This window comes from Silene latifolia, chromosome 2 (genome assembly GCF_048544455.1).
Source record: "Silene latifolia isolate original U9 population chromosome 2, ASM4854445v1, whole genome shotgun sequence".
Lineage (NCBI taxonomy): Eukaryota > Viridiplantae > Streptophyta > Magnoliopsida > Caryophyllales > Caryophyllaceae > Silene > Silene latifolia.
The window spans coordinates 135,834,498-135,978,676 of record NC_133527.1 but is presented as its reverse complement, the minus strand read 5'-3'; the positions used below and the strand labels follow the sequence as shown (position 1 = coordinate 135,978,676).

The following is a 144,179-nucleotide window of genomic DNA, read 5'->3' as shown; positions in this document are numbered from 1 at the left end:
ATCTTTCACGAACCGTCTGTAGTATCCAGCTAAACCCAAGAAACTCCTGATCTCAGCAACATTCTTTGGTGCTTCCCACTTTGTCACTGCCTCAATCTTTGCCGGATCCACAGCTACTCCCTTCTTAGAGATCACATGCCCCAGAAAAGCAACTTTATCTAACTAGAACTCACACTTGGACAGCTTAGCATACAACTCATGCTCCCTCAGAGTCTGCAACACAATTCTCAGGTGCTCCTCATGCTCCTCCTTAGTCTTAGAGTAGACTAAGATGTCATCGATAAACACCACCACGAACTTGTCCAAAAACTGTCTGAAGATTCTGTTCATCAAGTCCATAAACACAGCCGGTGCATTAGATAACCCAAACGGCATCACCACGTACTCATAATGACCATACCTCGACGTGAAGGCTGTCTTTGGTATGTCCATCTCTCTAATCTTCTCCTGATGGTATCCCGACCTCAAATCAATCTTGGAAAAGACTGATGCACCACTCAACTGATCAAACAGGTCATCTATCCTTGGCAAATGATACTTGTTCTTCACCGTCACTCAGTTCAGCTCCCTGTAATCTATGCAGAACCTAAAACTCCCATCTTTCTTCTTCACGAAAGGAACTGGTGCTCCCCACGGCGATACACTAGGTCTAATGTATCCCTTCTCTATCAGATCATCTAACTGTTTCCTGAGCTTCTCCATCTCTTTAGGACCCATCCGGTACGGTGCCTTAGAGATCGGCCCCGTCCCCGGTTTCAACTCAACGGTGAAATCTATCTCCCTCTTCGGTGGCAACCCCGGAATCTCCTCCAGAAAAACATCTGCAAACTCTCCCACCACTGGTATCTGATCAACTGTCGGACCCTCTATCCGATTATCTCTCACATGGCATAAGATCAAAGGACATCCCTTCCTCAGATAAGACTTCAAGGTGACAGCTGCAATCAACTTAACTTTGGGTTTGACCAGAAACCCACGATAAGACACACTAACACCCTTAGGCCCTCTCAAAGACACTTTCTTTTGATGACAGTTTATCTTAGCTTTATAATTTCCTAACCAATCCATCCCGACTATCATCTCAAAACCGTCAAAAGAAAACTCTAGCAAATCTACAGGTAGATCAACTTGCCCAACTATCATAGACACATCTCTAAACAACCTCCCACATGATACAGACTCACCCGAAGGTATAAAAACTTTCTCACTTACAGACTCATATACCCTCAAACCCAACCGTTTAACATGACTCGAAGATACAAACGACTGAGACGCCCCCGAAGCAAACAAAACAAAGGTATGAACACCGTTAACAAGAAAAGTACCAGTGATAACATGTGCATCCTCCTCAGCTGCTTTCTTATCCATCATGAACAGCTTTCCACTGGTCTTCTGTCCACCTCCCTGGACAAGATCTTGGCCGATGTGGTCGGCTTAGCACCCGACCCCGATTGTTGTTGTTGTTCGTAGCTGGTTTCTGATAAGAATTACCGCCATTGCGGTTACCTCCACCCCGATAGCTCGACTTCCCGGTTAGCCCATGACCTACCAGGGTCATTTGCTCGCATAACTCGTGCGGGTCCTTGAGAATAGCTCCCGAGCCGATCCCGAAAAGCTCCGGTGCACTCGTGCACTCATGTCTCTTGTGGCCTACACCACCACAGCCATAGCAGGTCATCCCCCAACTACCACTACCACTTACACGGCCATGCCCAAAGGAAGCCCCAGCACTGAATCCTGACCCAGAAGAAAACCCCTTAGCTTGATTGTGATTGCCTTTCTTGTGACTAGATTGGCCTCCACCCTCACTCTCAGCCTTTCTTTTCTCACTCACTCTCTCCTGAGCCATCTCCACCAACCTCTCAGCTCCCCCAGCCCTCTCATAAGCTTCCTTAACATCAGTAAGGACTCCCACGGGTAACTTGTCCATGATCTTAGGGGTCAACCCCCTCTCAAACCTCAGCGCCAGATTCTCCTCACTCAAACCCATATCCTCAAAGCATACCTAGACTTCTCATTAAACGCTTGTAGTACTCGAAACCGACATATCGATGTCATCTTAAACCCATCAAACTCCTCCCTCGGCTTACTCCTCACATGCTCCGGTACAAACTCTTTCCTCATAGCCCTCCGAAACTCTTCCCAAGGTATAGCAGGTAAGCCCTGGTTCGCATACATCTCCCTAGCACTCACTTTCACCGTATCCCACCACTTGCCAGCTGCTTCCCTCAGGTATCACGCAGCTTGTTCTACTCTCATCTCATCAGGACAGTGAACCAGGTCTAGTATGTTCTCCATCTCACGATGCCAGTTGTCAAGAAGGTTTGGTTCCCCGGTTCCCGTGTACTCTTTTGGGTTAAACCTCGCTATATAAAGATTGATCTTAGAGTGATCAAGCTCCTTATCCTTATTCACTTTCTTTAAGGCCTCAGTAAGAGCATCTTGGTGCTCCAACATCTTAACGATATCATCCATATTCATGGTCTCAGCCCTTGCATAGTAAGTGTTTCTCTTGGGCGGCATCTTGAAACTATATAAGAAAGGGTAGACATAAACATACGCACTAAAACCTCAAAACACGAAAGCGGACTGCCCAGAACACACTCGATCGAGTGCCTACCCCTACTCGATCGAGTAAGAGGCTACTCGATCGAGTGCCCACCATACTCGATCGAGTGCCTCGACATCAGACCCCAAATAGACCTTCTGATCTCTAACATACTCGATCGAGTGCCCGAGGTACTCGATCGAGTGCCCAAAAACTCGATTCTGGTTGCAAAATCGTCAAATACCCACTTGATCAAGTCAGACCCACTCGATCGAGTCATGCTAACTCGAATATGCTACCCGCATGTTATAACATATCCCAACATGTAAAACAACTTTATAAGCACAACATCATATCATAGTTAAGCATACTATGCTACTCAACTCTTCATACAATTAACAAACAACTATATCATGTTATCAAATGCCACATAGTAAACACCCAACATGCTTCTCATTCCAACAACAGTTCTATGTGCCTCATCAATCTTTCATTCATATTCTCAACTTTCTACTCCAAACATCCAACAATTACATCATATTTCATCACATCCACGCACAAGCGAACAAACAACACATACGACTTGACATATATTCCCCCCATGTGACCGGTTCAAAATTGTAGGGCGAGTTCGCGACTTTAGGACGTCTCCCAAGCCTTTGCAGTAGCTCCTACAACCTTTACCCCGGGTTCATTTTAGTTGACTCCCTATATTCATTAGGTTCATTGGTTACAGGTTTCAGGATCGTCGCTCTGATACCATTTTGTAACACCCCCATACTCCAAGTGCCTTACCAGGACCACCCAGGTATAAGGATGTTACCATCTCGGTTACCCGACGCAATGATAATCAAATAAACCATAGTGAAACAACATTTAAATAGAATACTTTAGTGAAAGGTTACAATTCGAAAACCAAACCAAAATACGAATACATGTTCTCAAACCGACTGTCTACTGATCTAACTGAAATGTTTATGAAAACTACTAAGCTACAGCGGAAGACTTCTATCATCAGACCGTGGCACATCCCAGCTATCCCAGTACTCAACTCATACCTGCTCAATATCTGCTCACCATCCCCGAATGGATCACCGCAGGTTTTAAAACAATAAACCGGGGTCAGTACTAATTACACAATTTATATAATCAACAGTAGAGTAAACAACACAGCTCAAACAGTCACACAAAATCACCCACTCCAATCAATCTCCGTCTCCCACTGTCCACTGGACCAGCCCTGCCAGGTGGGGGACCGCAGCCGTACCCACCAAATCCCCGCTCATCATACCGAGCGATAACCCTGTCCCATTAATGTGCACATCCCCTTCCATGGCGGGTTCCACGAAGGGCAAAACTAGGGCGTGAAGCCACTCCCGCAAGTGACTCCACTCAGCCGAGAATGCATCTTGAGAACCAGAGACAAACAATCACAATACAACAGCAACAACCGTCTGAATCAATCAACAATAACTAACTACAGCACAATTACCACACATTTTGTAACTAATACTGAGTAGGGAAACCCTACCTGGAAAGCAAAACAATCAGACGATCTCACAGCTGATATCAAAAAGCTTCCTCTACGAATCCTCCTCCTAACATACAAACATATAATCACTACTAAGCATAACATACTACAAAACCCCCAATTCCTCAAATTAGGGTTTAACCAACTTTAAAGAAACATTATAAAAACGGTATATATGTCTTACCCTCGACGCAAGGATCACAACGGTATAAAGAAAGGTGAAATCCGACCTTCCAAGCTCCGGGATTTGCCAACAATGCGATTAAAGCGAAGAACGTACTTTGTTTTCTCTCTTGACAGTAATTAGGTTTTAAAAAGTGTTTTAAGAACAATGACGGAAGTATTATATACTCTAATCGCATTATTTACAAAACCCGAGAAATCGTCCCCCGTAAACCGGCTACTCGATCGAGTAGCTAAGGTACTCGATCGAGTGCCCCCTTACTCGATCGAGTATCCATGTTACTCGATCGAGTACCCAACAGGTCAGAAACTATTTTAATCTGCAACTCGCCCTTACTCGACAGAGTAAGGCCTACTCGATAGAGTACCCCAAGACTCATAAATACGTAGTATTACATAAACGGTAGCCAAGGAGTTATCACACCACAAGGTACTCTTGACTAGGCCTTAATCCATGGGTCAAAGGATACTAGCATGACACATCCTAGGGTGTTTTACAAGTATTCTAACAAGCAAAGTCTTAAGAAGAAAAAGTATCTACTAGGGCCTATATACACTTGTCAAGCTTCCCAAGTAGACGGTTTCGCAAAATTTTCTAACATGCAACTACGTGCCATGATGCAACTAACATATAAACATCCTAATGTAAATGATTCTACCAACTAATATGCCATATAAATTAAATGCAAGTCCTAAGTTCACATTGTTGTAGCGCATCAATCAAAATAAAGCCACATAATCATTAACATAAAGAGGAAAAAGGAGATTGGAAAGATCATACCATGCGGTCTTCAATATCCTCATGTCTTGGATGTGGCGTAGTCGATCAATGTGAACAAGGATAGAACAAACACAATATATATAACAATATATACATGACTACACTACAAAGGAAATGAACTTGTTTTTGGTTTTTCAAATTTTTATGGTTTTTTCGAAATTTTTTGGTTTTTCGGATTTTTGAATAAAAGTTAAGTTAGAATTCCCCATCCCCACACTAATACGGGCATTGTCCTCAATGGCCAAAATGATGGGAAATCATGCAAACATGATGCATGAATTCTACACTAAATGCAAGCTATACTAATCTATACTACATGATGCATTGGTTTTTGTTTATGACGGAGAGCGTAATTTAGATTACCTCCCGTTGCGTATGCATGTACTTCCCCAAACCGGGATAGACATTATTTCTAATGTCCTAAAGTTGGGGTAGTTCATGCACACAAGATGCAATGCATGAAACTAAATTTGTCATTTTGGATTTTCAAAAGTGGGAACAATGAAATAAGAACACCTCAATGGGGCCGAGGTGTTAGTCCTCTATGTTGCTAGGACTCTCCAACCATGATCAAGATAAATAAATAAAACAAAGAAAGAAGTAGACAAACCTCAAGAGGGTAGGAGCCTCCAAAGCTTGCTAGTCTTCCACCATATCATCATTGTCATCATCTTCCTCAATAGAAGTGGACTCATCACCACTTCCCTCTTCACTTCCTTGCTCACTTCCTTCATCATCCTCTTCTTCTTCTTCTTCATTAGCGTCTTCCTCAATGCTATCATCAACAACCTCATCACCGACAACCTCATCGTCACCCGGAATCTCACCCCTAGATGCACTCGGAAAGAAGACTTCCCTATCCGCCCAACTAGACAAAGGACATGAAGGATCAAGTAGTCCTTGCCTAGCTAAATGAAGGAGGGGTGGATATTGGGCTAAGTATGCATCTTCCCGATCCTTAAAAGCTTGTTTGTGCATCTCTTGAATAAGTAGAGTCATGTAGTCATTGCTTGCTTTAACACCTTCGGGTTTGAACTCTTGATACTTGAATGGACAGAGTGGTGTGACAATGGAGGAGGAGGGCATTTCAATTTCACCCCTTTGTTGACGGATGATGTATTCGGCTTCTTTTGAGAGGGGAAGAAGGTAGTTGGTCCGATGGACACTCAAACGGCATATCTTGGAAGGCAAAGTAAAAGATCTAGCCTCATTGGTGAGCCACCCATATTTGGTGTCAAGAGGGTTATTAGTGACCCACTTGTACTCGTTAATCATGGCATCCATGTCAATGAGATGACCCCCCCCTTTTTCGCCATATACTTGCTATCCTTGTTGAAATTCGGATCAAAGTACTTAGCCAAAAGAGTGACTAGACCTCCATTTACAATAACAGTGGTGCCTTGCTTTCCACAATCAACATTTAGCCATATTTCCACCAAAAGCCTTAGAGAATTGTAAGGCTTGGTGAATTCCCTTCCAATATTTAAGGCCGACTCAAGTAGAACACAATCGAGCTTGGTAAAGTGGTTAGTGTCTTTTCTTGCAATGATAGTATTCCCGATGACCTTGTGCCACACTCTAATGCCCGGATGGTGGACTAATAGAGCACGACTAGCATGATAGTTCTCAAATTTCCTCCCGGAAATCGCCTCCCAAAGAGGAGCGGGGTCATACTTTCCGGGATTTTTGAAATAACTAGGTGAATCACTAAGACCCAATGCATTACCCAATTCATCAAAGGTGATGCGCCTACTCACATTAGCAAGGCAGAACTCGATGTTTTCTCTAGTCTCTACCTTAGTAACTTTCAAAGAACTCAAGAATTCTAAGGTAAGGGAGGGGCATGTCAATTCTCTTGTAGCAAACAATTTTCCCAACCCCATGGCTTCAAAGAAGGCTTTCGTTTGTTCAAGGACACCCAATTTGTTCAAGGCATCTTCACATATGAATTTGGTGGATAGAAAGGATTTTCTAGCATACTTGGTAAATGTATCCCTATGGGAGTTAGAAATGAAAATTACCTCCGGATAGTTTGATAATTGTGCAATTTCCGGAGTTGTTGATGTTGTTGCTTCCAAGGGAGGTTGTTTTTGTTGAACTTCCAAGTTTGAACTAGCTACCACCATAGCCAATGAGGCTTTCTTTGCTTGAAGACACTTTTGTCTTGTTGAGAGTGCCTTTGCCTTAGGTGCCTTTGTTGCTCTTTTTGTTCTTGCCATTGATGATTTAACCAAGAAAAGAGTGAAAATCTTCAATTTCCAAGTATACCCAAATCAATTTTAAGATGAAAGGCTTTACCTTTATAGTTTCAAAAATCGACTCAAAGGTTGAAGATTTTGGTGCTTGGTTTGATTTTTGTTGGAAGAGGAGTGATTAATTGCTGTTAAAAGGAAGTTTGGATTTGATTTTGTTGAATTTGGTTGAGGAAATCTTGTTTTGGTGATGGAGAGGATGAGGGTTTTGAGTTTTGGGGTTTATGGTAGTGTTTTGAATGAAGGAATGAAGAAATGAATGTGGGATGGGGTATTTAAAATACCCGAAAATTTTTGAATTGCAGGGGAAGACAGGCGTCTTTCCTTTGGGACGCTCATATTCTGCCTCTTTTTGGTTCAGAATTCTCGCCTAAAGACGGGCGTCTTTCAGCAAAGACGCTCGGATTTATCGACTGCGGGACGGGCGTCTTCTGCTGAAGACGGGCGGATTCTTAGACAGTGAGATTTCTTGTTTTTCACAGGCAGAAAGACGGGCGTCTTTTCTTCCAAGACGAGCGGATTTCTGAAGACGAGCGTCTTCTCTACCAGGACGCTCGGATTCTTCAACAGTCCCTAAATTTCAAATTTTCTGCTCAGATGGACGGGCGGATTTTGACAAAGATGCCCAGATTGCCTGAAGACGGGCGGATTCCCATGAAGACGCTCGGGTTCTCCCTGTTTTACCCGAATTCAGTTCCATCCGTGCACTTGCATATCCCTTGTCATTTTTCATTCTTCAAATCCCGTGTTCTTCATTGTAGGGGCTGTTGGAGCTTGTGTCCTCCACAAATTAGTGTGATAATATTTGTAAATCTCTTGCAGGTTCACAAGGGTATACTTCGTATATTTAATCAGTTGATTAACGTTTACCTAATAACGGTTGGCTTGCTAGAAAGTTTGACGTTATTATCATACAGATGGCGGTGATCAACTGGTCCCTAAAGGTCACACCTATAGGATGTGTTTGAGAAATGTGGTTATAGAAATATAATCATATTGATGCCCAATATGACTAAAAAGTTAGTCAATGTGTTGATGAGATAATTATTTAATGAAAATTAAATAATATTAGTTGAGACGAATTAACTGTCAATTCGTAAATTAAATTTAATAAGTTATATTTAATTAAATGTATATAATGTTAGCTTGGACGAATTAATCTGTTAATTCGTAATTAAATATAATCAGTTGTATTTAATATCAATAAGATGAATGTGTCATAGTGGTAATAGTGAGGGTACACAAACCAAGAGGTTGGCCGAAAATTAGGAGAGATTTATCTTTCCTAATTGACTCCAAGTTTCGGTGTGTATAAAAAGAAAGGGAGAGAATTATTTCTACCCTAATGCTTTTTCTTGACCTTGCCTCCTCTCTCTCATCAGAAAAACACAAAAACAACTAAATTTTACAGAAAATTTTAGATCGATTTCTAGCATAATCAAGGGGCATATCTCGTATCGTCTTGGGTGCAACTAATAGGCGAATATCAATTTTGATATTGTTCTTAGGCCAATTTTGCTAGGACCGAAGGTTAATTCTAAATCCTTTATATTTTGTTTATGTATTTTGTTTATGACCATTGATCATCATTGTTAAACTCGTTATAATCCTTCTAGTTTAAGGGAAGTATACAGATTATTTCCCACAAGTGGTATCAGAGCACTAGGCCACGATTTTGATTTTGATGTTGATGATTTTCATAAAAATTGTATGTAAACAATAACCTAATTCTCGAAAAAAAATTAGGGTTTCGATAATTGTTTTTTTGGTTCAAAAAAAAAAAAAACAATTTTTGTTTTTGCCGTTTTTCTGCCGTTTTTTTTGTTTGATGATATTTTTCCATTTTATTTTTCATATTATAGTTTAATAATCGGTTAAAATTATCATATGAAGAATTGGTAGTTTTTGATTTAATGAAGATTAAGTTAAAATTAAATGGAATCGTCATGTTTATGATAAAAAGATTGTTTTTGCTATATAGTTTTTGGCATATAAATTGATCATGTTTATTATTTCATATGCTAATCATGTTCTAATAGCAAAGGTAAACAATTTAGTCATCAAATCTTGTTTTAGGGCATATTGCCGCAAAAGAAAGAAAAAAAAGGAGAGGACGAGTTTAGGGTTTGCCGTATTAAAAAAAAAAAATTATTTTTGTTTTTGTTTTTTTTGGTAAACCGAGAAAGAAAAAAAAACAAAAAAAAGTTTTTGCCTTATTGCCGAAAAGGAAAAGAAAAATTATGGAAAGTTTTTTTTCTTGTTTTTCCTTATTGCCGAATTAAAAAAAAGGGGGGGGGGGGGGCTGTGTTTTTTTTTCTTAGCCGTGTAGGAGCTGATATTTTAAAAAAAAAAAAAATTGTTGTTTTTTTTTTTCAGCCGAGACCAAATTTTAATTGGTTTTTATTTTTTTTTTATTTTGGCCAATTAGTTATTGTGAATCGGTTCACAATTTAAAGATACCGAGTTATTTTAAAGCAGTTTAAAATTTTGACGGATAGAATTCATATTACAAGTTTAATATGGATTGAGAATGAAATTAATGTGATTAAATTGCAGAATTGTTACTTAATTTAATTTAAATAGGTGGTTTGGATAAATTAATTAACATAATTAAGGAATTGTGTTATGTATGTTTAATATATTTTTAGTTGATGCTTTTAATTTTGTTGAATGAATCGAATGAATGAATTTTATTTACGTATTTAATTTTGCAATCGGTTGTAATTTGTAATACTTAGTGTGGCCTTAGTCAAATTATGTTTTCGTAATGAAGGAAACATGATTTTTATGTAATTATGAGATCTCGAATCTCCTTTATTTTAGTTTTGGGTTTTGAAATTAGAATGTATAAATAGGTCAATTATGTAATTTTATTTATTGTAATTTCAAAGAAGACTAAAGATGAAGATTCAAGCTCACTCCCGCTACATGGATCAAGATGGAACATCAAGACAAGCTTCTCGGGTCCAAGGATGGATTCCAAACTTGTATTTATTGTTCATTTTGATAGGATAGGCCACACTAGGACTTTTACTGTTTTTTTTTACGTTTTTCATTATTATTGCTTTTCATTCACATGTTAGTAATTGCATCATATTTCGCCTAAAACCAAACCACCTACTACTAAAATGCATGAAAATTGACTCATATTGGTTGTATGTTAGTTTTCATGGACATGCAGATGTCACAGTCTATAAGCCATCACCTTAGTTTATTCATTCTCGCATGCTAGATTATAGTTCACTTAAAATGAATTAAAATAATATTGATGGGATCTTCCTCTAAAACGGAAATTGAGATTAGTCTTTATAAGGGCAAACATCTATGAATCCCTTCTTCGTCGGTAGGCCTAATATGACCCCTTCTACGTTGGGTAAGTAGTTGTGTTGACTTAGTTTACCTCAACATCATAGTCCGAAGAGTTTCTCGTGATTATGATGGACTAAAGATAGTATTTACAGAAATTTATCGACCAAGAATTCTAACGGTAGAATTAGCTAAAAGGTTAGCTTATCAATTTACAGAGAATTTAGTCTTGGGATCATTTATATAATTCTTGAGGGAGGTCAATTGTATAAATGTTTTGAGTCTTCGCGTTATGACATTAGTTCATTAGACTTAAAATCAAAACGATGCACTTGCTTATTATTTTTATTCTTCTTTCGCAGTGTAAAACACGGTTATTTTCAATAATACTGTTACAACAAATGGCTGGAAATAACGCAATCCCAATGCCTAGTGCCACACTAGATCGTTCGTCCTGGCTTAAAATGTTCATGGACCAAATGAATCAGTCCACTCGACTGAAAAATGATGGGTCCAATTTTGCGGACTGGGAGGCGGCACTACGGAATGCTGCCACTGCTGACGGTAAGCTCAGGTATTTAACTGAGCTAATACCGGTCAACCCAGGCCCAAATGCAGGAGCCGACGAGTCATTCGCTTATAGTGACTTTGTTATGGAAGTGGGTGCGATAAAGAACGTACTCATCTTTGCCATGGAAACCAATTTGCAGAGACGCTTCATTGCCCAAGGTGCAAACAAGATTTTCACCACGCTCACTGACGAGTTCTCAAAGGCACCAAGGATCGTTACATATGAGCATACCTGTCGCCTCTTTGATGCGAAACTCCAGAAGGGCCAACCGGTTAGCCCACACATTCTTCACATGATTGAGATTGTCGAGAAGCTGGAGGCACTGAATTATAAAATCAGTGAGAACATTGTCATTGACCGAATGCTTCATTCTCTTCACGAAGGTTTTGCCCTTTTCAGGGCGAACTACTATATGAATGACTTGAAAAAGAGTCCTCATGAGCTACACTCCCTTCTCGTACAGACCGAGAAGGATATGAAATTGAGTGGGAGCGTGAAGCAGGATGTTCTCACGATTTACAACAAAGGTAAAGGTAAGGGCAAGGCTCATGACGACCTAGCTGTAGGTAAGCCAAAGTTTAAGAAGCCAGGAAACGATAAGAGTGCGCCTGGTGAGACTAGTGGCTCACAAGGCAAGACACAGAGCAAGGGCGGTGACATAGAGTGCCACCATTGTCACAAGACTGGACATTGGAGGAGGAACTGTCCCGTCTACCGTGAGGACATCAAGGCAGGCCGCATCGTTCCTGTTGGTATGTCATCTTATAGTCATATGATTGAGATTAACCATGCACGTTTCGGAACTTGGGTACTTGATACTGGTTGTGGTTCTCATCTGTTTAATCATTTGCAGGGCCTAAAGAACATCATACCTCTCGAAAAAGGTGATGTGGACCTGCGAGTCGGGAATGGAGCACGAGTTGCTGCTGCCTCGAAGGGGACATATGTAATCCAACTCCCTAGTGGTTTTGAGTTATCTTTAAATAACTGTTACTATGTACCCAGTTTATCTAAGAACATTATTTCTGTTTCCGTACTTGCTAAAGACGGTTTTACATTTTCAATAAAGGATAATAATTGTATTTTCTCTTTTAATGAAATGATTTATGGCAAAGCAGTTTCCATGAATGGAATTTATATCTTAGATCAAACCACGGAAGTATTACACATGAATAATAAGAAATTAAAAGTTGGTGACAAAGATCAAACCTATCTATGGCATTGTCGAATGGGACACATAAATGAGAAACGCGTGAAGAAACTCGTCGATAATGGGACTATTCCCGCATTCGGATTTTCTACATATGGCACGTGTGAATCATGTCTCATTGGCAAGATGACTCGAATTTCCTTCAAAGGTGTTGGAATGCGCGCTAGTGACCTATTAGGACTCATACATACGGACGTATGTGGACCTATGTCAATTACCGCTAGAGATGGCTATAGATATTTTATCACTTTCACGGACGATTTGAAGATACGGATATGTCTACTTAATGAAGCATAAAAGTGATTCCTTTGAGAAATTCAAGGAATACCAGAATAGGGTACAGAACCAACTGGGTAGAAAGATTAAAGCACTCCGTTCAGATCGGGGTGGCGAATATCTTTCAAATGAGTTTGATCAACACCTGAAAGACTGTGGAATCGTTTTGCAGTTAACTCCACCTGGAACACCTCAATTGAATGGTCTGTCCGAACGGAGAAATCGAACCTTACTTGATATGGTTCGATCCATGATGAGTCACACCGTAGTGCCTGATTCATTATGGGGTTATGCTCTTTTGTCAGCCGCGCTTATACTTAACCGAAGTCCGTCTAAAGCTGTCGATAAGACTCCATATGAAATGTGGAAGGGAACAATCCCCAACTTGTCCTTTATTCGGGTTTGGGGCTGCGAGGCTTATGTCAAGTGGAGACACGAGGATAAGCTCGGCCCGCGATCGGTCAAGACATACTTTATAGGTTATCCAAAAGGAACAATTGGTCATTACTTCTATTCGCCAACCGAACATCGAGTTTTTGTTGCGGCTAGTGCGACGTTCTTAGAGAAATAATTTCTCGAGAACAAGTCGAGTAATAGAACCTTCGAGCTGTCGGAGATTCCAGAACCAACAACCGAGGAACAGATGGAGGAAGCTGTACCTCCAACTGATGATGCAATTAATATTCCTGAGGAACCTAGGAGGTCGGGTAGAGACTCTCATCCTCCGGACAGATACATTGGTATGGTCGAGGAGAATGACGTTTTACTTCTAGAAAGTAATGAACCCGCAACCTATAAAGGTGCTATGGCCTGTTCCGACTCAAAGCTATGGCTTGAAGCCATGCAATTCGAGATGGACTCCATGTATGCGAATAACGTATGGGATCTAGTTGATTTACCTAACAAGATAAAACCTCTACAGTGCAAATGGCTTTACAAAATAAAGCGTTCTGTAGACGCGCAACCAGATATCTATAAGGCACGACTTGTGGCAAAAGGTTTTACTCAAGTGCAAGGATTGCATTATGATGAGATTTTTGCACCTGTAGTCATGCTATGTTCCATTCGGATAATCTTAGCGATTGCCGCATTTCATGATTATGAGATTTGGCAAATGGATGTGAAAACCGCCTTCTTAAACGGTTATTTGGAGGAAGAGTTGTACATGGTGCAACCCGAAGGTTTCATAGATCCTAAGCATCCTAAGAAAGTATGAAAGCTTAAGCGTTCCATTTATGGATTTAAGCAAGATTCTCGGAGTTGGAATCATCATTTCGACCAAGTGATAAAAGAGTATGGCTTCATTCGATCGGTCGAAGAACCATGCTTATATATCAAGTCGAGTGGGAGCAAGATTGTATTCTTGATATTGTATGTCGATGACATACTCTTGATTGGGAATGACATTCCTCTCTTTTCTTCGGTTAAAGAATGGTTGAAGAACCATTTCCAGATGAAAGATCTGGGTGAGGCACAGCGTATTTTGGGAATCCGTATCTACCGAGATAGATCACGACGGACGTTATCACTTAGTCAGGAGTCTTATTTGGATAAGGTTTTTGAGAGGTTCAGCATGACCAACTCCAAGAAGGGGAACCTTCCTATGACGACTGGGATGCAGTTGAGCAAGTCTCAGTCACCCACGACGCCTGAAGGGATTGAACGCATGAGTCGTGTTCCTTATGCATCTGCAATAGGATCGATCATGTATGCCATGATATGCACACGTCCAGACGTGGCATATGCATTGAGTATGACGAGTCGGTACCAAAAGACTCCAGGTGAAACACACTGGATAGCAGTCAAAAATATCCTCAAGTACCTACGGAGGACTAAGGATTGGGTATTGACTTATGGAGGCGATACTAAGCTATTCGCAACCGATTCGCAGATGTTAGCTTCCAAACGGATCGAGATGATTCAAAATCTCAGGTCGGGTTCGTCTTCACTCTTAATGGTGCTGCGATCACTGGAAGAGTTCCAAACAGAGTGATGTAGCAGATTCTCTACATCGAATCCGAGTACTATCGCTTCGGAGGCAGCAAAGGAAGCGATATGGATGCGTCAATTCTTACAAGGGCTTTCGGTAGTTCCTAGTTCGAATGATCCGATCACCATCTATTGTGACAATAGAGGTGCCATCTTCCAGGCTAAGGAGCCAAAGTCTAGCACAAATCTAGACATGTACTTCGGAAAGCTAACCTGATCCGTGATTACGTGGAGCAAGAAGAGATAGTGATTGACAAGATTGCGACGGATGATAACATCGCGGATCCTCTCACCAAACCGTTGAATTATGATAAGCATATAGGGCATGTTAATTCCATGGGAATTAAACATGTTCCTGAGTTATAGTACTTGATTATGAATTTGATACATTATCTTTTTCATATACTATTTATAACTTCATCGTTTTATATATAATAATTTGTTTTTCATGTGGATTGTACTGACAACATTGAACGCCACAAAGTGAACTGAATTACATTATAATTTGTTTTGGTCCGTAATCGCCAATGTGAGCTGATAACTCCGGCTATTATATTGTGCAGGCGATTGATGGTGGGTTCAACGAGCCATAAGTCAAACGGTTGACTGATCGATCACAGATACGAGATTATGACGATACCTCGTAGGACAACTTTTTGTGACAACGTAATGGAGTCCTAAATGTTTAATAACATTCGGTGCCAGGTCGTGGATAGGACATCCATTGTGTTCCTAGAGTCGATTCTTTTGACTATCGACTGTCTCTTGAGATTAAGGCAGTTTTTGGGTGACTTTAGTTTCTTTCTCACGGTCTGCCGTAACTGGAGGCTAAGTAGATTTTTTCTGGGTCATTTCATACTACGCTTACATCTGCAGGATTCGAGTTGAGGAAAATATCCAACCCTTATCAGGTATAGTTATTTCTCAGCACTACTACAAATACAGGCTATAACAACGGTCAAAAACCGTTGTTATATAAAAAAGCGGACGTTGTTAAAGCGTCCATTGTAAAAGGTTTTAACAACGGTTGGTTTTCTTAAGGAAACCGTTGTTAAAAATATAACAACGGTTTTAAGTATAAAAACCCGTTGTGGAAAGTGTGACTCAATTTTGGGGGGAAAGTTATAACAACGGGTTTTAATATACAAAACCGTTTTTATAACTAAAGACAACGGGTTGTTTGTAAATAACCGTTGTTGTTTGTTCTTAAAAAATAAAAAAAAATTAAATTAAATATTACTAGATGCATGCATAATTACGGCCCGTTAGAATTCCGATGCATGCATTATTACTGACATCACTGTACATATGAACGGATAATATGGAATGAGAAGGGTTAGTAATAAGATTTGAAGCAGCATTATTGAGAGATATGATGATGATTATGGCACAACTTCCTAACATATATATTAATTAAAAAACAACTCAACCCACACATTGCTTAGTATAAATACATTGCATTATTTCAACTAACATTTCCATTATCTCAATATATTCATCTCCAAACCCTAACTGCTAAAACAAACTCTACTTAATCTTTCAAAACAAACTCCAAAAACTCCAACAAAATGAATGATTTCATCCTTAAGACTCTTACCATGATTGAGAACAACAACAACTTCATCTGCCGGTTCCTCCATATTGAGGAAAGTTTCAGGAGCTACCTTGCGGATGCTCGATCCGCACTCAAGCACGCCAAAGAAGATGGCTTGACGGAGCAAAGAGCAGCGATTGCGGCTATATGACGATATAGCAATCGCTGAACGGAACCTCCAAATAGCCAAGGAGGAGAGGACGGATACGATATAGAGCGTAATTAGATCCTCTATGAAAATATAAGAATTGCATTTTTATATATGTAATTTTTTTTTAATTTATGTATTTATAAATATATATATATATATATATATATATATATATATATATATATATATATATTAATTATGTTTATCATGCTTCTTCATCTTGCTTCTTCATTGTTTTACTAACTAATTATGCGAACAATACTTAAACAAATAACATAATGGTCGATAAAAACACATACATGCAAAAGAAATAAATAGAAAAAGAAAATAATGACGATGAAACTAAAAAGGATTTACGAGATTTACCCGATAAATACAGAACGTAATAGATGATGAAATCAACAAAGTGACGGCGAGAAGATAAAGCGACGATGAGAAAGAGAGAAAGAGAGAAAGAGAGAAAGAGAGTGTGTGTTTTGTGTTTGTTTGTCTCCTGTGTTTGTGTTTGTGTTTGTGTATTAAGGGTTGTGTTTTGTGGTGCAGCAGACAGATTTGTTTGTGTGGTTTATAGTATGGAAGGTATTGACAACGGTTATTAAACAACAACCGTTGTGAAATATGTTTTAACAACGGTTGTAAAAAACACCCGTTGTTAAATAAGTTTTAACAACGGGTTTAAAAAATAACCGTTGTGATTACTTTTCACTAACTTTGCGCCAATTTTGCGCCAAATTATTAACAACGGTTGTGCATGTGTGACCCGTTGTTAAAACTAATAACAACGGTTTTTATAACCATACCCGTTGTAATTGATTTTAGTAAAATTCGCGCCATACATTCTACAACGTCTATTGTGATTTTCGTGAATAATCGTTGTTAAAGGGGCGTTGTAGTTGCCTGGATTTGTAGTAGTGCAGGGCCACTCGAGGAGTTGTAACTGAAATGCATGGCCATGCTCGAATGTTGATTCGTTTATCAGTTAAGTTACTCTCTAGTCGGGGAAACCACTCTTGATATTGATCGCTTGTAAAATACGACCTTTGTGAATACGGATTTGCAAATTGTTTTACATTGAGTGGGAGAAATTTTATGATATGAGAATCGGTTATCGCACATACACTTGTGAGGACAAGTAGGAGTTTGTTGGAGCTTGTGTCCTCCACAAATTAGTGTGATAATATTTGTAAATCTCTTACAGGTTCACAAGGGTATACTTCGTATATTTAATCAGTTGATTAACGTTTACCTAATAACGGTTGGCTTGCTAGAAAGTTTGACGTTATTATCATACAGACGGCGGTGATCAACTGGTCCCTAAAGGTCACACCTATAGGATGTGTTTGAGAAATGTGGTTATAGAAATATAATCATATTGATGCCCAATATGACTAAAAAGTTAGTCAATGTGTTGATGAGATAATTATTTAATGAAAATTAAATAATATTAGTTGAGACGAATTAACTGTCAATTCGTAAATTAAATATAATAAGTTATATTTAATTAAATGTATATAATGTTAGCTTGGACGAATTAATCTGTTAATTCGTAATTAAATATAATCAGCTGTACTTAATATCAACAAGATGAATGTGTCATAGTGGTAATAGTGAGGGTACACAAACCAAGAGGTTGGCCGAAAATTAGGAGAGATTTATCTTTCCTAATTGACTCCAAGTTTCGGTCTGTATAAAAAGAAAGGGAGAGAATTATTTCTACCCTAATGCTTTTTCTTGACCTTGCCTCCTCTCTCTCATCAGAAAAACACAAAAACAACTAAACTTTACAGAAAATTTTAGATCGATTTCTAGCATAATCAAGGGGCATATCTCGTATCGTCTTGGGTGCAACTAATAGGCGAATATAAATTTTGATATTGTTCTTAGGCCAATTTTGCTAGGACCGAAGGTTAATTCTAAATCCTTTATACTTTGTTTATGTATTTTGTTTATGACCATTGATCATCATTGTTAAACTCGTTATAATCCTTCTAGTTTAAGGGAAGTATACAGATTATTTCCCACAGGGGAACTACTAAGGCATGAATAGCCTAGGCAATTGCTATCCCCACACTAAGCTAAAGCACTACACATCAATTAAAATCATTAGTCCCTCCCTCACTTCTCTCAAAAATGATAATTATCTTGATCAAGGCATAAAAATCCAAAAATGACAAAAATGCAATGTTAGAATTAAAATGCGAGTTAGGGAGTTAGAAATATTTACAAATGGTGGTTTAGGGAGGACTCCACCAAACTCTCATCCTTAGTGAGATGTCATGGGGGCATGTCCAAGGTGTTGTTGATGTTGCTCAACACCTTGAAGAAGTAATCAAAAGCTTGTTCATTATCATGATAAAGGTCTTCAATAGACCTTTGCCCTTGTTGTCTGTCTTGATCTATAGCATTACCAATATAGGGATTGAAAATCCCTTCAAACTCATCGTCCCAAAGACCACAAACTTCATCTACTTGATCACTAAAGATCTCTTGAGTTGATGGAGACAACTCTCCCACTTCCTTGTCTTGGCCAATGAGGCCATCCTCTTCATTGCTTGACTTTGGTGAGCTTTTCAAGCTCTCTTTGTTACAATTCACTTGCTCTTTGAATGGAGCATCATTAATTTTCTTCTTCCATTGGAATTCCGACTTCTTCCTATCATCCCTCCGGCTATAATGATCAATGATAAAACATGGTTCATGCAAACGGGGAGCTCTCATGGTTTTGTCAAGATTGAAAGTTATGCTCTCATCTCCCACTTCTAGAGTGAGCTCTCCATGCTTCACATCAATCACCGCACCCGCGGTGTGTAAGAAAGGTCTTCCTAGAATGATCGGAATGTTGGATTCTTCTTCCATGTCAACAATGACAAAGTCCACCGGGATGAAAAATTTCCCAACTCTTACGGGAACATCTTCCCATATCCCTAATGGTGTCTTCGTCGATCTATCGGCCATTTAGAGTGTGATATTGGTGCATTTAAGCTCTCCTATCCCCAACCTTTTACTCACCGAGTACGGCATAACACTCACACTAGCCCCTAGATCACATAAGGCTTTGTTGATCGTGGTGTCGCCAATGGTACACGGTAGTGAGAAGCTTCCCGGATCTTTGAGTTTTGGAGGTGAACTCCCTTGAAGTATTGCGCTACTCACCTTAGTGAAGGCGATAGTCTCAAGTTTCCGGATTGACTTCTTATTTGTGAGGATGTCTTTCATGTATTTTGCATAGGCCGACACGTGATTGATTAATTCCGTGAAAGGAATCAAGACTTCCAAATTCTTCACAATTTCCATAAATTTTCCAAGTTGGTCATCAAATTTGGGCTTGGCTTGACGACTTGGAAAAGGAAGTCTAATCACAATGGGCTCCTTCTCCTTGACCTTGTCTTCATTTTTCTTTGAAATTTCTTCTTTTGATGGTTCTCCATCCTTGGAGTTTTGCACAATTTCTTCTTTGTCACTAGCTTCCACAACTTCATCCTCAACTTGCTTCTTCGGTGCTTCATACCTTGTACCACTCCTCAAGTGAATGGCACTAACTGTTTCATGTCTTGGGGGATTACTTTGAGGTGGTAATTGCCCCTTTTGTCTTTGTGAGCTTGAAGATGCTAGTTGAGTCAATTGGGTTTCCAACATTTTGGTGTGAGCTAGAATGTTGTTGATGGTGATTTCCTTTGCTTGACTATCCTTCTGCATTTGACTGAAAAACTCTTGTTGATTCTTTTGCATTTGGAGGACCGCTTTTTGAACATCAAAACCTTGGTCATTTTGTTGATTGTATGGAGTTTGATTTTGGTAACCTTGGTTTTGGTTGTAAAAGGGTCTTTGATTTTGGTTTCTCATGGGAGGTGGGGTGTATGTTGGTTGAGAGTTTTGAACATTTTGGCTTTTGTATGAGAGATTTGGATGGAATTTGGTGTTTTCATTGTAATAGTTTGAATAAGGGGTACCACTCTTGTATGCTTGGAAAGCATTCACTTGTTCGTTTGTTCCCCTACATTCACTTTGGTCATGTCCCAAAGTTCCACAATTCTCACATATCCCACTTGGGATTGATGAAGATGCCGTCATGGCATTAACATGATGCTTTGGTGATTTTGAGGCTTCTTCAAGTCTAGCCATAGCTTTTTCAAACATCAAATTGATGGTATCAATATGAGCACTAAGTTGAGCACCCAATTGAGTAATGGAGTCCACTTCATGCTTTCCTCCTCTAGTAGCCTTGCGAGGTCTACTATATTGTGAGTTATGGACCGCCATTTCCTTAATTTTGTTCCAAGTTTGATTGTCATCAACTTCGGTGAACATTCCATTTGATCCCATGTTGAGAATATTCCTTGAATCTTCATAAAGACCGTTCCAAAATTGTTGTACCAAGAACCACTCGCTAAGTCCATGATGAGGACATGAGCGACAAATTCCCTTGAATCGCTCCCAAGCTTCATACAAAGATTCTTCATCCCTTTGCTTATAGCCCGTAATTTGAGCTCTTAGCATGTTAGTCTTTTCCGGTGGATAGAACTTTTTGTAGAAAGCGAGAGCCAACTTTTTCCAAGAATCAATTCCGAGAGTAGCCTTATCAAGGCCTTTCAACCATTGTTTTGCGGTGCCGATTAGAGAAAAAGGAAATAAGACCCATCGAATTAGGTCTTGAGTTACACCGGTTTGAGAAATCGCATCACAATAGTCACAAAAAGTCTCCATATGAGAGTGAGGGTCTTAACTAGGCATCCCCCCAAATTGGCTTCTTTCGACTAATTGGATAAATGAGGATTTGGCAATAAAATTTCCGGTTAGATGTTGTGGTGTGGGAGTACCATTGGGTAGGTTCTCCTCGGTGGGTACGGAATGTGATGAAAACTTAGGCATTGTGGGTTGATTTTGTGTTGGATTTTGTGTTGGGTTCTCCTCACCTTCTCTTGCAAAAGGGTTGATGAACTCAATAGTATTTGGTTGACTATCTACAACCTCACTAATACCTCTCAAAGTTCTCCTAGCAAGTCTTCTATTGGTTGTCAAAGTCCTTTCAATTTCGTGATCAAAGGGTAACAAGTCATCTTGTGACCTTCTAGACATGCAAAATATCAAACAACTCAAAAACAATTAGAACAAACCTTGAGGAGTTTTACTTCCCCAAGGCAAAGAAAGACACAACTAATAACAATACAAGAAAAACTAAATCAAGTTAACACCGTCCCCGGAAACGGCGCCATTTTTGGTCGGTGTACCCTAGTGTGGGGTTTAGTTTTCAGTACTTGTCGTTAGGAGCACCTAGACCAAAACACAATTTATAACTTCACAAACAACTCTACAATTAGTAAAGAGGCAAGTAAAGGTCGGATCCCAAGGGATGGGAATTGAGATGAGATTTCTATTGCAACTAGTGGTGTCTTAAGGGTGTCACAATTGGGGTTTGAAGTAGAAGGTCACTAAAGTAAATAGCAATGAAAGTAAACAAGCAAGATGAATTAAAAGGGATGTAAACAATTGATAAAAGGCACTAGGGTGTCATGGGGCCATAGGGGATTCATGGGAATTGATCATACAAACATATTCTCAAGTTATAAGCAAGCAATTATTGTTGTGATGGATCGAGTTGGTTTATATCTTACAATCCTAGAAAAGTTTGGGTCCCGGAGCCGAATCGATTAGATTGTACAACACCTACAAGTCGACTTAATCTTCCCTACTCAACAATATGCATGGTCTAATGAGACTCGAGTTGGTTTATGTCTTACAAGTCTCATTGAAAAGATAGGTGATGGGTAAAAAATGCAAGGATTCGTAGGCTCACATTTCATCAAACATAACATGTGCATAAGTTGAGATCACAACAAGCAAGCAAATAAACTATGAAAGCATATTAATTTAAGCATGAATAATTCCCCATGTTGGTTTTCCCTAATTACCCATTAACTCTAGCTAAGGAAACTACTCACTCATTATCATGTTGAACATGCTAGCAAGGTTGTCAATCATACCAACAAAGTGAAACATGATGAATAAATGAAAGTGATTAACAATAATTAAAAAGGGATTAAGAGAATTATACCTACAAATGATTCCAATAATAAAGCAAAGAATAAAAGAAGTACTTGATGCTTGATTGAGAGTTTGTCAATCTCCCAATAATAACCCAAATAATCTTCAATTACCAAAATAAAGGATGAACAAGAGAGAAAATAAGGAAATAAAACTTGTATTAAAACTTGATTAAATGTTGATTATAAGATTAAAGAGAGATTTGATTGATATTAACTACACTAAAGATTGCTAAGAAGAACATGCTCTTCTAATTAGACTAATGGGGTATTTATAGTGGGGATTAGGTGCATGAATTAGGGTTAACTAAGGGCTTAAATGATGATTAAGTCCCTTGTTGAGGAATCGCCGGTCTCTTTTGGAAGACTCCGGTCTCTAGGGAGACTCCGGTCTCTAGAAAAAGTTGTGCATCCTTCCTTGAAGCTTGAAGAAGACGAAATGGGACTGGTTGGGAATCCGGGCGTCTTTAGCACGGGACGGCGGATTTGGCAGCTTCTGCACGGGCGTCCAGGGGGTAAAGACGGGCGTCTTTGGGTTTTTTTTCCCGGGCGTCTTCTGGAGAAGCCGCTCGGATTGTGGCTTGGTGGACGGGCGGATTCAAGGCAATCCGCACGGATTGTCAAGCAGTCTTGTTCCTTCTTCTTTTCTTCCTTTTTCTTCATAAAATCCTTGAGGATTTCCTCGGAGATGCAAGGATCTTTTCTCATCATTGCCCATCTACTATAGTATGTACAAAGGCCTTCTAATCTTGTCTCTCCTTGATGCTTGGTCATTGAATTCAATCAATTTAGCCTCATTTTGCCATGAAAATGCAAGGTTTGCACTCCTTTCCTACCAAGGGATCAAAACCTCAAAGAATATGCAAAACAAAGGACTAAAGACAATAAATGACCCAAATATGCACTAAAAAGCATGGGAACAAGGCTAATTCGGGGACTAAATATGCTAATTATGGTCACATCACTGAGTGGAAGTGGGAATCCATTTCTATGGATTTTATTGTGGGTTTGCCAAAGAGTCAACAGGGTAACAACATGATATGGGTAATAGTGGATCGACTGACCAAGTCAGCTCACTTTGTGCCAATGAAAGATACATGGACTAAAGCACAATTAGCTATGGCTTATCGGAAGAATGTGCTTAAGTTACATGGAGTCCCTAAGGACATAGTATCTGACAGGGATGCGAGATTTATCTCAAGGTTTTGGAAAGAGTTGCAGGAATCTTTGGGAACAACTTTGAAGATGAGTACAGCATTTCATCCTGCGACAGACGGTCAGACTGAGAGAACGATCAAGACTCTTGAGGATATGTTACGAGCTTGTGTGATGGACTTTGGTGGTAGCTGGGAACAGAGGTTGGATTTGATACAGTTTTCTTACAACAACAGCTATCACACTAGTATTGGCATGGCACCGTTTGAGGCTTTATATGGGAGGAGATGTAGGAGTCCGATTTGTTGGGACGACAAAGTCTTTGAGGCAAAGTGGTTCTAGGACCAGAGATGGTACATGAGATGGTTGAACAGATTAAGATGATCAGGGAACGGATGAGAGCAGCTCAGGATAGGCAAAAGAGTTACGCAGATGTACATCGCCGGGATATAGAGTTTCAGGTTGGGGACAAGGTTCTTCTGAAAGTGTCTCCTATGCGTGGGGTTCTGAGATTTGGGAAGAAAGGCAAGCTGAGTCAGAAGTTCATCGGACCTTATGAGATCTTAGAGCGGGTTGGAGAGGTTGCATATCGTCTGGCTTTACCAGCTGCGTTAGAGAGAGTGCATAATATGTTTCATGTATCTCAGCTGCGGAAGTATGTAAGTGACCCGTCACATGTGTTAGAGGCAGAGAGCTTAGAGCTAGATGAGTCCTTATCATATCTTAAGGTACCTAAGCAGATTCTTGACCGGATGGTTAGGAAGACTAGGAGTGGTGATACAGTTTTGCTTAAGATCCTTTGGTCTAACCACGAGACTGAGGAAGCTACATGGGAGGCAGAGGAGGCCATGAGAGAGCGTTACCCTTTCCTTTTTGATCAGGTATGTATGGTTACGGGGACGTAACCTTGTTTCTTTTAGGGGGTAGGAGATGATCGCGAAGAGTTTTTAAGAGTTTTTATACCCTTTTTATGTTGTGTCGGTATGTTTGTTGTGGTTGAGTCGGGTTGAGTTTGGGTTAGTAACATGTTTTATGTTGAGTTTTGTTTTGGTTGTTAAGTCGGGAGTGTTGTAGTGTGTCTTTGTTTTGTTGTGGTTTGAACTTCGGGGACGAAGTTCTTTTTAAGGAGGGAAGACTGTAATACTACGGATTTATGAGTCTATGGGTACTATATCGAGTAGGCCTTACTCTGTCGAGTAAGGGTGTGTTGCGTCTTAAAAATAGTTTCTGACCTGTTGGGTACTCGATCGAGTAACGTTGATACTCGATCGAGTAAGGGGGCACTCGATCGAGTACCTCAGCTACTCGATCGAGTAGCCGGTTTATGGGGGATGATTTCTCGGGTTTTGTTAATAATGCGATTAAGTATATATTTACTTCCGTCACTTTTCTTTAAACACTTTTAAAACCTAATTACTTTCAAAAAGAGAAATCAAACTACGTTCTTCGTATCAATCGCATTGTTGGCAAATCCCGGCGCTTGGAAGGTCGGATTTTACCTTTCTTTATACTGTTGTGATCCTTGCGTCGAGGGTAAGATCTACGTACCGTTTTTATAGCTTTTCGTTAAAGTTGGTTAAACCCTAATATGGGGATTTGGGGGTTTTGTTGTATTTTGTGATTGGTAGTGATTATATGTTTGTATGTTAGGAGGAGGATTCGTTGAGGAAGCTTTTTGATATCATTTTGTGAGACCGTCGATTGTGTTACTTTCCAGGTAGGGTTTCCCTACTCAGTATTAGTCCCATAATGCATTGTTGGTGTTGTGTGATTGTTGATTGTTATCGTATTCGTATTGAGACGGTTGTTGATTGATTGCTGTATGATGGTTGTGATTGTTTGTCTCTGGTTCTCGAGATGCGTTCTCGGCTGAGTGGAGTCACTTGAGGGAGTGGCTTCACGCCCTAGTTTTGCCCTCCGTGGAACCCGCCACGGGAGGGGATGTGCACATTAATGGGGCAGTGTTATCGCTCGGTATGATGAGCGGGGATTTGGTGGGTACGGTTGCGGTCCCCCCACGCGTGGCTGGTCCGGTGGATGATCGGTGACGGAGATTTATTGGAGTGGGTGTGATTTGTGTGATTTGTTTGAGCTTGTCTTTGTTCTTGATCTTGTTGGTTATATAAATTGTGTGATTAGTATCGACCCGTTCTTCGTTTTAAAATCGTGGTGATCCATTCGGGCATGGTGAGCAGTTATTGAGCAGGTATGAGTCGAGTTACTGGGATAGCTGGGATGTGTCACCGTCTGATGATAGAAGTCTTCCGCTGTAGCTTAGTAGTTTAATAAACATTTCAGTTAGCTGATTAGAAAGTTGGTTTGAGAACTTGTATTCGTATTTTGGATTTGGTTTTGGGATTGTAACCTTTCATTAAAGTATTACTATTTAAATGTTGTTTCGTTATTGTCTGATGATTATCATTGCCTCGGGTAACCGAGATGGTAGCATCCTTATACCTGAGTGGTCCTGGTAAGGCACTTGGATTATGGGGGTGTTACAGGAGGTTCCCAAATGAAAAGTAAGACAAATTGGTGTGTCTTTTGGGGAGGTTCCCATATTTTGTACGTAAACTTATGTTGTTGGGGAACCTCATTGTTACAAAGATGTAGTTATGAAATGGGGAGGGTAGATGAAAAAGTTAATGGAAAATGAGGTGGACGAATGGGGAAATGAGAGATAAAATATGAGGCACCTCACCTTTACGGATGCTCTAATCCCTCTAAAACCTAGTCATTTCATTTCCTTTCTACTCTACCCCTCTCTACCAAACGACACTCCTCTCTCATCGCGAAAACCATTCTTCAAATCCTAGGTTTTGCTGATTTCTTACCAATTGCTTGGTAATTATTCGATTTCTTCTTCATTTGTTCGGTTGTTCCTTATTGTTATCATTATTATCTCAATTATCTAACATCTAGAGCAGTTTTTAGATTGATAATTTTTTGCTCATCAAATTGATAAGTACGTTTAAGTCGTCTATTAATTTTCGATATAAGCCGATTTTTATGAAAAAATCATAGAATTTTGTGAGTATTTTGACTTAATTCACACAATTGTCACAGAAAAATATATTAATGTACACTTTGCTTCTAATGTTTGCTAATCGAGGTTACTAATTGTCAGTGTAAAGTATGGTAAGGATGTAGTAGCATTTCCGTATAACTTATTGGCAATGATATAAATGTAGCAGCATTTGGATTATGAAAATATGTTGTAGATTCTTATAATATTTTGCTGAGTTTGGATATTAAGTTATTTTATATGATTTTGCATTTGATTAGTTTGTTGCATTTGTGTCATATGCTTACACGATCTAGTGTTTATAGCTTTTGAGATCTCACACAAGAAAAATGGTTGATGAAATTAATGTTATTGGGTTGAGAAAGCGTGCTAGGAAGGATTTTGATGCCGAAGTCAAGTTATTTGCAATTATTTTTGGGTTTCTCAAAATAATATTATGCGCATGGCATCACATTAACTATAGAGTGAAAGAAATAGCTTGGTGTGAGCATGAACGCCTATGTCGAGAAAAAAATGCATATGTATAGAAATTGTTTTGACAAGTTGTGTTGCATTTAACAAGTCAAAGGCGGTTTAAAGACAACTAGAAATGTCAGCTAAGGAAATTGTAGCCTATTTTATTCATACACTTGGAACATAATTTCAAAAATAGGACTATTCGTGTTGTGTATACTCGGTCGGGAGAAATTGTGAGTCGTCATTTTCATATGGTGTTAAAGTTGTGATGAAAATAGGACAATATTACATAAAAAAATGGATTCTACGGTTTGTTTTGAAAGAGATGGTAAATGGAAATAGTTTCAAGGGGTTGTCGGAGCACAATATAGGCCTAGATATAGAGACAGGGGCGGTCATATTACAACCAATGTCTTAGCTACATGTGATAGTAGCCTCCGTTTTAGCTATGTTTTGCCGGATTAGGAAGGCTTTGGCATCCAACCAACGTGTACTCAGTGATGCACTTCGCAGACCTTATGGTTTAAAACTTCTAAAAGACAAGTATTACCTTGTGGACTTAGGATATACTAACGCTTCGGGTTTCTTAGCTCCATACAGACGTACCCGTTATCATTTAAATTTGCGGAGAGGAAACATACTAACAAATGCAAATTTTTTTTTTAATTTGCGTCATTCTTCAGCTCGAAATACCATGAAAAAAGCATTTGGTTTATTGAAAAAGCGATGGGTGTTCGAATATGTGTCCTCCGACAATAATGTGATCACAACTGTTGATCATGATGATCACATGTTTAAATCTCATTTTAAAAGGATACGATTAAGAAGTATTTATACTGTCAACTGGTCCACACATATCGGTAATGATTGGCTGACTAGAGTTTGACATTACTGTCGTGCGACGGTGGTGACCAGTTGATCCCCTAGGTCATACCTAAAGGATAATACTCTTAATTGATAAATTAATTAAGCGTATAGCGTTACGAGTTAATTATATTACTTGATAAATTGACGGACGATTTTGGAAGTAAAATTTACGTATTTCATTATAATCTGATTATATGAGATACGGTCTGAGTAATCGAATTGTTTCATTACTCAGATGAAATTATTGTTTAAGGAAACAATTGAAATTGAATGAATTATTATAAATACAATTTATTGTGATTTATAATTGGTAAAATATTTTGGTTCACGTAATTGTGAATTACTAAGTCGATTTTTGTATATGACGTATTTTTATTAATACGTTGATTTTTAATATGTTAAAAATACATAACAATTTTATGTGACATGTGACATGTGACATATTGACAAATTGACAAAGATAAAATGGAATCCATTTTATCTCAATTTGGCCGAAATATTGGGAGCAATTAACATATATATTATGTTGATTAAAGTTAATGGAAAGCATAATGATGTTAACCTAATGCTAGCCATGCACACCTACACTTTCTTGTAAAGAACACATTGTACATGCATTGGCCACACTTCCCCCCACCCTACCCGGTTTTTGACAAAGAGGAACCACGGGTTTTCTCTTATTTTCTCCAATATACACTACATGCAATATCTAGTGTAAAAATAAATTCATTCAAACAACATACAAATATTTTTAGTGAGAAAAAAATATTCCCTTCCTCCTTCTTCCTCCTCTTGACCGAAAATTAGAGAGGACCAAATATTTTTTTGGTCATTTTATTTAAAAGATTAATGTTATTCTAGTATTAATAATATTAATTTTATTAAGGGTATATCTTGGGTATCATTCCTTGGGAGGGATTCTACATTTCAGTCCTTGTTCATCCATTGAGGAAAGCACAAGAACAAAAGAGAAGGAGATCTCTTTTGTGCCCATATAAACCGAAAATAGAATGTAAGATAAAGATTTCGTCCTTAAATTGTTTATAGTTTGCATGCATAAGATCACAAATTAATTTTATGATTAAATTAACTTAGAACATATATGAATATGTTAGTATATAGATCTACTTTTCCTTCAATCGGTATCAAGAGCCTTGGTTGTTTGCATGCAAATCGGTTAAAAGTTTTTCCGAGTTATACGATTAACATATAAAACTTGTTAAATTTGTGTTATTATGATATATCACAAAAATCATTATGCATGTTAAAATTTCTGGTCCTAAAATATTTTTAGGATATTTTGGTTAATTTATGGATTTTTATTGTTCATATTATATAATAATGGCATTAAAAATATGATTTTATGAATAAAATGTCATTTTCGGACTAAAATTAGCTAAACTTCGAATTTTCCAGTGATTTTTGGATATGTTATCACATATATGATTTTGAGATGACCTGTAAATTTTCATAATTTTTGAACTTCTTATGCTCGAAAAATGGATTTTTCATTATTAAAATCGGATTTAGATGAAAAATAGGTTAATATGAGATAAATTTCGAATCTGGTCATAGAAATTTAATATGTTGTCACATGAAAGTTTACAAGATGTATGTAAAATAATAGGCTACATTGAAGTTTTTATGCATGATTTATGATTTTTGAAGAAAAATAGCATAAATAGTGACTTAATTAGTGAAATATTAATAAAACATACTCTATGACTAAGGAAAAATATCACATGTTGCATTTTATTATCTTTTTCAGATCTAAAATTGAAAAGTTGATGAATATAATTTTTCTCATGTTTTTATGATTATTTTGTTAAAATCGATAAACCGCAACATTGTTTTTCCGGATAAATTTCGAAATTTGTAACCTAAGTTTTTGAACATTATGAGTGTCATGGTATTTTTCCAGAATGTTCATGAGTTTAAATTTCAAATTTCAAATTTATTTGAAATTTTGTGATTAATTTGAAGTTTTTTTTTTTTTTTTTTTTTTTTTTTTGGGAAAGAGTAAGTATTATATATTATCAAAATTCGCCCATACAAAAAGTTCAGATACTATTTGTGTACTTCTATATACATGTATTCATACTAAGCATATCTAACCATCCTTGTACTCGCCCACTATTAGGCCTAAACTGCCTACCACGAATGCGCAGCCTAATCTCATCCTTGCACTGATGTACTAACACTCGTGGAGTAGGTACTAGTCCATCAATGCGGCACTTGTTTCTACACCTCCAAATCTGGTAGCATAAGCTCGCCAAAACCACTGCTACCACTTGCTTAACCACAAGAGAACGAGAACGAAATTTAACCCACCACTCAATAAAGTCTTGCTGAGGCAACATTATCTGTATCCAACCCTGCAACAGACTCAAACATCTCCTACTGAACTGACACTGAAAAAACAAGTGATCAATGGATTCATCAGCATCAGCACAAAGATAGCACACCTTATCCTGCACAATTCCCATCCTCATAAGCCTGTCCATTGTTAACAATCTCCTATGTGCAACCAACCAGATATTAAACCTATGCCTGGGGATAATCATAGAGTTACTCATCCAAAGATGCCACTCTTTATCATTGCCCTCCTCTACCAGCCACTGGTACCCTTGTTTTACAGAGTAATCAGACCCATGACTGAGGAGGTATGGTTTAATGAGCTCCTTCACCCAACATAATTTCTTCCATGGCCAACTTGCAGTGATACCAGGTGAATAACTAAACCAGTCCTGTTGCTTGATGTATACAGCATGTATCCATCTAACCCACAGGTGGTCTGCTTTAATGGCAATCCACCACACGTACTTTGCAATTGCAGCCACATTCCACCAATACAATTGCTTCATGCCAAGCCCTCCTTTTCTACCAGGCTGACAGACCTGTTTCCAAGCAACCAGACTAGGGCTCCCACTAGTATCAGTACCATGCCAAAGGAACTGCCTGCACATTGCATCAATTCTATTAATGACAGTCTTTGGGAGTATAAAAATTCGTGCCCAGTAGTTATGCAGTGTGCCCAACACAGATCTGATCAGGACCACTCTACCAGCATATGACAACTTTCTAGCCCCCAAAGCCTGAATTCTGGAACCAATTTTATCTATGAGGCACTGGCAATCATCCACCCCAATCCTTTTAGGGGTAATATTCACCCCCAAATACTTAAAAGGAACCTTCCCTCGTCTCATACCAGAGATTCTTTCAAGCATCATCATGGTGCTCTCATCAACACCATTACTATATATGTTGGACTTACTAGGACTCATAGTCAAACCAGAAGCAAGTGAAAAAGTTTTGAAGGCTCTCAATAAGAGCATAACAGACTGTCTATCCCCTCTACAAAACATGATCAAGTCATCTGCAAAACACAGATGACTTAATTGAACCCTCTTGCAAAAAGGATGAAATATGAACTCAGGCTTGCTTTGAACCCATTAAATCAACCTGCTTAAATATTCAAGGCATAAAGTGAACAACAAAGGTGAAAGGGGGTCACCCTGCCTCAAGCCCCTTTTACCCTGGAAAAAGCCAAACAAATTGCCATTAAGTGATATAGAATAAGAGGTGGTAGTCACACATTGCATCACCAACTCCACCATATGAGAAGGGAACCCCAAGGCATCAAGCATTTCACGCAAAAAGGACCACTCAACACTATCATAGGCTTTTTGCAGATCCACTTTCATCAAGATTCTAGGTGAACAAGCTTTCCTTTTATACATCTTTATCAAGTCTTGAGTGAGCAAGATATTCCCTACAATATCCCTACCTTTCACAAAAGCACTCTGAGAGTGACTAATGAGGCCAGGCAAAATAGGGCTTAACCTATTACAAATAACTTTTGCAACACATTTATAGATTGTGTTACAACAAGCTATAGAGCGAAATTGGAGGACAGTTTCAGGCACATCAGTTTTAGGTATCAGGGTAAGTATAGTGGTATTACATTCTTTCAACATGTTCCCTGCCTGATACACATTCTTAACAGCATGTATCACATCCTTCCCTACTGTATCCCACGCATCCTTGAAAAATTGGCTACTGTATCCATCTGGTCCAGGGGCCTTGGTACCAGGTATGGAAAATATGGCCGATTAATTTGAAGTTTATAGCTTATTTTTATAATTTTAAGTCCATTAATGAACAAATTTTAGAAATATGAGTTAATTATGGTCAAATAATTAGTGAAGACTAAATTTTGAGTCCTAAGAGGTTAGGGTAATTAACTTATGCATAAATATGAATTTATGTAATTTTGGTGATTATAAAATGTTGAATCACGCAAATCCGTAAAAACCGAGTAATATACGATATTGGCTATTTAAAGGCGATTTAGCATAAAATTGGGCATGTTCATACATATTATAATGCTGCATTTTCTTTATGATTGTCATAATTTTATTTATGTAATTTTGAATTATGTAATTTTTACTTAGTATGGCCTTAGTTTTTAATTGGTATTACCCGAAATGTATGGGAATATCGATTCGGTTGTAATTTTATTGTGATCTCGTATCACCGTTTTGTAATTTAATAGATTTATTTTATTATAGTTACAAATGTATAATAGGAAATTATGTAATTTATTATGTAATTTTATTTATTCCGGAGTTCCCAAAGACGGATTTCTTCAAGATGGCAATACATAAAGACGGTGTTACCTCGAGATGCGTGCCACAACCGAAGTTCAAGGGATCAATGGAGTTGGTTTCCGAATATGTAATAGTTAAATAGTTTTCTATTTTAAGAAGGCCATACTAGGATTTATTTTTATGCTTTGCATTTTATTTATATGTCGCATGCATCGCTAAATCGCCATAACTAAAACATGCATCGTCTTAATCGAGTTCATCGACCGTGTCAAATACAATTATCGTAGTTCACTGCTTTAGTTCACTTAAAACGTGATAGATAATAAATTGACATGACCTCTCGCTAAAACAAATCAATTGAGACATAGCCTTACCAAAGAGTAGAAACCATGAAAACCTATTTCGCGAGGGAGTGCACTCGGCTACCCCGGGGTACAAACCTTGTTACGTAGGGGAAGTGGGTGATGAATGTCTATCCACCGAATTCATGTTGATGAGGGTTTCATCGGCTACCCCGTGCCCAAGTTAATATGGGTTTGGATAATGGACACATTTATTCGAAATTTGGATTGAACTCAACAAAAGTTTTTGATAAGGGTTTCATCGGCTACCCCGTGCCCTTGTCGGATGTGTTCTGGGCTATAGATAAATATTAGAGTAAATTTATCGACCGAGAGTTCTAAAAGTAGAATCGATTAAAAGGTTAGTCCACCGAGTTATATTGATAAGGGTTTCATCGGCTACCCCGTGCCCGAGTTGATATGAATTTGGATCTCGGAATCATTTATTATAGTTGGGTAGAGGTCACTATATAAATGCTCATATATTGTTAATTTATTTACAAATATGATTTAAAAGACAAATATTAATATTTCCTTTCCTCCATACTTGTAGTTCATTACAATGAATCCATCAAGCGCTACCGCACCGATAACTATTGAGTCATACCACAATGTTTTTGACGACGTTTGCTCCAACAATGATTTCGACACTACTAGAGAACTTCATTTTGGGATAGGTTCGGATGGAAACCTTAACTTCATCACCTCTTCTAAACCACCTACTACTACTAGATCTCGTGTGAGCCCGTCTTAGGAAGAATACCTCATACAATCTATAGGGTCTTTGTCTCTGGAAGATAAAGATGCCAAAACTAGTGGGAGCTCAAGCAATCAAGTTCTTGCTTCCAAGGGCAAAAGGTTCAAGAAGAAGGGAAAGAAAGTCAAAAACTTCAAGCAAGTTAATGATGAGTGCCATTATTGCTATGGCATGGGACATTGGCTTAGGAATTGTCCCGTATATTTGCGAAATATAAGGGAAGGAATCATCACTCCAAAAGGTAAAATTCCTAAGGAAATTTATGTTATTGATATAAATTATACTTCCACTAGGGCATGGGTACTAGATACCGGTTGTCGTTCTCACCTTTGTAATCATTTACAGGGTTTAATAGATGTGAAGAGGCTTAGCAAGGGAGATGTGGATCTACGCCTTGGAAATGGAGCTCGAGTAGCGGCCGAATCCAAAGGAACTTATGTTTTAGCTTTGCCTAACGGATTTGAGTTGTATTTACATAATTGTTTTTATGTGCCTACACTCTCTAAAAACATTATTTCAATCGCCATGCTAGACATGGACGGTTTTTGTTTTGTCATTAACAAGAATCGTTGTACTATTTCAAGGAACGACTTGGCTATAGGCCAAGCTTCCTCTATCAATGGCATTTACATTTTAGAGACCTCGAATCCGACTAATGATATCTATAACATTCAATCAAAGAAACTCAAAACAAGTGACCCAAGTGAAGCGTTCATTTGGCATTGTCGATTAGGTCACATAAACGAGAATCGCATCAAAAGATTAATTTTGACTAATGTGATTACACCATTTGATTATCAATCATATGGTACATGCGAATATTGCCTACTTGACAAAATGACTCGTAATCCTTTTAGTGGTAAAGGGACACGAGCTAGTGAACTATTGGGACTCATACACACCGATGTATGTGGACCAATGAGCACAAGAGTGAAGCATTTGATAAAGCACAAGAGTGAAGCATTTGAGAAATTCAAAGAATTTCAAAACGAAGTAGAGAACCAATTGAACAAAAGGATTAAGGCACTACGATCCGATCGTGGTGGAGAGTATCTTAGCCTTGAATTCGATTCACACTTGAAAGATTGTGGTATTATATCACAACTTTCTCCACCCGGAACGCCACAACTCAATGGTGTTGCCGAAAGGAGAAATTGAACCCTACTTGATATGGTTCGATCCATGATGAGTCAAACCGAGTTACCGAACTCGTTTTGGGGATTTGCAATCCAAACTGCAATTCTATCTTTGAATAATAGTCCCACTAAAGCCACCGAAAAGACTCCATTTGAAATATGGAAAGGAAGAGTTCCTAATCTATCCTACATGAAAATCTGGGGATGTGATGCTTACGTCAAGGCAAAGTCCGACAATAAGCTTGCCCCAAGATCCGTAAAATGCATCTTTGTAGGTTACCCTTTGACCTCTCGAGGTTACTACTTCTACAAACCTCAAGAAAACAAAGTGTTTGTGTCTTCCGAGGCTGTCTTCTTAGAAAGCCAATTTATTTCTAAGAGACAGAGTGGGAGAAATTTTGAACTTGATGAAGTTCAAGAGCCACAAACCGAGATAGAGACGCAAGAAGATGTTCCTTCGTCATCTAACACGGTTGTCTATCCTCCACTAAGAAGAACGAGTCGTGTTATACGCCATCCCGATCGATATGTGGGACTTATCGAAGAAGATGTAACGCTCGATGTGTTGTTTTTAGAAAGTGACGAACCCGCAACCTACAAGGCCGCAATCTCTAGTCCAAATTCCTCCTTATGGCTTGAAGCCATGAAGTCCGAAATGGATTCTATGCATGAAAACCAAGTTTAAGACTTGGTAGATTTGCCTAAAGGGGCAAGACCTCTTCAATGCAAATGGATATTCAAAGTCAAAAATGGCATAGAAGGACATGATGATGTCTACAAAGCTAGGCTAGTGGCAAAAGGATTTACCCAAGTCCAAGGTCTCCATTATGATAAGACCTTCGCACCCGTAGCCATGCTAAGATCCATACGGATTTTGTTAGCGATTGCCGCATTTCATGATTATGAAATATGGCAAATGGATGTCAAGACCGCTTTTCTACATGGGCATTTAGAAGAAGAGGTGTACATGATACAACCCGAAGGTTTTGTTGATTCTAAAAATCCTAACAAAGTGTGCAAACTTAAGAGATCCATTTATGGTCTTAAGCAAGCATCCAGAAGTTGGAATCATCGATTCAATCATGTTATAAAAGAAAATGGTTTCACTCGAAGTGTTGAGGAACCATGTTTATACATGAAATTCAGTGGGAGCAATGTTGTGTTCCTAATCTTGTATGTCGATGACATACTACTCATTGGAAATGATATTCCAATGTTGTCTTCTGTTAAGAAGTGGTTAGGTAACCACTTCCAAATGAAGGATTTAGGAGAAGCATAACGCATATTAGGTATCCGGATCCATAGAGATAGATTCAAGAGGATATTGGCACTAAGTCAAGAGTCTTATGTTGATAAGATTCTTCGACGGTTTAGCATGGACAAATCAAAAAGAGGATTGGTACCTATGGTAACCGGGACGATATTGAGCAAGACTCAATCTCCCTCCGAACCCCATGATGTTGAACACATGAAGATGATCCCTTATGCTTCCGCTGTTGGATCAATCATGTATGCCATGATATGCACACGTCCTTATGTCTCGTATGCCTTGAGCATGATGAGTAGATATCAAGGAAATCCAGGTGAGAGTCACTGGATAGCCGTCAAGAACATCCTTAAGTACTTGAGAAGAACTAAGGATTCTATCCTAGTGTTTGGAGGAGACACTGAGCTGCGTGTTAAAGGATACACGGACTCAAGTTTTCAAACAGATAGAGATGACATGAAATCACAAGCTGGTTTCGTTTTCATGCTCAATGGTGGTGCCGTAAGGTGGAGAAGCTTCAAGGAAGTCAGAATCGCGGATTCTACAACGGAGGTCGAGTACATTGCAAAGATCGAAGTCGCTAAGGAAACTGTTTGGATCAGGCAATTCACGGAAGGTCTAAGAGTAGTACCTACCGCCAATGATCCCATCACTCTCTATTGTGATAATAGTGGGACGATCTTCCAAGCTAAGGAGCCGAAGTCTAGTAATCGATCTAGACATGTACTTAGAAAGTATCATGTAATAAGAGATTTCATTGAAAGAAAGGAAATTGCGATTTGTAAGGTTGGGACGGATGACAACATAGCCGATCCGCTCACCAAACCTTTATCGCAGGCTAAACATGATGGACATATGGCGTCCATGGGACTTAAACGTGTACCAAGTCTATGTTAGATTTTGAAATGAAATAAAAGTGTTGTTTTTATTCATGTTCATAATCACATTTGTCTTTTATCTTTAATTTATACATTGTTACATCCAAACGGGTTGTAATGACAATTGAACCCCGTTAAAGTGAACACGGATTAACATAGTATTTGCCCATAGTCACTTGTATGAGGTGACATCTCGAAGTGACTAGAGTGTGATGCGATTGATGGCAAGTTCAAGTGCCATAGAGTCATGTGAGATGACTAGTCGATCACATAGGCGGAATGTTAGGAACATTTTGTCGGGCCTTATGACCGCTTATAGAGTTCTGGCAAATTTATATAGCCTGGTCGTGGCGAGAGCTGCTATAGTATTCAAATGAGTCGATTCTTTTGACTAAAGACTATTCGCCTAATATGGCACAGTTTTAGATTAACTTTGATTTGTGTTACTACGACCTTCGTAAATGGGGTCAAATGGGCATATTTTGGGTTATGATGGCTGTGGCTAGTTGAAGGGAATGAGTGCGATAGGAATTGTCCACCCCTAGTCAGGGTTATAACAATATCTCAGGGCCACTCGAGGAGTAATGAACTGGAAATGCGTGGCCACGCTCGGAATGTATCCATGGTGGATAAATCCGGTCAATCAGTTATTCTCCAGATCGAGGAAACCACTCTCCATATGATCACTTGCAAGTACGACCTGAAAGACACCTTGCATTGAGTGGGAGATAGTAACAGGACAAGAGAATTGGTGACGCACACTTGTCGAGGACAAGTGGGAGATTGTTGGAATATGTGTCCTCCGACAATAATGCGATCACAACTGTTGATCATGATGATCACATGTTTAAATCTCATTTTAAAAGGATACGATTGGGAAGTATTTATACTGTCAACTGGTCCACACATATCGGTAATGATTGGCTGACTAGAGTTTGACATTACTGTCGTGCGACGGTGGTGACCAGTTGATCCCCTAGGTCATACCTAAAGGATAATACTCTTAATTGATAAATTAATTAATCGTATAATGTTACGAGTTAATTATATTACTTGATAAATTGACGGACGATTTTGGAAGTAAAATTTACGTATTTCATTATAATCTGATTAAATGAGATACGGTCTGAGTAATCGAATTGTTTCATTACTCAGATGAAATTATTGTTTAAGGAAACAATTGAAATTGAATGAATTATTATAAATACAATTTATTGTGATTTATAATTGGTAAAATATTTTGGTTCACGTAATTGTGAATTACTAAGTCGATTTTTGTATATGACGTATTTTTATTAATACGTTGATTTTTAATATGTTAAAAATACATAACAATTTTATGTTACATGTGACATGTGACATATTAACAAATTGACAAAGATAAAATGGAATCCATTTTATCTCAATTTGGCCGAAATATTGGAAGGAATTAACATATATATTATGTTGATTAAAGTTAATGGAAAGCATAATGATGTTAACCTAATGCTAGCCATGCACACCTACACTTTCTTGTAAAGAACACATTGTGCATGCATTGGCCACACTTCCCCCCACCCTGCCTGGTTTTGGACAAAGAGGAACCAAGGGTTTTCTCTTATTTTCTCCAATATACACTACATGCAATATCTAGTGTAAAAATAAATTCATTCAAACAACATACAAATATTTTTAGTGAGATAAAAATATTCTCTTCCTCCTTCTTCCTCCTCTTGACCGAAAATTAGAGAGGACCAAATATTTTTGGGTCATTTTATTTAAAAGATTAATGTTATTCTAGTATTAATAATATTAATTTTATTAAGGGTATATCTTGGGTATCATTCCTTGGGAGGGATTCTACATTTGAGTCCTTGTTCATCCATTGAGGAAAGCACAAGAACAAAAGAGAAGGAGATCTCTTTTGTGCCCATATAAACCGAAAATACAATGTAAGATAAAGATTTCTTCCTTAAATTGTTTATAGTTTGCATGCATAAGATCACAAATTAATTTTATGATTAAATTAACTTAGAACATATATGAATATGTTAGTATATAGATCTACTTTTCCTTCAATGGGTTATATTTATGAAAAATAGCTTTTATGATAAGTGTAACACCCCCACATACTAAGGTGCCTTACCAAGGACCAACCTAGCATGAGAGACTGTTACCATCTCGGTTGCCCGAGGTTAGTATATCAAAAGAAACCATTTCACAACATTTATTAAAGTATATAAGTTAAAGTTTACAAGTTCCAAAACCAAATCAAAACAAGTGTTAACTAATACTCAAAACAACTGAATCTAAAACAGCTAATCTCATAACAGCGGAAGCTAGACTCGAAGTGATGACTCCCCATCTCGTCCCCATAGCTAAAGACCATTATCACCTGTAACAATCTGCTCACCATCCCCGAATGGATCACCACAGATTTTACAAAACAACAACGGGGTCACTGATAAGGCTAAAGTCGTATCACCTTAATCAAAATAATCCCAAACGGACACTAAAAATGCAGATAGTGAAGTCAGGGGTCGAACCACAAGGAAACGTGAAAACTGCTAATTACCTATGAGTAGATTCTAGACTATTAGGTCACAAAGTTGATTTATTTGGTTCGTAGTAACTAAACGATTGTAAATTAAGACGATATCAAATATATAAAACAAGTCTAGGGATTCCGGTTTACAATGAATATCAATTAGGGTATTTAGGGTCAATTAACTAACATGGACTGACTATCTATGGCTATATGTCTTGTCGGTACTATATATCCTTTAGATCTGCATTTAGCATGCAGTCGCTATGATTAAGTCGTTCTACCTAATTATTGTAAGCCTTTCTTAGCATTAATCCCGTCGGCAATAATACTAATTCGCGACACTAACTAATTAACCCCGACCGGTAATTAATCAAATAGATTGATAAACAAATAATAGGCGATAGTCGATCTAAGCAGCTAATAAATTTATTAACCCTAATTAATATTCAACGATCCCCTTCAACCCTAGATGGAGAATTAGCTACGCATAACAATAGAATGAACGATAAAAATATAATTAAAGAAAACATAAGAATAGAGATTAAAAATACCGAACAATGATTAATTGGAAGATTAAAGGTATGAACGATCTTTTAAGCAATAATATAAAAGAGTTTTTAAAGAGGAAAGCTAAACTAAACTAAACTAGGGATTTAGAATAGTGAAAAGTATAACCTAATTATTGGGTAGGAGTTTCCTATTTATACTATTACATAATAATTAAATAAATCCATTTAAGGAATGTTTCATAAAAACTGAGTCAAACTAGATACTCGATCGAGTGACTTCAACAACTTCAGCTTCTTCGTGTTTTGTTCTCTTCTTGTTTTCGTCTTGCCGACTCCGCGGTGCTCCATTTTACTCTTTTGCTCCACAAATGCATCCAATCTGCATTAAAACACCAAAAAGCGGAAGTATCGACATTTCTAATATAAACGACATATATTAACATATTATAACACCAAACCGTCTCAAAAGCAAGTAAGGGGAGAAATAAATGTGTATATAATTATGACTCATCAAACTCCCCCAAACCAACTCTTTGCTTGTCGCTAAGCAAAGTACTAGCATAATACAAAAGCTAAGGCAATCATACGAATGGTAAATGAATAACTCAGAGCTAACCTTTAATGCATATACAAATCTCAAGCTATCAATATCTATAAAAAGTAATGACCAAAGTGTACCAATAAAACAAATTCAAAGGCACGGGTAAGTGGAAAACGCAGCTCAAGTCCCATGATACCGTAGTAAAGACAAATGCCAAATACCTTTCGATCTTGCAAGATAAATTAGCTGGATTCTCGCTGATTCACTCATGCACTCATAAGTATGGGTGATTTATGTGTAAGATATAAAGAAATAGACATTCACTCAACGTATGAAACATGCATGCATTCTAATGTGATAGAAATTTATCCAACTAATATGCATTCACAATATAGACAAAAGGCCCCCCTGATGGTAATTTTTGACAAGGCTAAAGTCGTATCACCTTATGTAATACTACAGTTTTCTATGTCTACGGGTACTCTATCGAGTGGGGCTTACTCTGTCGAGTAAGTATGTTTTTATACGAAACAGTAGTCTGCTTGATGGGTACTCGATCGAGTACATGTGACACTCGATCGAGTAAGGGTAACTCGATCGAGTACGTCACTTACTCGATCGAGTAAGTTAGTCTTACGGGTTATTTTAGCCGGGTTTTGTTAATAACGCGTGTTTGGTATTTAAGGGTTCCGTCATCTTTCTTAATCACTTTTCACTTTTCTAAAAACCTTTCAAAGAGAGAAAAGAGTACGTTGTTTCATTCTTCGCGTTATTATCAAATCCCAAGGGGTAAGATTTTCGGATCGTCGTGTTCTTTACGCCGTTGAGTTCTTCGTGTCAAGGGTAAGATTCTTGTATAATTTTTATACTGTTTCATTGAGTTTGTTTAAAACCCTAATTGGGTAGAATTGGGGGTTTTGGGAGTATTATGTTGATTAGATGGTAATTGTATGTATATGTGATTATAGGAGGAGGTTTCGTAGAGAAGCATTACTGATTAGCTGCTTGTGACGGTCTTGTGGTTGCTTATTCCAGGTAGGGTTTTCCCTACTCGGTTATTCATTAAATAATGTTGTTGATGGTTGTTTATTATTGTTGATTCGTATCATATTGGAACTGGTAATTGGTGATTGTTGTTGTATAATGTAGTTTGTTGTGATTGTTTGTCTGTGGTTCTCGAGGTGCGTCCTCGGCTGAGTGGAGTCACTTGCGGGAGTGGCTTCACGCCCTTAATTCTCCCTCTGTGGAACCCACCATAGAGGGTTCCACAGAGGGGATGTGCACATTTAGGAACACGGGTTATCGGTCGGATGAGATGAGTGGGGCTTAGGTGGTAACGGCTGCGGTCCCCCACTGGCGGTGTGGAATACTTGTTGAGATGGGTATTCTGGCAGGACTACACACTTTAGTGTGTAGTCAGGTGTGTGGAGTTATGATGGAGATTTGATGATTGTGTATTGTTTTTATGTAATCAGTAACTGAACCCGTTTAAATGTTTTGAAAACTGTGATGATCCATTCGGGGATGGTGAGCAGTTATTGAGCATGTATGAGATGGATGCGCATGGGATAGCTGGGTTGAGTCACCACGAGATGTCTAGAAGTCTTCCGCTGTGTTTGAACATTTGTTTACATTAGTTGGTTTGACATTTTTGGGAAACAGTTGTATTTTCTTTAACAATTTTGGTATTGGTCATGTATCGCTTTAAATTTACTTAATAAAGTACGTTTCTTTATTGTCTATTTGATAAATTGCCTCGGGTAACCGAGAAGGTAGCATTCACATGCATTGGGTGGTCCTGGTAAGGCACTTAGTGTATGGGGGTGTTACAAAGTGGTATCAGAGTGACGATTTTGGAACCTGTAACTAATGAACCCAATGAATCTAGGGAGTTAAATAAAATGAACCCGGGTAAGAGTTGTTAGGAGCTAATGCAAAGGCTTGGGAGACGTCATAAAGTCGCGATCTCGCCCTACAACTTTGAACCGGTCACTATGGGGTGTGTTATGGGATCGCTATGTGTTTATTAATGTATGTTGCATATCTATATTGGAAAATGTGTTGTATGAATTGGTGGTTGAGTGAATGTGGAGAATGAAGAATATGGTGAGTAAGTAGCATGATTATATGTTGATGTGAATACCGAAAGTGCATGATGATTGATTTTTAATGTGGCTTATTAGAAACACGTGAATAGGAAGTTATGTTGTTGTATATACGTTTGCATGTTGATGTATATATACATATACATAGTTGTTTGGAAAGTAGTTGAGTTGAGCATGCGGGTAGTATACGAGTCAGCATGACGCGATCGAGTGGGGGGCACTCGATCGAGTAGGTGAGGGACTCGATCGAGTGGGTGTGACTCAATCGAGTAGGGTGTATATCGTTTCTGGACAGTCTGATGTTTTTAGGAACTCGATCGAGCGTGGGCAACTCGATCGAGTAAGTTAGGAGCTCGATCAAGTGAGGTTTTTGAGGCTTTCTGGTTAGGTTCTGGAGTCGAGGCACTCGATCGAGTAAGTGGGCAACTCGATCGAGTGGGTTGAGAGCTCGGTCGAGTAAGTTCTGCACAGGCCGTTTACGTGTTTCAGTTATGGGATGTGTGTTTATGTTTACCTCTTCTCTTATATAGTTTAAAGATGCCGTCGAAGAGATCTGCATTGTATGCTAGGGCCGAGATGATGAGTATTGATGAGGTTGCCATGATGCTTGAGCATCAAGAGGCGCTGACTGAGGCCTTAAAGAAGTTTGGGAAGGATAAAGAGGCTGGAGTAGATTTTGCTAAGATGAGTGTCACCATAGCCCGTTTCAGTCCAAAAGAATATATGGGCGCCGGAGCACCAATATTGCTCGACAATTGGCATAGGGAGATGAAGATTATTCTTAACGTGGTTCATTGCCCTGAGGACTTTAGAGTGGAACAATCTGCGTTCTACTTGAGGGATGCGGCCGGAGAATGGTGGGATAAGGTAAGGGAGAGTGCCTTAGATCTATATGTGAGGCAAGGGCAATCAACTATACCTTGGGATGAGTTCAAGAGAGCTATGCGCCGAGAGTTTGTGCCTGAGCATGTCCGTAGCAAACTGAGAGAGGAGTTTGATGATTTCAAAATGACTCCGGAGATGACTATGGCTGAGTATTACCATAAGTTCAACAAGAAGTCTAGGTATGCTGAGGATATGGGGTTGAATTAGGAGAACCTAGCTTTGAGGTTTGAGAAGGGGCTGACTTATAAGATTATGGAGAAGTTACCAGTGAGAGTCCTTACTGAAGTTAAGGAAGTGTATGAGCGCGCCGGGAGAGCTGAGAGGTTGGTAGAGATGGCTAAAGAGAATAGGAAGAAGGGTCCCGAGAAGAGGAAGGCTGAGAGCAAGGGTGGTGGTCAGTCTAGTTACAAGAGGGGCAACCATAACCAAGCAAGGGCTTACTCATCGGGGTCGGGGTTCAGGGGTGGAGCTTCCTATGGGCGTGACCGAGGTGGTGGTAGTAGCAGTTGGAGAATATATTGCATTAACTCTGGCGGTATGGGCCACAAGAGACATGAGTGCACCAGTGTGGTGGGTAGGGGTTTTCAGAGGCCATCACAGGGGAGTTTCTCTCAGGGTCCGTCTCAGAGTTATGCTAGTAACAGGCCGGCTGGGTCATGGAACAATTAGGGTGGTCAAAATAACAAGAACGGTGGGGCTAACCACAATGGCGGTAATTCATATCAGAAACCAGCAACAAACAACAACCAGGGGTCGGCTGCCAAGCCGTCTACTTCTGTTAGTACTGTCCAGGGAGGTGGACAGAAGTCCAGTGGCAAGATATTCATGATGGACAAGAAAACTGCTGAGGATGATGCTGACGTGATCACGGGTACTTTTCTTTTTAATGGTGTCTTTACCTTTGTTTTGTTTGATTCGGGGGCGTCACATTCATTTGTATCGTCGAGTCATGCTAAGCTTTTGGGTTTGAGAGATTTTGAGTCTGTAAAAGATGAAGTTTTTATACCGTCGGGCGAGTCTATAACTTGTGGGAGGTTGTATAAGGGTGTATCTATGATAGTTGGGCAGGTTGACCTTCCAGTAGATTTGTTAGAGTTTCCCATGGATGGTTTTGAGATGATAGTTGGTATGGACTGGTTGGGTAAGTACAAGGCTAGGATAGATTATCACCAAAAGAGAGTTTCTTTGAAAGGTCCTAAGGGAGTTAGTGTGTCTTATTGTGGGTTTGTTGTGAAACTCAAAGTCAAAGTGATTGCAGCGGTGACATTGAAGTCTTATCTGAGGAAGGGGTGTCCTTTGATCCTATGCCATGTGAGAGACCATAGTAAGGTGATTTCGACAGTTGATCAGATACCAGTGGTGGGAGAGTTTCCAGATGTTTTTCCGGAGGAGATACCAGGTTTACCACCAAAGAGGGAGATAGATTTCATTGTGGAGTTGAAACCAGGGACGGGACCAATCTCTAAGGCCCCGTACCATATGGGTCCTAAGGAGTTGGAGGAGCTGAAGAACCAGATGGATGATTTGATTGATAAGGGATACATTAGACCTAGTGTATCACCGTGGGGAGCATCGATTACAGAGAGCTGAACAGGGTTACAGTGAAGAATAAGTATCCTTTGCCAAGGATAGATGATCTATTTGACTAGTTGAACGGGGTAGCAGTCTTTTCCAAGATTGACTTGAGGTTGGGTTACCATCAGGTGAAGGTTCAGGATGAGGACATACCAAAGACAGCTTTTACATCGAGGTATGGTCACTATGAGTATGTTGTGATGCCGTTTGGGTTATCTAATGCACCTGCAGTGTTTATGGATTTGATGAACCGGGTTTTCAGTGATTTTTTGGATCGGTTTGTGGTAGTGTTCATAGATGATATCTTAGTCTATTCCAAGACTAAGGAGGAGCATGAGGAGCACTTGAGGTTAGTGTTGCAGACTTTGCGTGACAATCAGCTATATGTAAAGTTGTCTAAGTGTGAGTTCTGGCTCGAGGAGGTTGCCTTTCTGGGGCATGTGATTTCCAAGGATGGTGTAGCTGTGGATCCGACAAAGATTGAGGCAGTGTCTAAGTGGGAGGCGCCGAAGAATGTGGCAGAGATCAGGAGTTTCTTGGGTTTGGCGGGGTACTATCGTCGGTTTGTGAAAGACTTTTCTAAGATAGCCAGACCTATGACAGCGTTGATGAGGAAAGAGAACAGGTTTCATTGGGATGAAAGTTGTGAGACGGCGTTCCAAACATTAAAGGAGCGTTTGACCACAGCTTCAGTCTTAGCATTACCTGAAGGGTGTGAGAACTTTGAGGTATATACAGATTCTTCAAAGAATGGTTTGGGATGTGTGTTGATGAAGAATGGGAAAGTAATTGTCTATGCTTCTAAGCAATTGAGGCCTTATGAGGAGAACTATCTGACACATGATTTGGAGTTGGGTGCAGTTGTGTTTTCTCTCAAGATTTGGAGGCACTACCTTTATGGGGCGACCTTTAAGGTGTTTTCAGATCATAAGAGTCGCAAGTACATCTTCACTCAAAAGGAGCTGAACATGAGACAGAGGAGGTGGATGAAGCTGATAGGGGATTATGATATAGATATTATATACCATGAAGGGAAGGCAAACGTGGTTGCTGATGCGCTGAGCATGAAGAGTGTGCATTCTCTATGCACAACTATGTCTTTGATGAGATTGAGAGATGAGGTGGGGAAGATGGGGATACATGTGATATAGAAAGGGGATGGTAGAGGGGACTTGACAGTGGAACTAGATCCATATGATGACATTCACAGGAAACATGCTTTGGATCCTAAGATTGAGAAGTGGAGAGATGGAGTAGAGAAAGGGACGGTGTCTCAGTTCTCTATTCATACAGATGGCAGTGTGAGATTGGATGGGAGATGGTGTGTTCCTAGTGATGAGGAGTTGAAAAAGATAATAATGACAGAGGCTCATTGCACACCATATTCAGTACATCCAGGTGGTGGCAAGTTGTATATAGATTTGAAGAAGACTTTTTGGTGGCCTGGGATGAAGAAGGAAACAGCTGAGTTTGTGGCTCGATGTTTGACATGTTAGAGGGTTAAGGTAGAGCAACAACAACCACTGTAGATACCTCATTTCTGCACCTCCCGCAAACCACCCGATGATGATTGGGCCGCATGTTTGGTACACAGAACGATTTGTGACAGTTCGTAAGTTTATCGTCAAGTGGTCGCTCAAACACTTGTGTCTACCTCATAGTCATCATCTACGCGCCGATACGGTCGTTTTGGCAGTAATTAGAGTAAATTTGGAGTCCGGGTCAGAAACCGTCTTCATTTTCTAATAACCGTTTAAAATGCCGAGTCAGAATATTCTGGAATGTTCCGGATATTTCTATTCCATATTTTCCAATCTTTTGATCTTTAGTAAAATATATCCCGAGATTATCATATAAAATGTTAAGCAAATAAGATTAATCCGCTATTCCATAATAGAAACACGGAAATCTTTCTTCCGCAGGAGGAAACCACTGAGGAAAAGACGCAGCAGGTGCTGCGCGTCTTCCAAGAGACGCAGTGCTTGCTGCGCCTCTTCCTCAGTCCTTTTCTGCGTATTTTTTCGTATCTTTTCGAGATTCACTTCCAAAGTTTCTCCGAAAACCCTAATTTCCGTCGTGTGATTAGTATAAATAGAGACCTTCGGTCCTCATATTTCTCACGCGAGTGTCCGCCCTTCTCTTCTCCCTTTGCATTCTAGACCACGTTCTTACTTTTTGGCGTCTACGTGCTTGAACTTTCGACCACGTATGCTCAGATCTTTCTGAGTACCACCCTCGTTTTGCATGACCGACCAACTTGACCAACTCCACAATCAATCAACTTAATCAATCTGTTTAATTCCTCTAAGAGGGCACTTTCGTCGTACATTCGAGTCGAGCATCACTAAACGTTAACTTAGTTCATCTCGTTTCGTCAAACATGTAAGTCTGAGGGTGTAAATCCTTCTTTTAATTATTGTTATTTATTTCTGTAATCATTATTGTAAGATTTATGTCGAAAACACGCTTAAAACCGATTTACAAAACCTTAATTTAAACCCTTTTTACGGATTATCAGGAGACAAACGTCGAGAAAGGACGCAGCAACTGCTGCGCCTCTTCGAAGGGACGCAGCACCTGCTGCGCCTCTTTCTGAGGCTGCCGCAGTTCCCGCTTCCTTTGTTCTTCCTTCGTCTTTTGTTCGTCTGATTGTTTTGCTTTGTTATCAATTGTTCATATTTCTTCTAACATAATAATTTGAGTATGATAATTTTAACATGTTAATTATTATTAATTAATTCATCTTTCAAAATCCCGACTTAAATCCCTTATAATCCATATTTGCGGGTTTTCATCATTCAAATCAATTCGGGTTATTAGAGATTCGATTCATCCATATTGAGTCTCTGGAATTCATCTTTGACATATTTTCATTCGTTATTTATCGTTGCCATCATTAGTTCGTCTTTAATAACCTATTTAACCTAATTAATTTGTTTAGTTTGTTTAATTCTCATAATTAAGCTTATTAATCTTGTATATAATTCATTCTAATTACTTTTTGTCCATGTTTTATTGTTTTATGACCAATTCACATGTAAACAATCTGTTAAATCACTTTCATCCGAGTCAAATAATATAATCAAGCATTAAAATCACCAACGAACATTAACGACTTGCAATTCCGGCTTCACAGCCGGAATCGAGCTCAGAGGACGGACGCGACGCGGTCTGCTGCGCCTCTTCAAAGGACGCGGCTCTCTGCTTGCGCTTTCCAGGTTGAGTTCCGTCTCTGAACTCCCATTTCTGCCTTGACCTAATTCACTAGTTTACGTATTTAATTTACTATTAATCGTATTATCACCTAATTTCTGTTTGTTTGTTTATTTATTCGTTCTTTCTTTTTCTAAAACCACCCGTTTTAAATGTATTTTCGACGTAAATCAATTAATCCAATGTAATTATTGTAATTTTCTTTATTGTATTTTTATTGTATTTATTTTATTGTATTGTTTGTATGCTCTCACATGTAATCAACATTAAATTTCTACTTTGACCCAAATGCATGTTATATTACGTGATAACCGACTTAGTATTAATTTTCACATGCAGGATTAAAACAATGGATGTTGCATTGCATGCATATAAATCGACAACATATCGAGTATAGATAACTTCCCTAATCATTAGTAGAGGCCGCTATCGAGGCGGGCGGGATTAGGTGTTCGATCAAAAGAGCTTCCTAATACGTACCCTCACCTCTTACTCCAGATCTCTGTGAACATCCGTGTTCATTGGCATCCACGAGAGTCATTCTAGACATAGAATGCTAAGGTTAACGAGTTCTTGGTGTTCATATGACTAGTTTGTGTCTTGACATGGCATGAGGTATTCGAAGGGTTTCCAATTTTCCATAATAAATTGGTGGCGACTCCATAAATGCACAAGAAAAGCTTGCTCGCCTTTCGCCCCCGTGGCCCTGCGTCCACAGTTTGGCGACTCCGTTGGGGATTAATACACTTAAGTGTTGCCAAGGGTGAAACTTGAACAAGGTTAGGGAATAGTTTGTACAAGACAGTTGTCGGTTTTTATAACTCGGTCTTCCTAGATCGTTTATTCGGCCTTCCTAGGCCTAACCCAACCCATTCGACCAATCGTCCCGTCTAGATGGTCCAAATTCTTATTTGGGCCTAAGGATGGATAGCGATTGACGTCATCCATACCATGATACTTACTCTTGTTTGTATCAACGACTTTCACTACTCGAGGAAATGGACTAGGAATCGGCCTTACTCTTGTTTGGTATGAGCCTCTCCACAGACCCCATATTTGATTGTTCGGTATGGCAACTCGCCCTTTAAGCCAAAACCCTTTTAAATGCACTCAGCATCCCGTTATAATGCCTGTATAAATGCTTGTACCATATGTGATCACCATTTCTAAACAAAACCATGACGAGTTTTGTAAAGGTCAAAATTTCTTTCAATATGTAAAAATTTCGAACATAAGCCCAATATTAGCGCAAAACCAGTCAAAACTCTGTCCAATTGTCGAGTCAAAATTCGGGCCTCAAAGCCCATTTCAAAGCCTCACTTCGAGTCCACTCCTACAACTACACCACAGTTGACTAGGACCAATATTTTCAAACTTTGTCATTTCTTCAAAAACTCACTTGACACGAGTGGTACACTCATACTCAACAAGTCAAAACATTTTTTCCAAGTAAGTGTGCTAGAATGGTCGATCATGTTTTGATTCGTCGTCGATCTATTGTTCACTTTCCAAGATGCCTGACACAAGCGACGTGAGCAACAATCAACCCCTGAATGGTAATGATCAAATCCTAGCCGCGCTAGCTCTTCTCCAAGTCACTCAAGACCAAGTGTATGATCGTCTCGACACAATCGAAGGCCGAATATATACTGTGGAAACAAGGTTGCCTCCTCGAGAAAGTGAAGTGTCTGATGAATTTGTGAATGACTTGGGAATGAAAATCCTCTTATGGAAGCACATGAGGTTAACCCTCCTGTAGGTATGACTGCATCCGAGAAGCGACACCAATACTTGGAGGAACAATTGATGTATCTCAAAGGGGATAATATCTATAGGGAAAATAATTGCAAATATGAGGCCGTGAGCTCCAAATTGCCAACCAACTTCAGCATGACGGATATCCCTAAATTCAAGGGGCATGAAAACCCTTTGAACCATATCCGTGCTTTCATGGATTACATGTCTATCAAAGGCATTAAACCCGAGATGTTCTTAAGGATCTTTCCTTCATCTCTTGACACAATCCCGAGACAATGGTTCTATTCTCTAGAGCACAAGAAGATTACTACCTAGGACGACGCCGCAATTGAGTTCGCCAAGCAATATGCGGATAATGCCGAAATCCAAGTCAACATGCGCACTTTAGAGGTTCTTACCCAAAATGACAAAGAAGGTTTAACCGACTTCCTAAGTAGGTGGAGGAAGACTAGTACCAAACTTGTTGAACGTCCAGATGAAGCTACCCTCGTGGAGAAATTCGTGGACAATTTAAAGCCCATCTATGCAAGTCATTTGAGGTACCAAAACATTAAGACCTTCAAAGACTTAACTATACTAGGAACAAGGATCGAGGATAACATCCGTAAAGGGCTCTTGTCCAAAACGGTAAGTCGTGGATATCAAGGCTCAACAAGTCGTTCTTACGGCTCTACTAGCAAGACTGATGAAGTTAACCTTCTCGAGCCATCTAAGAAGAGTACCCCACCAAGAAAATTCACTAATATTGGGGACACATACTTTAATGCTCTAAAGAGACTGATGAAACAGGGTAAGCTTTAACCCATAGGCCCTACACCTGAACCAAAAAAGAAATCCAAGTTCTGGGACGAGAATTCGTATTGCGAATATCATAGGGCAAGGGACATGATACAGAAAAATGCTACAAGCTAAAGAATGTGCTTCAAGACATGATTGAAGACGGTCGCCTACCAATACCGGCTGGAGGCAAGCCTAACAATACTCAGAATCCTCTTGGAGTTCTGATGATTACAAGTGAAGAACCTACCTTAGATTGTTCACACCTCATTTCTCCAGTCGAAGAAGAGATCTATGCAATAGAATAAGAAGGGAACTACTCTACCATTTCTCCTACCATCACCGACTTTATAGCATGGGCAAAGAGCTTGAATAGACAAGTCGCGGAATTAGAAAGTGTAGTGGCAACCCTACGTGATCCACGTGCAACACCCAAAGAACATGCGCCACTAAGTTTCTCTCAAAATGCTACAATGCAAGAAGTAGTAGCCGTGGTTGATGAACTAGTCGACCAAATTATCCAATTGGAGGCCGAGATCACTAGGATGAGAGAACTTGCTACTATCAATGGAGTGTGGGCCGACGATGATGAAGATGAGTATCTCACTGAACACTACCTAGTCAAAGTCAGTGAGGAAATAGTCCAAAATAGTGAGGATCAAGATGTAGACCACCTTACTCGCTCAGGGCGTCCATACCAAAACACTTCTCAAAATGGTCCCATAGCGAATGATCTAAACAACGTTGTCACACCAAATGATAACGAAGATACCTCTACTGACCATTTGCTAAAACAACTATAGAAGACAAAGGCTGATCTTTCAGTCTGGCAACCAGTTGCAAGCTCATTCCGACATCGCCAAGCTTTACTGCAAGCCTTGGCCAAACTAAATGTGGCACATAATTCCACATCCGATGACATGGTCAACTTGGTCTTCCAAGAATCACCTAAGCTAAGTATCCCTGTTACTTTCTCGGATGAAGACTTGCCACCCTTTGGCGCTAATCACAACTTAGCTCTTTACATCACTGTCATTTGCTTGAAGAAGAATGTTCCAATGACTTGGGTAGATGATGGCTCGGCAGTCAACGTTATACCTTTGAAAACGGCATACAAACTGGGTATGAAAGAGTCGGATTGGACCCCTACCAACCAAGGTGTTCGCGCATATGATGGTACACGACGAAAAGTTGTAGGACTTGTTAAATTGACCATAGCCACAGGGCCGATCGAACGAAAAGTCAACTTCCAAATAGTAGACATTGAAGCATCCTTCAACATACTTCTGGGAAGACCTTGGATTCACGCTTCCAAAGCGTTAACATCCACCCTCCACCAGAAGATCAAGATCCCACTAGATGGTAAAGTGGTGACAATCACTTCATCACCCATCAAGGCAGTAATAGAAAAGATATCGAGTAACCAAGTACTCGCGGATCCAGTATATGAACTTGGGGGCTTCCATAACATATACGTCATAGAAAGCGAGTTGGCACCTTTATACTTCAATCCCTACTCCAATTTGGTGGTCAACCACATACTCAAATCCCAGGGATACTTCCCAGGAATGCCTTTGAATCCTACCCGAAGGAACACCTTTGCACCCTACAAAGAAGGCAACTCACAAAAGATACCACTTGGATTAGGGTACAAACCCACTAAAGAGGAAGCTCTCGAGATGCTCGCCCAAGTTCAAAACCGTAAGAATATGGGAATCCAAATGCAACCCTATCTCCCTATCCTAAATGGATACTTCGTTAGGGAGGGAAGTCAAGAACTCTTGAATGGATTTCCCGAACCTTGGCACTATCTCGAAAGGAAGTTAGCCAGAATCGAGATCTTTCACGATTGCTACTTCATTCCTCCCGAAACGGTTCCTACCGTCAAAACTCGTTAAGCACCTTGCTTAGACGAACAAGCTGTTAGCCTACTATTTGGGGAAGATCGATTTATTAGAGCCGCACAGGATGAGATCATTACCATGATACTTCAAGAGGATCATTTCAACCCTACCACATTGATCACAGAAACCAACTCAAATCAGCAAAAAGGATGGAGAAAGTCGATCAAGTGGACGAACAATCAAGGAAGACTCTTCAAGCTCACCACCGGAGAAGGGGAGATGTTCAAAGGAGAACCAGAAGACGATGAGTTCGAGTCAGAGTCAGAGTTTGAGTCAGAGTCGGATTCTAGAGAAGTCCCTGGAGAGTCGCCTCTTGTCGTCACTCCCACTCCCCTTATTTCTCCTAGTTTAGCATCAAATAGTAACAGTAGTTTGGGAAATGTCCCAACAGCTGTCCCTTTACCGCCACTGACTACAGAACATATGGCTTCTTTGTTTCAACTCTTCTCAAATTTTAATATGAATAAATTAGGTTCTGCTTACTCTTTGTGTTATTCTGAATGCAATTCTGTTTACGATGATAATGAGGATGACCCAGACCCAGACTCAATCGAAATACCTCCCTACATAGCCATAGAAATACTACAAGAGGGGGAAGGGGGACCAGTAATAGAAGATACTGAACCCATCAACGTAGGAACCGAAATAGAACCCCAAGAACTTAGGATAGGGACGACCTTGAGCCCTGCCGAGAGGGCCAGTTTCATAGACCTCCTACACGAGTTCAAAGACGTTTTTGCTTGGTCCTACAAAGACATGCCAGAGATCGACAAGGACATTACAGAACATAGAATCCCGATTAAACCAGGTTTCAAACCCGTAAAACAGAAGCTTCGACGAATGGGGACAGAATAGGCTCTTAAGATCAAAGAAGAATTCGACAAACAATTCAAAGCCGGGTTCATCAAAGTTTTAGAGTACTCAGACTGGGTAGCTAACATAGTACCCGTACCCAAAGAGGATGGGATAATCCGGGTTTGTGTGGATTTCAGAGACCTAAACAAAGCAAGTCCCAAGGATGACTTTCCTCTACCACATATCGACATATTGGTTGATAACACAGCATATCATGCGCTATTGTCCTTCATGGATGGATACGCAGGATATAACCAGATCAAGATGGCCATAGAAGATATGCATAAGACCGCCTTCGTCACTCAATGGGGCACCTATTGCTACACGGTTATGCCATTTGGGTTAATCAATGCCGGAGATACATATCAACGCACCGCAACTACGCTCTTACATGACATGATGCATAAAGAAGTTGAGGTATACGTAGATGATATGATTTTCAAGTCCAAGGATAGAGAGGGGCACATTGCGAACCTTCGCAAATTTTTCTCAAGGCTACGAAAGTACAACATGAGACTCAACCCGCAGAAATGTGCATTCGGGGTAACATCTGGCAAACTCCTGGGATACGTTGTTAGCCAACGAGGAGTAGAAATAGACCCTTCCAAGATCAAAGCTCTAATAGAAATGCCGCAACCTCAAACAGAGAAAGAAGTTAGAGGATTCTTAGGTAAGGTGCAATACATAAGTCGATTCATATCGAAACTCACCATGATTTGTGAACCTATCTTTAAAAAGCTAAAGAAAACAGATCACACCATATGGGATGATGACTGTCAGAAGGCATTCGATCGAGTGAAGGAGATACTATCCAAGCCACCAGTGCTCATGCCACCTCAACGAGATCAACCTCTTGGTTTATATCTCACGGTAACTGAAACAACCATGGGCTGTTGGAGCTTGTGTCCTCCACAATTAGTGTGATAACGTATATAAATCTCTTATAGGTTCACAAGGGTATACTTAGTATTTTATCAGTTGATTAACGTTTACTTAATAACGGTTGGCTTGCTAGAAGTTTGATGTTATTATCATACTGATGGCGGTGATCAACTGGTCCATAAAAGTCACACCTAAAGGATGTGTTTGAGAGATGTGATTATTCACATTGATGCCTTATATGACTAAAAGGTTAGTCCATGTATTTGACTAAACAGTTAGTCAATGTGATGATGAGACGATTATTTAATACACTTAAATAATATTAGCTGAGACGAATTAACTGTTAATTCGTAAATAGAATATAAACTGTTATATTTAATTAATGTATATAATGTTAGCTTAAACGAATTAAGATGTTAATTCGTAATTAAACGTAATCGGTTATATTTAATTACCAAATTATAAATATGCGATATTTATAGTTAATGTATATATTATACGATATTGTCATAATAAATGTTGACAGACCGGTATTAATAAATCGACTGCAAACTGTTATGTGTGGACTTATTAATACATGTCGACATAATTGACAATAGATAAGATATACACACATTTTATACATTTAGATAACAACCAAAAATAAGAGGATTTTATCCTTATTTGTTTTTGGTTACTCGGTCAAATAAAAAGAAAAAGGAAGAAAAATATCTCCCATGATTGACTCCCATTTACATGGTTTATAGGGGAGAGGGGAATCATTTTTCCTAACCTAATTTTTGACCTAATTCTCACATCACACAAAAACCTGAAAATTAGAAATTAGGGTTCATCTTTTCTAGCAAAAGAGAGGCATTTCTCAAAGCATTTTGGGTGCAACAATTAGGAGAATATCGATTTCGATATTGTTCTTAGGCCAAATTGCTAGGACCAAAGGTTAATTCTAAATCTCTATTCTTTTGTTTATGCAATTCGTTTATGACTAGTAATTTCATATATCATAATTCGTTATATCAGAGCATAGGCCACGAAATTATTTTATATGATTTTCATAAATGAATTAAACAAAAAAGACTAAGAAAGAAAAAAAAACATTCGGCCGTTTCAATTTTTTGCCGAGATGATTTTGTTTTTTTTTTTTTTTTTTTGTGTGTGTTTTGTTTCCATTTTGATTTATTCATATTGTTGTTTTAATTAGTTAAGATCATAATATGATAAATTTGTAGATGTTTTGATTTAATAAGAATTAAATTAAAATGTAAATGGAAATTGTTTTGATATATGATGTTCATTTTGTTTTTGCTATATAGTTTTGGCATACATGAGTTTAAATTGTTGTTTAAGAATCATGATTCATTAATTTAAATGTTGATGATTATGCCAATCTTGTTCTAGTAGCAACTTTAAACAAATTGTTCATATATATGGGGTTATTTTTCTCGAAAAAGAAAGATAGAAAAAAAAAACTATTTTTTTTGACATTTAGGCAAAAAGCCGAGAGAAAGAAAAAAAATCCGTCTTTTTGTGTTTTTAGGGCTTATTGCCGAGTAAAAGAAAAAAAAAACTGTTTTTTTTTTTTTTGGGCAAAATGCCGAGAGGAAAGAGAAAAGAGAATTCAGTTTTTTTTTTGTTAGTTTTTGGCCAATAATAATTATACATTATTACAATAATGTATGATTGTTTGTTGTGAAAAAGTTCCCAAATTTAAGATACCTAATTATTTTAAAGAGGTTTAAAATAATGTTGGATTAATTCATATTACAAGTTAATATGTATTAAGATTGGAATTATTGTGAGTAATTGAGGAATTGTCACATAATTTGATCATTTAAATAGGTGGTTTGGATAAATTACTCTACATAATTAAGGAATTATGTCTTGAATGATTAATTTATAGTTGATGCATTTTTATTTAGATGTATGAATTGTTGAATGGTTTAATTTACGTATTTTTGCAATCGGTTGTAATTTGTAATACCTAGTGTGGCCTTAGTTCATTATGTTTTCGTAATGATGGAAACATAATTTTTACTTAATTTTGAGATCTCGAATCTCCTTTAATTTTCTTTAGTATTATGTTTTTGAAATTAGAATGTAAATAGGTTTATTTTGTAATTTTATTGTAATTTTGAGAAGACTACAGATGGAGATTGGATTGCTCACTCCCGCTACATGGACCAAGATGGAACATCAAGACAAGCTTCTCGGGTCCTAGGAAGGATTCCAAAGTTGTATTTATGTTCATTTCGGTAGATAGGCCACACTAGGACTTTGTTTTGTTTTACGTTTTTCCATTCTTATTGCTGCTCTTCGCTTAATAGTTAGTGCATCATTTTCCGCCTAAACCAAACCACCTACTGATATGCATGAAAATTGACTCATATAGTTTGGATGTTAGTTATCATGGACATAAAGATGTCACACTATTTTAAGCCATCATCTTAGTTTATTCATTCATGCATGCTAGATATTAGTTCACTTAAAATGAATTAAAATAAAGTTGATGGGATCTTCCTCTAAAACTAAAATTGAGACTAGTCTTTATAGGCCAAACATCTATGAATGCCTTCTTCGTCGGTAGGCATATAGGACCTTACTCTCCATATGACCCCTTCTACGTTGGGTAAGTAGTTTGTGTTGACTTATTTTACCTCAACGTTATAATCCGAAGAGTTTCTCGTGATTATGATGGACTATAGATATAATTTACAGAAATTTATCAATCAAGAACTCTAATAATAGAATTAGCCAAGAGGTTAGCTTATCAATTTACAGATAATTGAGTCTTGGCATCATTTATATAATTCTTGAGGGAGGTCAATTGTATAAATGTTTGAGTCTACGCTTTATAAACAGTTTTGCATTAGACTTAAATCATAACGATGAGTATGCTTATTATATTTTTATTCTTATTTTTCGCAGTTTAGAATTCGTTTTATATTGATAATACTGTTTAAAACAAATGGCTGGAAATAATGATATCCCTATGCTAAGTGCCACACATGGACGCGAGTCCTGGCTAAAAGCTTTCATGGACCACATGAATCAGTTCACACGACTGAAGAATGACGGGTCCAACTTTGCGGACTCGGAGGCATCATTACGGAATGCTGCCATTGCTGACGGTAAGCTCAAGCACTTAACTGAGCCAATACCGCCAAATCCAGGCCCCAATGCAAGAGCTAACGAGTCAATTGCTTATAGTGACTTCGTTATGGAAGCGGGTGCGATAAAGAACGTACTCATTTTTGCAATGGAAACCAAGTTGCAAAGACACTTCATTGCCCAAGGTGCAAATAAGATTTTCACCATGCTCACTAATGAGTTCTCAAAAGCACCGAGAATCGTTACTTATGAGCATACTTGTCGCTTCTTTGATGCGAAACTCCAGAAGGGCCAACCGGTTAGCCCACACATTCTTAACATGATTGAGAATGTCGAGAAACTGGAGGCACTTGATTGCAAAATCAGTGAGAGCATAGTCATTGACCGTATGCTTTATTCACTTCATGATGGTTTTGCCCTCTTCAGGGCAACTTACTACATGAATGACATGAAGAAAAGTCCTCATGAGCTACACCCACTTCTCGTACAGACCAAGAAGGATATGAAATTGAGTGGGAGCATAAAGCAAGATGTTATCATGAATTCCAACAAGAATAAGGGTAAGGGCAAAGCTCACGGCGATCTAACTATAGGAAAGCCAAAGTTTAAAAAGTCGGGAAACGGTAAGACTGGGCCTGGTGAGACTAGTGGCTCACAAGGCAAGGAAAAGAGCAAGGGCAGTGACATTGAGTGCCACTATTGTCACAAGACTGGGCATTGGAGGAGGAACTGTCCCGTGTACCGTGAGGACATAAAAGTAGGCCGCGTCACTCCTGTTGGTATGTCATCCTATATTTATATGATTGAGATTAACCATGCATGTTTCGGAACTTGGGTACTTGATACTGGTTGTGGTTTTCATCTGTGTAATCATTTGCAGGGCCTAAAAAACATCAAACCCCTCGCAAAGGGTGATGTGGACCTGCGAGCCGGGAATGGAGCACGAGTTACTGCAGTCTCAATGGGAACATACGTAATCCAGCTCCCTAGTGGTTTTGAATTATATTAATATACCTGTTACTATGTACCCAGTTTGTCTAAGAATATTATTTCTGTTTCCGTACTTGATAAAGACGGTTTTTCATTTTCAATAATGGACAATAGCTGTATTTTCTCTTTTAATGAAATGGTTTATGGCAAAGCAGTTTCCATGAATGGAATTTACAACTTAGATCAAACCACAGATATATTACATGTGAATAATAAGAAATTAAAGGTTGGTGACAAAGATCAAACTTATCTATGGCATTGTCGAATTGGACACATAAATGAAAAACGTGTAAAGAAACTCATCGAGAATGGGACTATTCCCGCATTCGATTTTTCTACATTTGGCACGTGTGAATCATGTCTTATCGGCAAAATGACTCGAATTTCCTTCAAAGGTGTTAGAATGCGTGCTAGTGACCTATTAGGACTCATACATACTGATGTATGTGGACCTATGTCAATCACCGCTAGAGATGGCTATAGATATTTTATCACTTTCACGGACGATTTGAGTTGATACGGATATGTCTACTTAATGAAGCATAAAAGTGAGTCTTTTGAAAAATTCAAGGAATACCAGCATAAGGTTGAGAACCAAATGGGAAGAAAGGTTAAAGCACTCCATTCAGATCAGGGTGGCGAATATCTTTCAAATGAGTTTGATCAACACCTTAAAGACTGTGGAATAGTTTTACAGTTAACTCCACCTGGAACACCTCAATTAAATGGTGTGTCCGAACGGAGAAATCGAACACTACTTGATATGGTTCGATCCATGATGAGTCACACGGTAGTACCTGATTCATTATGGGATTTTGCTCTTTTGTCATCTGCTCTTATACTTAACCGAAGTCCGTCTAAAGCTGTCGACAAGACTACATATGAAATGTGGAAGGGAACGGTCCCTAACTTGTCCTTTATTCGGGTTTGGGGATGCGAGGCTTATGTCAAGTGGAGACACGAGGATAAGCTCGGCCCGTGATCGGTCAAGAGATACTTTATTGGTTATCCAAAAGGAATGTTTGGTCATTACTTCAATTCACCTACCGAACATCGAGTTTTTGTTGCGGCTAGTGCGAAGTTCTTAGAGAAAGAATTTCTCGAGAAAAAGTCAAGTAATAGAACCTTCGAGCTGTCGGAGATTCAAGAACCAACAACCGAGGAACAGATGGAAGAAGTTGTTCCTTCAACTGATGATACGGTTAATATTCTTCAGGAACCTAGGAGGTCGGGCAGAGTCTCTAATCCTCCAGACAGATACATTGGTATGGTCGAGGAGAATGACGTTTTGCTCTGAGAGAGTAATGAACCCGCTACCTATAAAGGTGCCATGACCTGTTCCGACTCTAAGCTATGGCTTGAAGCCATGCAATCCGAGTTGGACTCCATGTATGAGAATGACGTATGGGATCTTGTTGATTTACCTAACAAGGTAAGACCTCTTCAGTGCAAATGGCTTTACAAAATAAAGCATTCTGTAGACGGGCAACTAGATACCTATAAAGCACGACTAGTGGCAAAAGGTTTCACTCAAGTGCACGGATGGCATTATGATGAAATTTTTGCACCCGTAGTTATGCTGCGTGATGCCCGTCGTTGTGTGCACCAAAAATAAAATTTATAATTCCTAACTACAACTATAGCTAGCGGCAGTCGGGTCGAACCACAGAGAGGCAGATGTAATTTCTAGTTGTCTAATTTCAGTCTTAAAGTAACGGATGTGGGGATTTGATTTGAATTGGTTTATAACTAATAGCAAATAAACGAGCTAATAAAAGAAATAGATTAAATAAAATAATAAAGAGAGGTTAGGATGGTCGGTTTACTGTAGTTTCGGCGGCAGCAACTAGGTAGGTCTAAAACAAATCACGTGAGACGGGAAAATAAGAGGTCCTCTTGGTCCACTCCTAACAAGTAGCATCTTTCGATCTCGCTACGGGTCCCTAATATCACTAGTACTGACTCTCGTCCTGAACAGTGACTAAAAATCTAAACTTTACCTATCTTTCGATCTTAGCATAGTTTAGTCATTTTAATTGGTAGTCTAACACTTTCCCTATCTTTCGATCTAATGGGTCGGTCATATATTAAGCATTTAACTAGTCGCATGCATTCGATTTGTCAAATATAACAATTAAAACAATTAAAACGAAACACAGCTCACGTGGCCAGTCGATCGACCAGGGAACCCGGTCGATCGACCGGCGTGCGATTTCAGGGTCTACAGACTAATGCCGCCTAACCTACAGTTCCCCTACATCCTAGCACAAGGTATTTAGCTACTCATGTCTACGATAAGAACAACAATAAAATTGACTAATAAAACAGAAGAATTCATGATTAAAACGACGAAATAAACAATTAACATAAAACGATAAATTGGCTTTCGGGAGACTATTCTAGCAATTCCTATACTACGAATGAAATAAACAACGAAACTGAACAGAAGAATACCGAAAAGGAATCGCAGCGAAAGATCCAGAACCGGAAGCAAAAGGAACTTTATTGAAGAAAGAGCAATCTAAAACTAATGACTGTTGTATCGTATTTTGAGAACTTTATTAAACTGATAAAAACTAGGTAAAACTGGATGCTTATTCTCAAACCTAAAGCTACGTTATATAGGAAAACAACGCAACTCTTATTCCTAAACCCACTACAAGAAATTCAGTCTCGGGCGACCGAAATAGGCGACTGATTTTAGTCGCTAAACGTAAATTAGCGACCAAAACCGGTCGCCCAGATGTAGTCGCAAGGCCTAGTCGCCTAAATGATGCGGGCGACTTATTTTAGTCGCCAAAATGGCGACCGCTTTTTCAGTCGCCAAATTGGCGACCGTCGTCACCTCAGTCGCCAAAATTGCGACCAAACGCCGTCGCTAATTCTAAAATAAAAAAAAATAAAAAAAAGGAAACAGATCTGCAGATCTGCTCAAAAAATACTCTCGCCAATATAAATTTACACGATAAATTTGCTTATTTTCACAATTACTTGGGTCTAAAATATAAATTTACATTACAATCCTTTCTTATTTGAAACTAAATATACTAAATTTACATTTACAATACTACAAAAGGCATATTCAAACCAAATAACAAAAACAAAAAAGCATAAAAAACACCCAGAATCAAAATTTCAAATGTAAACTAAAAAGTTTAATATAAAACTGACTAGAATAATCAAGCCCGGAAACAAACCCGATCCGTCTTCCTCAACTTTTCCAAAAGCCAAGATCCGTTTAGAAATATGCATCTTGTTTTAAGATGTATGTTGGAAGCTCTTTGAAATTTTGTGGTTTTACTTGGAAAAACAAAGAGGAAGATGAAATTAAAAGAGGGTTTTGTTTTTTTGGAAATTGTTGAAGAAAATTGGAGGGGTATACGAATAGTAGAGGGAGAGTGTTAAAGAGAGAGAGTTGTTTTTTTTTTATGTGTGAAGGTGATAACTGAGGGAGGGAGTTTTATTTTTTGTAAAGTGTGGAGGTGGGGATTGAGGGAGGTGTTATCTGATATTTTTATTCTATTCAGACATTTAGCGACTGAAATAGGCGATAGATTAAGGGGCAGTCGCCAATTTGGCGAAAATGTCGCCCGATTTAAAAAAGCGGTCGCCAATGTTAAAAAATGTACGGAATTTCTTCGTCGCCACTTTGGCGACTAATTTTAGTCGCCCGAATATTTTGTCAGTCGCCAATTTGGCGACTCTTCTTTTCAGTCGCGTATTTTGGTCGCCCGAGCACATATTTCTTGTAGTGACCTAAGAAAACATTGGGCTTCGGAAATCTCGTTCTATTAATTCACGTCAGAATTAACGGTGTGGTCGATCGACCAAGGTGACCGGTCGATCGACTGGGCTGCAGTGTACAGTAGCTCCTGTGACTCGTGCTCTGGTCGATCGACCATGATGGGCAGTCGATCGACCGCTTTAGCTGATAGTCCGCTTCTAATTCTTCATAAAGTTGTCTTCTAGGCTTCGAAACGCGCACCAAGTTCATTTCTCGAGTCTCTACTTCATGTCAAATGCAATGCAAGGTACTCGGGGACGGATTTAGCTCAATATCTACCCATTTCCGCATAAATCTGTAATATTACATAAAAATACGAAAGTAGACGAAATGGGGCAAATAGTAGCATAAAGCTACACAATTGAGCTCTGAAATGCGTGTAAAATGAGGTGTAAAACATCATATAAATGACACGCATCAAACTTCCCCAAACCAAACCCTTGCTTGTCCCCAAGCAAGAACTAGACTCAATCCTAAGACCTAATTGGAACGAGTTCAGTCTCAGAGCGAAATGCAAACCGTATAGGCTAAACCAATTTAATGCAATAACTAACAATCAATTAGTAATGTGAATCATGCAAACGAGTTATGAAGTCGTTAAAAACTGCTGTACCGTCAACTATAGAGACTTATCATATTGGACTCTCACGGGTCGCTCAAATCACTCAAATAAGCTTAAGGTGAATAATGTACAAGATAGGAAGAATTCATTTTGTAATGACACTCACCTAACTACGACGTATAAGAACATGCCTGCAATGTAATATGAAAGTAATCTCTACAACTATACATATGCATTCCAACCAAACAAATGACCATGACACATGCCGAGGTATATATATGGATATGTGAGGTTATGGGTAAGAAGAGGCAAAGATAGTTATGGGAATGGGGAGGTACAGGTGATCAAGCTAGTACCTAACAAAGCCATATGACAACATCCAACTTCTTGCTCATAATCAACAACGAAACCGGTGCTAAATATCAAGCACAAAACTCACTATCTCCAATATAATTAATCAACTCCCCATAAGATATAAATACAGCATGGGAGCAAAAATCGCCATTTAATAAGGACTTGAAATCATGCGAATTGATTTTTTCTTCTTTTCCTCGGGCTGTAGTCGATCGACCATGATGGGCAGTCGATCGACTGCCTCTACAGTACAGACGCACTTCTCTTTTTCGAATAATTTTTTTTCTTTTTCTCTATTCTTTTCGATTCTATTTTTTCTTTCTTTCCTTTTTCCATCTTCCCAACTTCATCTCAAAATGAGCATATACCACCAAAAACGAAGTAACAACCCCAAAAACTAAACTACTAGCTTGACAAGGGCATGCTAAATGTAGGATGCAGTAATGGGACAAAAAGGCTGTTTTTGGCAGTGTGGAGCTTATGGGTAAAATGAATAAAGGAAAACCTCTACTACATGTGTCAACAAACCACAAACCGAATGCATACAGGTATTAAGCAGATTAAGTTCATATTTATGCAAATTTATGTAACATGTCTTATAAGGAGTAACTACTCACAATCCTAGATAGACCTGTCATGAATGACACCAGTTATAGGCTCTAATCCTCAGAAAATATAAGTAGTTTGCCAAAATTCTAAGTCAAGTCTAAAGCTCAGCAAGATATTTAACAAAAACTCGTAGATATGCATAAACGATTCTACTAATAACATGTCAATTAGCAAGGCTTAGGCATAAACAGCTGCAAATGCAATATCATCCTTGAAATACTACCGCTCCGACTCGACCTATATGCTAAAATAAACGTGAAATTTTTTGAATTTTTTTCAAATTTTTTTCAAATTTTTTGAAATTTTCTGTATATATAAGGGAAAATAAACAACAATGCAAGACAAAATGTAAACGTGAATGCAAGCAAATGAAATGCAACGCAAAACCCTTCCCCAAACCAAATCGCACAATGTCCTCATTGTGCAAAATCATGTAATGAAATAAAAGAGAAATGGGAATTTGCGGTAAAATTAAACAAAACATGAAGTAGGAACTCGGAAACTCACAAGACTTTAAGCGCAGCAAAAAGAAACCTCCCTAAACCAGCGTGAGCTAGGAGGTTTCAGTAGCTAGCATTAATCTCGAGAAAGCGAAATTGGGACGGTAAAATTATGTGCGGAAATGATAAAACAGAAGAAAACAGAAATTAAGCGGAGAATAAAGTGGAGAAAAAAAAACTCCCTGAACTCCGCAAATCGATCAAACACGGCAGGGGAATGATCGAAAACAGGTACAGCAGCGAGCAACGGTCGATCGACCACCTCACCCAGTCGATCGACCAGGATGTCGAGAACGAAGCTCCGAATCGTGCGGCGATCGATCGACCATACAGACCAGTCGATCGACTAGAATAGCTGCTGCAACTTTCTGATTTCTTCGAATTAGCTCACTAACTTGAGCTAATATGGTCTATATACCTGTAAAAGCACATAATAACGCGCCCAAAATTGCGCAAAACCCAAAGTAACCGACTAAAGTATATAAAATCCTAAGCAAACTTATTAAAATGCAAAGTCTCGCGCACACGAAAAAATGGTAAATAGTCCAACAATACAATGAAATAAATGGTTTATGAAGCATTCAATCAACTAGTAGTTGATCAAGAACGGCCACGGGATGGCCCACTTGGTTGGCTTTTGGCTACAAGAAGTAGCCTCAACAGTGCTCATCTTCTCAGCTGCACTCTTCTCAACTCCGACATCCGCAGAACTCAACGGATCAACAGCTTCAACATCTTCCCAAGCAATGACCTCTTCTGGCTCATCAAAGTCCAAGTCGGACTCCCTCACTTTCACTAGCTCATCTTCAAGCTCCTCATAAGTGCCATAGCTAAGACATCCTAAGCCGCCTCTTGAAACGATTGGCTCCCTCAGAGCTGGAGCAACATACGACTCTTCCTTCCCCAAACCAGCTCCTGCAACATCCAAAACAGAGGAATCTTCTTCCAATTTGCTCCTGATCGATGCCATTTGGTGTTCACAATTAAGCATATGTGGTCGTTGGTCAATGGTCGATACAAAACACAATTTATACTTCACAAACAACTCTACAATTAGTAAAGGGGCAAGTAAAGGTCGGATCCCAAGGGACGGGTATTGAAAACGAAGATTTCTATTGCTACTAGGGGTGTCTAGGGGTGTCACAAGTTGGGTTGATGTAGAAGGTTACTAAACTAAAATAGCAATGAAAATAAACTAACAAAGTAAATGAAATAAGGGTGTGAACAATTGATTAAAAGCACTAGGGTGTCATGGGTTCATAGGGGATTCATGGGATATGATCATACAAACATGTTCTCAAATTATAAGCAAGCAATTATTGTTGTGATGGATTGAGTTGGGTTATATCTTACAATCCTAGGAAAGTTTGGGTCCCGGAGCCGAATCACATAGATTGTACAACACCTACAAGTCGACTTAATCTTTCCTACTCAATGCATGCATGGTCTAACAAGACTCGAGTTGGGTTATGTCTTACAAGTCAAGTTGAAGAGATAGTAGATGATAATAAATGCAAGGATTCATAGGCTTAGCATTTCATCAAACATAACATGTGCATGTATTAGGATCAAAACAAGCAAGCAAATGAGATATGAAAGCATATTGATTTAAGCATGAATCATCCCCATGTTGGTTTCCCCTAATCACCCACTAAACCCTAGCTAAGAGACTACTCACTCATTATCATATTGATCATGCTAGAAAGGTTGTCAATCATACTAACATAATGAAACATGATGAATAAATGAAAGTAATTAGCAATAATTAAAAAGGGATTAAGAGATTATACCTACTAATGATTCCAATAATAAAGCAAGAATAATAGAAGTACTTGAATCCTAGATTGAGAGGTTGTCAATCTCCCAATAATAACCCAAATAATCTTCAATTACCCAAAATAAAATAAGAACAAGAGAGAGATTAAGGAACTAAAACTTGGATTAAAACTTGATTAATATTTGATTACAATATTGAAGAGAGATTTGATTGATATTAACTACACTAATTATTGATAAGAAGAACATGCTCCTCTAATTAGACTAATGGGGTATTTATAGTGAAAATTAGGGAGGATGCATTAGGGTTAACTAAGGGTTAAACTAGTAATTACACTTTTTAAGTTGAGCAAGGAGACTCCGGTATTCAATGAGAGAAGGGCGTCTCCATTTTGTAACTTGAAGGACGAAACCATGCTGTACTGTGATCCGAGCGGATGGAGGTCGAGACGGACGGATGGGGCATGGGCGATCCGAGCGGATCGAGGCAGAAGACGCTCGGATTGGGCCTGGGGGATCCGAGCGGATCCTGGGTAAGGACGCTCGGATTGAGCTGGGCGGACGGACGGATCATGGATGATCCGTTCGGATTCTTCTACAGCGTCATTCCTTCTTCTTTTCTTCCCTTTTCTTCGTAGAATCCTTGGGGATTTCCTTGGGGACTCAAGGATCCTTTCTCAACATTGATCTTCTACTTAGCTATGTACAAAGGCCTTCTAGTCTTGTCTCTCCTTGATGCTTGGTCATTGAATACGATCCATTTAGCCTCGTTTTGCCATGAAAATGCAAGATTCTTACTCCTTTCCTACCAAGGGATCAAAATCTCAAAGAATATGCAAAACAAAGATCTAAAGATAAGAAATGACCCAAATAGGCACTAAAAAGCATAGAAACAATGGTAATTCGGGGGCTAAATATGCGCCAATTATGGTCGCATCAAATATCCCCAAACCGAACCTTTGCTCGTCCCGAGTAAAGAGGTGACAAAGACTAGGACCAATACTAACCTAACCTAATAATAATAGCCGATATGAGACAATTAGCGGGTCTCACTCCGCCCCTTCAACTCACAACAAGACAACCATGAGGTAGGATGCCTTCTTGCAAGGCAAGGTGGGTCTTGCCAAAATGGCGACACATCCAAACATTAAAGCACACAAAATCAAGTAATGGATGCATCTACAAAAGAATAGCCACTTTCCTCATCTAAGTGGCGGAAATTATCTACAAGGGAAGCAATTCAAGGGTACACAATCCTTCATAGATGCAATTTGTTCAAACTACTAAGCCTAGAAGGATACCAATAAATCACCTCCAAAATGTGTCAAGCTAGGGTACCTTTGTCCTCAATCGTTAAATGCTTTTGTCAAGAATAGACTCCCTATGGTATTAGAAACACTGGAGGATCGCGGAATTCCCCCTCTTGCCTAGACAAGAAGAAGGGTCGTCCCCTCTCTACCATGCACAAAAATGGATACGATGGATAAAGGGATCAATAGATATTTGAGTTTCATTTTGGGAGTTTGCTTTTGTTTTTGTTTTTCCCCCCAATTTCATTGGCATTTGACATTTGAGAACACTTTCTTTTTGATTTTTGGCATTTCAATACTTGACAACTTTTTTTTGCATTTTCTTTTGAACATTTTCAAAGTCACCCCAATTAGTAACGAGGGTGCCTTGTATTTGAAGCTTTAGGAGTTCTATTTTTGCTCCTCTTTTCATTTGATGCATTTTTGCAAACTTTCTTTCACTTTTTCATTTTATTGAACTCAAATTGATTTCTTTTTGTGCCCATTCCCTTTTGTTGACAAAAATGTGGTAGAACATGGATGATGGATAGAAGTATGCATGGTTTCAAGGGTCACCTTGGAATAAACGGTAGCCAAGGAGTTATCACACCACAAGGTACTCTTGACTAGGCCTTAATCCATGGGTCAAAGGATACTAGCATGACACATCCTAGGGTGTTTTACAAGTATTCTAACAAGCAAAGTCTTAAGAATAAAAAGCATCTACTAGGGCCTATATACACTTGTCAAGCTTCCCAAATAGACGGTTTCGCAAAATTTTCTAACATGCAACTACATGCCATGATGCAACTAACATATACACATCCTAATGCAAATGATTCTACCAACTAGTATGACATATAAACTAAATGCAAGTCCTAAGTTCACATTGTTTTACCGCATCAATCAAAATAAAGCCACATAGTCATTAACACAAAGAGGAAAAAGGAGATTGGAAAGATCATACCATGCGGTCTTCAATATCCTCATGTCTCGGATGTGGCGTAGTCGATCAAAGTGAACAAGGATGAAACAAACACAATATACAAGACAATATATACAAGGGAAATGAACTTGTTTTTGAATTTTTCAATTTTTAAATTTTTATGGTTTTTGAAATTTTTCAATTTTTATGGTTTTTGGATAAAAGTTAAGTGTTAGAATTCCCATCCCCACACTAATATGGGCATTGTCCTCAATGGCCAAAATGATGGAAATTATGCAAAATGATGCATGATTTTCTATACTAAATGCAATTCTACACTAAACTATTCTATATGATGCATGGTGTTTTGTTATGACGGAGAGGATAATTTAAATTACCTCCCATTGCGTATGCATTAACTTCCCCAAACCAAGTAAGACACCATTGCTAATGTCGAGACATGGGGGAGTTCATGCACATGCTATGCTATGCATGAGACTAGATTGTCATGTTGGATTTTCAAAAATGGGAACAATAAAGAACACCTCAATGGAACCGAGGTGTGAGTCCTTTGGTGTTGCTAGGACTAAACCAACAATGATCAAAATGAAAATAAAGTATAAAGAGATATAGACAAACCGTGGGAGAGTAGGAATCTCCAAGGCTAGTCTTCCATCATGCTACTATCACCATCACTTCCCTCATGAGAAGTGGTCTCATTGCCACTTTCCTTGGCACTTTCTTCATTGCTTTCCTCATCATCATCTTCACCATCTTCACCATCCCTTTCTTCATCTCCACTTGCTTCTTCCTCAATATTATCATCAATCTCCTCATCATTTCCAACAACCTCATTGCCTTCCACCACGTCCCTTGATGCACCCGGAAATAAGGCTTCTCTATCCGCCCAACTAGGCAAAGGACAAGATGGATCAAGGAGTCCTTGCCTAGCTAGATGTAGGAGGGGAGGATATTGAGCCAAATAAGCATTTTTCCGATCTTCATAAGCTTGCTTGTGCATGGCTTGCATTAGAAGAGTGACATAATCTTTTCCAATTTCAACTCCTTGCGGCTTGAACTCTTCATAATCATAGGGGTAAGGTGGTATAACAATGGAAGAGGAGGGAGTTTCATGATCACCCTTTTGTTGTTGAATGATGTACTCGGCTTCTTTGGTTAGGGGAAGTAAATAGTTGGTCCGGTGGACACTAAGACGGCAAATCTTTGCGGGTAAGTGAATGAATGAACGAGCCTCACTAGTAAGCCACCCATACTTGGTATCAAGGGGATTGTGAGCAACCCACTTAAACTTGTTAATCAAGATGGACATATCAATAAGATGGCCACCATCCTTAGCCTTGTACTTGTTATCCTTATTGAAATTAGGATCAAAGTGCTTGGCTAGAACCGTGACAAGGCCGCCATTAACAATTACGGTTTGACCCTTCTTCCCGCTATCTACATGAAGCCATCTATCAACCAATAGCCTCAAACAATTGTAAGGCTTGGTGTGAATTCTTCCAATATTCAAGGTTGATTCAAGGAGAATAAAATCGAGCCCCGTGAAATGATTGGTGTCTTTTCTAGCAATTATGGTATTTCCCACAACTTTGTGCCAAACTCTTATGCCCGGATGATGGACCAAGAGAGCACGACAAGCATGAAAATCTTCATATTTCTTCCCGGAGATTGCCTCCCAAAGAGGCGCGGGATCGTACTTACCATATTGCTTATAGAATTTATGTGCATCGCTAAGACCCAAAATTGCACCCAATTAGGAAAGGAAATGCGTCTACTAGTGTTAGCTAGACGAAACTCAATATTTTCTCTATTCTCAACCTTTGTCACTTTTAAAGAACTTAAGAATTCCAAAACAAGGGAGGGGTATGTTACTTCTTTCATTTCAAACAATTTCTTCAAACCCATGGCATTGAAAAAGACTCTTGTTTGTTCAAGGACACCTAGCTTCTCTAAGGTTTTTTCACATATGAATTTGGTGGATTGAATTTGTTTCATAGCAAACTTGACAAATGAATTTCTATGGTCATCGGAGATGAAAGTTACCTCCGGATAATGCAAGAGTTGATTAATTACCGGAGTAGAAGGTGATGCTTCCATAGAAATTTGCTGAGGTTGTTCCACTACCAAGCTTGGTGTTGACACCACCATTGCCAAAGCTTTCTTTGTTTGTAGAGCTTTTTGCCTTTGAGAGAGAGCCTTTGCTTTTGGTGCCTTTGTTGCTCCCTTTGTTCTTGCCATTTGATGAACAAACCAAGTAGAGAATCAAAAATCTTCAATTTGTAGAATGCCCAAATCGATTTTGAAAGTGAAAGGCTTTGCCTTTATGAGAGCAAAAATCGACTCAAAGGGTGAAGATTTTGTGCTTGGTTTTGATTTTTCTTGAAGATGGAGTGATTAATTTGATGTTTGAAGGATGATTTGATTTTGTTTTGGTGATTTTGTTGAGGGTTTTTGTGTTTGAGATGGAGAGGATGAGGGTTTTGGTGTTATGAGTAGTGTTTATGAATGAATGAATGAATGAATGAAGGTGGGGGGGTATTTAAAGAAACGAAAATCTCGAAGATGCAGGCACGATCCGTGCGGATTAGGCGCAATCCGCTCGGATTTTCAAACTTCAAATTTTAAAAATCCCGCCTAAAGACGGGCGTCTCTGGGAAATCCGCTCGGATTTTTATTGAGGGACGGGCGTCTCTTGGGAAATCCGGACGGATTCTCATCCAGAGATTTTTCTTGTTTTTCTTGACTTCAAGACGGGCGGATTTTACCGAGAGACGGACGGATCTGGGAGACGGGCGTCTTTCCGAAATCCGCTCGGATTCCTTAATGACAGGAATTCTTCAATATTTGCACAGCCCAAGACGGGCGTCTTCTCAGCTGGACGCTCGGATCCTCTGCAGACGGGCGGATTGTCAGGAATCCGCTCGGATTCTTCCTTGGTTACACGGATCCTTGCGCAAACCCATTCCTTAACATTCTTTCTTTCTTTCTTTCAAATCTTGTGTTCTTCATTGTGGGGGCACTACTAAGGCATGAATGGCCTAGGCAATTGCCATCCCCACACTAAGGTAAATCACTACACATCAATTAAAATCATTAGTCCCTCCCTCACTTCTCTCTTTTCATGACAATTATTTTGATCAAGGTAAATGAAATCCAAAAATGACAAAAAATGCAATGCAAAAATTAAATGTAAGTTAGGGAGTTAGAAATATTTACAAGTGGTGGTTTAGGGAGGACTCCACCAAACTCTCATTCTTGATGAGATGTCGGGGGCATGTTCAAGGTGTTGTTAATGTTGCTCAACACCTCGAAGAAGTAATTAAAAGCTTGTTCATTGTTGTGGTAGAGGTCCTCAATAGACCGTGGCTCTTGTTGTTGATCATGATCGATGGCATGCCCAATGTAGGGATTAAAGATCCCTTCAAATTCGTCGTCCCAAAGACCACAAACTTCATTGAGTTGATCATTGAAAATCTCTTGCTTGGATGGAGACAACTCTCCCAATTTCTTCGTTTGGCCAATGAGGCCATCTTCTTCTTCCTTGGTTGATTTTGATGAGCTTTGCAAGCTCTCCTTTTCACAATTCACTTGCTCTTTGAATGGAGTATCTTCAACTTTCTTCTTCCATTGGAGTTCCGATTTCTTCTTTTCATCTTTGCGGCTATAATGATCAATCATGAAACATGGCTCATGCAAACGAGGAGCTCTCATGGTCTTGTCAAGATTAAAAGTTATGCTTTCATCTCCTACCTCTAGAGTGAGCTCTCCATGTTTCACATCAATTACCGCACCCGCGGTGTGTAGGAAAGGTCTTCCTAAGATGATTGGAATGTTGGAATCTTCCTCCATATCAACAATGACAAAGTCCACCGGAATGAAAAACTTCCCAATTCGCACGGGGACATCTTCCCATATCCCTAGCGGTGTCTTCGTCGATCTATCGGCCATTTGAAGAGTGATGTTGGTACATTTGAGCTCTCCCATTCCCAACCTTTTACTCACCGAGTACGGCATGACACTCACACTAGCCCCTAGATCACATAAGGCTTTGTTGATCGTTGTGTCGCCAATGGTACACGGTATTGAGAAGCTTCCCGGATCCTTTAACTTTGGAGGTGAACTCCCTTGAAGAATTGCACTACTCACCTTAGTGAAGGCGATAGTCTCGAGTTTCCGGATTGACTTCTTCTTTGTGAGAATATCCTTCATGTATTTTGCATAGGCCGGAACGTGATTGATTAATTCCGTAAAAGGAATTGAGACTTCTAGGTTCTTTACAATTTCCATGAACTTTCCAAGTTGATCATCAAATTTGGGCTTGGCTTGACGACTTGGAAAAGGAAGTCTAATCACAATGGGCTCCTTTTCTTTGGTTTTGTCTTCATTTTTCTTTGAACTTTCTTCTTTTGATGATTCCCCTTCTTTGGGATCTTCCACCACAACTTCATTCTCACTAGCTCTCACAACTTCACTCTCAACTTGCTTCTTCGGGGCTTCATATCTTGTACCACTTCTCAAGTGAATGGCACTAACCGTTTCATGTCTAGGGGGATTACCTTGAGGTGGTAATTGCCCTTTTTGTCTTGATGAGCTTGAAGATGCTAGTTGGGTCAATTGTGTTTCCAACATCTTGGTGTGAGCTAGAATGTTGTTGATGGTGGTATCCTTTGCTTGGCTATCCTTTTGCATTTGGGTGAAGAATTCTTGTTGATTTTTTTGCATTTGAATGACCGCTTTTTGGACATCAAAACTTTGGTCATTGTGGTGATTGTATGGATTTTGATTTTGGTAGCCTTGGTTTTGATTGAAAAAGGGTCTTTGATTTTGATTTCTCATGGGTGGTGGAGTGTATGTAGTTTGAGGGTTTTGGACATTTTGGCTCTTGTATGAGAGATTTGGGTGGAACTTGGTGTTTTCATTGTAAAAATTTGAATAAGGGGTGCCACTTTTGTAAGCTTGGAAAGCATTGACTTGTTCGGTTGTTCCCCTACATTCGCTTGAGTCATGACCCAAGGTTCCACAATTCTCACATATCCCGCTTGGGATTGATGAGGATGCCGTCATGGCATTGACATGATGCTTTGATGATTTTGAGTTTTCCTCAAGCCTAGCCATAGCTTGTTCAAATTTCAAGTTGATTGTGTCAATGTGAGCACTAAGTTGAGCACCCAATTGAGTAACGGTGTCCACTTCATACTTTCCTCCTCTAGTAGCCTTGCGAGGCCTACTATATTGCGAATTATGGACCGCCATTTCCTCAATCTTGTTCCATGTTTGATTGTCATCAACTTCGGTGAACATTCCATTTGATCCCATATTGAGGATGTTCCTTGAATCTTCATATAAGCCATTCCAAAATTGTTGCACTAAAAACCATTCGCTAAGTCCATGGTGAGGACATGAGCGACAAACACCTTTGAACCGCTCCCAAGCTTCATACAAAGACTCTTCATCCCTTTGCTTAAAACTCGTGATTTGAGCTCTTAGCATATTGGTCTTCTCCGGTGGGTAGAATTTTTTGTAGAAAGCGAGAGCTAACTTCTTCCAAGAATCTATTCCAAGGGTGGCCTTATCAAGGCCCTTCAACCATTGCTTTGCGGTGCCGATTAACGAAAAAGGAAATAAGACCCATCTTATTTGGTCTTGAGTCACGCCCGTTTGAGAGATAGCTTCACAATAATCACAAAAAGTTTCCATATGAGAATGAGGGTCCTCACTAGGCATTCCCCCGAATTGGCTCCTCTCAACTAGTTGGATGAAGGCGGACTTGGCAATAAAATTTCCGGTAAGATGTTGTGGGGTAGGAGTACCATTTGGTAGATCCTCCTCGGTGGGTATAGAGTGTGACGAGAATTTAGGCATTGTAGGTGGATTTTGTGGGATATTGTTAAATGGGTTCTCTTCTCCTTCTATTGCGAAAGGATTGACAAACTCACTAGTGGGTTGAACAACTTCACCAACACCTCCCAAATTCCTCCTAACAAGTCTCCTATTATTCGTCAAGGTTCTTTCGATTTCACGGTCAAAAGGTAACAAATCTCTTTGTAACCTTCTAGACATGCAAAATATCAAACAACTAGAAAACAATTAGAACATTCCTTGAGGAGTTTTACTTCCCCAAGGTGAAAAAGACACAACTAAAAATAACAAAAGAAATCTAAAATCAATTAAACACCGTCCCCGGCAACGGCGCCATTTTTGATCGATGCCATTTGGTGTTCACAATTAAGCATATGTGGTCGTTGGTCAATGGTCGATACAAAACACAATTTATACTTCACAAACAACTCTACAATTAGTAAAGGGGCAAGTAAAGGTCGGATCCCAAGGGACGGGTATTGAAAACGAAGATTTCTATTGCTACTAGGGGTGTCTAGGGGTGTCACAAGTTGGGTTGATGTAGAAGGTTACTAAACTAAAATAGCAATGAAAATAAACTAACAAAGTAAATGAAATAAGGGTGTGAACAATTGATTAAAAGCACTAGGGTGTCATGGGTTCATAGGGGATTCATGGGATATGATCATACAAACATGTTCTCAAATTATAAGCAAGCAATTATTGTTGTGATGGATTGAGTTGGGTTATATCTTACAATCCTAGGAAAGTTTGGGTCCCGGAGCCGAATCACATAGATTGTACAACACCTACAAGTCGACTTAATCTTTCCTACTCAATGCATGCATGGTCTAACAAGACTCGAGTTGGGTTATGTCTTACAAGTCAAGTTGAAGAGATAGTAGATGATAATAAATGCAAGGATTCATAGGCTTAGCATTTCATCAAACATAACATGTGCATGTATTAGGATCAAAACAAGCAAGCAAATGAGATATGAAAGCATATTGATTTAAGCATGAATCATCCCCATGTTGGTTTCCCCTAATCACCCACTAAACCCTAGCTAAGAGACTACTCACTCATTATCATATTGATCATGCTAGAAAGGTTGTCAATCATACTAACATAATGAAACATGATGAATAAATGAAAGTAATTAGCAATAATTAAAAAGGGATTAAGAGATTATACCTACTAATGATTCCAATAATAAAGCAAGAATAATAGAAGTACTTGAATCCTAGATTGAGAGGTTGTCAATCTCCCAATAATAACCCAAATAATCTTCAATTACCCAAAATAAAATAAGAACAAGAGAGAGATTAAGGAACTAAAACTTGGATTAAAACTTGATTAATATTTGATTACAATATTGAAGAGAGATTTGATTGATATTAACTACACTAATTATTGATAAGAAGAACATGCTCCTCTAATTAGACTAATGGGGTATTTATAGTGAAAATTAGGGAGGATGCATTAGGGTTAACTAAGGGTTAAACTAGTAATTACACTTTTAAGTTGAGCAAGGAGACTCCGGTATTTAATGAGAGAAGGGCGTCTCCATTTTGTAACTTGAAGGACGAAACCATGCTTTGATCGTGATCCGAGCGGATGGAGGTCGAGACGGACGGATGGGGCATGGGCGATCCGAGCGGATCGAGCGCGAAGACGCTCGGATTGGGCCTGGGGATCCGAGCGGATCTGGGTAAGGACGCTCGGATTGAGTGGGCGGACGGACGGATCATGGATGATCCGTTCGGATTCTTCTACAGCGTCATTCCTTCTTCTTTTCTTCCCTTTTCTTCGTAGAATCCTTGGGGATTTCCTTGGGGACTCAAGGATCCTTTCTCAACATTGATCTTCTACTTAGCTATGTACAAAGGCCTTCTAGTCTTGTCTCTCCTTGATGCTTGGTCATTGAATACGATCCATTTAGCCTCGTTTTGCCATGAAAATGCAAGATTCTTACTCCTTTCCTACCAAGGGATCAAAATCTCAAAGAATATGCAAAACAAAGATCTAAAGATAAGAAATGACCCAAATAGGCACTAAAAAGCATAGAAACAATGGTAATTCGGGGGCTAAATATGCGCCAATTATGGTCGCATCAGCTCCCAATCTGGGACGGAGGGGTTACAACAGGAATAGGCGTAGAGGCAGGCATATCAGGAAGCACAAAATAGGATTTCTTTTCAGAAACCGTATTACAAGTTATCGCCCACATGAGGTCTTTCTTCTTAGCTGTCTGGGCAAACACAATAGAGTGCTTTCCTACCTTAAAGGTCAAAGTCCCCGAACCAACATCTATAACTGCACCAGCAGTGTGCAGAAATGGTCTACCCAATATGATAGGAATGTGAGCATCCTCGGGCATATCTAGTACAACGAAGTCAACAGGGAAAAAGAACTTTCCTATTTGCACGGGAATGTCCTCTAAGACTCCTATTGGCTGGACCGCAGATCGGTCTGCCATCTGTACTGTCATGTTGGTAACTGCAAACCTAGTCAATTTCAGCTTTCTAGCAAGACTCAAGGGCATAGCACTAATACTGGCTCCTAGGTCACATAATGCTTTCTCAATAGAAAAGGTGCCAATACTACATGGAATTGAAAAACTACCCAGGTCTTCTAGCTTATTGGGTGCAGTATGGGTCAAATAAGAGCATGACTCCTCAGTGAGTGCGACAGTATGCACAGTTTCAAGTGACTTCTTTTTAGATAAAAGTTGTTTCATGAATTTCATGTAAGCAGGCACTTGATTGACTAACTCAAGAAAAGGAACTTGTACGTTTAAGCTACGAATAACATTTTCAAACTTATTAAACGATACCTGTTCCTTCGTCGGCACCAATCTCTCTGGATAAGGGGTTGTGAGAAGTAACTTAGCCCTCTCCTCTAAATCTCTCATGCCGGCATCGGTGGACTTAGGCTGAAAGTCCACAACCTTCTCCTTGTTGTAGCTTGACCCTTCTTCAGACCTTCTCAAATGTGAACCATTAATCGACATCAGGTCAGACTTTGGAACCGGAACAGACCCATCAGCATTCAGGTCTTGCCTCAATATTTTCGGGGCGATCGTACCCCGAAACAAGTGGTCCCTCAAGTTATCGGGCATTCGAGGGCGAAAAGACTCACCATCAGCAGCGTTTCCGGTCGATCGACCGGGTAGTGCAGTCGATCGACTGGAATCTACAGGACCAGGAGAGGCTATCTTGTTTCTGGATGGTCGATCGACTGGGTATATCAGTCGATCGACTGATATACCTGGTAGACGTCTTTTTCTTTCCACTGTTCGTTCCAGCTTTCTTCTGACTCGGTTCCGCCTCATCTTTTTCAGCAATGTCTTCGACCATAGCGGGTCCATCAAGGGTAGACCCAGTCCACAAGGTAATTGCATTTAAGGTCTCCTTTTGATCAGTTTGAGTCGGTAAATGTCCCGGAGCTCGAGTTGTATTCTTGCTAGCCAATTGGGCAATTTGGCTCTCCAACATCTTCATCCCGGCCTCTCTAGCTTGAGACTGTTTCAGCAACAAATTCTTCAGCTCGTTAAGATCAGAATTTTGGGACTGCTGCTGCTGCTGTGGAACATACGGAGGCTTTTGGAACTGCTGCTGCTTGTGAGGGGGAACATAATTCTGCTGCTGCTGCTGCTGTGGAGGTTGAGTCGGATTCAAGACATTTTGGCTGCTCCACCTCAAGTTTGGATGGACATTCGGCTCATAGTAAGTGTTTGGCTGCCTATAATGTTGAAAGGCAGCACAAGACTCAAAGGGACTAGGACAATTGTCTGAAACATGTCCCTCAGCTCCACATCTTTTACAGACGAAAGGACCGTCTGAAACAGCATTTACATGATAGATCCCTCCTTTTGAAGCTCCTCCTAACTCGTACTTATCAAACCTCGCCGTGAGAGCCTCTAATGCAGCTACAGAAGGAGATTCAGCAGCTCTCCTTTGATTTCCCCTGGAATTTCCATTCTCAGCTTTATGGGTGGCCAAGTCATCAATGATCTTCCACCCCTTAGTCTCTCCCATATTCTCCTGGAATCTGCCACTAGCTGCCACATCCAGGATAGCCCTCTGATCGTCGTAAAGCCCATTATAAAACTGATTGCATAGGCTCCACTTCTCAAACCCATGGTGCGGAATGGTTCGCACCAGCTTTTTGAAACGGACCCACGCCTCATGAAAGTTCTCGTCAGGTCCCTGTTTAAAGCTCGTGATCTGAGCTCTAATGGCATTTGTCTTCGAGGCAGAGAAATATTTCTTGTAGAATGCCAAGGCCAAAGAATTCCAGTCGGTGATCCCATTAGGAGCTCGGTCTAGGTCTCTATACCACTCCCTTGCAGCATCGCGGAGTGAGAATATAAACATTGTCTCCTTCACCTGGTCCTGGGTCACACCGGTCGGCGGGGGTATAAAGCAGCAATAATCGATAAATATCTCCATATGCTTGGCTGCATCTTCATTTGCAGCTCCCCCGAATTGGTTCCTCTCAACCAAGTTGATATACGAAGGCTTCGGTTCGAATTTCCTATCTGCTCCCGGTAATTCGAACCCCTTATATAGATTTGCAGCTATCGGTTCAGAGTGACTGGCTATACTCGCTTCTTCACCCATGACTGGAAAATATGGAGATGTGACGGTCTCGACTTAAGAAGTGGAAACAGGAGATGATTGTGGATCCTCCTCAAACAGCTCGTTCTCGTAGTAACTAGACAGAGTACTCAGCTCTTCCTCTGTCGGCAATACTCTAGATGATCGTCTCAACTCACGCAAGGTCTTCTTAATCTCGGGATTGAACGGTAGTAATTCACCACCCTGTGACCTGCGCATAAGAAGAAACTACAAAAAGAATATGAGAATAGTTTAAGGAACGAATATCCCTTAAATTAAGAAACAGACTAAAATAAAACAACTAAAAATTAGAACAATTGCCTCCCCGGCAACAGCGCCAAAATTTGATGCCCGTCGTTGTGTGCACCAAAAATAAAATTTATAATTCCTAACTACAACTATAGCTAGCGGCAGTCGGGTCGAACCACAGAGAGGCAGATGTAATTTCTAGTTGTCTAATTTCAGTCTTAAAGTAACGGATGTGGGGATTTGATTTGAATTGGTCTATAACTAATAGCAAATAAACGAGCTAATAAAAGAAATAGATTAAATCAAATAATAAAGAGAGGTACTAAGATGGTCGGTTCACTGTAGTTTCGGCGGCAGCAACTAGGTAGGTCTAAAACAAATCACGTGAGACGGGAAAATAAGAGGTCCTCTCGGTCCACTCCTAACAAGTAGCATCTTTCGATCTCGCTGCGGGTCCCTAATATCACTAGTACTGACTCTCGTCTTGAACAGTGACTAAAAATCTAAAATTTACCTATCTTTCGAGCTGCGGTCAGCTGGAAGAGTTGCAAACAGGAAGTTATAGCAGATTCTACTACTAAATCCGAGTACTATGCCGCTTCTGAAGCAGCTAAGGAAGCGATATGGATGCGTCAATTATTACAAGGACTTACGATAGTTGCTAGTTCGAATGACCCGATCACCATCTATTGTGATAATAGAGGTGCCATCTTCCAGACTAGTTGCTTATGAATTCGATACATTTTATTTTCATATGCTATTTATAACTTCATCGTTTTATTTCATATTTTGTTTTTCATGTGGATTGTACGACAACATTGAACGCCACATAGTGAACTGAATTACATTATATTTTTTTTTGGTCCGTAATCGCCTACATGAGCTGATAACTCTGGTTATTATATTGTGAAGTTGATTGATGGTGGGTTCAACGAGCCATAAGTCAAACGGTTGGTTGATCGATCACAGATGCGAGTTATAATGATACCTCGTAGGACAAATTGTGACAACGTAATGGAGTCCTAAATGTTTAAAAACATTCGGTGCCAGGTCGTGGATTAGACGTCCATTGTGTTCCTAGAGTCGATTCATTTGACTATCGACTGTCTCTTGAGATTAAGGCAGTTTTTGGGTGGCTTTGGTTTCCTTCTCATGGTCGACCGTAACAGGAGGCTAAGCAGATTTTTACTGGGTCATTTCATACTGTGCTTATATCTGCAGGATTCGAGTTGAAGAAAATATCCAACCTTTATCAGGTTTAGTTATTTCTCAGGGCCACTCGAGGAGTTATAACTGAAATGCATGGCCATGCTCGAATGATAATTCGTTTATCAGTTAAGCTACTCTCTAGTCAGGAAAACCACTTTTGATATTGATCACTTGTAAAATACGACCTTTGTGAACACGGATTTTGCAAATTATTTTACATTGAGTGGGAGAAATTTTAGGATATGAGAATCGGTTATCGCACATACACTTGTGAGGACAAGTGGGAGATTGTTGGAGTTTGTGTCCTCCACAGTTAGTGTGATAACGTATATAAATCTCTTATAGGTTCACAAGGGTATACTTATATGACTAAAAGGTTAGTCCATGTATTTGACTAAACAGTTAGTCAATGTGATGATGAGACGATTATTTAATACAATTAAATAATATTAGCTGAGACGAATTAACTATTAATTCGTAAATTGAATATAAACTGTTATATTTAATTAATGTATATAATGTTAGCTTAAACGAATTAAGATGTTAATTCGTAATTAAACGTAATCGGTTATATTTAATTAGCAAATTATAAATATGCGATATTTATAGTTAATGTATATATTATACGATATTGTCATAATAAATGTTGACAGACCGGTATTAATAAATCAACTGCAAACTGTTATGTGTGGACTTATTAATACATGTCGACATAATTGACAATTGATAAGATATACACACATTTTATACATTGAGATAACAACCAAAAATAAGAGGATTTTATTTGTTTTTGGTTACTCGGTCAAATAAAAAGAAAAAGGAAGAAAAATATCTCCCATGATTGACTCCCATTTACACGGTTTAAAGGGGAGAGGGGAATCATTTTTCCTAACCTAATTTTTGACCTAATTCTCACATCACACAAAAACCTAAAAATTAGAAATTAGGGTTCATCTTTTCTAGCAAAACAGAGGCATTTCTCAAAGCATTTTGTGTGCAACAATTAGGAGAATATCGATTTTAATATTGTTCTTAGGCCAAATTGCTAGGACCAAAGGTTAATTCTAAATCTCTATTCTTTGTTTATGCAATTCGTTTATGACTAGTAATTTCATATATCATAATTCGTTATAATCCGAATTTTTCTTGATGAAATATACTGATATTTCCTACATGGGCGCCATGCTAGCCCAAACCGTAGGAAAAGAAGAGAGAGCTATCTACTACCTTAGTAAGATGTTCTTGGAGTACGAGTGCAAATACACACCACTCGAGAAGACATGCCTCGCTCTTGTGTGGGCAACGAAGAAGCTACGCCATTACATGCTTAGCTACTCCGTCAAAGTATACTCCAAAATGGATCCTGTCAAATACCTCTTCCAGAAACCTGTTCTCAATGGACGCTTAGCAAGATGGACCTTGATGCTCTCAGAATTCGATCTCAAGTATGTACCCTTGAAAGTTATAAAAGGACGCGCCGTTGCCGTGTTCTTCGCAGAAAATCCCATCAATGATGCACAAACAATAGACACCTGGTCATTTCCGGATGAAGATATACTCCAAACCGATGTAGACTCCTGGGACCTTTATTTTGATGGGGCATCGAACTTGAGAGGATTTGGAATAGGAGTGTTTCTCATTTCTCTTAAAGGCGAGCATACACCAATATCTGTCAAACTCGACTTCGAGGTGACAAATAACGCAGCAAGAATATGAAGCTTGTCTCATCCGATTACAAGCAGCAGTAGGTTTAAGCATCAAGAATCTTCGCGTACATGGAGATTCATCTTTGATCATCAACCAAATTACGGGATCTTGGAAAATTCAAAGTGAAAGGCTAGCACCTTATCAAGCCAGAATAGACCAAGTTGCCCAATTCTTCAATCAAGTAGCATACCTACATCTACCTCGAGAAGAGAATCAATTTGCAGATGCTCTTGCAAAACTTGCATCTTTGATTAACATGCTGGATAATATGGTAGAAATGCCTTTATGCATCGAACAGCGGTCAGAACCGGCTTATGTGCACCAAATTACAGAGGAAGAAGAAACTACCGAGGAACCTTGGTTCCAAGCAATCCTGAACTTCAAACTCAATGGCACCTATCCACCGGATATGGACAAGAGGGGACAACGTGCTATACGCTTACTATCTTCCCAATATGTCCTCATGCAAGGAGAGTTATACAAAAGAACGCCTCTTGGTGTAATCCTACGTTGCCTTGATCATTCACAGGCACGGAAAGTGATGGAAGAAGTCCATGATGGAGAATGTGGCCCTCACATGAGTGGACCAATGATGGCAAAGAAAATCACACGTTTAGGGTATTATTGGACCACAATGGAATCCGATTGCATCAAGTATGTCAGACATTGTCATAACTGCCAGATATTCGGGAATGTGCAACACGTCCCTCTTTCATTACTCTACACAATGACATCTCCATGGCCATTTTCTGCTTGGGGAATTGACATTATCGGAAAAATCACGCCAGCCGGAATAGGAGGTCACTGTTTCATTCTAGTGGCAATCGATTATTTCACCAAATGGGTAGAAGCGGCTTTCTACACTAGTCTCACAGCCAAGAACGTGGAAAAGTTCATACAAACCAACATCATCTATCGATACGGTTGTCCACATGAGATCATTAGTGACAATGGGTCACATTTCCAGGCTGAGACTGAGCAATTGCTAGCCAAATACAAAATCAAGCATCACCACTCCTCGCCATACAGACCCCAAACTAATGGCGCTGTAGAGGCGGCAAACAAGAACGTTGTCACAATCCTCAAGAAAATGATTGACAAGTATCGAGATTGGCCAAGCAAGATACCATTTTCCTTAAGGGGATATCGAACATCTGTTAGGACGCCCACTGGGGCCACCCCTTTCTATTTGACCTATAGCATGGAAGCCGTGCAACCAGTCGAGCTCGAAATACCATCTTTGCGCATTTTACTCGAAAGTCAAATCCCGAAAGCCGATTGGAAGAAGGATAGATATGAAGAACTCATCCTCCTGGATGAACGAAGATTGCGCGCATTACATAATGTGCAAACATATCAGTCACGTATCAAACGAGCCTTCAACAAAAGAGTTAAGCCAAGGAATATAAAAGAAGGAGACTTGGTCTTCAAATCAATTAGAGCTCTTTTACCTGTCGATCCACGAGGGAAATTCAAACCCAACTGGGCCGGACCATTTCTAGTCAAGTCCATACTTCCAGTTGTTGCGGTTAGGATCACAGACTTAGATGGGATTGAATTTGCCAACCCGACAAACCTCGACCAATTGAAACGTTACTATGCCTAGAATAGGAACAAAATGCGCCTCGTGTAACCTCACGTGTCGCTCCTGTGGCACGGAATATAAACGGCCCATAGCCAAGCTAAATAAAGTTAACGTCACCTTGCTCTTGCATTTTGACAATTCGTCATCCTCACATCATCAAATAAATTGAATTGCACTTTAGGAGTAAGTGAAAAGCTCATGCTTATTTTCTAGTTCGCTACAAGCTCTTGCTTAGAACAATTATTCTTTTACGTTTACTTGAACTACGCTTAAGGGTTTGATTTCATTTTTTAAAATGAATACGTAGGCGATCCTTCACAGGATACAACCCATTATTTTAAATGTAAATAGAAGGACATTTGCATATGCATTTGGAATTCGACAAGAATAATAATAGAAAATTCCAACGGTTTCATAACCAATCAACCTCTTTTATTTCATTTCTTTTAATAATAATATGATGCATAATAGAAATAAAGTTTAAAAAAAAATAGGCTAGGATTCAAAAAACCCCACCTTCTTATTGAAAATAATAATAGTAATAATAATAAATAATAAAGACTCAGGCTATTCTTCCATTTTCCCTTTGCCTTTGTCATTTTTATCATATTTCCTGTCTCGACCTCGAGCCGGATGCTCTTGCGCCATTTCAGACCTAATTACCAACGGTCTCTCTCGTGGTCTTGCCTTGCCATTCTTTTCAACCACCTTTTCCAGGGCAGGAGAAGTCTTCGGTTTCTTAGAAGGATGAACAACTCGAAACCCGGCTTCTTCCTCTCCCTCAGTCAGATGCTTCTCTTTCTCCTTCTCTACATCGCGAACCTTGTAGTCAACAGGCTCGCGCTTCCTCAATCTCTTGCGCTCCTCCGGAGTAGTAGCTTTCCTCCAATGCAAGTAGGAATCAGACACCCATAGAGCACTAACAGAAGAATTCAAGAACCACATGTTTCTTTGAGCCCATTTGATGGCCCATTCTCTTCGGCTCTCATTGGTAAGGGCCATAGCGGTCTGTGGGACGGTATCAAGCTTCGGAATCGTCTGCTTCAATCCAACCTGCCTCATCAACCTCTCCGGGAAGATGCATATCATAAACTCCAAGCCAGGAATGCGCACCGATCGGGTAGGATCCAAGGACGATACTCCGAAGAATGATTTGAGATGCCACCATGGTACGATCCATCTAATCAGTGGACCATCATCACTCTTCAGTTTGTTCTCCCAATAGTTGCAGACTCGAGTGAAGTCCACCATGTAAAGTCTAGTCCTCATTGCAATTGAGCGAGCATGATAAGCAGGAACATTAACTGGGGGCTCGATCAATCGAAGACGCTTCATAAGCCAGACCTACCAAAACGCAGGTATCGAAAAAAAAAAAAGAAAAAAATCGAAAAAAAAAAGGAAATAAAAAGCTTCGTTCTGTTACCTGCAATATGATGGGACTTCCCAAATCCCAAATAAGGAAGGTCGCGGTTGGCTTTCCTGTTATCTAACCCCAACAGGATCTCTCCTAAATACAGGCAAGCTGGGCTCCTGCGCAGCTCCATTTGCTCGATTAAACTCAAGTAACGAGGGTCACCTCTCAAATCCTCATCAACATGCCCTTGAAGGACATATACATGAAATAGACAAAATCCGAATTCCCTTCGCCTTGCAACATAGGAAATGGTAGGATCTGCCCTGTTTATGAATCGATCGATGAAGTCCAACATTCGCAATCCTTTTGAGGTCACGAGACGGTCAACCTCAGCTCTTGTCAACCCAAGCAAATATTTGAACTTATTCTTATACCCTTGAGAAGTAGAGGGTATAACAGGCAAATGCTCCAGGTCCCAACCACCGATCGCAACAATTTCTTCGGGAAATGGGCAAATATCGCCTCCAAGAAAGGCAAATACGTGATAATTCGGGTCCCAATAATCAAGACAAGGGTCTAGGAACGGTTTGACTACCTTGACCAACTTCAAACTCAAGATCGATCCAAAATTATAGGCGCTCATATCGTGTTTCTCCACATTAGAGAACTCATTTGTCCACTCTTTCAGACGGATTTCAAGAGTATTCATGATGTATGCTTAATTAGAGAGCTTTTATGTAATAAGACGAGAGAAAGACGGAAGAATTATGTGAATAAAACCTCCCTCAACGTCTATATTTATACTAAGCTGTTTCCTAAAATCTGTCAGGATAGACAGTCTAGGGAACAGGCGCAGCACTTGCTGCGCCTCTTCAAAGGGACGCAGTTGCTGCTGCGCCTCTTCCTAAGCCTTCTTTCTGTGATTTTCCACGTTGGATCTTTCCTAATTCCTCCAAGAATAATTTCCTATTCATATGGGTTATTACTTTGGTAAATCCGTCAAATTACCATGTTGCGCGTTTCCTAAATTCCACGGGCACGCATTTTGAGGCAATATCGGCATTTTCGTCATTTCAGCACACTTATACATTTATTTTTAATCTTCTTTTTTTTTTTCTGGGAAGCATTTCACCAATTTAGATGTTCATTTTCAAACTTACACATTTTCTTTTAATTTTCTTTTTTGGGGGAATTATTTCACTCCCATTCCATTTCACATTTCAAACTTATATGTTTCTATTTTTTTTCTTTTTTTAGGGGGTAACCCTCCCTATCGCCCGGTCATTTTCAGTAATTTTTTTGCATTTTCGAGTCTTTGTCTTGCGCTAATTTAGGCCATGTGTATAAATATGTGTTTTATGTGCAATCTCTGTGTACATTTCGGCAGCATGACGGCATAAACCGTCATCTACCAAACCTGTTCAAAACTAACCTGCAGGTACAAACAAAGCAACCAACCAGCAAAGGCACTTAGGCCATCATATATACAACCAAAAAAGGGTATATGTACACCAAACTGGGGGCTCGAGCCCGAAACAAAGTGTATAAAATGCAAAATGAAGGTTCCAAAATGTACAAAATTGTGTGAAGTACGGCCAACAACAAAAACGACAAAGAGCAACAAACTACAGCTGGTCGCCGCCTAGCTCAATAAATCTCGCCTCGAGAGCAGCGAACTCGGCGTCGCGGACCTCTAGCTCCCTCAGCAGGCGAGCTGTCTCCTCCCGGGATTGGGCAAGCTCTCGCTCCAAGTCATGCTCCCTCTACAAATGCAAGAATTGGCTCATGTCAATCGTTTCAAACATAAGGAAGTTAGAAAATTCAAAAATAAAGTAAACGGAAGGTTCATACCTGACGTCCTCGACCGCCAGCAAGTGCCTCGATGGCAGTAGCCCGTAACCGGTTGGCTACCCTCCACAAAGCCACGAACTGGGATGGCGCAACCTTCATTTCAAGGATCCTCAATAATTTGATAAGTTTAAACAAGTGTATTCTTATACGAAAGCTGATTAAATTAGGGAGCATACCCTCCGAATCAGATGCTGCCACTTGTCTAGACCAGCATCTCTCACGGCCGCGTCAAAGTCGCGAAGCTCGGAGATCGTCGTCATCCCCGTCGCATCAGTCTACTCGAGGGTCTCGGGGTACGCTGGGGGCTCGATGCCCGCCACCTCAACCTCCTGCAAAATTCAAATGGTTTTCTTTAATTCATAATCATTCATCATGTTTTCATGTCAATCGAAAGAGAATAAAACACTTACCACGACTGGACAGTACGCCAACCTCCCGTAGAGGAACGCCGAGTAGTCCTCACCAGGAAGAAGGAGGGCATCGCCACCGACGCCAGCTAAGTTAGCCTCCTCCTCAGCATCGGAAGGCTCCCTGAACATCGTCCGAGGAGGATCGATGGGAACCGTCAAGACATCTCGGGAGCACTGACGAGCCAAGCGCTCGCCCAAGTACCACACATGACCCATCGACGTCCTTAAAAGCAACCGGCTCGAGCTCCTAGATCGAAGGACCTCATCCACAAAAGGAGGAGCGCCAGTGTAGTCCGCCCAAGGCCTGGGCACCCACTATGAAAAGCAAACAAGAGGTAATTCATATGATCGATTCCGAAAGAGAGCAATGAAAAAGTAAACAAATAAAAGTGGCTCGAAGATACTCACGCCGTCCAGCTGCAGAGCGTTCACATCCCGTCGACAGGCGTCGTGGAAGGAAGGCTGACTCTTCGTGCGACACATCACCCAATCCCTCACGACGGGATAAGCGCTCTCCCCTGGCTCCGTCCTCTTGGGCGCGAGGCCCGGAAAGTAGGAGTACACCCACGCCTGTAAAGCAAGATAATTAATGACGATCTTTCGTGATTCGATAAAGAAATGATCTTTCATGAAAAGAAATGGAGGTTCATACCTCCAACAACAGTCAAGGGCCAACAGTAGAAGGAGAAGTCCTCTTCACTATCAACTCAGGATGAGCCATGGCCCTCATATAGCGAATGAGGACTGCAAAACCAGCAGTGACCCAGTCCCAATAGCCTAGGCCACCCAGGGCAGAATAGAAGGGAAGAAGCTTCGTCGACAGCCTCTCTCCCTTGTCTCCGAGGTAGATCGAAGACAAGAACCACCAGAGCCACAAACGATCTCTCTACTCGGCAGTGCAAGGAGGAGGAGCCATCTTTGTCCCCTCGATCGCCACCATCGCCGGTCTCTTCCCAGCAAAGTAATCTCGAACATAGGAACTAGGCACCAACCCGGGCACCGTAGCAGCCTTCGGCATCAAGTTCCAGCTGATCTAGCTCCTAGCCTCAGCCGAGTCTACCCTCATGGCTGTCTCCGGCCACACCACCGCCTCAGTCCCGCACGGCAAGCCAGAAATCAGGCCGTAGTCCTCCAACGTGACCCCAACCTCACCGAAAGGCATGTGAAAGGTAGAGGTCGTATCCCAAAACCGATCCAGGAAGGCTCGAACCAGGCTAAGGTTAGCCCGAATCTTCCTCCTAGTGATGTCTCTCCAAGCCTGTACCAAGGCACCGAACGCTCCTCGCTCGATGATGGCCCGCTCCTCTACTGACAATCTCTCGTAGGCCCCCATCATCGTCGTGTAACCCGAGAACGACCTAATGTTCCCGGCCTCCTATTTTGATTCGAAGCAAGAGCTATCTTTAGTTCGAATGAAAGGAAAAAGGAATAGTAAATAGAAAAGAAAGAAGATGAATGAAAGAGTGATGAGTTCAAGTTACCAAGCTCTTCACCGTCCTGTAGGACAGGTGACCCTCCGCAGCCCAGATGAGGTGTCTGTTGTCCCAGCTCTCAGCCGACTTGGGCGCTCCCCTCAGCTGGTGACCACCTCGTCCGACGTTGGCCTGCCTCGGGGCCTCCTCCTCCTCACCAACCTCCTCCTCAACGACCTCGTCCTCAGCAGCTGCCACTGCAGCAGTGAAAGCCTACTCTAACACCTCCTTAAGCGTACGAGAAGGGTCAAGAGCTGTGTCCACGTCCATGGGAGCTCTCCCTGACGTAGAAGCCTCATCACCTGCAAAATTAAAGTGAATTTAGGCCGCGTCAAGTGACGACAAGCCTTAATTAGGGGATTTTCGAGTTTTCGAAGCTCCGAAATCGCTCTTTTCTCGCCATCTTTGGCCAATTTTCCTATAGACCCATCCACTCATATGGTAATTTGGGTAAAGTCAAGCCTAAGTTGAAGCCTAGTCATGGGTTCGAGTCGAAATTTCGACAGCATTTCGTTATAACGGTGATTATGCCCTAAAAAAAGTGTCCTGAAAAAGCTATCACAAATTAAAATTCCGAAATGGTAGGAAGTGTACCCATCATACAAGGATTCCAAATACCAAATTGCATCGCAAATGGGCAATCCTAAGGCTATTTTCGAAGCAATATACGGTTTAGCTGTGAGACCATCTCAATTTCACTCAAATGCTCAAAACTCAACGAAAATTCGAAATAAATACATGGTTACGATCCTTAAACTACCAATTATCCATTTGCAAGGTCAATTTTACAAGGCAAAATCATTTTGGGGAAAAGCCCCAAATTTTCGACTTTTTTGGGTTGAAAAACCCTTATTTATCGACTCAATTTGATCAAATAGGGAAGATTAATGCAAAATTAATACACATACCTCGATTAGTCATGGCAATTGCAAGCTTTCGATCAAATTTTATCAAGAAATGGTTGGAATTTGAGAGAATATTTGAGGTTTTATGTTTCGAAATTATGAAATGAAACCCGTGTTTCATCGAGTTTTTACTCAGGAAAGCCGCACTCAGGAAAAGACACAGCAGGTGCTGCGCCTCTTCCAAGAGACGCAGCTCTTGCTGCGCCTCTTCCTCAGTTTCCCTCCAAATGAATTTTTGAAGATTCGTTATAAGTTTGTTATTCGTGGGCCCATATTTGGTGCGCCTTTTCCTTGATACTACACATCGTATTTTTGGTCCATTTGACAATTGTTCTTTGCCCGGACCCGCATTTCCAAGCCAACTGCAAACTATCGTAATATTTATATTTTACTAAGACTTTGCTTGCCACAACGAGCGGATATTTTCTTACAGGTGTTTCGACACACCTTTATTCTGTTCCCCCAGCGAGAGTACACGGACAACCAATCTTCCTTCTCGAGACATGGAGATCAGTTCCCGATTATGTTCCCTGACGAGAGTATACGGACAGAAATTTGCCCCTCTCAACACGTGGAGATCAACATCGACCCCAAGCTCTTCCGAAGTTTGTTTGAAAGCCGACCTAAGCAAATTTCTCCTAGCAATTCCTGCCCACGTCCTGCTGCCCCTTCCAATATCGCGTTTTACTTCCCTTTGGAGTTTCAAGGAATTTCAGGTATGGTCTCTTCTTATGGCTGGAGAGCCTCCTTACGTAGTCTAATGGACTTTAAACGACCCTCCCCGATAGTCGACAGACTCTAAAATGTTCCCGACGACAGGTCCTTGGTTTAGACCCCTTGAACCGCCTCGCGTCGCCATAGTCGTCAGGTTGTAATCTTGGATTGACCTGATGGCTATACTTTGACTTTCGCCTTGTCCAAGCCTCGGTCAAAGTGGGGGCTCTATAGATATCTCATTTCTGCACCTCCCGCAAACCACCCAGTGATGATTGGGCCGCATGTTTGGTACACGGAATGATTTGTCACAGTTCGTAAGTTTATCATCAAGTGGTCACTCAAACACTTGTGTCTACCTCATAGTCATCATCTACGCGCCGATACGGTCGTTTTGGCAGTAATTAGAGTACATTTGGAGTCCGGGTCATAAACCGTCTTCATTTTCTAATAATCGTTTAAAATCCCGAGTCAGAATATTCTGGAATGTTCCGGATATTTCTATTCCATATTTTCCAATCTTTTGATCTTTGGTAAAATATATCCCGAGATTATCATATAAAATATTAAGGAAATAAAATTAATCCGCTATTCCAAAATAGAAACACGGAAATCTTTCTTCCGCAGGAGGAAATCACTGAGGAAAAGACGCAGCTGGTGCTGCGCCTCTTCCAAGAGACGCAGTGCTTGCTGCGCCTCTTCCTCAGTCATTTTCTGCTTATTTTTTTTGTATCTTTTCGAGATTAACTTCCAAAGTTTCTCCGAAAACCGTAATTTCCGTCATGTGATTAGAATAAATAGAGACCTTCGATCCTCATATTTCTCGCGCGAGTGTCCGCCCTTCTCTTCTCCCTTTGCATTCTAGACCACGTTCTTACTTTTTGGCGTCTACGTTCTAGAACTTTCGACCACGTAAGCTCGGATCTTTCTGAGTACCAGCCTCGTTTTGCATGACCGACTAACTTGACCAACTCCACAATCAATCAACTTAATTCCTCTAAGAGGGCACTTTCGTCGTACATTCGAGTCAAGCATCACTAAACGTTAACTTAGTTCATCTCGTTGATCGGAGCCATTTGGTGTTCACAATTAAGCATATGTGGTCGTTGGTCAATGGTCGATACAAAACACAATTTATACTTCACAAACAACTCTACAATTAGTAAAGAGGCAAGTAAAGGTCGGATCCCAAGGGACGGGTATTGAAATGAGAATTCTATTGTAACTAGTAGTGTCTAGGGGTGTCACAAATTGGGTTGATGTAGAAGGTTACTAAAATAAAATAACAATGAAAATAAACTAGCAAGATGAATAAAATAAGGGGTGTAAACAATTGATTAAAGGCACTAGGGTGTCATGGGTTCATAGGGGAATCATGGGATATGATCATACAAACATGTTCTCAAATTATAAGCAAGCAATTATTGTTGTGATGGATTGAGTTGGGTTATATCTTACAATCCTAGGAAAGTTTGGGTCCCGGAGCCGAATCGATTAGATTGTACAACACCTACAAGTCGACTTAATCTTTCCTACTCAACACATGCATGGTCTAACAAGACTCGAGTTGGGTTATGTCTTACAAGTCTCATTGAAAAGATAGGAGATGATAGTAAATGCAAGGATTCATAGGCTTAGCATTTCATCAAATATAACATGTGCATGTATTAAGATCAAAACAAGCAAGCAAATAAGATTATGAAAGCATATTGATTTAAGCATGAATCATTCCCCATGTTGGTTTCCCCTAATCACCCATTAAACCCTAGCTAAGAGACTACTCACTCATTATCATGTTGATCATGCTAGCAAGGTTGTCAATCATACTAACAATATGAAACATGATGAATAAATGAAAGCAATTAACAATAATTAAAAAGGGATTAAGAGATTATACCTACTAATGATTCCAAAATAATAATGCAAAGAATAATAGAAGAACTTGATGATTGATGGAAGGTTGTCAATCTCCCAATAAACCCAATAATCTTCTAATTACCCAAAATAAATGAAGAACAAGAGAGAGATTAAGGAACTAAAACTTGGATTAAAACTTGATTAATACTTGATTACAATATTGAAGATAGATTTGATTGATATTAACTACTCTAATTATTGATAAGAAGAACATGCTCCTCTAATTAGACTAATGGGGTATTTATAGTGAAAATTAGGGAGGATGCATTAGGGTTAACTAAGGGCTAAACTAGTAATTACACTTTTTAAGTTGAGCAAGGAGACTCGGTATTTTCCGAGAGAAGGGCTTCTCTAATCGTAGCTTGAAGAACGAAAACGTGCTATGCTGAAATCCGTGCGGATGGGAGTCGGGACGGCCGGATCTGGGCTGGAGAATCCGAGCGGATCCTTGGGCAAGACGCTCGGATTGGCGAGGGGGAATCCGAGCGGATTCCTTTGAGGGACGCTCGGATTGGGCTTGGGCGGACGGACGGATTGTGTACAATCCGTTCGGATTGTCGACAAACATCTTTTCTTCTTCTTTTCTTCCCTTTTCTTCATGAATTCCTTGGGGATTTCCTTGGGGACTCAAGGATCCTTTTCTCAACATTGTTCTTCTACTATGATATGTACAAAGGCCTTCTAGTCTTGTCTCTCCTTGATGCTTGGTCATTGAATACGATCAATTTAGCCTCGTTTTGCCATGAAAATGCAAGATTCTTACTCATTTCCTACCAAGGGATCAAAATCTCAAAGAATATGCAAAACAAAGAACTAAAGATAAGAAATGACCCAAATAGGCACTAAAAAGCATGGAAACAATGGTAATTCGGGGGCTAAATATGCGCCAATTATGGTCACATCAAATATCCCCAAACCGAACCTTTGCTCGTCCCGAGTAAAGAGGTGACAAAGACTAGGACCAATACTAACCTAACCTAATAATAGCCGATATGAGACAAATAGCGGGTCTCACTCCGCCCCTTCAACTCACAACAAGACAACCATGAGGTAGGATGCCTTCTTGCAAGGCAAGGTGGGTCTTGCCAAAATGGCGACACATCCAAACATTAAGCACACAAAAATCACATAATGGATGCATCTACAAAAAGAATAGCCACTTTCCTCATTTAAGTGGAGGAAATTATCTACAAGGGAAGCAATTCAAGGGTACACAATCCTTCATAGATGCAATTTGTTCAAACTACTAAGCCTAGAAGGATAGCAATAAATCACCTCCAAAAGGTGTCAAGCTAGGGTACCTTTGTCCTCAATCGTTAAATGCTTTTGTCAAGAGTAGACTCCCTATGGTGTTAGAAACACTGGAGGATCGCGGAATTCCCCCTCTTGCCTAGACAAGAAGAAGGGTCGTCCCCTCTCTACCATGCACAAAAATGGATACGATGGATAAAGGGATTAATAGATATTTGAGTTTCATTTTGGGAGTTTGCTTTTGTTTTTGTTTTTCCCCCCAATTTCATTGGCATTTGACATTTGAGAACACTTTCTTGCCATTTCTATTTGATTTTTGGCATTTCAATACTTGACAATTTTTTTGCATTTCTTTTTGAACATTTTCAAAGTCACCCCAATTAGTAACGAGGGTGCCTTGTATTTGAAGCTTTAGGAGTTCTATTTTTGCTCCTCTTTTCATTTGATGCATTTTTGCAAACTTTCTTTCACTTTTCATTTCATTGAACTCAAATTGATTTCTTTTTGTGCCCATTCCCTTTGATGACAAAAATGTGGTAGAACATGGATGAATGATTAGAAGTATGCATGGTTTCAAGGGTCACCTTGGAATAAACGGTAGCCAAGGAGTTATCACACCACAAGGTACTCTTGACTCGGCCTTAAACCATGGGTCAAAGGATACTAGCATGACACATCCTAGGGTGTTTTACAAGTATTCTATCAAGCAAAGTCTTAAGAATAAAAAGCATCTACTAGGGCCTATATACACTTGTCAAGCTTCCCAAGTAGACGGTTTCGCAAAATTTTTCTAACATGCAACTACATGCCATGATGCAACTAACATATACACATCCTAATGCATATGATTCTACCAACTAATATGTCAAATAAACTAAATGCAAGTCCTAAGTTCACATTGTTTTTACCGCATCAATCAAAATAAAGCCACATAGTCATTAACATAAAGAGGAAAAAGGAGATTGGAAAGATCATACCATGCGGTCTTCAATATCCTCATGTCTCGGATGTGGCGTAGTCAATCAAAGTGAACAAGGATAAAACAAACACAATATATACAAGACAATATATTCAAAGGAAATGAACTTGTTTTTGGTTTTTCAATTTTCAAATTTTTATGGTTTTTGATTTTTCAATTTTTATGGTTTTTTGAATAAAAGTTAAGTGTTAGAATTCCCATCCCCACACTAATATGGGCATTGTCCTCAATGGCCAAAATGATGGAAATTATGCAAAGATGATGCATGATTTCTATACTAAATGCAATTCTACACTAAGCTACACTACATGATGCATGGTTTTTGTTATGACGGAGAGGATAATTTCGATTACCTCCCGTTGTGTATGCATTAACTTCCCCAAACCAAATAAGACACTATTGCTAATGTCAAAGCATGGGTATAGTTCATGCACACACTATGCTATGCATGAAACTAGATTGTCATTTTGGATTTTCAAAAATGGGAACAATAAAGAACACCTCAATGGTACCGAGGTGTGAGTCCTTTGATGTTGCTAGGACTAAACCAACAATGATCAAAATGAAATAAAATGCAAAGAGATATAGACAAACCATGGGAGAATAGGAGTCTCCAAGGCTAGTCTTCCATCATGCTATCATCATCACCACTTCCCTCATGAGAAGTGGTCACATTGCCACTTTCCTTGGCACTTTCTTCATCACTTTCTTCATCATCTTGCTCACCATCTCTTTCTTCATCTCCACTTGCTTCTTCCTCAATATTATCATCAATTTCTTCACCATTTCCAACAACCTCATTGTCTTCCACCACGTCCCTAGATGCACCCGGAAATAAGGCTTCTCTATCCGCCCAACTAGGCAAAGGACAAGATGGATCAAGGAGTCCTTGCCTAGCTAGATGTAAGAGGGTAGGATATTGAGCCAAATAAGCATTCTTCCGATCTTCATAAGCTTGCTTGTGCATGGCTTGCATAAGAAGAGTGACATAGTCTTTCCCAATTTCAACTCCTTGCGGTTTGAACTCTTCATACACAAAGGGGTAAGGTGGTATAACAATGGAAGAGGAGGGAGTTTCATGATCACCCTTTTGTTGTTGAATGATGTACTCGGCTTCTTCGGATAGGGGAAGTAAATAGTTGGTCCGGTGGACACTAAGACGGCAAATCTTCGCGGGTAAAGTGAATGATCGAGCCTCACTAGTAAGCCACCCAAATTTGGTGTCAAGGGGATTGTGAGCAACCCACTTAAACTTGTTAATCATGATGGACATATCAATAAGATGGCCACCTTCCTTTGCCTTGTACTTGTTATCCTTATTGAAATTAGGATCAAAGTGCTTGGCTAGGACCGTGACTAGGCCGCCATTGACAATAACGGTTGTACCCTTCTTCCCACTATCAACATGAAGCCATCTATCAACCAATAGCCTCAAAGAATTGTAAGGCTTGGTGTGAATTCTTCCAATATTCAAAGTTGATTCAAGGAGAATAAAATCGAGTCCCGTGAAATGATTGGTGTCTTTCCTAGCAATTATGGTATTTCCCACAACTTTGTGCCATACTCTTATGCCCGGATGATGGACCAAAAGAGAACGACAAGCATGAAAATCTTCAAATTTCTTTCCGGAGATTGCCTCCCAAAGAGGCTCGGGGTCATACTTCCCATATTGCTTATAATATTTATGTTCATCGCTAAGACCCAAAATTTTACCCAATTAGGAAAGGTAATGCGTCTACTAGTGTTAGCTAGACGAAACTCAATATTTTCCCTATTCTCAACTTTTGTCACTTTTAAAGAACTTAAGAATTCCAAGACAAGGGAGGGGTATGTTACTTCCTTCATTTCAAACAATTTCTTCAAACCCATGGCATTGAAAAAGGCTTTTGTTTGTTCAAGAACACCTAATTTCTCTAAAGCATCTTCACATATGAATTTGGTGGATTGAATTTGTTTCATAGCAAACTTGACAAATGTATTTCTATGGGTATCGGAAATGAAAGTTACCTCCGGATAATGCAAGAGTTGATCGATTACCGGAGTAGAAGGTGATGCTCCCATAGAAGTTTGTTGTTGTTGTGGTTGCACTTCCAAGTTTGGTGTTGATACCACCATTGCCAAAGCTTTCTTTGCTTGTAGAGCTTTTTGCCTTTGAGAGAGAGCCTTTGCTTTTGGTGCCTTTGTTGCTCTTGTTGCTCCCTTTGTTCTTGCCATTTGATGAACTAACCAAGTAAAGAGTCAAAAATCTTCAATTTGTAGAATGCTCAAATCGATTTTGAAGGTGAAAGGCTTTGCCTTTATGAGAACAAAAATCGACTCAAAGGTTGAAGAATTTGTGCTTGGTTTTGATTGTTGTTGAAGATTGAGTGATTGATTTGTTGTTTGAAGGATGGTTTGATTTGATTTTGGTGGATTTTGTTGAGGGTTTTTGTTTTTGAGATGGAGAGGATGAGGGTTTTGATGTTGTGGGTAGTTTTTATGAATGAATGAATGAAGGTGGGGTGGGTTATAAAGAACTCGACATTTTTAGGACGCAGGGACAATCCGTGCGGATTGGGCGCAATCCGTGCGGATTCTACAGCTTCAAAATTTTCAAAATCCCGCCTAGAGACGGGCGGATTCTGGGGAATCCGCTCGGATTCTTCTGTGATGGGACGGGCGGATTTCGTGCAGGACGGACGGATTTCAGTCCAGATATTTTTCTTTGTTTTTCTTCAGCTTTGAGACGGGCGTCTTTTTCAAAAGACGGATGGATTCTGTGAGACGGGCGTCCTTCCAGAAATCCGCTCGGATTCTTTGACAGTCAAGAATTTTGCAATTTCAGCTCAGCCCAGGACGGGCGTCTTCTCAGCAGGACGCTCGGATCTTCTTCAGACGGGCGGTTTCTCAGGAATCCGCTCGGATTGGTCCTTGTGTACACGGATTCAGTTCCATCCGTGCACAAACGCATTCCCTTATCATTCTTTCTTTCTTTCTTTCAAAACTTGTGTTCTTCATTGTGGGGGCACTACTAAGGCATGAATAGCCTAGGCAATTGCCATCCCCACACTAAGGTAAAGCACTACACATCAATTAAAATTGTTAATCCCTCCCTCACTTCTCTCTTTTTATGACAATTATTTTGATCAAAGTAAATAAAATCCAAAAATGACAAAAATGCAATACAAAAATTTAAAAGTAAGTTAGGGAGTTAGAAATATTTACAAGTGGTGGTTTAGGGAGGACTCCACCAAACTCTCATTCTTGATGAGATGTCAAGGGGGCATGTTCAAGGTGTTGTTGATGTTGCTTAACACCTTGAAGAAGTAATCAAAAGCTTGTTCATTGTTGTGGTAGAGGTCCTCAATAGACCGTGGCCCTTGTTGTTGATCATGATCGATGGCATGCCCAATGTAGGGATTAAAGATCCCTTCAAATTCGTCGTCCCAAAGACCACAAACTTCATTGAGTTGATCATTGAAAATCTCTTGCTTAGATGGAGACAACTCTCCCAATTTCTTCTCTTGGCCAATGAGGCCATCATCTTCTTCCTTGGTTGATTTTGATGAGCTTTGCAAGCTCTCCTTGTCACAATTCACTTGCTCTTTGAATGGAGCATCTTCAACTTTCTTCCTCCATTGGAGTTCCGATTTCTTCCTTTCATCTTTACGGCTATAATGGTCAATCATGAAACATGGCTCATGCAAACGAGGAGCTCTCATGGTTTTGTCAAGATTAAAAGTTATGCTTTCATCTCCCACTTCTAGAGTGAGCTCTCCATGTTTCACATCAATCACCGCACCCGCGGTGTGTAGGAAAGGTCTTCCTAAGATGATTGGAATGTTGGAATCTTCCTCCATATCAACAATGACAAAGTCCACCGGGATGAAAAACTTCCCAATTCGCACGGGGACATCTTCCCATATCCCTAATGGTGTCTTCATCGATCTATCGGCCATTTGAAGAGTGATATTGGTGCATTTAAGCTCTCCCATTCCCAACCTTTTACTTACCGAGTACGGCATGACACTCACACTAGCCCCTAGATCACATAAGGCTTTGTTTATCGTCGTGTCGCCAATGGTACACGGTATTGAGAAGCTTCCCGGATCCTTTAACTTTGGAGGTGAACTCCCTTGAAGTATTGCACTACTCACCTTAGTGAAGGCGATAGTCTCAAGTTTCCGGATCGACTTCTTCTTTGTGAGGATATCTTTCATGTACTTTGCATAGGCCGGAACGTGATTGATTAATTCCGTGAAAGGAATTGAGACTTCTAAGTTCTTCACAATCTCCATGAACTTTCCAAGTTGATCATCAAATTTGGGCTTGGCTTGACGACTTGGAAAAGGAAGTCTAATCACAATGGGCTCCTTTTCTTTGGCTTTGTCTTCATTTTTCTTTGAACTTTCTTCTTTTGATGATTCCCCTTCTTTGGGACCTTGCACCACAACTTCATTCTCACTAGCTCTCACAACTTCATCCTCAACTTGCTTCTTCGGTGCTTCATATCTTGTACCACTTCTCAAGTGAATGGCACTAACCGTTTCATGTCTAGGGGGATTACTTTGAGGTGGTAATTGCCCCTTTTGTCTTTGTGAGCTTGAAGATTCTAGTTGGGTCAATTGTGTTTCCAACATCTTGGTGTGAGCTAGAATGTTGTTGATGGTGGTGTCTTTTGCTTGGCTATCTTTTTGCATTTGAGTGAAAAATTCTTGTTGATTCTTTTGCATTTGGAGGACCGCTTTTTGGATATCAAAACCTTGGTCATTTTGGTGATTGTATGGATTTTGATTTTGGTAGCCTTGGTTTTGATTGTAAAAGGGTCTTTGATTTTGATTTCTCATGGGTGGTGGAGTGTATGTTGTTTGAGGGTTTTGAACATTTTGGCTTTTGTATGAGAGATTTGGATGGAACTTGGTGTTTTCATTGTAAAAATTTGAATAAGGGGTACCACTTTTGTAAGCTTGGAAAGCATTAACTTGTTCGGTTGTTCCCCTACATTCACTTGAGTCATGACCCAAGGTTCCACAATTCTCACATATCCCACTTGGGATTGATGAGGATGCCGTCATGGCATTGACATGATGCTTTGATGATTTTGAGTTTTCCTCAAGTCTAGCCATAGCTTGTTCAAACTTCAAGTTGATTGTGTCAATGTGAGCACTAAGTTGAGCACCCAATTGAGTAACGGAATCCACTTCATACTTTCCTCCTCTAGTAGCCTTGCGAGGTCTACTATATTGTGAATTATGGACCGCCATTTCCTTAATCTTGTTCCATGTTTGATTGTCATCAACTTCGGTGAACATTCCATTTGATCCCATATTGAGAATGTTCCTTGAATCTTCATATAAACCATTCCAAAATTGTTGCACTAAAAACCATTATTCGCTAAGTCCATGGTGAGGACATGAGCGACAAATACCTTTGAACCGCTCCCAAGCTTCATACAAAGATTCTTCATCCCTTTGCTTAAGACCCGTAATTTGAGCCCTTAACATGTTAGTCTTCTCCGGTGGGTAGAATTTTTTGTAGAAAGCTAGAGCTAACTTCTTCCAAGAATCTATTCCAAGGGTGGCCTTATCAAGGCCCTTTAACCATTGCTTTGCGGTGCCGATTAACGAAAAAGGAAATAAGACCCATCTTATTTGGTCTTGAGTCACGCCCGTTTGAGAGATAGCTTCACAATAATCGCAAAAGGTTTCCATATGAGAATGAGGGTCCTCACTAGGCATTCCCCCGAATTGGCTCCTCTCAACTAGTTGGATGAAGGCGGACTTGGCAATAAAGTTTCCGGTGAGATGTTGTGGGGTAGGAGTACCATTTGGTAGATCCTCCTCGGTGGGTATAGAGTGTGACGAGAATTTAGGCATTGTAGGTGGATTTTGTGTGGTATTGTTTAATGGGTTTTCTTCTCCTTCTATTGCGAAAGGATTGACAAACTCACTAGTGGGTTGAACAACTTCACCAACACCTCCCAAATTCCTCCTAACAAGTCTCCTATTATTCGTCAAGGTTCTTTCGATTTCACGGTCAAAAGGTAACAAATCTCTTTGTAACCTTCTAGACATGCAAAATATCAAACAACTAGAAAACAATTAGAACGAACCTTGAGGAGTTTTACTTCCCCAAGGTGAAAAAGACACAACTAATAACAATAAAAGAAATCTTAAATCAATTAAACACCGTCCCCGGCAACGGCGCCATTTTTGATCGGAGCCATTTGGTGTTCACAATTAAGCATATGTGGTCGTTGGTCAATGGTCGATACAAAACACAATTTATACTTCACAAACAACTCTACAATTAGTAAAGAGGCAAGTAAAGGTCGGATCCCAAGGGACGGGTATTGAAATGAGAATTCTATTGTAACTAGTAGTGTCTAGGGGTGTCACAAATTGGGTTCATGTAGAAGGTTACTAAACTAAAATAACAATGAAAATAAACTAGCAAGATGAATAAAATAAGGGGTGTAAACAATTGATTAAAGGCACTAGGGTGTCATGGGTTCATAGGGGAATCATGGGATATGATCATACAAACATGTTCTCAAATTATAAGCAAGCAATTATTGTTGTGATGGATTGAGTTGGGTTATATCTTACAATCCTAGGAAAGTTTGGGTCCCGGAGCCGAATCGATTAGATTGTACAACACCTACAAGTCGACTTAATCTTTCCTACTCAACACATGCATGGTCTAACAAGACTCGAGTTGGGTTATGTCTTACAAGTCTCATTGAAAAAATAGGAGATGATAGTAAATGCAAGGATTCATAGGCTTAGCATTTCATCAAATATAACATGTGCATGTATTAAGATCAAAACATGCAAGCAAATAAGATTATGAAAGCATATTGATTTAAGCATGAATCATTCCCCATGTTGGTTTCCCCTAATCACCCATTAAACCCTAGCTAAGAGACTACTCACTCATTATCATGTTGATCATGCTAGCAAGGTTGTCAATCATACTAACAATATGAAACATGATGAATAAATGAAAGCAATTAACAATAATTAAAAAGGGATTAAGAGATTATACCTACTAATGATTCCAAAATAATAATGCAAAGAATAATAGAAGAACTTGATGATTGATGGAAGGTTGTCAATCTCCCAATAAACCCAATAATCTTCTAATTACCCAAAATAAATGAAGAACAAGAGAGAGATTAAGGAACTAAAACTTGGATTAAAACTTGATTAATACTTGATTACAATATTGAAGAGAGATTTGATTGATATTAACTACTCTAATTATTGATAAGAAGAACATGCTCCTCTAATTAGACTAATGGGGTATTTATAGTGAAAATTAGGGAGGATGCATTAGGGTTAACTAAGGGCTAAACTAGTAATTACACTTTTTAAGTTGAGCAAGGAGACTCCGGTATTTTCTGAGAGAAGGGCTTCTCTAATCGTAGCTTGAAGAACGAAAACGTGCTGTGCTGAAATCCGTGCGGATGGGAGTCGGGACGGCCGGATCTGGGCTGGAGAATCCGAGCGGATCCTTGGGCAAGACGCTCGGATTGGCGAGGGGGAATCCGAGCGTATTCCTTTGAGGGACGCTCGGATTGGGCTTGGGCGGACGGACGGATTGTGTACAATCCGTTCGGATTGTCTGGCAGCATCTTTTCTTCTTCTTTTCTTCCCTTTTCTTCATGAATTCCTTGGGGATTTCCTTGGGGACTCAAGGATCCTTTTCTCAACATTGTTCTTCTACTATGATATGTACAAAGGCCTTCTAGTCTTGTCTCTCCTTGATGCTTGGTCATTGAATACGATCAATTTAGCCTCGTTTTGCCATGAAAATGCAAGATTCTTACTCCTTTCCTACCAAGGGATCAAAATCTCAAAGAATATGCAAAACAAAGAACTAAAGATAAGAAATGACCCAAATAGGCACTAAAAAGCATGGAAACAATGGTAATTCGGGGGCTAAATATGCGCCAATTATGGTCACATCACTCGTTTCGTCAAACATGTAAGCCTGAGGGTGTAAATCCTTCTTTTAATTATTGTTATTTATTTCTGTAATCATTATTGTAAGATTTATGTCGAAAACACGCTTAAAACCGATTTATAAAACATTATTTTAAACCCTTTTTATGGATTATCAGGAGACAAACGTCGAGAAAGGACGCAGCAACTGCTGCGCCTCTTCGAAGGGACGCAGCACCTGCTGCGCCTCTTCCTGAGGCTGCCGCAGTTCCTGCTTCCTTTCTTCTTCCTTCGTCTTTTGTTCGTCTGATTGTTTTGCTTTGTTATCAATTGTTCATATTTCTCCTAACCTAATAATTTGAGTATGATAATTTTAACATGTTACTTATTATTAATTAATTCATCTTTTAAAATCCCGACTTAAATCCCTTATAATCCATATTTGCGGGTTTTCGTCATTCAAATCAATTCGGGTTTTTAGAGATTTGATTCATCCATATTGAGTCTCCGGAATTCATCTTTGACATATTTTCATTCGTTATTTATCGTTGCCATCATTAGTTCGTCTTTACTAACCTATTTAACCAAATAATTTGTTTAGTTTGTTTAATTCTCATAATTAACCTTATTAATCTTGTATATAATTCATTCTAATTACTTTTATCCATGTTTTATTGTTTTTATGACCAATTCACATGTAAACAATATGTTAAATCACTTCCATCCGAGTCAAATAATATAATCAAGCATTAAAATCATCAACGAACATTAACGACTTGCAATTACGGCTTCACAGCCAGAACTGAGCTCAGGAACAGACGCAGCGTCTGAGGCGCCTCTTCCAAAGGACGTAGCTCTGCTGCGCCTGTTCCTGGTTGAGTTCCGTCTCTGAACTCCCATTTCTGCCTTGACCTTATTCACTAGTTTACATATTTAATTTACTATTAATCGTATTATCACCTAATTTCTGTTTGTTTATTTATTCGTTCTTTCTTTTTCTAAAACCATCCGTTTTAAATGTATTTTAGACGTAAATCAATTAATCCAATGTAATTATTGTAATTTTCTTTATTGTATTTTTATTGTATTTCTTTTATTGTATTGGTTGTATGCTCTCACATGCAATCAACATTAAATTCCTACTTTGACCCAAATGCATGTTAAATTACATGATAACCGACTTAGTATTAATTTTCATATGCTAGGATTAAAACAATGGATGTTGCATTTCATGCATATAAATCGACAACATATCGAGTATAGATAACTTCCCTAATCATTAGTACAGGCCGCTATCGAGGCGGGCGGGATTAGGTGTTCGATCAAAAGAGCTTCCTAATACGTACCCTCACCCCTTACTCCAGATCTATGTGAACATCCGTGTTCATTGGCATCCACGAGAGTCATTCTAGACAAGAATGCTAAGGGTAACGAGTTCTTGGTGTTCATGTCACTACTTTGTGTCTTGACATGGCATGAGGTATTCGAACGGTTTCCAATTTTCCACAATAAATTGGTGGCGACTCCACTAATGCACAAGAAAAGCTTGCTCGCTTTTTGCCCCTGTGGGCCCGCGTCCACAACCACAAGGTAAGATTCAGTCTCTTGAGGTACCTGGGTGGAAATGGGAATCTATCTCTAAGGATTTTATAGTGGGTTTGCCGAGGAGTCAAGAGGGTAAAAACATGATATGGGTGATAGTTGACCGTTTGACTAAGTCAGCTGATTTTATTCCGATGAAAGATACTTAGACCAAGATACAGTTAGCTTTGGCTTATTGGAAGCATGTGGTTCGTTTGCATGGGGTGCCTAAGGATATAGTGCTAGATAGAGAAGTGAGATTTATATCACGGTTATGGAGAGAGTTGCAGGATTTGATGGGAACTACTTTGAAGATGGGTACAGCTTTTCATCCCGCGATAGATGGGCAGAAAGAGAGAACTATCAGGACCTTAGAGGACATGTTGAGGGCTTGTGTGATGGAGTTTGGTGGTAGCTGGGAGGATAGGTTGGATCTGATTGAGTTTTCTTATAGCAACAGCTACCACACGAGTATTGGGGTGGCACCGTTCGAGGCTTTGTATGGGAGGAGGTGTAGGATTCCGATTTGCTGGGATGATAGAGCCGAGGCCGTGGTTTTAGGACCACGGATGGTAATGGAAATGATAGAACATGTTATACTGATCAGGCAATAGATGAAAGCAGCCTAGGATCGACAAAAGAGTTATGCAGACTTACATCGCCGTGACATAGAGTTTCAGGTTGGGGACAAGGTTCTTTTGAAAGTGTCTCCTATGCTTCGGGTTATGAGGTTTGGTAAGAAAGGGAAGCTGAGCCAGAAGTTTATCTGACCATATGAGATTTTGGATCATGTGGGTGAGGTTGCTTACCGGTTAGCGTTGCCAGCGACTTTGGATAGAGTGCATAATGTGTTTCATGTGTCTCAGTTACGGAAGTATGTGAGCGATCCTTCACATGTGCTAGAGGTGGAGAACATAGAGTTTGATGAGTCATTGTCTTATCTTGAGGTGCCAAAACAGATTCTTGATCGCAAGGTTCAGAAAACTAGGAACGGAGAAACAGTGTTGCTTAAGGTTCTATGGTCTAATCATGAGGTTGAGGAAGCTACTTGGGAGGCGGAAGAGGATATGAGGGCGCGGTATCGGTCTATTTTTTATCAGGTATGTGTGGTTACAGGGACGTAACCATGTGTCTTTTAGGGGGGTAGGAGGTGATCGCATAAGGTTTTGGTGTGGTTTTATGTTAGTTTTGCATAGTTAGTAGCTGCTTTGAGTCGGGTTGAGTTGTGGTTGGGAGTTTTGTTTTGAGTTCTAGTTGCGTTGTTGTGTCGTGTTTGGAGTTAGTATGTTTTGTTTTTCTGTATGGGTTGAACTTCGGGGACGAAGTTCTTTTTAAGGAGGGAAGACTGTAATACTACGGTTTTCTATGTTTATGGGTACTCTATCGAGTGGGGCTTACTCTGTCGAGTAAGTATGTTTTTATACGAAACAGTAGTCTGCCTTATGGGTACTCGATCAAGTACGTGTGACACTCGATCGAGTACGTCACTTACTCGATCGAGTAAGTTGTTCTTACGGGTTATTTTAGCCGGGTTTTTTTAATAACGCGTGATTAGTATTTAAGGGTTCCGCCATCTTTCTTAATCACTTTTCACTTTTCTAAAAACTTTCAAAGAGAGAAAAGAGTACGTTGTTTCATTCTTCGCGTTATTATCAAATCCCAAGGGCTAAGATTGTCGGATCGTTGTGTTCTTTACGCCGTTGAGTTCGTCGTGTCAAGGGTAAGATTCTTGTATAATTTTTATACTGTTTCGTTGAGTTTGTTTAAAACCCTAATTGGGTAGAATTGGAGGTTTTGGGAGTATTATGTTGATTAGATGGTAATTGTATGTATATGTGATTATAGGAGGAGGTTTCCTAGAGGAGCATTACTGATTAGCTGCTTGTGACGGTCTTGTGGTTGCTTATTCTAGGTAGGGTTTTCCGTACTCGGTTATTGATTACATAATGTTGTTGATGGTTGTTTATTGTTGTTGATTCATATCTTATTGGAACTGGTAATTGGTGATTGTTGTTGTATAATGTAGTTTGTTGTGATTGTTTGTCTGTGGTTCTCGAGGTGCGTCCTCGGCTGAGTGGAGTCATTTGCGGGAGTGGCTTCACACCCTTGATTCGCCCTCTGTTGAACTCTCCACAGAGGGGATGTGCACATTTAGGAACATGGGTTATCGCTCGAATGAGATGAGCGGGGCTTAGGTGGGAACAGTTGCGGCCCCCCTCTGGCGGTGTGGAATACTTGTTGAGATGGGTATTCTGGCAGGACTACACACTTTAGTGTGTAGTCAGGTGTGTGGAGTTATGATGGAGATTGGATGATTGTGTATTGTTTTTGTGTAATCAGTAACTGATCCCGTTTAAATGTTTTGAAAACTGTGGTGATCCATCCAGGGATGGTAAGCAGTTATTGAGCAGGTATGAGATGGATGCGCATGGGATAGCTGGGTTGAGTCACCACGAGATGTCTAGAAGTCTTCTGCTGTGTTTGAACATTTGTTTAAATTAGTTGGTTTGACATTTTTGGGAAACAGTTGTATTTTCTTTAACAGTTTTGGTATTGGACATGTATCGCTTTAAATTTACTTAATAAAGTACATTTCTTTATTGTCTATTTGAAATACATTGCCTCGGGTAACCGAGATGGTAGTATTCACATGCATTGGGTGGTTCTGGTAAGGCACTTAGTGTATGGGGGTGTTACACCTTAATCAAAGTAAACCTAATTTACTACTAACTAATAGCTAGCGGTAAGAAGGGTCGAAACCACAGAGAGGCCAGATAATTATTCTAGTTTGTTAATATTTAAGTTTGTCTTGAAGTAACCAGTTTTGGGGGTTTATTGATTGTTTGTTTTCTAGCAACTAATAACAATGTAAAATAAGGATAAATAACAATAATGTTAAAGAGTATAGGGATTCGGGTTCACTAGGTAGTCATACGTGGTGTGACTTAATTCATTGATAGAGCTAATTATGTTGTTTAAGGTTATATGATCGGTTGATTCAATATTCCTTTAGATCTAATTTAACATGCAATTGCTATCATTAAATTATCTCTATTCAGTTATCGTGGCCTATATTGATTCTAACCCAGTCGGTGAAAGTCTCAATTCGCTATAGTAGTCAATTAACCCTGGCCAGTAATTAATTTACTAAATAAAGAACAATAACATGAACAACAACAAATAAGCAATTTTAACTATCAATTCATTAGTTTAATGCCCTTCTAACAACCTAGATGCCCCTTTCTCCCTAGATAAAAGGTTTAGCTACTCATCATACTAATAATAATAACAACAATAACAATAATAAGAAACATGATTAAAAGCATAAAAGATGAATAAGCAATCGAATTAATAATTGAGGAAAGATTAGAACAATATCGTAGTTAAAGGCAATAAATCCGAATGCTAAACTAATGTAAACTAATCTAAAGTATTCTAAGAGAGTTTTTAGAGTAATTCTACTAAATCTATGGAAAAATAAAGCGTCCCTAAATTAGGGTACGATATTAGGTATTTATAATAAAACATAACTGACTTAAGGAAAATTGCGGAAAATATATATGTTGATGGTTCCTCGATCGAGCCCGGCTCCACTCGATCAACTCACCTCTTCCTCGATCGAGCCTGCCTCTACTTGATCAAGACACCATTTATCTTCAGCTCCTTTCTTCGTGTTTTCTTCTTAACTTCTCTTCCTTCATTCTTATGGATTGTCGTGCCATGCTTCCTGTATTCCTTCATGCCTACTCCGCGATGCCCATTTTATTCCTTTGCTCCTCAAATGCATCAGTCCTACATTAAACATCAAAAAGCGGAAGTATCGACATTCTAACATAAAAGGCATGTAATTAATATAAACTACCACAAAAACCGTATTAAAAGCAATTAAGGGGAGGCATAAATATGTATATAATTATGTCTCATCAAACTCCCCCAAACCATCTCTTTGCTTGTCCCCAAGCAAAGCATTACATGATACAAAAGGCAATCATACAAATGGCGAATAAACAACTCAGAGCTAATGTTGATGCACATACAAATCCCAAGTTATCCATATCTGTAACAAAGCAATGACCAAAGTGTACCAATAAAACAAATTCAAAGGTACGGGAAATAGAAAACGTAGCTCAAGTCTCAAGTCACCATACTATAGACAAATGCCAAATACATTTCGATCTTGCAAGACAAATTAGTCGGATTCTCGCGGATTTCACTCATGCACTCATAAGTATGTAAGGGTGAGTTATATGTGAAGATAAAAAGAAGTAGAAACACTCACTCGACTTATAAAAGATGCATGCAATCTAATGTGATAGAGATTTCCCCAACTAATATGCAATCAATATGAAGAGAAAAGTATATGTATCAAGGACAATAAGGGTGGCAAATGGGTTAAAGGGATAGAAATGGTTTGTGCCAAAGCACGTCATGGATATGTGGAGCTAAGACGGTTGTCGCAGCGCTAAACCAAAACAAAAACAAAATCTTACAATAACAAATGAACCCAACTTAGAGAAATGATCTCAACTTTACAACATATGGGAGCTAACAAACTACTCTCCAATTATGTATTAGACTCTAACAACCATCCTTTTGATCCTTGACAAAACCAAATGAAGCAATCTCTTTTCTTCTTTTTCAATTCTGTTTTTTCGATTCTTTTCTTTTCTTTCGACTTTTCTTTCTTTTACTTTTTTCCTTTTTTTTTTGCTTTTTGCTTCATATATTTTTCTTTTTCCAACACAAGGATACAACACAATTGCTAAATAATTCTACTACACCCACAACTGACAATAAAAGTCCCAAACCCAACCATAGTAGTAAAATAAACATGATAAACAAGCAGCTGCGACTGTCCCGAAAAGATAGGTACATTCTTGGATTGTAGCTAATAAATGTTGGATATAGAATGGCTACAAGGGTTCAAACGGGCTAACAAAAGGCAATTGTAAGGCTTATTTGAACGGTAAGAACCGCCTATCCACATGTACTAAGTCAAATGAAAGCAATAAAAGTATCAAGAAATCAATGTCACACTTATGCAGTTTGATATTACATATTCCACAAGGAGAAACCACACTCAAGCCTAATTGAAAATGAGACCAGTTTATTGATGTTCCTGGCCTAGGAAGCTCTATAGACGTCAGAATTTAAGTAGTTTACCAACATAATTGTGTCAAATATAATCAATATAAGGCATGTCAATACGGTTAAGATTTGAATTATGAGCTTTGTGGTCCGGTTTAAACTCGTCGTCAAAAGTTACCAACCAAAACAATATTTATAACTTCACAAACTACTCTTAGTAAAGAGGCAAGTAAAGGTCGGATCCCAAGGGATGGGTATTGATGTAGGATTTTCGATCGTAAATGGTTGTGTCTTAGGGTGTCACAATTTGGGTTGAGATGAGATTGGTCTAAACTAATTAACAAGATAAAAGTAAAGTAATGAAAACAAGCAAGGTAATTAAAATGAGATGTAGACAATTGATTAAAAGCACTAGGGTGTCATTAGTTCATAGAGGATTCATGGGAGTTGATCATACAAACATATTCTCAATTATATAGCAAGCACTTATTGTTGTGATGGGATCGAGTTGGTGTATAAGCTTACAATCCCTAAGAAGGTTTGGGTCCTGGAGCCGAATCGATTAGATTGTACAACACCTACAAGTCGACTCAATCCTTCCTATTCAACTATATGCATGGTCTAATAAGGCTCGAGTTGGTGTATAAGCTTATAAGCCTCATTGAAAAGATAGGTGATGGGTAAAAAATGAAAGGATTCATAGGCTCGCATTTCATCAAACATAACATGTGCATAAGTTGAAATCACAACAAGCAAGCAATTTAATTAAGAAAACATATTAGATTAAGCATGAATCATTCCCCATGTTTGTTTCCCCTAATTCCCCATTAACCCTAGCTAGGAGATTACTCACTCATGATCAAGTTTAGCATGCTAATAAGGTTGTCAATCAAACTAACAAAGCTAAACATGATGAATAAATGAAAGTAATTAACAATGATTAAACAAGGGTAAAAGGAATTATACCTATGAAGCTGATTCCCAATAATAATGCAAAGAATAATAGAAGTACTTGATGATTGATGGAAGGTTGTCAATCTCCCAAATAAACCCAAATAATCTTCTAATTACCCAAAATAAATGAAGAACAACAGAAAAATTAAGGAAAGATTAAGATATAATTATTATTGATAAATTGTATTACAACTAAATTAAGACTAATTTGATGAGATTAAGAATGGATTAAGATATTACTAAGAGAGTATTAAGGGATCATGCTAATCTAGGTTGTGCAATGGGGTATTTATACTAAAGATTAGGTACAAAGATTAGGGTTACTAAGGGCTTAAATGACTATTAAGACCCTAAGAAAAGTTGAGGAAATGCTCCTCTCGAAGGAAATAAGCATATCCATGCGCTAGTCCTGCCACGATCCGTGCATCTTGAGCTGTGACACGGGCTCTCTGACTTGCGATCCGAGCGGATCCTAGGAGAAGACGCTCGGCTCCATGGGCTGCAATCCGCTCGTCTTGGCCGAAAGATGCTCGGATGTTGATGATGGGAGATGCCCGGATCGTGTCTGATCCGCTCGAATCCCTGGGCAGACAGCTTCTCTTCTTTTCCTCCTTCACAATCCGCAAGGATTATTTCGGGGATGCAAGGATCCTTTCATCATTACCCATTTCACTTTATTATCTACTTAGGCCTTCTAGTGTTGGTTTTATCTTCGATGCTTGGTCATTAGATGCGATCCATTTAGCTTCATTTCGCCATGTAAATGCAAGATTAGCCATCCTTTCATACCAAGGAGACAAAATCCCAAAGAATATGCAAAATGGGGAACTAAAGATAGTAAATGACCCAATTATGTACTATAAAGCATGGGAACGAGGCTTATTCGGGGACTAAATGTGCTTAAATATGAGTCACATCACTTTGTTTCCATGAATAACGGGTCAAAACAATGTACATGAATAACTATATGGGATTCAAATGCAAAAACAATGCAATTTAACATCATTGTTATTTAATTCACCAAGACTCGACTCAAAACAAAGGAAAAACGTGTTTTTGTATTTTGAAATTTTTTAATTTTTATGGATTTTTGATATAAATGCACACAACAATAAGTAAAGCACACAACATAAATAAAGACTCCTCCCCCAAACCTAAATGTCACAGTGTCCTCATTGTGACACCTACAGCATAACAATCACACACAAATCCAGCAACCTAGAGGACACAACTAACAAGAGGAATGGAAAAGAAATAGACAATACAAAAAGAAGGTACAAGGGAAGAGAATACCTGGTAAGAGCGTAAAAATTTCCCCAAACCAGCTGCAAAAATAGGGGAAATATCAACCGCGCAAATCCTATCATCGTCTGGCTACGTATTAAACCCAACGAGCAATGTTACTCGATCGAGCCTACCAGCACTCGATCGAGGAACCATCTGGCGAGCAAATTTTCTGCATTTAAAAAAAATGCCATTCAAAGCGCAATCAATACAACTTAAAGCTCGTAATAGTAAATAAAAAAGTAGCGCATGTGCTACACACAAGCATAAGTAGCACCAATAAAAAGTCCAAGAGAAAATAAATGACAAATAAAGTTCTTGCTCATCAAACTCAAAGTCTAATGTAAAATATGAGCAATATTCTTCATTCTTCATGTCATCTTCACTTGGTAGGAGATATGGCACTTCATCCGTCGTAGGAGCTTCATCAAAAACTTTGATTGGCTCCTCTTTGAAAAGCTCAGCTTCCAAAGCATCCAACTCGGCTTCTATGTCAACACTCTCATCACAGTTGTAAACCATATCAGGAGGAGGATCATCTCCATAAATCAACCTCTCAATTTCATTCACTTCCTTGATCCATGGATATGACGCAACAGCAGGGGCGTCAGGTGGATTCTTGTCAAAAAAATAAAGGAAGGCAATTGTCAAAAGTAGGATCAAGAGCATTAATCATATGACAAGAAGCTTTTAAATCAGGAGGACGTGATGCTTTGTCAAGATCAAAAGTGATAGTATCATCTCCAATATTAAACGTAAGACTCCCATTTCTAACATCTATAACCACCCCTGTAGTATGCAAGAATGGTCATCCTAGAATAATAGGAACACGAGAATCCTCAGCAATATCTATCACTACAAAGTCAATTGGAATGAAAAATTTCTCTATTTTAACTGGCACATCCTCTAAGATACCCATAGGGTGCTTAATAGACTTGTCAGCGAACTGAATAGTCATGTTAGTACATTTAAGCTTAGTCATGTTTAATTGATTTCAAATTTTATATGGCATGACCCTGACGCTCGCTCCTAAATCAAAGTAAAGCATTGTCAATAGTTAAAGGGCCTATAGTACAAGGAATAGAAAAACTCCCTGGATCCTTAAGCTTAGGTGGAGAATTGGCTTGTAATGCGGCGTAGCATTCATGAGTGAACGCGACAGTCTCCACTTCATCAAAAGACCGCCTCTTTGACAAAAATTCTCTCAAAAAACATAGCATAAGCCGACACTTGAGTTACCAATTCAGTAAATGGCACTGTCACTTGAAGATTCTTTACTACCTCCATAAACTTCCTAAAGTGTTGTTCAAGTTTATATTTCTGCAGTTGTTAAGAAAAAGGAGGTTGAATTTTGATTGGCTTGGCTTATTTGGCTTTAGAAGTACGTTTGGAAGCATCATCGTCAGTTACAGGAGTGGCTCGATCGAGTCCAGTAGTCACTCGATCGAGGAACCTATTTTTTACCAATGTTGTATCTGAAACACGCGAAAAATCACTATCAGGGGGGTGACGCGATCGAGCCTATGGTGTACTCGATCAAGTATGGGTGATCCTCGATCGAGCCCATGATTACTCGATCGAGGAACCATGCTTTGCTTCGTCTTTTCGCTTTTCTTCAAATCTCGTGTTTCAGTTTCGTCAATTTCTTTTTCATCGTCACTTACCCCCAAATCTCCCAATCCCTTAAGATGTATGTAGGTATCTTCAACATTATTAATAGGCATGTCCGGACCTTGATAAGAAATACCGCTCCTCAAAGAAATAGCGTAAAGTTGCTCATGAGCTTGTTTACCTTGAGGAGGAAGACCGGACTGTTTTGAAGGATTTTGGGCCGTAATTTGAGCAACTTGAGTATCCAACATCTTGTTGTGAGCCATGAGTTCGGAAATTTGAGCCATTTGCTTTTGTTGCATTGATAAAGTTTGTTGTAAGAGAGCTCTCAACTCGGCCATCTCATTATTAAGAGCTTGAGGAGGAGGTTGCATTTTTTGAAAACCTCCTTGATTTTGCCGAACAAAGCTTCCTTGTGGTTGGTTACCACCATTTGGATGAATAATATAAGTACTTTGTGGCGAGGCTTGAGCATAAGCATTCCGACTCCTGTCAGGGAAGAAGTTAGAATAAGGAGTACCTTGCTTGAAATATTAGAAGGCATGAACTTGCTCAATGGTAGTCATACACTTGGCCGCAGTATGGCCATCTATCCCACATCTCTCGCAGGACACTTCTAGTTAAACCATGTGAACCGTCTCCTGCTTACCCAAATACTGAGTAGTCTTCAATTCAGCTATTTGAGCAAGTATAGTCTCCAACTGTTCCGCGACCGCACTATCTGAACCGCTTAATCTCTTACTTCCTCTGAGGTTACCATACTCAGCTGTGTAAGTAGCTATTTGATCAATCAACTTCCAAGCATTACCGTCATTAGTGTTATCTTGAAATCTCCCATTAGTAGCCGAATCAAGCAAGGCTCTATGATCGTCATACAACCCGTTGTAAAACGGGTAGCAAAGGAACCAAATCTAAAAACCATGGTGAGGGACGGACCGCACTAGTCATTTGAATCGTATCCAAACTTCATTAAAATCCTCAGTAGGACCTTTTTTAAAATTTGTAATCTGACTTCTAAGAGCATTGGTTTTTTGTGGTGGAAAATACCTCTTGTAGAATACAAGAGCTAATGAAGTCCAGTTGGTAATTGCGTCGGTCTCCATATCTAAGTCCCTTAACCACTCAGCTGCATCATCTCTCAAAGAGAAAGGAAAGAGAGTTTGTTTCACCTGATCTTGAGTCACCCCAGCTGTCAAAGGAATAGAACAACAATAAGTAACAAACTTCTCCATATGCTTTGCGGGGTCCTCTCCAGCTTTTCCTCAAACATATTCCTCTTTACCAAGCTTATGTAAGAAGGCTTGATCTCAAAAGTTCCCTTTTCAGTGGCAGGGATCTTGAAGCCTTTAGGAATAGAAGCGACCGTGGGTTCGGAGTGACTGGCTAATGTCGGCATCTTTGGTGTTGTAGGAGTAACTGGTGCAGAAATAAGGGTATCCTCTTCTAAGGACGAATCTTCTGCCAAAGTATACCTCTCGTAGTCAAGTGTACTCAAGTCTTCCACTTGACTTACTTCTCTTTGAAATCTCCGTCTTTAGCGAAAAGTCTTTTCTGGCTCGGGATCAAAAGGTATAATCTCTAACCTGTTAGACCTAGACATACACGAAAACAACAAGAAAAGATAAAACTGTCTCAAGGAACTGAAGTTCCCTGAAACAAAAGACAAACTAAATTAAAAACAAACAGAAAATTGTTGCCTCCCCGGCAACGACGCCAAATTTGACAAGGCTAAAGTCGTATCACCTTAATCAAAGTAAACTAAATTACTACTAACTAATAGCTAGCGGTAAGAAGGGTCGAATTCACAGAGAGGAGAGGTAATTATTGTAGTTTGTTAATATTTAAGTCTGTCTTTAAGTAACCAATTTTGGGGGTTTGTTGATTGTTTGTTTTTTTAACAACTAATAACAATGTAAAATAAGGATGAATAACAAATATATTAAAGAGTCTAGGGATTTGGGTTCACTAGGTAGTCATACGGGGTGTGACTTAATTCATTGATAGAGCTAATTATGTTGTTTAAGGTTATATGATCGGTCGATTCAATATTACTTTAGATCTAATTTAACATGCAATCGCTATCATTAAATTATCTCTATTCAGATATCGTGGCCTATATTGATTGTAACCCAGTCGGTGAAAGTCTCAATTCGCTATACTAGTCAAATAACCCTAGACAGTAATTAATTTACTAGAAGAAGAACAATAACATGAACAACAACAAATAAGTAATTTTAAGTATCAATTCATTAGTTTAATCCCCTTCTAACAACCTAGATTCCCCTTTCTCTCTAGATAAAAGTTTTAGCTACTCATACTAATAATAATAACAACAATAACAATAATAAGAAACATGATTAAAAGCATAAAAGATGAATAAGCAATCGAATTAATAATTGAGAAAAGATTAGAACAATACCGTAATTAAAGGCAATAGATCCGAATGCTAAATTAATGTAAACTAATCTAAAGTATTCTAAGAGAACTTTTAGAGTAATTCTACTAAACCTACGGAAAAATAAAGCGTCCCTAAATTAGGGTACTATATTAAGTATTATAATAAAACATAACCGACTTAAGGAAAATTTCGGAAAATATATATGTTGATGGTTCCTCGATCGAGCCCGGCTTTACTCGATCGAGTCACCTCTTCCTCGATCGAGCCTGGCTCTACTTGATCGAGGCACCATTTATCTTCGGCTCCTTTCTTCGTGTTTTCTTCTTACCTTCTCTTCCTTCATTCTTATGGATTCTCGTGCCATGCTTCATGTATTCCTTCATGCCTACTCCGCGATAGCCATTAAATTCCTTTGCTCCTCAAATGAATCATTCCTGCATTTAACATCAAAAAGCAGAAGTATTGACATTCTAACATAAAAGGCATGTAATTAATATAAACTAGCACGAAAACTGTATCAAAAGCAATTAAGAGGAGGCATAAATATGTATGTAATTATGTCTCATCAGTCAATTCACCGCAAATCAAAATAAGACAAACTGCAACAAAGGTAAACAGCTGCTCCACCATCAACCTCCAAGTCCCAATCACAACTTATAACTGACTACACACTAAAGTGTGTAGCCCTGCCAGTGGGGGACCGCAGCCTTGCCCACCTAAGCCCCGCTCATCACACGAGCGATAACCGATGTTCATTAATGTGCACATCCCCTCTTGTGGCGGGTTCCACAATGGGCGAATCAAGGGCGTGAAGCCACTTCTGCAAGTGACTCCACTCAGTCGAGGATGCACCTCGCAACATCAACAACCATCTCAACTCCAACACCTCATACCCCAATCCACAACAACAATCAATCAACATTATCAATCGTATCAATTAATCACAACAATGCATCTTAAATCAATTATACAATAAACGGAGCAGGGAAACCCTACCTTAGCACAAATCTAAAATGAGTCAATCAAGAAAGCTAGAACGGCTCCTCTACGAAATCTCCACCTAGCAATAACCATGCAATTCCAATCACAATCATTCACAAAATACCTTTTCCCCCAAATCACAAAACTAGGGTAAACTCTAAAAGACAAATTGACAAAACTTGTAGAACTAGAGGCTTACCGACACAATCGACGCAAGAGAAGAATGAGCAAGACTCACTAGCAATCCACGAACTTGAGAGATATTAGAGATGATTAGAGTTACATTTGAAGGTTTAGGTTTTGGTCAAAAGTAATTATGAAACTGTAATCCCGTTTTATAACTCTAATCCTCTTTAAATCAAACCACGGAAATAATCACCATCAGACGTGATACTTGGTCGATTATAGAGTATATTCGGCCGAGTATCCCCTACTCGGTCGAGTATTCCCATACTCGGCCGAGTATTCCTGGACAGTAGCCTAACTATAAATACAGGACGCATTACTCGGCCGAGTAAGCTATATTCGGCCGAGTAACAGACTTATAAAACCGTAGTATTACAGTCTTCCCTCCTTAAAAAGAACTTCGTCCCCGAAGTTCACACTGTACTCAAAATAAAACCAACAACCACAACACAACTCCTCAACAACAACACAACAAACAAGACAACAACTACTCCAAGTACTAAACAACTCCTACAATATACGACAAAACACCCAACTCAAACTGTAAAGATGACAAAAACATAGATATGCTAACTCAAACTAACCCAAAAAGAAGCATGCGACCATCTCCTACCCCCTTAAAAGACAATGGTTATGTCCCCGTAACCAAACATACCTGAACAAAAAGGTGAGGAAAACATTCTCTCATTGACTCCCCTGGTTCCCATGTGGCCTCTTCCACATTGTGATTAAAGCAAAGTACATTTAGTAAGACGGTCTCACCGCTCTTTATCTTGCACACTTTTCGGTCTAAGATCTCCTTAGGAACCTCCGCATAAGTTAGAGACTCATCAAGCTCTATGTTCTCAACCTCAAGAACATATGATGGGTCACTCACATACTTATGGAGTTGCAAAATATGAAACACATTGTGGACTCGATCCAACGATGGTGGTATAGCTAGCCGGTAGGCTACTTCACCTACATGATCTAAGACCTCATACGGGCCGATAAACGTATGACTCAAATTCTCTTTCTTGCCAAACCTTCATCACCCCTCGCTTAGGTGACACTTTTAAAAGGACCTTGTCACCTACTGCGAACTCGATGTCCCTGCGGTGCAAATATGCATAACTCTTTTTGGTGATCTTGAGCTGCTTTCATCTTTTGACGAATCAGACGAACTTGCTCAATCATATCCTGCACCATCTGTGGTCCTAAAACCACTGTCTCTGCACTGTCGTCCCAACAAACTGGACTCCTGCACTTCCCACCATACAAAGCCACAAACGGTGCCATTCCAATGCTGGTGTGGTAGCTGTTGTTGTATGAAAACTCGATCAAGTCCAGCCTATCTTCCCAATTACCACCAAACTCCATGGCACAAGCCCTCAATATATCCTTCAGAGTCTTGATAGTCCTCTCAGTCTGACCATCTGTCGTAGGATAAAATGCTGTACTTATCTTGAAGGACGTTCCCATCAGATCCTGTAACTCTTGCCAAAACCGTGATATGAACCCCGCATATCGATCCGACACTATAGCTTTTGGCACACCATGTAAGTGAACCACATGTTTTCTGTAACTCAAAGCTAGCTGTATCTTGGTCCAAGTATCTTCATCGAAACGAAGTGAGCTGACTTTGTTAAACGATCGACGATCACCCAAATCATATTGTTACCTTGCTGAGTCCTTGGTAACCCCATGATGAAATCCATAGAGATCGACTCCCAGTTCCACTCCGGCACCTCAAGTGACTGAATCTTACCTTGGGGTCTTCGTTGCTCACCCTTTACTCTTTGGAAGGTTAGGCACTTAGCCACGAACTAGGCCACATCCTTCTTCATATTAGGCCACTAAAACGTTTTCTGTATGTCCGTGTAAAGCTTTTCACCCCCTGGGTGAACTGAATAAGGAGTGCAGTGAGCCTCCGTCATGATCACCCTTCTCAAATCTGCATCACTAGGAACACACCATCTCCCATCGAAATGAACACTCTATCTGCGTGGATAGAAAACCTCAAAACTATACCACTATCTACCCTTGAATTCCATTCTTGAATCTTTGGTTCAAGCTCTTGTTTCCTCTTTATATCATCATAAAAGTCTGACTCGATCGTCAAGTCCCCTATGACATCCCCTTTCTGAATCATATGAATCCCCATCTTGGACATCTCATCCCTCAACTTCAGTAAGGACATAGCTGTACATAACGAATGAACACTCTTCCTACTCAAAGCATCTGCGACAACATTGGCCTTACCCTTGTGATAGACGATGATCTCCATGTTAGAGTCCCCAATCAACTCCATCCATCGCCTTTGTCGCATGTTCAGCTCTTTCTGTGTGTAGATATATTTCACTCTTATGATCTGAAAACACATTAAAGGTTGCCCCATAAAGGTAGTGCCTCCAAATATTAAAAGCAAAAACAACTGCACCCAGCTCCAAATCGTGAGTAGGATAGTTCTTCTCATACAGCTTCAGCTGCTGTAACACCCCCATTTATTTAAGAGCCTTTAGCAAGACATTCCCAAATAAATAAAAGTGTTACCATCTCATTTGCCTGAAGTAGTAAGTATAAAAAACAAACAATTACCAAATACTTTAAGACGATATATTATTAAAGTGCCTCAAGAGACTTTATTACAAAATTCCCAACGAGTTAAATAATTATTACAAAAACGTTTTTAAAACAACTGCAGCGGAAATAAAATGAATAGTGTCTGAATATTAATTAAGGCGATCTCTAGACTCAAGTGATCTTGTCCCAAGCTCCCCTTTAAAGCAGTTCTCACAAGCTACCTGAAATCAATCTGCTCCACAATATTTGGTTCATCACAAGTGTTCACGAGTACACAGTCAACCGTGAGGTTGAGTAGGATAACTAAACAACAATAACAATACGATAAGATAAAAGGCTCAAAACAAGACTATCACACACACGCACACGGCTCAACCGTGGAACCCATCACGCGCACCAACCTAACACGCCACACACGACACCACACGGTGTACTGCTTTGTTCCACGGCCACTCCCAACACCACCATGCCTGGCCAACCATAATTCGTATAGGACCACGGCACTTGCACATCCCCATGACTGACGACCAATTAATCTTAATAGCAATGCCAATCTCTTTCGCAAAACCAACCAACAACAGAGAACCAACAAATAAGATAATAATATGATCATAAGAGAACAATTATATCAATATGCTCAAGACAACAATTACGACGATATGCTCAGGACAGCAATTACAACAATAATCTATCTTTCAAGAATTCTCCAATTACCAATATAGTATAGTCAAGTAGTTAACCTACCTTTTAGCAAATCTTCACAAGCAATCAACAATCAAAAAGCTTCCACCACAAATTCACCACCTAAAAAAAAATTAATTTATGTATAATTATTAACTAATCTTATTAATGAATTTAAGATGTGAATCACCCAAAACAATCCCGCAAAATCGACACAAACACACCCCCAATCACACGGCCAACTGACGGTGGTCAACCCGCCGGTCAAACAGCCACGGCCTGGTCAACGGCCCTCACGGTCAACGGCCAGAATACGGGTCATGGTTGAAACGTAAATAATTGATATTAGGTGATTAGATAACTTACCACAACTAATTATCGCAAGGTAAAAACTCCGTCTTAAAGTTGTCGCACAAAAGCTCTCCTCACAATTGTATTTGAGTTTTTGAAGAAGAATAATTATGATTGTTAGGTATAGGGTTGGTATTTATATAAATTGGTAGGAGAAGTAAGAAGGTTCTAGGAAAGTCCTTTTAATATTAAAATAATGAAAATATCTTAGAGCATATGTAACACCCAAACCAAATACTACCTTCCCTCAAACTCCTCCAACCCGTCACCCCCACACGGTCCAAACTATGTTAGCTCACGGTCCAACCCGGTCCGTCTTATTCGTTTTATTTTATTTTGCTTCTTTTCTTATACGACAACAACTTATTATTTATCCAACTTAATATTTATTCAACTTATTATTTATTTACAACAACTCATGTAAATATAAATATAAATTATTAATTAAAATACGGAGTATTACAGTCTTCCCTCCTTAAAAAGAACTTCGTCCCGAAGTTCACCACACCACACTACTTGAACCAATCAACCACAACAATAAACGATACACAAGCTTATCTATATTATTATCATAAATGACCAAAATCAACGCAAAAACCAACGTGGTGTGATATTCTACCCCTGAAAGAAAAAGGTTACGTCCCCATAACCAACATACCTTACGCAAACAAATGACAATACTTCTCCCTTATCTCAGCTTCAACTTCCCAAGTAGCTTCCTCTAAATTATGATTATACCATAAAACTTTCACCAAAGAAATCTCACTATTTCTATTCTTCCTTACTTTTCTGTCCAAAATCTCCTTAGATACCTCCTCATAAGACAAATTCTCATCCATCTCAACCGCCTCAGCTGCTAACACATGAGTAGGATCACTTACATAGTTCCTCACCTGAGAAACATGAAAAATATTATGTACTTTTGCCAAAGCTGGTGGAAGCGCAAGACGATATGCTACTTTACCAACCCTGTCTAGAATCTCATAAGGTCCAATGTACTTCTAACTCAGCTTTCCTCTCTTGCCAAACCGCATCACTGTTAGGATTCATTAATTCCATTTCTATACATTTCATGCAAATGTGATTATTTAGTCATAAAATAATAACTAAATCTTTTGCATGCAAACTAAAAACAAGATTAGAGAAGAAATCGTCAATCTTACTTTGGGATTTCGGATCAAAAGGGCACCAATAAATTCACCTATTTGTTAGTTCTTGAGCTTCCTTATAATGGATGAACAAATGTTCAAATTAGAACCTCTCCCAAAAGCCTATACCCAAGGTGTTACTCTTAATAATTAATAATATTATGAACTAGTAATATTATTAATCTAGCTTAAAAATTTGACCCAAAATATTATTTTTGGTCTCTTGTGATTCGGCCAAGAGAGGAGAGAAATTGGAGTATTTTCTTTCTTTAACTTCTCTAAGTTTTTGTAGTGAATGAAAAATGAAAAAAAAATTACACTAGTAATATGTGTTGTAGTGTAGTGTAATTATAGAGCAAAACCCCTTGGCTTTCTCCTTTCTCTAAAACCGGGTGGGGTGGGTTTTTTAGTGCCATTGCATGGCCTTTCCTTCTACCCATAAATTATAGGTATGTAAGACTAGGTTTTTAGTGTGATGATTTCTATTTTAAATAAAATATAAAGCACACTTCAAACCCTAAAACCACCCTAATTTTCGGTACATATCATGTAAAATGGAAAGTCCACTTTACACATTATTTTGTCAATTTGTCAAATGTCACATGTTACTTGTCATGTGAAATTGTGATGTATTCTTAACATATTAAAAATCAACATATTCATAAAATATGTCATATACAAAATCGACTAGTAATTTGTAATTACTTGTACCAAAACAGTTTATCAATTATAAATCACAACGTCTTGTATTTATAATAAAATATCCATTCAGTTTTAAATGTTTCGTTAACAATAATTTAATCTAAGTAATGAAATAATTTGATTACTTAGACCGTATCTTATTTAATCGAATTACAATAAGACACGTCAGTTATACTGACAAAATCGTCCGTCAATTTTAAGCAATTTAATAAACCCGTATCGACATACGATTAATTAAATAATCAATTAAGAGCGTCACCCTTTAGGTATGACCTAAGGGGATCAACTGATCACCACCGTCGCACGACAGTAATGTCAAACTCTAGTCAGCCAATCATTACCGAAATGTGTGGACCAGTTGACTGTAAAATATTACTTCCCACATGTATTCTTAAATATGAGATTTAAACAAGTGATCATCGTGATCGACAGTTGTGATCGCATTATTGTCGGAGGACACTTATTCCAACAATCTCCCACTTGTCCTCGACAAGTGTGCGTCACCAATTCTCTTGTCCTATTACTATCTCCCACTCAATGCAAGGTGTCTTCCGGGTCGTACTTGCAAGTGATCATATCGAGAGTGGTTTCCTCGATCTGGAGAATAACTGATTGACCAGAATTATGTACCATAGATACCTTCCGAGCGTGGCCACGCATTTCCAGTTCATTACTCCTCGAGTGGCCCTGAGATATTGTTTTAACCCTGGCAAGGGGTGGACAATTCCTATCGCACTATTCCCTTCGATTAGCCACAGCCATCAAAACCAAAATATGCCCATTTGACCCCATTAACGATGGTCGTAGTAACATAAATCAAAGTTAATCTGAAACTGTGCCACCTTAGGCGAACAGTCTTTAGTCAAAGACTTGACTCATTAGAATTCTATAGTAGCTCTCGCCATGACCAGACCATATAAATTTGCCAGAACTCTATAAGCGGTCATTAGCCCGACAAAGTGTTCTTAACATTCTGCCTATGTGATCGACTAGTCATCTCACATGACTCCATAGCACTTGAACTTGCCATCAATCGCATCATAGTCTAGTCACTTTGAGACATCACCTCATGTAAGTGACTATGGGCGAATACAATGTTAATCCGTGTTCACTTTAACGGGGTTCAATTGTCTCTACAACCCGTTTGGATGTAACAAAGTATAAGGTGAGTTAATTATAACTCAAACGACAAATGTGGACATCGCACTCGGGTAGTCAATACCATATTACCACCTTGTGATGTATATTGTAAGTGTGTAAACACTAGTCATTTGCAACATGAGTTTAACACGCCATGTGTCCATGTGTTTAAACTCTTGAATTGCATTTTCCTTTATTTTTATGTTAGTCTTACATAGCATGAATCTCACCAAGTACATATCTAGTTTCCTAAACTAGGTTTAGGTTCTTTATTTTGGGAGAACTTTCTTGTTGTTTATCATATAAAAAATGAATTATGGTGGACTACATAACTTGCACTAGTCAAGTGTTCTTCCAACTCATAATGTATCAGGTATATGTTTTGTAGGATCTTGCAACAATTGTCAAGATGATTAGCCTAACACTTCTCATAAGTCCTAGCAAATTTGAAAATACTAGTTTTGAGTAACTTCTTACTATAACCAAGTATCTTTTCAAAGTTCTTATTTCTCCTTTTAGCTTAATTAGCTTAGGATTTTCATAAATCCTTACGTGTTTTCGAAACTTCAATATGTGCAGCTTCTTGTCACATAACAGTGTGTTCTATCAAACACTAGAATATCTCATTAGTTCCCCTCGAGAATTCATGACGATTCTTATATGGCTTACCAATGACTCATCATGCTCTTAAGCATATGATTCATAATAGGACATGTGCATGATTATTCTAATGGCGGAAATATTAGTAATCTTTAATCATGTAATCGACCATTCTTAGGTTTGATGAATGACCGTGACTGCTTATGGTAATTCCATTTTCATCGATATGAATAACCTACGTTTCTCGTTGATTTGATGTGCATATCTCAATGCCTATCCAACATCCCATGTTGTGATTGGGTTCATCTTAGTCCATTTTCATCCAGAATTGAAAACTCAAATACTTCTTTGTGAAAGACAGTACTACCTCGTCATTCTCAATGAGTACGTAATGAGTTATAAATTTTACAAGATGATTGCTCCCACTAAATTTCATGTCTTCACATGATAATTTCAAACTCCCACTCAATTCCACATGTTTCGTATTTGACTACTCAATCGAAACATTTCGAGAATAGGAATCAATTTTGCTTTGCCAAGTTATTAAGATAAAACCACATATGTTTCCAACATATCTTTTCAAAATACCTATTTTGAAAAGGTTTCAATCTTAAACCTATGGAAAGAGATTTTAATCTCTAACTCATTCATTTTTATAATGATGCGTAGCAATATCATTACTTAAATGTGAAATCCCATTTAATACACGTCCTTCTCAAAATACCCTTTTCGGAAGGAGGTTTAACCATTTCATTTTCATAATGAGGTTAAGTAACGACACTAGCGTGGTTAACAATTAACTTAGCTCTTGTAGACATCGGCATATCTTTCTTTGCAACTTTTAATCATCAATCTCATTTATATTCAAGGATGCAACTTTGTTTCATTTAGGCTCTTAAGTAAATATCAATTTTCAAACTCTATTTATATCTAAGTTATAAACTAGCAAAATCTCTTGTTGAGACTTTTCTTTAGTCATTTTCTTTCAAGAACATTCTTTTGGTCTCCTCGTGTAGTTATCTTAAGAACATATTCTTTCGATTACTTCACTTGGTCTGTTTTATTATGTAGATCTCATCTATTCATGTATACTATCTATTTTGGTATACAAATCATTCTTTCTTTCGTAGATCTCATTTACTCAAGCATACAAATTATTCTTTATATTCTTCGTGTCTTCATATTTCTCCCACTCTTTCTTTAGAATAAATACACTAGATATTCAAAGATAGCTTATGAGACACAAATAATGATTTTGAAGTAGAAGGAGGACTATCTCATTGATTGACTAATAGATTTTAGATTTGATGAGTGTACTTGGTAATTGACATTCCTTCAGGAGAGTTCATCAACTCAACATCACTTTATAATTGATCATACATAAGTTTCAAGCTTGTGGACATATAATGAATCCTATCATTATAATTGTCTATTTGTTCACTTTAAGTAGATGTTCATATGTGTCTATGTGCAAGCATATAAAGACGAATTTTTTAGAACAAACAAATACGATAAAAGGGGTGACTTGGGTTACAAGCCAAGCCACCAAAATCCCAAATACAACCATTGTTTAAAAGGATCACACATTTCCATGTCGAACACGGAAATCAAAATAGTTCTAAAATCCATAACATTAAAATAAAGGCAATAATAAAAGCCAAGCTTCATTGGTAGCTACTCCTAGCTCCTTCATGATTTCTTAAGCTTGCTTATATTTTCCCTTGTCTTTGCTTGGAGGAGGCCCTATTTACAATAAAAAGGGGATACATTATCACAACTTGTATCAAAATACCATAGTTGAATTAGAAAAATAATAGAAAGGATAGTCATTTACCTACTGGAGTGATCTTTCTAGCTTTGATGTCACCAAGATACTTGGAACAATTCCCCTTCCAATGTCCAACACCGTTACAATAATGGCATTTATCAAGAGGACCCTTCTTGGGTTTGGAAGTGCTAGCTTCAAAAGTCCTAGCCTTGGTGTTCATGGGATCTTGCCTCTTACTCTTTTTCCCATTCTTCTTGAACTTCTCCTTGCTCTTAGTGCTTATATTTAGCACATCCTTAGGTGGGCTAACATTTAGCCCCATGTCTCTTCCGGCTTGCACAAGTAACTTGTGCAACTCCTCAAGAGACACGTCCTTGTCTTGCATATTGAAATTCACCCGGAATTGCACATATGCTTTGACTTTGGATAAGGAGTGAAGAATCCTATCAAAAATGAGCTCCTTGAGGATTTCAACCTTTTGAATTTTCAATCTCTCGACTAGCTCCAACAATTTGAGCACATGAGGGCTAACCTTTTGGCCCTCCTTGAAATCGAGATCAAAGAATGCCGAGGCCGCCTCATATTGGACGATCCTCGGTGTTTGTGAGAACATTGTCACAAGTTTGGAATAAATTTCATAAGCGGTGCCCATTTTGAAAGCTCTCCTTTGGAGATCCGCCTCCATCGCAAAAATTAACACATTTTTAATTGCGGCGGATTCCTTATGGTAAGCTTCATAGGCTGCCCTTGTTGCGGCACTCGACCTAGCATTAGGTTCGGGTGGAGAGGCCTCCATGAGGTAACGAACCTTATCGTCACCTTGGACGGCTAGCTTGAGTTGGGCATCCCAATCGGAAAAGTTTGACCCATTCTTTTCAAGTTTACAACGATCCATGAAGGATCGGAGCCATGAAACATTAGTGAGAGCGTGAGCGTTGTTGTTTGGTGCGGCCATTTGTTACGAGAAATAAAAGTGGTCTACAAAACAAAAATAGAAGGAATAAAACACTTGTCGTTTTTTAAAATAATAATAATACTCGTAAATTTTAATTTAAACAAGTTTTATTGCATTTATCTAGTGACTTCTACCCAACTTTGATAAATGATTCCAAGACCCAAATTCATATCAACTTGGGCACGCTTTGGCGATACATCCCTTATCAATATAACTCGGTGGATTAACCCTTTAATCGATTCTACTTTTAGAACTCTTGGTCGATAAAATTCTATTAATTTTTATCTTTAGCCCAAAACACATCCGGCTATGGTCGAGAATACTTTTGTTGAGTACAACCCAAATTTCGAATAAATGTGTCCATGATCCAAATTCACATTAACTTGGGCACGCTTTGGAGATATAACCCTCATCATTATGAATTCGGTGGATAGACATTTATCACCCACTTCCCCTACGTAACAAGGTTTGTACCCCGGTTTGGCCGAGCGCACTCCCTAACGAAATAGGTTTTCATGGTTTCTAATTTTTGGTAAGGCTAAGTCTCAATTGTTTATTTAGCGAGAGGTCATGTCAATTTATTATCTATCACGTTTTAAGTGAACTAAAGCAGCGAACTACGATAATTGTAATTGACACGGTCGATAAACTCGATTTAAAAATGCATGCTTAGTTATGGCGATTTAGCGATGCATGCAACATATAAATAAAATGCAAAGCATAAAAATAAAATCCTAGTATGGCCTTCCTAAAAAAAGTAAATCTAATAAACTATTACAAATGCGGAAACCAACTCCTTTGGTCCCTTGAACTTAGGTTTTGGCACGCAAAACGAGGCAACACCGTCTTCTTCGGGAACTCCGGGAAATTACCGAAACAAATTACATAATTTCCTATTATACATTTGTAATAAAAATTAAATAACTATTAAATTACAAATTGGTGATACGAGATCACAAAATTACAACCGAATCGATATTCCCATACATTTCAGGTAATATCGACTAAAAACTAAGGCCATAATAAGTAAAATTACATAATTCAAAATTATATAAACCAAAATTATGACAATCATAAATAAAATGCAACATTTATAATTGTAGATACCCAGTATCTGCTGAGTCTCCAACAAACGCCCGATGATTATCGGACTACAACATGTTTTGGAATCGCGGTGTTTGATCGACAGTTTGTGTACAACTTTACGGCAGAAAACTTAAAACGATTTCGAAAATAAAATATCTCAAAACATTTCAAAAATACTTGGATTGTTTAATGCACGACGACGGGGTCGCAATGACACTAACTAGAGTCAAAACCGACACCGGACCAAAAACCGACTCAAAAATTCAAATCCCGACTCCAACAACGAGTCAAACGGAGTCAACCACCAAAAACAAAACATTTCAAATCTCACACAACCGCTTTGAGCACAACCGCTCATTCTCCTATAAATACCGCTTTGAGCAGCCCAAGTGGCCACGTCGCTCAAAACTCACACAACCGCTCATTCTCCTATAAATACCCCTCAAATGCCCCCCATTTGAGACTTACGCGGATGTCCGCCCTCTCTTTTCTCCCTTAAAATTCTCGACTCGGCTTCTTAAGTCACAATCCGACGCGTATTTACGACCTACCGATCGTAAATACAAGTCTTACACATTGTTTGGTAACATCATCGTGCATTAAATCACTTGACTGACCATTTCGACCACTACACCGTCACTAATATTAAAACACTCTTTTTACTTACCAAAACGGTTTTAACCGAGTTTTTTACGATCAAACGAGTTGTTACACTTACGTCGGTCACTCGCCATAACCAAACATGTAAGTATGAGGGTGTAAAAATCCTCTTTTATTATGTTTTCATTTGTTTCATGACTATAACATGCTAAAACGTGCATAACATGAACCCGAACATGGAATAAACGAGCCAAAATTGATTTTTGGCCTGAGACAGAAGCCCCTTAGGTCGCCAGCTTGCCCGCGCCTAAATGGGGTGTCCAGGTCAGAGATCAACCGTGTTTGTTCTCGTCATTTCCCTTTAATCCGTTTTCATATTTGAAATCGGTTTTTACCAATCCAAATATTTTTGAATCATTTCATTTCATTTCATTTCATTTGTTTTAACCATAAAACATTTTTCACCCTTGGTTCTGCTGGAATATGTGTCCTCCGACAATAATGCGATCACAGCTGTTGATCATGATGATCACATGTTTAAGTCTCATTTTAAAGAATACAATTGGGAAGTAATATTTTACTGTCAACAGGTCCACACATATCGGTAATGATTGGCTGACTAGAGTTTGACATTACTGTCGTGAGACGGTGGTGACCAGTTGATCCCCTTAGTTCATACCTAAAGGGTAACACTCTTAATTGATCATTTGATTGATCGTATAACGATACGGGTCAATTAAATTTCTTAAAAATTGACGGACGATTTTGGAAGTAAAATTTACGTATCTCATTATAATCCGATTAAATAAGATACGGTCTAAGTAATCGAATTGTTTCATTACTTGGATGAAATTATTGTTTAAGGAAACAATTGAATTTTAATGAATTATTATAAATACAAGTTATTGTGATTTATAAATTGGTAAAATATTTTGGTACAAGCAATTATGAATTGCTAAGTCGATTTTTGTATATGACGTATTTTTATTAATACGTTGATTTTTAATATGTTAAAAATACATAACAATTTTATGTGACATATGACATGTGACATAAGACAAATTGACATTTTGACAAAGATAATATGGAGTCCATTTTATCTATGTAAACCGAAATTAAGGGGTATTAGGATGATATTGTGTTGATTATGTTAGTGGTTGATTATGTTAGTGGTAAACATAATCATTTCCCTAATAAACTAGCCTTGCAACCTAGTGGTCATTGTGAAGACAAACTCATGCATGCATTGGCTCTCTCTTCTTCCCCTCTTCCACCCGGTTTTTTGAGAAGAAAAACACTTTGTTTTTCTTCTTATTTTAAATAACATACACTAGAAAATAGTTAGTGTGGTATTCATTCTATTATTATCTAAAAATTTGAGTTTTAGAAAGATAAAAAAAAATTCTTCCTTCTCTTCCTTCTCTCTAACCGAAATAATAGAGAGTCCAATAATATTTTTGGGTCAATTTTAATATTAAATTAATATTGTTCTAGTATTCATAATATTAATTTGATTAAGAGTTTGCCTTGGGTATTTTACTTTGGGAGGGATTCTACACTTGGATCCTAGTTCTTCCATCAAGGAGAGCACAAGAACAAGAGAGAAGGAGAACTCTCTTGTGCCCATATAAACCGAAATACCATTGTAAGATGAAGATTTCTTCTTTAAATTGTTTATTGTTTGCATGCATAAGATCACCATTTAATTTTAAGACTAAATTAACAAAAATATATATATGAATATGTTAGTAAAGAGATCTAGATTTCTAACAAGCGGTATCAAGAGCCTTGGTTGTTTGCATGCAAATCGGTTATAGTTTTTCCGAGTTATGGTTTTAGGATATTTTGGTTATTTTATGGATTTTTTATTGTTCATATTATACAATAATGACATTAAAATGTGATTTTATGAATAAAATGTCATTTTCGGACTAAAATTAGCTAAACTTTGAATTTTCCAGTGATTTTTGGATATGTTATCACATATATTATTTTGAGATGACCTGTAAAGTTTCATAATTTGTGGAGTTCGTATGCTCGAAATTTGGATTTTTCATGTTTAAAATCGGATTAAGAAGAAAAATAGGTTAATATGAGATAAATTTTTAATCTGGTCATAGAAATTTAGTATGTTGTCACATGCAATTTTACAAGATGTGTGTAAAATAATAGGCTATATTGAAGTTTTTATGCATGATTTATGGATTTTTCAAGAAAAATAGCATAAATAGTGACTTTATTAGTGAATAATTCCTAAAACATACTCAATGACTAAGGAAAAACGTCACATTTTGCATTTTATCATCTTTTTCAGATCTAAAATTGAAAATTTGATGAATATAATTTTTTCTCATGTTTTTATGATTTTTATTGATAAATCCGTTAAACCGCAACATAGTTTTTCCGATAACTTTATGAAATTTTAACCTAAGTTTTTGAACATTATGAGTGTCATGGTATTTTTCCAGAATGGTCACAAGTTTTAAATTTCAAAATTTTAATTTATTTGGAATTTTTATGATTTATTTGAAGTTTATTGGCTTTTTATTGTAATTTTAAGTCCATTAATGAACAATTTTAGAAATATGAGTTAATTGTGGTCATATAGTTAGTGGAGACTAATTTTGAGTCCTAAGAGGTTAGGGTAATTAACTTATGCATAAATAGGAATTTATGTAATTTTTGTGATTATAAAACGTTGAATCACGCAAATCCGTAAAAACCGTGTAATATACGATATTGGCTACTTAAAGGCGATTTAGCATAAAATTGGGCATGTTCATACATATTATAATGCTGCATTTTATTTATGATTGTCATAATTTTATTTTATGTAATTTTTAAATTATGTAATTTTTACTTAGTATGGCCTTAGTTTTTAATTGGTATTACCCGAAATGTATGGGAATATCGATTTGGTTGTAATTTATTGTGATCTCGTATCACCGTTTTGTAATTTAATAGATTTATTGTATTTTATTACAAATGTATAATAGGAAATTATGTAATTTGTTATGTAATTTATTTATTCCGGAGTTCCTTAAAGACGGTGTCTTTCAAGATGGCGATTCAAAAACACGGTGTTACCTCGAGATGCGTGCCTCAACCGAAGTTCTAGGGACCAATGGAGTTGGTTTCCGAATATGTAATAGTTAAATAGTTTTTCTATTTTAGGAAGGCCATACTAGGATTTATTTTTATGCTTTGCATTTTATTTATATGTCGCATGCATCGCTAAATCGCCATAACTAAAACATGCATCATCTTTTAAGCGAGTTTATCGACCGTGTCAATTAAAATTATCGTAGTTCACCGCTTTAGTTCACTTAAAACGTGATAGATAATAAATTGACATGACCTCTCGCTAAAATAAACAATTGAGACATAGCCTTACCAAAGAGTAGAAACCATGAACACCTATTTCTTGAGGGAGTGCACTCGGCCACACCGGGGTACAAACCTTGTTACGTAGGGGAAGTGGGTGATAAATGTCTATCCACCGAATTCATGTTGATGAAGGTTTCATCGGCCACACCGTGCCTAAATTAATATGGGTTTGGATCATGGACACATTTATTCGAAATTTGGATTGAACTCAACAAAAGTTTTTCGATAAGGGTTTTATCGGCCACACCGTGCCCTTGTTGAATGTGTTTTGGGCTAAAGATAAATGTTAATGTAATATTATCGACCAAGAGTTCTAAAAGTAGAATCGATTAAAGTGTTAATCCACCGAGTTATATTGATAAGTGTTTTATCGGCCACACCGTGCCCAAGTTAATATGAATTTGGGTCTTGGAATCATTTATCTAGTTGGGTAGAGGTCACTAGAAAAATGCATAAAACTTGTTTAAATTAAAATTTTACGAGTATTATTATTAAAACGACATATGTTTTATTCCTTCTATCTTTTGTTTTGTAGACCACTTCTTTTTCTCATAACAAATGGCTACACCAAACCCAAACGCCACGCCTCTCGCTAATTCATCATGGCTCCGATCCTTCATGGATCGATGTAAACTTGAAAAGAATGGGTCAAATTTCTCCGATTGGGATGCCCAACTCAAATTAGCCGCCCAAGGTGACGACAAGCTTCGTTAACTTACCGAGGCCTCTCCACCTAAACCTAACACTAGGTCGACCGCCGCCACTAGGGAAGCATATGAGGCTTACCATAAGGAGTCCGCCGCAATGAAAAATGTGTTGATCTTTGCGATGGAGGCGGATCTCCAAAGGAGAGCCTTTAAGATGGGCACCGCTAATGAGATTTACTCCAAGCTTGTGACAATGTTTTCACAAACTCCGCGGATCGTCCAATATGAGGCGGACGCGGCATTCTTTGATCTCGACTTAAAAGAGGGCCAAAAGGTTAGCCCTCATTTGCTCAAATTAATGGAGCTAGTCGAGACCTTGAAAATTCAAAAGGTTGAAATCCCCAAAGAACTCATTGTAGATAGGATTCTACACTCCTTATCCAAAGTCAAGGCATATGTTCAATTCCGGGTGAATTTTAACATGCAAGACAAGGATGTGTCTCTTGAAGAATTGCACAAGTTACTTGTGCAAGCCGAAAGGGACATGGGTTAAATGTGAACCCACCCAAGGATGTGCTTAACATTAGCACCAAAAGCAAGGGGGAGTTCAAGAAGAATGGGAGGAAGGGTAAGAAGCAAGCTCCCACTTTAACCAAAGCTAAGACTTATGAAGCTAGCACTTCAAAAATCAAGAAGGATCCTCTTAATAAATGCCATTATTGTAATGGTGTTGGACATTGGAAAAGAAATTGTTCCAAATACCTTGGTGATATTAAGGCTGGAAAGATTACTCCAGTAGGTAAATGACTATCCTTTCTTTTATGTTTCTAATTCAACTATGGTATTGTGATACAAAGTTGTAATAATGTATCTCCCTTTTTATTGTATAGGGCCTCCACCAAGCAAAGACAAGGGAAAAGAAAAGCAAGCTTGAGAAACCATCAAGAAGCTAGGAATAGCTTTCATGGAGCTTTGTTTTTTATTGTCTTATTTTAATTATGTTTTGGATTTTAGAACCTTTTAATTTCCATGTTCGACATGGAAATGTATTTTGGATAATTGGTTGTATTTTGGATAATGGTGGCTTGGTTTGCAACCCAAGTCACCCGTTTTATCGTTTTATCCTTGTTCTAAAATTCGTCTTTACATGCATGCTCATAGAAACATATGATTATTCACTTAAAGTGATCTAATAGACAATTATAATGATGAGATTCATTATATGTCCACATGCTTAAAGCTTGTGTATGATCATTTACAAAGTGTCATTGAGTTTATGAACTCTCTTAAAGGAATGTCAATCAACCAAGTACACTTACGAAGTCTAAAACTATTAGTCAACCTATGAGATAGTTCTCCTTATACTTCAAATTCATTATTTGTGTCTCATATGCTATCTTTGAATCTCTAGTGTATTTATTCTAAAGATAGAGTGGGAGAAAATGAGGACACAATGTTGGGAAATGTGTCCTCAACAATAGTGCGATCACATGATTTAAATATCATTATTAAATCTCATACCAAGAATACAAAAGGGATGATACATTACATATATAGTCAACTGGTCCACACATATCGGTAATGATTGGCTGGCTAGAGTTTGACATTATTGTCGTGCGACGGTGGTGATCAGTTGATCCCTTGAGGTCACACCTAAAGGACGATTCCCTTAATTGAAAAGGTTAATTGGTTGTATGCCGATACAGATTAATTAATTCCTTAAAATTGAACAAATTATTATCATAAGAGAGAAAATGACATCTTAATATAATGTGATTAAATGAGATTTTATTTAGTAATTTAAGAAGTTATATTACTAAAATTAATCAGTGTTTGCGAAACACGCGAGATGAGAATGATAGGTTAGTTATAATTACAAGATATTGTGAATTATACTAACTAGTAATTAAATGACCATTTTATGAGAAAGTAATTTTAAATTACTAGTCAATTTGTTAAATATGATTTATTTAATTTGTAAATGATATTTAATTTGTTAAATATGCATTTTAAATTAAAACATGATATAAGACATGTCACATGTCACATGACATACAATTGTACAATTGACAAAAATAAAATGGACTCCGTATTACACTATTAAAACCGAAAATTGGGTGGCTCTTCTAGTTTTTTTGTCTTATTCATTTGTCTTGTTCATTTGTCTATGACAATTGATAGTGACTTGCTATGCAAAAAGACTTACACATTTGTCTTGTGAAGACAAAAAGAAAAAGTAAAAATGGTCATAAGACCACGCATGGCCACCGGTTTTAGGTAGGCAATTAGAGAGGATTTTTCCTCATTTTTCATCATTCTCTCATGTTTTATGAAAAACAACTACTTCTCTCTCTTGTTCTTCATAAAAATTCATTTTTGTGAATCAATTTGTTTAAATCAAACACTAATAATACTAGAAGTAGTATATGAGTATTAGTAATAGATTTTAAGGTAAACTACATGACAAACATCTAGTACATGTTAGTTTGTGGTATTAAGGGATAGTTTTGGGTGCTACTAATTGGAGGGCTTCTAATTTGAAGTCAAGAATGTTCATCCATTAATGAAAAGTTCAAGAAATAACAAGAAGGAGATCTTGTTGGTGCCCAATATGACCGAAATTATAATAGTAAGGAACATGATTTCTTCTCTTACCTTTTTAGTTTGCATGCATAAGATCTACAATTTATTTTATGACAAAATAAATTTGAAACATATATGAATATGTTATATAAAGAGATCTAGATTTCTAACAAGCGGTATCATGAGCACAAGGTTGTTTGCATGCAAATCGGTTATAGTTTTTCCGAGTTATACGATTAACATATAAAACTTGTAAATTTGTGTTATTATGATATATCACGAAAATAATTTTTTCATGTTAATGTTTCTGATCCTAAAATGTATTTAGGATATTTTGGTTAATTTACGGATTTTTATTGTTCATTTTATATAATATTGGCATTAAAATGTGATTTTTATGATAAAAATGTCATTTTTGGACGAAAATTAGCTAAACTTCAAATTTTTCAGTGGTTTCTGGATATGTTTTCACATATAGTATTTTTAGATGATCTGGAAATTGTCATAATTTTATGAGTTATTATGCTCGAAATATGGATTTTTCGTGTTTAAAATCGAATTTAGATGAAAAATAGATTAATATGAGAAATATTTCGAATCTGGTCATAGAAATTTAGTATGTTGTCACATGCAATTTTACAACATGTGTGTAAAATAATAGGCTATAATGAAGTCTTCATGCATGATTTATGAATTTTTGATGAAAAATAGCATAAATAGTGACTTAATTAGTAAAAATTGCTAAAACATACTTCATGACTAGGGAAAAACGTCACATGTTGCATTTTTTTTTTTATCTTTTTCAGATCTAAAATTGAAACTTTGATGAATATAATTTTTCTCATGTTTTTATGATTTTTATTGATAAATCCGATAAACCGCAACATTGTTTTTCCCGATAACTTTCAAAATTTTTAACCTAAGTTTTTGAATATTATGAGTGTCATGGTATTTTTCCAGAATGTTCATGAGTTTAAATTTCAAATTTCAAATTTATTTGAAATTTTTGTGATTTATTTGAAGTTTATAGCATTTTATTGTAATTTTTGAGTCCATTAATGAACAATTTTAAGTAATATAAGTTAATTATAGTCAAATAGTTAGTGGAGACTAATTTTGAGTCCTAAGTTGGTTAGGGTAATTAACTTGTGCATAAATATGAATTTATGTAATTATTGTGATTTTAAAAGGTTGAATCACGCAAATCCGTAAAAACCGATTAATATACGATATTGGCTCCTTAAAGGCGATTTAACATAAATTTGGGCATGTTCATACATATTATAATGCTCTATTTTATTTATGATTGTCATAATTTTATTTTATGTAATTTTTGAATTATGTAATTTTACTTAGTATGGCCTTAGTTTTTAATTGATATTACCCGAAATGTATGGGAATATCGATTCGGTTGTAATTTATTGTGATCTCGTATCACCGTTTTGTAATTTAATAGATTTATTTTATTTTAATTACAAATGTATAATAGGAAATTATGTAATTTGTTATGTAATTTATTTATTCCGGAGTTCCTTGAAGACGGTGTCACTCAAGAAGGCGATACATAAAGACGATGTTACCTCGAGATGCGTGCCTCAACCGAAGTTCAAGGGACCAATGGAGTTGGTTTCCGAATATGTAATAGTTAATTAGATTTTCTATTTTAGGAAGGCCATACTAGGATTTTTTTTATGCTTTGCATTTTATTTATATGTTGCATGCATCGCTAAATCGCCATAACTAAAACATGCATCATCTTTTAATCGAGTTTATCGACCGTGTCAATTACAATTATCGTAGTTCACCGCTTTAGTTCACTTAAAACATGATAGATAATAAATTGACATGACCTCTCGCTAAAATAAACAATTGAGACTTAGCCTTACCAAAAATTAGAAACCCATGAAGTACCAGTTTCGCAAGGGAGTTGAGCTGGCTTTACCGTAAGACAAACCTTGTTACGTTGGTGAAGTGGGGTGATAAATGTATATCCACCGAATTTATGTTAATGAAGGGTATTTCGGCACACCGTGCCCTAAGTTGATATGAGTTTGGATCATGGACACATTTATTCGAAATTTGGGTTGAACTCAACGAAAGTATTCACGACGTATTTCCGGATGTGTTTCGGGCTAGAGATATATATTAATGTAATTTTATCGACCAAGAGTTCTAAAAGTAGAATCGATTAAAGAGTTAATCCACCGAGTTATATTGATGAGGGGTATTTCGGCACACCATGCCCCAAGTTAATATGAATTTGGATCTTGGAATCATTTATCATAGTAGGGTAGAGGTCACTATGTAAATGCTTTACTTGTTATTTACAAGTATTATTAAAACGATAAATGTTAAGTTTTCCACTATTCCGTTATTATATTGTTCTATTTCTTTACCACAATTCATATACGATATCATTTCGAGTTTTCAAAACCTCCATTAAAACATCGTAACTAAAGACAAATATGAATTTGCTTCTAAAACCTCAAATGAACCATTGCTAAGGATCTCTTTTAAAGAGTATAGATAAAGGTTATTCATTATCAAACAGGTTTTTGATTCTTGACTAACACATCTACTTACAATGGATTGTTATTCATATACTTAATTGAATTAAGTACCTTGAAGCGATAAATTGTTTTGGTAATTAGATTTGTCATAATTCGTAATTGACCAAAATAACGCAACCACTTCAATGAATGTTTTAAGACTAAAACGAACAAATGAAGAGTAATCTTCATGAATTCAATTTTGCTTCTCAAAGCAAAGACTCATTGAAATGAGTGGGAGCATTCTCTTAAACCGTTGAGATGAAGACGAGGTTCAAGAAGTAAGGATTATAATGGAATTGATACAAGGTAATGTTAAAGGTAAAGTTGTTGAGAATGACGATACTAAACCTATCAATCCCGACCGATAAAGTTTCCATTGTCTTAAATGTTGGACACTAGAAAGGAAACTACCCCAAATTATTGAAGAATCAACAAGTTAGTTGTGGGACATCTAATGGGACCTTCTTCTTTAAATGTTTATTTGATTAAACATAAATTTTGCTAGTACCACTTCGTCAATATTAGAAACCAGTGGAGGTTTTCATCATTGTATTCGACACATAAGATGATTAGAATATGACGACTAGAAACAATAAAGTCGAGAGATAGAGTCATTGTGTACTAAATCTAGTTTTCGGGTTTGGAGTTGTACTTAATTGTGACTATTAAGTACATAAACTCTAAATAAGAATACAAACTTGTTAAGATACAAAAGAGGTTTCACTTTTGTGACCCTATATACCACGATTTGATGTATGGCTAGCCCATTATCAAGGTGATTATATTCTAAACCAAACTAGAATGATATATCATGAAGATGATGCAAGACTCAAATTGGTAACCCAAGATTAAACCTTAAATTCTGGAATGATTAACGCAAAGAGTTATCGAGTACTCTTGAAACCATTAGATCTTATGGTATATGCGTATCTTGTATTCAAAGCAAGATGTCTCGTGCCTTTTGGTTAAAAGGAGATCGAGGTTGTAAATCATTGATCCAGAATAGGTTGATCATTTTCTTTTACCAACGATTTAGGTTGACACTAATGTGTTCACTTAATAAGGTAAATAGAGAAATCTTTGAAGAAGTTCAAAAGTTCAAAGAAGCACGATTTAGTCGTGATGGGATTATCAAAGTGAAGACTTTGATATAAGCCAAAGGAAATGTGATATAGTATCACAAGTTAAACTCTCTTAGCACGCATTATGGAATAATGTGTGGTTGGATAAGAAATCAAACGATATTCGATATGGTTTGGACTTCAATCAAGTTACTTTGAGTTACTTGATCCTTTTGGGGAATTTATCATTTTTGTCTAAATTATTTTCCACTAAATCATATGAGATATGAAATGGTAATGTACCATATTTGTAAGTTTTCACAAGAAACAAATGCTCATTTTTCCCTTTCAATTATAACGAGAACAACGGGTTTGCGGCTCGTGAAGCTATCTTTCTAAAATACAAGTTTATTTCTAGAAGACAGAGTGGGAGAAATTATTCAAGAGCCACAAAGAATGCCACAGAGAATGTTATGTCGCAAGAAACTGGTCTTTCATGCAAGAAACTGGTCTTTCTTGACTACATGAGACGTTTTGTGTAAGATGTTGTTTCTTTAAAACCTAGGAGGTTAAATTCGTCACTTGTTAAAGATGATGAATTCATGCTACTTTTAAGAAAGTTAAGAGCTTATAACTTACAAAAGAAATTGTTTGATTCAAGTTGATTACTTCTAGAAGGTAATGAACATATGACTTACATAAGAGTGTTTAAGTCACAACTCAACACAAGGCTTAAGAGCCATGAAAATCCGAAATTAAAGGCTTGATTAGTGACAAAGAGTTTTGCACTAATAAAGAGAAATTTCAAAGCTTGATTGGTTGCAAAGGGTTTTGCACTAATTGAAATGCTTAAGTCTATTTGGATCTTCTTAGGGATTGTGTTTCATTATGAGGATACACATACAGCAAGTGAATCTAAAACCCACTTCTTCAATTAGAAGGAATGTATTCAATACATGTCTTGAGTTTAGTAGATTCTTGCAATCCTAAGATAATGTGAAACTTAAGAGAGAATCTTAAGTAGGACATCAATGAGTTGGAATCAATTATTTGATCATGTTATAAAACGTTTCTCGATAAGTCGAGAAGTTGTGTTTATACATGAAGTTTAGTGGGAGTTACGGAAATTTTAATTAGTCTTATATGTGAATGACATATTGATCATTGCGAATGATTTAAGACTTTTGGAGTAATTTAATACATCTTAAATATCCGGATTTATGAAGATAAATCCACATGATATTAGCATCAAATAATAAGTCTTAGGTTCATAAGATTCAGGACTAGTTCAATCAAATTGAACATATTTGATTGATTCCATTTGCTTCCGCTGCCGAATCAATTAAAAATGATGTATAACACTTCATATACTTTGAGTATGATGAATTGTTTCAAAATTGAATTTAAGTAGCCATATTGATTACCCTTAAGTGCTTGCAGAAGCATTAAGGAAGTAAAGAAAAGTATTTATGATGCAATTTTGTGTAAGGGTGTTACACAAGTGACAATTGACAATTGAGATTGCGCATGGTTTCCGACAAAACCATAATCAAAACACATTGGGATGGTTAAGATACCATTGTGGCTATGTTATTTAAGAAATAGATTTTCTAGAATCGTTCTAGGCAATAAAGAACAATGAGAAAAATTTACAACGGAAATTGAGTACACTTGCAATCATGGGATGTGCAAGAAGGATGAGTCCCGCACACTGTGAAAACAGTGGGAGCTATTCTAAGGCTAGAAGGCCTATGTCTTGATTGGATCTCGTCACGTACTCCAAAAGTTTTGTGATGCAAATGTATACATTACAAAGGAAAACGAGTATGTAGTAAGGTTGAGTAAGGTACAACAAGTTGATAAAACCTACTAACCAAAGCCTTCTCAAAGGCTAAACATGATGAGTCATGTCATTTCAATTGAATTGAAATGAACAACTACATACAAGATCAAATTAGATTATAGAACATGAAATAGTAATCAGGCATTGACTATTCATATGTGATAATCACATTTGTCGTTCGAGTTTTACTTTAAAACTCTTTTATTATACTTTGTTACATCCAAACGGGTTGTAGAGACAACATTGAACCCCGTTAAAGTGAACACGGATTAGCAATGTATTCGCCCATAGTCACTTATATGAGATGACGTCTTGAAGTGACTAGAGTGTGATGCGATTGATGGCAAGTTCAAGTGCCATAAAGTCATGTGAGATGACTAGTCGATCACATAGGCAGACTGTTAGGAACACTTTGTCGGGCAGTGACCGCTTATAGAGTTCTGGCAAATTTATATAGCCTGGTCGTGGCGAGAGCTACTATAGTATTCTAATGAGTCGATTCTTTTGACTAAAGACTGTTCGCCTAAGATGGCACAGTTTCAGATTAACTTTGATTTGTGTTACTACGACCTTCGTAAATGGGGTCAAATGGGCATATTTTGGGTTATGATGGTGATGCGTGCATTTTATATAGACCTTTTAGGCCATATTAGCATGCATTTCCATGCTTATTTCGTAGTAATTTTACTACAAATATCCCCCGAATAGTCTACTTTGGTTTGTTTTGTATTATTTGTAGAAATGAGCCGGAGAAGATCATAATCAAGCCTAAAACATGTCCCTACGCATGCATTTAGGAGATGAGTTGAGTCAGAGCTTGGAAAGTGCTATTTTGAGATGCGCATTGGAGTAAGGAAGTTAGGCGAGCCAAGAGAGTGCTTCAATTTGCTAGTTCCTGCTTGTAAGAGCCATATCTCGAGTTCTACAACAGCTATTAAGGTGATTCCAGTTGGGGGAGAAATATTATCCTCTTAGCTTTCCAACGCCACCAACCACGCCCTATTTGTCTAAGTAACGAAGAAATGGCGGCCTTTTGAAGTTTGGTGCGCAAAGCAGAGTTACGCGCTGAGCTCGATCGAGAGCTTATGTACTCGATCGAGAGGTCTAGTGACTCGGTCGAGAGGGGTTATCGCGTGGGCTTTAATTCCGTTTTGTAATTAGGTTTGTTTAAGTTAGTTTTAGTATAAATAAGAGGCGAGAAGTCAGAATTGAGGCTCTCTGACTTTCCCACGTCCTATTTCTGGTTACGATAGACAGGAGACGGATCACTTCCGTCTCCGCCTCTTTTCTTTATTGTTTCGGATCTAAACTTCGTTCTTATTCCTTAATATTTAATCGGTATTTTCTTCCCCTTCTCTTATGCTTTATTCATTAATTATGCATTGCTAATTCCTTGCTAGGACATTAGGGGATCCGTGATTATATTAGATTAGCAATCGATTTTATTATGATAATGCTCATATGATTTTTGTTGTTTTCGCTGCAATTAATTGTTATAGTCTAATTGAGCCGACACAATTAGTCTATAGATCTTAGTAAACCTTGACCTGGACCGAAAGGTTGGAAAGGGTGAGACTCGTAGCGATACATTAGGACGCGGTAGTGAGGGCGAGAGCTAAGCTATTTGTGTTTTAGGGCGAATTAAGGACCGAAAGGTGACGTTCGTTACCCCTTAAATCTATTTGCTTGACCTTAGACCTAGATTGCTAAACTGATTAATCGTGGTGAACCGACTGTCTTAGCTATCCCTCTTCCCTTGCTTTTCTCTTACTCTCTCGAACTCGTAGTTTAGAAAACCAATTATATAAAACCCCCACTTGTGACCGAATAAACGAACCGTTAAAACAGATATCTTGCCTCCCTGCGGATCGACCATTATTACTACCTTTTAGTAATTTGGTTCTATAAATATTATTTTTGATACTAAAACGACGGTATCAAATTTTGGCGCCGTTGCCGGGGAGGCAATTGCCCTATCTGTTTTTGTTTCGTTTATTTTTTTCTGCCTCAGGGAATTTTATTCCCTGCAGCAGTTCTTATCTCCTTTGCTAGTGTTGTTTTGATAGGTCTTACAGGTCCTATCGGTGGTACTTCGGAGGAGTCCACCTATGTTCCGTTCATCGGAGCAACAGGTGGTATTTTGTGAGAGATGTGGCACCGTGGGACACGATGCAGTTTACTGTTTTGCAGATCGTGACCAAGTTTATGCTTATCAACAGTATAAGCGAAGTCACTATGTTTCGTTTCCACCTTGCAGTTATACACCGCCACATCCGTACTATCAACAAGGCTACCAAGAGCCTTCTTATTCCTATTCACCGCCGCAACAACAAACTCCCCCTCCTACTGTCCAAAATGAAGAGATGGATGAATTAAAGTCGCTAATAGCGACACTTACTCTTCAAAAGCAACAAGTTGAGGAAGCAAGAGAGGCCTCTATCAAAGGTCTTGTGCATCAATTTCCGCAATTGACAACTGAGCCAGAGGATGTTATTTATTACTCGGATTTCGATGACTCGGATTTCGATAAAGTCTTCAATGTTGCTGCTTCTGATTCAGCTATGGAGTTGGTCGATCGAGCAACTGAAACCGCTCGATCGACTGATTGGGATGAGGATTTCCCTCGATCGAGTGACTTAGTTGCTCGATCGAGTGGTTTTGTTGAAGAGGGTTCTCGATCGAGCGACCACATTGATCGATCGATTGGTTTTGGTGAAGAAGGGACTCGATCGAGTGATTTATTCACTCGATCGAGCACATAACTTTGGACAAAGACTTGTTTCATCACCCGAGGTTGTCCCGACTAGCGATGAGAAGGTAAACGAAGGTCATTCCAACGTATTAGAAGGTAATATTTCTTTTGTTGACCCCGCTATAATTTGTGTTATGCCTTCCGTTAATTCATATACTGCTTTTGAATTAACGCCTCCGCCCCAACTCGGGAGCAATTTGGAGGAAAATCGTTCTGTTTCTTCTTGCACAGGTCTAGTGAAGTTGAAGGACCCGGGAAGGGGATCGCAAGATTCTATCCCGCCAAAGAAGAAAGTGCGGAAAAGGGTTGATAGAAGAGTGTTGGACGCTATAATAAGCATTCGTCTTTATTCTTTGTGCTTAGGGGCCGATTGTGAAGCTCTTAATGGTGAAATAAGCGCATTGATCGAAGCGAGTAGGAGGCCGTGGATTTCTTGACGAAAGATGGTCAAGCTGGGACCTATCTGCAAACTAGCGCTGTCCGGGAGGCAACCCGGAGTTTTTACTTTTTTTATTGTTTCTTTTTAATACTTTCGTTTTTATTTCGTTGTGTACTTAATAAACTGCGGAATTTTTAGCCATGGTATTTGGCGGTATTTTTGGGACGTTATTAGTTGATTGCAGGTACAACTATGCTATTTTTTCGCTTGCTGATGCGACAAAGGATTCGGTCGAATCTTTACTTACTCGATCAAGCGACAAAGCCACCTGAAGCACTCGATCGAGTACCTCCTTACTCGATCGAGCAGTCCCAATTTGCATGCTCTCGATCGAGCTCCTTCCTTGGTCGATCGAGAGAAAAGCTGGCCATATGTACTCGATCGAGCGGCTGTTTTATCGATCGAGTACATACCTGCACCTCCCATGTCTGGTTCGGTTTGGGGAGGTCCGTGGTTTGCGCGCTTTTGTAAGTTTCCGACTCATCCTCTCTTTAGTTTGCATTTTCTTTTCCTTTACTTTGTACAATGGGGACATTGTACAGTTTGGTTTGGAAAGGGTATGCATCCATATCGTGTCTGCATGTTGTTTTTACTGCATTTATGTAATCACGTTTCAATTTCTGCATGCATTGTTGTTTAATTTCAAAAATAGAAAAATTCATAAAAATCAAAATTTTTTCGAAAAAACCAAAAATATTACGTTTATTTTTGCATATTAGATTGAGTCGGATTGGAGTAATTCATTGCTGATAATTGTTTTTTTTTGCTTGAGCCTTGCATTGTTTCACATCTTTTAGCAAAAGTCTTTTGCAATTTCTCGAATTTCGTTTCAAAATTTGTTGAACAAGTAGACTTGACTGGAATTTTGGCAAACTACATTACT

At 38.7% G+C, this 144,179-nt stretch overlaps 1 protein-coding gene, 2 non-coding genes and 1 pseudogene across 3 annotated transcripts; 3 read left to right on the top strand and 1 right to left on the bottom strand.

Annotated features, from left to right (window-relative positions):
- Positions 1 to 20,782: 20,782 nt before the first annotated feature.
- LOC141644552 (small nucleolar RNA R71) lies at positions 20,783 to 20,889 on the top strand. The gene has a single exon (XR_012544165.1). It is a non-coding gene; the product is annotated as a small nucleolar RNA R71 (small nucleolar RNA).
- A 9,125-nt stretch (positions 20,890 to 30,014) lies between these two features.
- Positions 30,015 to 118,582, bottom strand: LOC141641358 (uncharacterized). The gene is made up of 7 exons (XM_074450025.1): positions 118,393 to 118,582; positions 113,524 to 113,652; positions 112,928 to 112,995; positions 112,093 to 112,209; positions 111,669 to 111,881; positions 31,469 to 32,015; positions 30,015 to 31,309 (listed from the first exon to the last, which is right to left on the bottom strand). The coding sequence occupies exons 1-7, from the start codon at positions 118,580 to 118,582 to the stop codon at positions 30,015 to 30,017; spliced, it is 2,559 nt and encodes an 852-aa protein (XP_074306126.1).
- Positions 73,752 to 73,858, top strand: LOC141644595 (small nucleolar RNA R71). The gene has a single exon (XR_012544208.1). It is a non-coding gene; the product is annotated as a small nucleolar RNA R71 (small nucleolar RNA).
- On the top strand, positions 99,808 to 99,907 carry LOC141644806 (small nucleolar RNA R71; annotated as a pseudogene).
- Positions 118,583 to 144,179: the final 25,597 nt, after the last annotated feature.

What these genes read in the sequence shown, in the direction of transcription:
- LOC141641358 (XM_074450025.1), bottom strand. Translation starts at nt 118,582, where the DNA reads ATGGGGATTCATATGATTCAGAAAGGGGATGTCATAGGGGACTTGACG. An exon ending in ATATTGCTGAGGATTCTCGT is followed by an intron (nt 111,882 to 112,092) that starts GTTCCTATTATT and finishes TTTTTTGACAAG; the next exon opens with AATCCACCTGACGCCCCTGC. An exon ending in TTTGTTTGGCTTTTTCCAGG is followed by an intron (nt 31,310 to 31,468) that starts GTAAAAGGGGCT and finishes TGTGTTTTGCAG; the next exon opens with ATGACTTGATCATGTTTTGT.